At 43.4% G+C, this 134726-nt stretch overlaps 3 protein-coding genes across 6 annotated transcripts in view; 1 reads left to right on the top strand and 2 right to left on the bottom strand.

Moving 5' to 3' along the window:
* The first annotated feature begins 13036 nt into the window (after positions 1–13036).
* WDFY2 (WD repeat and FYVE domain containing 2) lies at positions 13037–77514 on the top strand. Of its 2 annotated transcripts, XM_082337536.1 has the most exons (12): positions 13037–13201; positions 46619–46686; positions 52124–52197; positions 58156–58210; positions 65435–65585; positions 67220–67332; positions 68259–68385; positions 70426–70531; positions 73837–73938; positions 75474–75604; positions 75943–76051; positions 76697–77514. In XM_082337536.1, exons 1-12 carry the CDS (start codon positions 13065–13067, stop codon positions 76724–76726), a joined length of 1203 nt encoding a protein of 400 aa, XP_082193662.1. In that variant the 5' UTR covers positions 13037–13064; the 3' UTR covers positions 76727–77514. The 2 variants fall into 2 exon arrangements, with proteins under 2 accessions (XP_082193662.1, XP_082193663.1); XM_082337537.1 differs by lacking the exons at positions 52124–52197; positions 58156–58210.
* Positions 77515–85792: 8278 nt separating this feature from the next.
* DHRS12 (dehydrogenase/reductase 12) lies at positions 85793–117471 on the bottom strand. Of its 3 annotated transcripts, XM_082337873.1 has the most exons (10): positions 117387–117471; positions 116734–116867; positions 112873–112955; positions 106111–106203; positions 104635–104716; positions 94365–94426; positions 93519–93623; positions 92890–92980; positions 91410–91547; positions 85793–88792 (listed from the first exon to the last, which is right to left on the bottom strand). In XM_082337873.1, exons 1-10 carry the CDS (start codon positions 117440–117442, stop codon positions 88665–88667), a joined length of 972 nt encoding a protein of 323 aa, XP_082193999.1. In that variant the 5' UTR covers positions 117443–117471; the 3' UTR covers positions 85793–88664. The 3 variants fall into 3 exon arrangements, with proteins under 3 accessions (XP_082193999.1, XP_082194001.1, XP_082194000.1); XM_082337874.1 differs by lacking the exons at positions 85793–88792; positions 92890–92980 and having other exon boundaries at positions 91477–91547; XM_082337875.1 differs by lacking the exons at positions 112873–112955; positions 116734–116867; positions 117387–117471 and having other exon boundaries at positions 104635–104730; positions 106111–106198.
* An 11595-nt stretch (positions 117472–129066) lies between these two features.
* The window catches only part of TMEM272 (transmembrane protein 272), a gene marked incomplete at both ends in the record, with an annotated part of 18392 nt that continues 12732 nt past the window's right edge, over positions 129067–134726 (bottom strand). Inside the window, 2 exons of the mRNA XM_082337666.1 lie at positions 129067–129429; positions 133157–133239. Of these exons, the coding sequence (XP_082193792.1) occupies positions 129067–129429; positions 133157–133239 (446 nt within the window). The remainder of the gene's footprint in view (positions 129430–133156; positions 133240–134726) is intronic.

The raw sequence follows: 134726 nt of genomic DNA, 5'->3' as shown, positions 1-134726 counted from the left end.
AGGCTCTCTCAGGATGACAGGAACAGAACTAGGATATTCTTCCCCCACAACACCACTTTTAAACAATCTTTCAGATGGTTGTTACATCCCTCCCAGGGAAGCTTTCCTGGGGTGTCAGTGCCCTGCCTGTACCCGCTGACCTGAGCCATGCCCTGTCACCGTTCCAGCGATTGCTTTTGTTCGTTCCTCCAAGCATTCCTGCTTGCCTACGCTACCAAGTTCCAGTAGCCCCAGAAATCATATCCTTCCCGAAGCGCTGGACCCTCCCGCACATTTCATAGCATAGCAACGTAACTCCATTACCATGGATCCCAGACACAGGCGTGCAGAATTTATCTAACTAATCGAGTGGCTAAGGGACACCAATTCCAGCTACAGTCAGCTTGGAGTATAAAGTAGTTACAGCTAAAAGATATTCTATGATGAGCACTTCTCAGGGAGGCAAAACAACGAGGTGTATTTTCCTTTTTTTTTTTTTTCCTTTTTTAATGGACAATGTAATGGGTATAGTCTTGGTAAACAAGAGGACAGAATTATTCATTCATCCCTAAATTGCTTCCCACTGAGGTATCACACCTGCATGTGGTATTTGAGAGCTGGGAGCTCTTTCTTTAAAATATTGCCACGCTGTAGAAGTTTATTGTCCAGCTTTTACTCTAAATGTGGTTATAATGCATTGCCATCTTTTGCCCCAAATCAAAATACACTCTAAAAGAAAGATGCACTTGGTTGCTCTCCGCAAAGCAGCTGGCATGACTGGTGTCAAATGGAATATAGAGCAGTTGGGATGCTTTTTGCCACTTAGCAGTTAATGAAAACTTATCAAATCTCAACTAGTAGCTAATTGGAAATCTCTACAAAAGCCATCTATAAAGCACAGACATAGGTCTTCTAGAGTAAAGCAAACCTGATAAAATCTGTTCTTATCCAGGGAAGAAATCTGTTCGTCTCTATTCCCTGTCTTCAAGCACCTTTGGCAAGGTGTTTGGGACTGTTTGCTGAGCATGTTATTCAAAAGATACAGTTAAAATGAAGTGAGAGGGGTTTTTTTTTCTAATTTTAGGCACACATTGAAGCCCTGATAGAAGGTCTATTTGTTACAGAAAAGATTCTGAAACACGTTACAGAAAACTTGAATGGATGTCACAGTGGGCAAATCTGTCTTGCACCAACTTGCAGAAAAATAGTGTCTTGTTTTAGAAATGTTTCAAACAGGGAGGAAGGACACTTAAAACATGGCTTTGAAAAGCACAGAAGGATAATTCTGACCGAGTTGAGATTACAAAAGCATTTCTCATTAGGAAAACTTTAGAACTGACTTGAGACCAGCTTATAACGAACCTTGAATTACAAGTGTAACCTTTTTTCATAACAGCAGTCTTCACCAAGCAGTGCTGTTTTGGTCAGCGATGAGTTCTTTTGTTGTTGGAGATGGCTTTCAATTTCATGATGTTGCAATCGGAAAGCCTCGAACGTTTCGGGATCAGTTCTAATATTTTCCTGTTAGTAAGCCATTTTTAAGGCAATATGCAGTTTATGGTTATTTTCCAAACATGGGTCCAAAATAAAAAGTCCAAGAAAGCCCATCCCATAATTCAGGCTGACAGTAAGTCTGTGCTTCTCCAGGTTTGGCAGAGTGTGTTCTGTACACTGGTTGTGTGATGAATGTAGCGTTTTCACTGAGATTCTCCTGCTCCTTCCCTCCTTTGAGGTATTTCTATTGTCTGTTATTTCTGTTTCCCTAGGGCCTTGACACTGTTACATGCATTCATGTTGGCTGGTTTATGTGAGTTGTGAATACACAGCTAACAGTGATTTATATAATTGGGGTCTTGAAGGAAGATGAAACTTAACAATACAAAGGAGACAAAAAAATCATGTTTTTAACTATTATATCCATTCCATTTATTGTCAAGGTATTGCAGGGGTTTTTTTGTATTTTATTTCCCTTGATCAATTCTTGTTTTTCTTCACATCTTCCATTTCAGGTCCTCTTTATCTTGTCTTTTCCTTCAGAAGAAGTTACAATATGTTTTTCTTGATATTTCTACTTAGATATTCAGTATGGCTCTCCTCAGCTGGCTGAGGGAAAAAAGCCAAAACTACTCATTTGCTGTGACAAGTGTTTTCACTCTCCATGTTTTCAGTGATTGGTTGCACTGTGTGCTTGACTTCTGCAACAGCTAATAAGTAACTCCTGATCCAGCAAAAGCTTCCAAAGGTTGACAGATATCACTCGAGCTCTCATTTCAGAGGTAAGTGACAGCCCTTTAACCCAATTATAGTCCAGGGCAGCATAATTGAACTCACTTGTGGCCCTCTACCAACCGGCTACTCCAGTTAACTTATGGGGAATGGGACAGTATTCCTTTTTCAAGGGGAATTAGGGTCTGTTATGCTTTAATTTATATATTTTTTTGAATGCCTCAGCCTGTTTCCACCATAGTGCCAGTTTTTCCAATGCTGCATCTGCTCATTGTTTCCTAACTCCCTTTTTAAATACTGAAATTTATTGCCTGTGTGTTAACGTGTTTTACACTAGTTTTCACTAAGACATTTGGGGTTTTTAATTTTGTCTAGTTAGCTAGACACTTTTGTCATGGTGTCCCTCTAATTAATACGGTCAATTTGTCCATAATGTCAGTTAGTTTGTGGAGTAAGTAACTGTAATTGTGACCATCATCTAAATCTGTTCCTTATCGCACTGGTAGCAATCCATCAGACCACTGCCACTAGCACCAAACTTCCCTGTAATTCTGACATCATAGTGAATTCCTCCCCAACTGGCAATAAGAAGGTCTTACACAGCTTTTTCTCTGCTTGAATTCTCTGTTTTCTGGATTGTGAAATTATCCTCTGCATAATTCAAGAACCGTTTCATGATCTATGTTTAGCAGAATTTGTTACCCAACAGATGTCTGGGCAGTTAATGACCTCTGTAAGTACAGCCCTGTGATTTCTTGCTACTGATGGTCCAAGAATTTTTAATCTCTTCTGCTACAAGTCAGCACTAGGGCAGCATGTCACCTCTTATTAAAAAATGAAAGCATAAAATGTGTATAAATTTTCCCTTCAGAATTGTTATGCCTAGTCAGAAGTGGTATTTCTCCCTTATTCTCTTTTGAATCTTTATGTTCATGAATGTGTGCGTACATAAATGCGCATAGTTGCATATTTTTCTGGCAAAAAACAAAGGACATGGAAAAAAAACCTGAAATTAATCAAATTATAATTTCAAAGAAAAAGTACTTCCATAAATACAAGTCAGAACTGACACTGCCAGCCTTCAGGTTGGGGAAAGGGTAGATGCCTAGAGAAGTCCATGGTAGGAAAGACTCTTTGACTGTCACTTTTATGCATAGCAAATGTAGTTTTACAAGAGGATTTGGAGGCACTGGAGCCAGGTCATTAGCCCCGGCTAGTGATGTGTTCACACTGTAAAAATCATGCTGCAGCTGCACAACCATTTCTTCTTTCCTCCTCCCCATTCAGATCAGGATTGAGCCCATCCCTGCATAGGAAAGTCATCCTAGTTTCTCTTCTGTTTTTTTTTTCTCTCTTTTCAGTTATCGGCACTTGGGAGAAGAAAAGTATCAGGCAGGATTGTATCAAAGCGGAGGTAAGAGAGTCCCTAACATCTGGCACTCCTCTCGCAGGGGAGGGACACAAGGAACTGAATGCTGATTGATACAGGTCTGGGCGGACATCCCTGTGGAGGGATTCTGCAAGCCAGATGCCGAAGTCCCTAGAACATGAATCTGCAGAGTGAAGCGCTTGAGAGGATGGCACGTACTTTGCTGTGTGCCACTGTGAAGGAGAGAAACTGGACTGCCTGCACACAAGTGCTCCTGTAGCAGTGGGGCTCCTGGCAGCTGCCTGGGACTCCCACCGCCTAGCTCCTGAATGTCAAGAAGTTTGCTAGGTGTCTTCTTGGTACCTGCTCCTACAGTGGAAGGATCATTGTGGCCAAACCGCTCGATTGGAAGGTACCAAAACCCTGGAGAAAAATTCATCAGCTGGAACTACGCTGGTAAGGTTCAGAGGCCAACGCTAAGGCACTGCTATGCAGAGCTCTTACAACTGAATTGTAAGCACGTTACCTGACAGGTTTGGCACGCGGCTCTTAGCAAGCTCTCAGATGGTACGTGGACATGGCTTGGAAGACAGCATAGAGCAGGGACTATTTCCCCAAAAGCACTTTTACATCATCACTCTTTGTTGGGGTAAGAAGACAATGTAGTTCTGTGATGCAAGTGGGACACAATGTTTGGCCTCAGAACCCGGAGGACGATCTCTGGTCTGCTTTATGAGCTAACAGAGCTGGACCCACCCTGGAGCAGGTACCAGAATTTCTTGCTACGGTTTTGGCCTTAGGCTCTCTAGCTTTAGGGAAAGGTTTCTTTTTTATTTAGGTTTTGTGGTTTTGTTTTTTGTTTTTTTTTAATGTGGGTTTTTTCAAATGTGTTTAAGTATGTGCATACATGCATACCTACCCATGTGTCTTTTCAGATGGAGAAACCTATTTTCAACACTCATTCATTACAATTTCAGGGTCTTTACATGCTCTTAATTACTACCTGTCCTTTCTCCAATGTCTTCTTACTTGAACACTTTGGGAGCACTAACATGGCCAATTCTTACAGTGTTTCTTGTCATGGTTCAGTGAAAACTAACTATTGCCCTGGTTCCTTTCTATTACTGTGAACTGATCTAACACACCAGACAAGTTCTTTTGACTTCAAGAGCATCACTTGACCTCATATGGAGCCTTTTGAGCACCTTTCTTTTTGACGCTGATACCTGATTTAGAGCCTCTGTGTGAAAATTGTCCTGTGCTCATATTAAGCATACAATACAGAGGCTATTCTGGGGCCAGTTAGCCTGAACATCAGCGGCTAATCGAAACTACTGAGAATGTCAGACTTTTTTTTTTCAGGCAGTCCCAGATGGGGACTGACTTGGGGTTTTTCTTTGTTTTCCCATTTGGAGTTTCCTCATCTACTTTCAGAGGTACAAGATGTAAATTCACCAGTTCCTCACTCTTTACAGAGGTATTTCTACTGTCTTGTCAAATGAAATTTTTACACAAGGAGGTCACCAAGTTACAGATGAGGACATGACTGAATAATTGGTTTTCCCCTCCAAACACATGTGGCCTCTTGTCTCTAGAGCATTTATGGTTTTACAAATAAAGAGTATTTCTTCCACCTTCATGAATTTTCTCATTTGGTGGCTGTCCTGGAATGGGCCAGTGCTTCCACACCCACTTGTCCCAAAGGATGTCTCCCCAAAGCAGCTGAACCTGACTCAGATATGGTTTTCTCTTCAAAATCAATGGGCGCTCTGTAGATTCTGACTGTAGACATATGGGCCTACTACTGTGCAAGATGTTCAAAGCAATCAGACATTCTGGCTGTAATCTATCTAGAATAAAAATGATGCTTATCAGGAATGGCCGTGAGGTAATCGGGGAACCACATGCTCCACGACACCATCTGTGATAGTGCCCATCTAAATGTGGCATCACTGGGATGTATATATATGCTCAGAGGCTGAGGAAGCCCTTCCTGCAGTGATAGCCAGAAATGCTGACTTACCTGCTAAAGTGAAGGTGACTCATAACATTTGCACAGAATAAGACATGAAAAAGTTTGATTAGACAATCTGGGATTCTTTTTTAACTCTTCGAACAGCCTTACGGTACTGAGTCATGAGTCCCTGTATACACTGAAACTTCTGCAATTTTGCTCTCAAGCTGCTTCTCGGGACTTTTTTTCAGGAATCGTTTTCCACAGAAAGGATGAGTTCACCCACCCTGCTTCAGGAACCACAAGCTTTTAAAGCAACCTTTTGCCACGGGTTTGAGGCGATAAAAATTGGGAGCTGTAGTGAGGGTCTACCTATTTTTTTTAAAGACCTGGTGCTTGTTTTGTACAATATGAAGCTTTCCATGTAATTTCAGTAAGCGGTAATCTACAAAATGGCTTGACTTCAAGAAAAATGCCCAGCTCCAAAAACTTTCTATTGAAAAATACATATTAAAATGATGCTAGAGCTTTGTTAGCAGTAGCACTGTTAGGATCTTTTGGTCATAAGTTGTATTAGACTTTTTTTTTTTTTTTTTTTTGCAAAATACTCTTTCCCCCTTACTTCTAAGGTACTTTCAATATTAGCAAGCAAAAAACAGTGGTTAATAGTTTAATAGTAGTTTTCTTCTTTGATTTTCTCTTTATACGCTCAGATGATAGAATCACAGAATGGTTTGGGTTGGAAGTGACCTTTAAAGATCATCTAGTCCAACTCCCCTGCCATGGGCAGGAACATCTTCAACTAGTTCAGGTTGCTCAAAGCCCCATCCAACCTCACCTTGAACACTTCCAGGGATGGGGCATCCACAACGTCTCTCGGAAACCTGTTCCAGTGTCTCACCATCCTTCTCATAAAAAAATTTCTTCCTTATGTCCAATCTAAACCTACCCTCTTTCAGTTTAAATCTGTTGCCCCTTGTCCTGTCACTACAGGCCCTGGTAAAGAGTCTCTGTCTTTCTTATGAGCCCCCTTTAGGTATTGAAAGGCCGCAATAAGGTCTCCGTGGAGCCTCCTCCAGTCTGAACAACCCCAACTCTCTCAGCCTTTTCTCATAGCAGAGGTGTTCCATCCCTCTCACCATTTTTGTGGCCTCCTCTGGACCAGCTTTAGCAGGTCCATATCTTTCTTGTGCTAGGGACTCCAGAGCTGGACGCAGCACTCCAGGTGGGGTCTCACAAGAGCAGAGTAGAGGGGCAGAATCACCTCCCTCGCCCTACTGGCCACGCTTCTTGTGATACAGCCCAGGATATGTTTGGCTTTCTGGGCTGCGAGAGCACATTGCTGGCTCATGTCAGCTTTTCATCCACCAATACCCCTAAGTCCTCCTTGGCAGGGCCACACACAATCCCTTAGTCCCACAGCCTGTATTGATACTGAGGGTTGCCTCGACCCAGGTGCAGGACCTTGCACTTGGCCTTGCTGAACTTCATGAGGTTTCAGACGGTTGAAAGCATTTTGCCAACCTAACAACATCCACTGTAGGCCCATGTGTAGTAAAGGTGAGAAAATTTTAAAAAAATAGCTAAAAGACAAAAGTAGTTGTAAGAAAATGTTCCTTGATATTTCCTGGACATGTTCTTAATTGTACACTTTAAATGAAAGAAAAGGAAATACTTCAAACCTTTCATATAGCTCATGCATTATGTAAGAGATTTATTTACCTTTCAAGCAGGTTACATAGGTGATTTTAATGCATTTTCCCAATAGAAAAATTATTTATTGACAAAACTCCATGATTCTTCAATATCGCAGAGGGAAGGAAGATTTAGGGGAAAAAAAAAAAAAGTTCTGAAGCCCTGAGGCCTAGAAAAATACAAGAATAATGAGCTTAGAAGAATTAGTGGTCAGAAAGTTCCACCAAAAAGACAGTGAATTAAATTACAGAGTATTTTTACAGCAAGTCGGGAGTCCAAAATGTGAGTAATACTATAGCAGGATCAATGAGGACAAAGGAAAGAGCAATAAGACTGCATACAATGCCAGAACTGCTTATGGGGCAAAATGTATGAGCCAGGAGTTCTCATTTGCAGCCCACACACTGACACAGCATCACTTTTTTTGTTCTCACATGTTCACAGTCAGTTACAAAGCCAACAGCACTTGCATGGCAGCTAAAAATGGGTGTATTTCTTCTCAATAAGGTGCTACACAGTGATACTGCCATGCATATTTTTTAAAGCTAATCTTTTTCTTCATAACTTCGACCTATAGCAGATTCAAGCTGTGTTTCTGATAGGTCCTAATTTTCTTAACGCCTGCATAAAACAAAACTAATGAAATATAGAAGAAAACCTTCATAATGAGCATCTAGGGATTATTAATAGAAATCTGATAGGCAGTACTATTCATTGTGTGACTGATAAATACCTGGAGCAAAATAAGGAGCAATGTCTAAATTTGAGGGTTCATTTTTATAATAAGTTTTGTATTTTTAAGGAAGATGGACATGTGAATTTTCCACAGAACATTTTGGTGCTCTGTGAAGTTTGCCTTTCTATATAAAGAGCTCGTCTATATTTGTTTCCCACATGCTTCCAAGAATGATGTAGCATCTGAAATTAAAAATATTTTTCAGTAACTATCTTATGAAGGCTATCACTGCTGACAAAACAGGAGAAGGAGAGAACTGTAAGCACACGTTTTTGCAGTTGCATATAAGTGCAAGTTTTGAAGAAATTGTAAATCACATATACTATAAAGTTGGAAAACATTTAGTTTACAAACAGGCAGAGAAGAAAAGCATGGGAGAGAATAAAACACTGCCACGTTTGACAGCTACTGAGAGGCAGCTCTACTTGTTGCCAAGTGGTTTTACCTTTTTTATGTGGTTATCTTTTGTGCATATAAATCCTTTGGGTTTGCATGGGTGATTGAGGAAGAGGTCTCAGAAGCCGAAATCTGACTTGCTGTCAACGGAGCAGTTTTAAATTTAAGCACTGAATCAATCAAAGTGCAGTTTTGCTCCCACACTAGCTCCTCTCTTGCAAAGTGAGAGCAACTGGAAACAGATTACTTAATGGCTCAAAGGGGCACGTGTTGAACAGTTTGGGCCTAAAATTTAATTGCCATAAAATAGTTTTTCTTTATTAAATGCCTGGTCTTGGGATTATTAATTATCGTTGAGCACTTTATAAAAGGAGTGTTTTTCTTAGTATCCGCAAAGAGGCCAGCCTGTTTATTAAATTCTCCTGCTCCTACTCAGTGGCCCCAGTGCTTGCCAGTTTTAGCTGAAAGGTATGCGAGATGTCACTATGTTGCCAGATCATGTAACGATCATAATTTTGCAGAAGAGTTACGATTCCGCCAAAACAGAACATATTGCTGTGCTTTCTGGCCAAGGGATTTCCCCTCCTCTTGCAAAAGATGTAACAACTTTGCAGACAGGAGTATCAAAACGCAGGGCTGACAGAAGAGCTGGAGACCCTCCAGCTCCCTCCTCTCTGGGCCACCCTTTTGACCTGCAGGTCAGGCTTCTCTCCTGCTTGTCTGAACTGTCACACAAGACGTGATTACCTACTTTTTAAAACAAATTTAGTTTGTAAAACTCAGAAGAATCTCACCGTGATAAACAAAAATAAATAAATAAATAAATAAATAAATAAATAAATAAATAAAAATCAACCCCAAACCAACCAACAAACAAAACAGAAGATGGAGCCAGAGAGCAGCTTTTAAAACAAATTGCCAGAGAAGAAGATGGGGAAATTCAATTTGCTCCAACTCCCAAGCTTCAAACAAGGCTGCAGATGAGGAATTGGAGAAAGTCCTCCAAGACTGCGGTGTGGCACGAGGGCATGGAAAGTGGCTCCACTGTGTGTGAATGCATCGGTTCAAACCAGTACTGCTTCTTCCCAGAGGTCTTCTGTCGTCATCCTGTACATGAATACATGAGCCAGCATTATTGCGCATAGGCAGGCAGCTTAATTGTGCTCTATCCAAATCAAAGGAGTGAAAGTCAACCCACATCAAGAATCTAAAGGCCAAAACTAACAGAGGGAAGGATGTTTCATTTACCGTGGTGGCATGCCAAAACGCAGAGTGAGAGAGATGACGCTAAGAAACAAACATGAGGTAATATTAATTCAGTATAAAGTAAGCTGCATTTTTCAGCTTGTTTTTCACTCTGTTACTGACAGATATACTCTTCCAAGAAAGTCTGAATAATCCAAGCATACCATACTAGTAACCACACTTTCTACCGATTCAGAATTTGTTAACAAGAAAAAGAACCTTTAGATGAAGTAGTCATATGAATTTCTTTCCATGTAATTTTATGATTACCTGCAAAAAGCACATACCACAGGAGCATCATATAATTTTAATCCTACAATTTTTTTGAATGTAGAAAAATAACTGAATAAGCTTGCTTTTCTTGGCTTCAAATTCAGTTACCGAGTCATCTTACTTTTGGTCCTAGCAATATTTTTAATCCATGCAATTTGACCTGAAAGCTATGGCAGAAAATGAAAAAAAAAAATCCACTAAGAAGTATTTATAAGATTTATTTCCTTGATTTTTTTTTTTCAGTTATATGGGGAAACACTTTTCTGAACTGCCCTAATTTTGCTTCTGTAGGTGCTCATTAAACTTGATGTCTACAGTGAGTCTAACTTGAAGTCTTTTTGTCCATTAGTTTCTGTCATTATAGGAAAATTGTTTTTTAAAAATTTTTGATTGAATTGTGTGTGGCAACAGTAGATCTGGGAGAACACTCAGGTCTTGTTGGTAATTTCAATGCCTTTTCCACCATTACGACAATATTCTTTTAGCCTGTCGGGTAGAAAGCAGGAGGAAGCTCCAGGTTCCCATCTCACTTTGAAATCTTTCTATTTCTTCTCTGCTTCCTTCCTCCTCTCCCCAGTTTTCCATGCATTACTTTTTCTTCCCTCAGTCACAGCAAAACTGCTTTTGTGTGCAATAATTTCCCAACCATATTTCCCCATCTTATAAGGGAGAGTAGAGCGTTGACCTCAAGTTTGGACACCTGGTAAAGTGATGTACTAGACCTCAGGATACCTTTCTGTTATTCAAGTCCCTTTCTGGTCTTGCGGAGGAAGTCACCATTACAGATAAGCTTTAAAATATGCCCTTAACATTTTTATCTTGACTGGCCACTAGAGCCTCTCTTGCATTGTGGGACTTTTGGGTTGCGGGGTTGTTTTTTGTTTTTTCTCCCCAAAGGGTAGCTTATTTCCAAAGATCAAACCTTTAAATAAGCATATATTTGATTTCAGCATATTATTGTTTGGCTTTGGTCCCAAATGCATGCTCCCCATTCAGTGTTTTCCTCCAAACAGTGTCTTAAACCTTGAAGGAATGGTGTTGGACCTGAAACTGTTTAAGGATATAGGAGAGACAAGGTTAACAGGGAAATGTAATATGTCTCAATAGACAACTGAAGAAAATCCAGCTAATTTGGGGGATACATAGGACCTACTTCTAGTCCTGTGAACTCTTCCTTTTCCTATCAAGACATTAATTTTCTCCATTACTTGCTTCCTTAAAGGCCTGTTTGGTAAAATTATTCTAGGTCTCCCAAGAGCTGGCAGCCTGTTGTCTCCAGCTTATACTCAGCCCCTGTTTATCTGCCAGTGATGCACCGTGTCCAATCTTGAATGCAAAGAACTGCGAAGACAGCAGACCTTGCCAGACTTCAGTTTTAAAAGACATTTTTAGATATACATCCATCCTCAAAACTATCAAGTATATCAACATCCTCAAAGAACACCTTACATGTCTCATCAAGCAGCGAGACAGGCATTTCTAGCTGTAGGTCTAGCCTAGGACCGCAGGATCATCCATAGCGGTAAGAGGATTGGTCTTTGCCTCTTTAGTAGTAGTTCTAAGAATTGTGAGAGAGAGATGTTATCTAATGTGATCACACATCCTCTGGGAAACAGTTTGAGTCTGCAGATTCATTTCCTATAAGCCGTTATACAGCCATCGGCTGTTGCTGACCGGACCTTTCCCTCCACAGAACACTTGTGAACCTCAAATAGTTTAGTCGAGTAAAGCTTAAATGTCTTGTTGTGGTCTTGCAGATACTGCTGGTGTGTCTAGCATATCACAGATTATTAAACATTGTGAAAATTTAGCTTCTGCCCCAAAGAATTTACTATGTCTTTCCTCTGTTGCCTATATCTACTTAGTGCCGAGTGGGCAATCAGGATTTGCTCTGTTGCTGACGCTGCTGTATGTTACTCTCAGAGAAAAAGTAAACTCCTGATCTTTGAGTTTTTCATACCTGAACTCTTACAAGTCTCCTCAGTTTTTCTCCTGATGGGCAGGAGCACTGAATTTTTCACAGAGAACTGCTGCTCGTCGGCTTAGTGTGGGTATATTTAAAATTACAGCTGAAATAACGCTTTCCAATCTGCTGACAACTTCTGCAATGTAGGACAACAGTTCAGACATTGAGCATGATTTTCCAGAATCTTTTGAGACAGATTATGAAAGTTTGACGTATACCTCAGGAAGAAGTGCTTTTTCACTGGCTTTAGCACAGAGCTTTGGGTAAGTTATCTGACCTTCTTGGACCTCAATGAATCCATCGGGAAGAGCGACTGAAAAGTAGCACCCTGCCGAAAATGAGCTGCTGGAAGCCTGTGGCGTTTCCCTTAGGAATAAGCTCTCCGACAGCGAGTTTCTACTGCCACGGCCGCGCTGCAAACCTGCCACCAACCCCTGCCTGCCGCAAGGCTTTGTGCTGACTGTTACCTCTGCCCGCCCTGGCCCTCCGTTTCATTGCACCCATATTCAACACCGAATACTGAAATTCTCGTAGCAATTGTTCAATTATGTAAACATTGTGTGATGCAAAAAACGCCACAGAAAGTTTAGTACAACAAGGTCCTGCTGTCTAACGTAGCAGCAGAAATGCCGTCTTCACCTCACGTGCTGACCTTCAGTCCCGAGATAAACTCAGATAGGAAAAAGTAATGTAAACAGAGGGAAGCAATCGCCCCGTTTAATCTTTACTCCCCTTTCTTTCGCAAAAGGGTTCTTAGCAATGTGACGACGGGACGGACAGCAACGCAGCCCGACCGTGCCAACGGCGGAGGGCTAGGCACTTGTCAGAAGGGGGACACCTTTACCTGGCTGCCCCCCGAGGCGTACCCGCGGCCCTGGGCGGGCGGCCATGGAAGGAGATGTGTGTGTCAGCCACCGTCTGCCCAACGGTTTTCCTTCACAGAGGCGCGGCGCAGCAGCCCGACGCTACGAGATGGCGGCGGGCGGCCGCCATTTTCCCCCCCCTCAGACCACCGCGCCCCGCCCCGCCCGGCCCGGCCCAGCCCGGCTCGGGGGCGGTGCCGCCGCCGCCGCCGCCGCCGCCGCGTTGGTTCCTGCTTCCCAGGGAGCCCGCGGCGGCGCCCGGCTCCGGCAGGTCCCTCCTCCGCCTCGGCAGTGCGGGCCGCCTCCCCCGGCCGCAGCCTCCTCCGGCCGCAGCGGCGGTGCCCGCCGGCCCCGTGGCGCCCATGGCGGCGGAGCCTCAGCCCAAGGCGCTGACTCGCAAGCCCCTCCTGCTCAACAAAGTGGAGGGCTCGCAGGAGGTGGTGAACATGGCAGCGATAGTGCCCAAGGAGGATGGGGTCATCAGCGTCTCCGAGGACAGGTACCGGGAGCGGGCGTCCACAGGTCCTGTGGGGCCGCGGCGGTGCTCTGTCACCTCCACCGTCACCCGTCGGTGATGGTGGTGGTGGACCTGCGGTGGTGGTCCACCCACCGCAGGTCCCACCGTCACTGACGAGTGATGGTGGTGATGGACCACCATCACTGGTGTGACTGTAGTCTCCACCACCGGAGCCCAGGCAAACCTCAGCGGGTCGCGGTAGTCCAGCATGGGGACATTGCTTTAGGCAGAAGCATCTGGTCCTGGAGGGGAAGGAGCTTGGGGCAGGGGTCCCCAGCTTGGTGTCCATCTCCTCCTCCACCGCCATGTGGGTCAGGGCAGTGAGTGGGCTGGGGCGCTGCTGGAACTTGCAGGACTTGAGTGACTTTTCTTAACGTGGGTAAAATGGGGTTTGAGATAGCCTTCATCACAAGGATTGCCGGGGAGGCTGTGGAGGAGATCTTTGACCTTGCCTAAAGATTGCGGTGGCATTGGGTAAAACAGTAGTTTTCGTTCCCGTTTCCCCTCTCCGAACATTTCTTGGTAATTGTTTAAAAATACCATGTGTCGGTGATAAGATCTTGGAGTTCAGTCCCGTGTTGTAAAGCTGCCAAAGAGGAGAATGTTTTCAGGCTGAATGTTTAGCTGGGCTGTGCAGGGTCTGAGGCTGCCCAGAGGCAGCTCTGTCTCCTCTGAAAGAGCTCAAACTTAATTCAGCCCTGCAGCTGGAGCTTCAAAACTCCATCCTGAAGGTGCCTGCCTTTAAAGTAAGAGCTTGTTTTTCTTGCAAAGTCCATAAATAATTATTTTAAGCAGAGTTTCTTTGCAACTCGGGTGCATGGTGTAACCTGTGTCCCCAGCTTGAAAGACAAATGTTGACCAGTGTGTGAATATGTTTCTATTCTCAAGTTTTTTTTGTGGACTCTTTAACTTGGATGCCTGTTATACTGTTGAGTGTCTGCTTTTATGTCTCTGCTAGCTTTTTGGAAAACTGGCAGTATTTCTTTCATCTTGTCTTTGTCCTCACTGTAAGTTAGTTTTCAGCTAGTTGTCAAATATGTGCAAATTTAAGATCATTTAAGTTCATCTAAGCTGTGGTCTCCAAGTGAACTCTCATGCCTCATAGCAAGAGAAACTGAGCCACATAAAACAAGTACACTGTCAAAGGGACTTCAAGCTGAATTTTCCATTACTACATGCTCACGATTTTATTGTCTTTACATTTTTTTATGTATTTGTTGTCAAGCTGAATAAAGCTGGAGTGTGTTTTGGCTCCTTGTAGCTTCTCTAGGCTTACTCAGCCAATTCTTTTTATCTGTAAGAAAGTATTCCTGAAATTCATTGGCTCTCATATAGGTGTCTCTCTCAATCTCTGCCTCTTCCCCCCACCTTAAAAAAAAATAAGTAGCTTCTGCTGTTTTAGCACGTATGAGTTGTTCAGAATAGGTTGATGCTCCAAGTCAATATTTCTATGTAGAGAAAGGGATTGATCAGAGATCTTTGTTTCACTAATAAGTGAGGTGTCAGGTTCAAGAAACAAGCAGTGAAGTGGAGGCCAGGGGTTTCAAGCTAAGAAACTCGCTAGTTCATGAGCAACCATCCCTCGTCCTTCCTATCCCAGAGCAAACTCCTGCTGTAGGTCAGTTAGGTCCTGCTTGCTGATGAAACCAGGTAAAGAAATCTGCTGCTAGATGTGTTGTTAGATGTCTAAAGTTTTGCTGGTGACACAGGATAGCTCTGTGGACATTAAAATACTGTTGTAAGTCTGGAGGCTGCCAGGCTATTTTCTGTTCAAAGGCACTAACCAAGTAATTTGCTTGCTTGTGGGGCTGGTTTGCAGTGTCTTTGAGATGCTATAAGCAATGATCGTGCCTTTTATTTCTTTAGGCATGAAGATGTTGAGTGATGGCTTTTTCTTTCATTTTCCACCTGCATTAGCATTTTAATTGTAATTAAAAGGTTCAGAGTCTAAAACTTATTTGGAAGGAATAGCAGGTTGGGAGTCAAACTTGGAGGTTTCCGGATACGTGGGGTGGAAGCATAGCTTACCAGACTTCCAATACATGTAGGTTATGGTTAGGCTCGTGCAGATCCTTTGGTACCTTTTCCTGTTGGGACCTGCCATCTAGTGTTAGTGTCGATGTGGTTGTTTAACGGCCTTGGAATGTGGAGGGCTTTTAGAGATTCCTGGAAACTGTAAAGGACGTTATGGAGATGTTATCTATCTCTTCTACTTGTTAGCCAAATAAGTGAGTTTTGGCCATGTCTCCCAACCTCTGATATGTACTGCTCATGTGAGAGAATTGCTCTGAAACTTTAGCAGAGAGCTTCAGCTGGAACGACTTACCATCTCCAGCACTTGCTTCAGGCTGGGGAGGACAGGTCTTCTGGAGACGAAGAGCAGGGAGTTCTCCATTGGTTCACTGGTTAATGGCTGAAGATATCATTGTTGAAGTTGCTAGTAGTCTTAACATACACAACAACTAGGTACCGCTTTAAAGGTTTTCTTTAGTGCATGATGTGGCTCTATACCTGTAAACCCTTCAAAGCAGGAGCTTGGTCTCTAGTGTCTATTTTGTATGGCACCAGTGGTGTTATCTGCTTTTAAAAGACACGGAAGTGGTTTCAGCTATAGCTTGCAGACATAGTCATGCATTATATAGCCCTGAAGCATTGTATTTTTAGCACATACATGCATGTATTTTAAGAAATAAAATTAAAACTAAGTAATAATAGAGTGTGTGGTTATTCCTCATAAAGAACGGCATAGAGGGGGGAAAGAAGGAATCTCGGAGTTGTGAAATAGACTGAGCCTGTACCTCTTTACAGTACAACTGGTGTGCATTGGGAGAGAGGTAAGTTGTCATTTTATTATTTTTTTTTCTAAGAAAAAGGGATGCACCTGTGTAGGCAGGTGAGAGTTAAAGGAGTGGCAGCATTTGTTATCCAAGAATGTATAAATCTGATGCAGGAGGGCTGTAAGAAAGAAATTATTAGCTTTCGTCCATGCTCTTTTGCCTGCCAGCAAATGGGTGGAATTACCAGACACCTATAGCCAAAGGTGTAGAGTCCTGAGTGATCCATAGCCTTGAATGCCCCAGGTGCTACACGTGAAGCGAAAGTGGGGTTTTCCTAATGTGCACAGCTGGCCATAAGTTGTCATCGGCTTCCTGTGTGTTAAAAGCATGCGCTACCGTTTCAAAATTGCTGAGCACCCTTGTCTTTTGTTGCCTTCAGAGGGAGATGTGGGTGTTGGGCACGTCTGAAAAGTAGGTCACTGGCATGTCAAGTTCAGACATATCTAACTCCGTGCTCCAAAGAAGATTTAGTGTCATTAGTCTTACCTGAGCATGGGTATATGGTGGGAGAGGTGCCCTGACTCACCCAGCTTTCAGTGCAAGCAGTTCTGCTTGGTGTTGGCAACGCTTCTGTGTTTCTAATTCAGCTGGGTGTCTGATGAGCTGATCGTGTGTCGCTCTGCAAGACTGGCAGGAGGGGGCTAAGTGTCATCGTGGTAAACCTGCACTTTGCCACTAGCCATCTTTTTTTTTCCTACTAGCTATATTGTAGGTGGGGAAATCTTAGACATGTGCTGCTGTAGGCAACTTCCCTGATAATTATGAGCTCTGGTCTGTGCCCTCTTTTGAGTGGGAGTTCTGTGCGCGCTTCCATGCTACAGACCTTGGAAATGTAGGTGTTGCAGTCAAGAATTGTTCTCCTTGAGCTATTCATGGGAGGCAAAGCTTTCATAGTCAACTGAAAATTGTCAAAATCCCTTCTTATTAAAACCCAGGCATTCTAGTCTCCTAAAAGGTGACAAAACCTAGGAGAAAAATACTTATGCCATAGGATTTTTTTTTTTTTTTTTTTTTTTAAATAAGGGAACAGAGACCTTTGTCTTCTCCACTACCTTGTCTTTGTCTTCTCCACTACCTTGTCTTTGTCTTCTCCACTACCTTGTATCATCTTAAGTTCCTTTTGAACTGAGATGTCCCAACTGCTTTGTATGGATTGCTGTATAAACAGTGAGCCCAGACTGTTTGTCATGTACATTCATATTAGTGTCTTAATCTCACATAGAGAAAACTGTGTAGAGCTTGTATTGCTAGATTTGGTTTACAGATCGAGGTTTTTAAATGCAGATGTGTACTTAAGAGGTTTTTAAATGCAGATGTGCACTTAAGCTGTTGTCCAAGGCTTGCCTTCTGGGTATGCTAACTAGCAGGTTTTTTACGGGGTACAAAAGATGAACGACTGTCTTATGTAGATGAAATCTCGATTTTGCTAAACTAATAGTGGACTAGGAATGAGAATGTGCATATCTGACAAGAAATGTGGGGGTTGTCTTTGGCATCCTGCTGACATGCCTCCTATACCAAAAGCTATCTTTTGTTCCTTGTGGTTTTCTTGTCCTGATCCAGAACATAAAGCATATAGCATTATAGTTCACACCTTTGAAATACCTCTAATGGGAAGGTGGGATTCTCCACTCAGTGCTGCATCCAGGCAGGGTGCGAGGAACTGCAGACCCTCGGTAAAGTCTCTGGGTTTCCTCTCTCCTGTGGTGGAGTGGTCGACAGCGATTGCTTTGCCCAGCAGTATGGTTGCAATGCAGGTCTGTGATTCCCATCCAAGCACAGGGTTATGTCACTGACGGCCGCTCTGCTTTGTGTGTGGCTGTTGGTTCGCAGCAGAAGTGCAGGTGGTGTGAGAACTGATTTTGATTCTAGCTGTTTGTGTATGTTTATCAGCCTAAGCCTGTAGGTTTCACACCCTGGTTATTGCAGCATGAGCAGTAGTTTAAGCAGTGCAGAAGGTGTGGACGTTCTTCACAGGTGTAAAAAGACTTGTCCCCGCCTGGAGATTCTTTAAATTTTGATAAAAACGTCAGTCGCTGCTAAAATCGTTGAGGGAAAATGAAGGAACTCTGCATTAACAGTGCAAAGGTTCATAAGAGACCTATTGTCGTAGATGCAACTTGTTTGCTCTGAATTTTTTTAAACTAATTGGATGTGTTGCAACTTGATGACTGTGTTTGGAATAAAGCTCAGGGTGGAGGTTAACGCTGGCTGTTTGAGTGAAAGAAGTGAATGCTGGCAAGCGGTTTAAGAGAAGACAGGAGGTCCAAAAGCTCTTGGAATCAGAAATTGTTGCAGATGTTGAAAAGTAACTGTTCCTGATTTGACTAACATGTATCCTTGTTGAGATGCCAAAATCCTGGGACTAGCACATAAAATGTTTTGCTGGGTACTTGTTGGGGATAATAAACTCTACTTAGTAACTTGTGGGAGACTTTGCAGTGTAATTTTTAAAGCCCTTGTGGCACTTTGTGCCATCAGGAGATGACTTGTTGAGGTTTGCCAAAGCTTGTATATCCCTTGCCTTATGATGCTCTTGCCTGAATGCTTAGTGTCTGTTAAAGATTTAAAACACTAGCATTTAGTCTTGCCTTTCTGATTTGAGCTATCCTGCAACTGCTAGCTCATGTAGGTCAATGCACAAATTGGTGCAACTCCTGCAGTTATATTAAGTTCATGTCTTAACTGCAAGGTGGCAGCTGCAAAAACGTGATGTGCTGTGGCTTGGACTGTGACTTGTACAGAACCAGTTTCAGCAGCACAATTAGGCATCAAAATAGAGCAGAGCATTAGGTGCTTGAACTTTTAGAGTCAGAGATTAAGTGGTTTTTACTCGCCTCTCTGTTTTAGAGATGATTTTTTATATAAAAGGTGTAGATGCATATATCTTACCTTACACGCTTTGTTTGGAATAAGAAGAGCTACTTAATACACCTTCTGTTTGCCTTCTGGTAGACTCTTTTTTTCACCAGTTACTGAACAACACTCTTGAGTTGCAGCAAGTTTCAGGATGGTGCATCCGTCTCCCATATTAACCAGTTCTCATTTTTCTTCTTGTCTTCCCTGACCCCGTCTTAATTTCACTGGCATCTGCTTACACAGAGGCTGGATCTCTCATCAGTGTGTCTCGTATCTGTCAGGCTTGGTGACCTTCCCCTGCAGTCTCTCCAGTTCTGCAGCTGAACAACGCTCCTCGCTGAGAGGGGACTGCACAATGCCACCTCTGTGTGTGCCCTGCGGCCCCTGGAAGAAAAACAAATGCTGGTTATGGAGTATGTGCAGTACAGAGCCGGCATATAACTAAAAATGTACTGTTGCAGGAAACTCATTGGTTTTTCTCCTAAAGTTAAAGATGGCTAGAGGAGGCAGTGATGCTACAGCATTAAATGGCTGCAATACTTTAAAATAAAGGAATTGCAACAGTTTTGAAGCTACCAGGCTAGTTCAGTAAGACTGGCCTTTCATTAAGGATCACTTAGCAGACTGAAGGTCTCAAATAGAAGTTGTAGCGCAGTAGAAATATGTCAGTAGCTTGTTTGACCTGCCTTATAGGATTTTGGTTATTGAGGCCAGCTCTTTGTTTTTTCTTTCCCTCTCTCCAGCTGCACTGGTTCCTGCATGGTATCTTCCAACAGTGATCTGTGGACAGGTTTCCCAGCAACATCTTTCAGCTATGTGATAATACATGCAAGAGAACTGCTCAAAAGTGGCACAAGTTTTGTAAAATGTTTTTTTGTAACAGTCTGAAGAGAAGTCAGAATATACTTGGTGGCTCAGGGAACAAATGGGAAGGAGAAAATGGGAGTGCATAATGCAGGCACGTGGTGCTTCTGTGCTCGGGAGCTCTAAAAACTTCGTAAATGATGCTCAATGCCCTAAGGAGAGCAACTGGTTTTTGCACAAGTATCTTCTGTACGTCACTGTGTTCTGTGCACCGTAACCTCTCAGATGTTGGAAGGCCATTCCCATAAAAGCACCCCAGAAGCCATGTTTAATTGCCTTGCCCATGGTGCTTCTGTCACACACTTGTCAAATATGAGTGGGTGTATATAAAACTCTGCCAGTATCTGCGTGTATTTCCCCAGGGATTTGATGAGAATTGCACTAGTCCCTAGCGTAGTCTGTTGCAAAGACAGGAGCAAGAAAAACCACAGCTGTTTCCCTTCTGCATATGGTGTGAGGGAGGGATGGATGCAGCCATGGTGCCGCAGGATGCGGCAGGCTGGGATGGGGCACCGTGGGAGGGGATGGGAGCGGCAGCCGCGGGGTGCTGAGAATAGGCACACACAGCGGGATGCATCCTGTTCAGCAGAGCCTTATCCTGCATGAGTCGTTTTAGGAAAGAGAAAATAAAACTTCCTTCTTTATACTTTTGTGAGGTGAAGTATGAAACGCAGTAAATGCAAAAACTATAAAACAAACATCCACACAGGAATGGAAAGTACCCCAGCAAACAGGTTGGGCGAGTGGCTGGAGCAAGCCTGGAGAATGAAAAGGACAGTTTTGTGAAAGGAGAAGCAGGAGAGGGTGAGTTTACCAGGCAGCCCTCCAGGGAGGGAGCTTTATATAATCATGAAACCATATGCATCTCTCAGGGTTCTTCACATGTCACAGTCTGCATGCCTGATGGCTTGAAACTGTGCATAAATAACGGTCAAAGTGGATATTTGGCTATCAGAAAGCAGGTAATAAATTTTGCAAATTAGATTGTGCTGAAATTTTAGATAGACAAAATACAGCCTTCATCCTCATAAGAGGGAGAAGAGTTGTGGAGGCTGGGTTAAAAAGGGTGGTGTTTTAATTTTTCTCTTAGTCAGGCTGCAGGAAATAGCGTTGTGTAACTAACCTTGGCCAGACTTTGAACATATGGGCTTTGCTTGTCATACCATGTGTATTCACCACTTAAATTAAGTTTTTCAGGGAACTCTTAAGGTTTTGAGCACTGAATTGAAGGCAATGCCAAAGCACAGTTCTGGATAGAAGAGCACTGCTGTTCTGCTGCCAAGTTTACCGGGAAGTTTGATCAAACGTTGTCTTTTATTCTCCAAAATCTGTACCATTCCCTCTTAGTGTGAGGTAAAAGATCGATGTTCTTAGCAGGTTTTTGAAACAATGGTAGTGATCGATCAGCCCCAGAAGGCAATGCTTTTGACCTTTACAAGTCTGTAATAGCAGTTTCCTTAGGAGTTGAGTCCCGTGGAGAGAAATCTGAGAAAAGGCTGTCCTAATGTGAATTGGCCTATTTTGCCACCAGGTTGAATTATCTGGATTAGAATTATCTGGATTCAGGTGACAGAGCAAATACAGTGCCCTGTCTTGAAGGGATATGGAGAGAAGATCCTTGCCTGTGTTTAGAACATGACACATAATGAGATTTTGCACCTCCAGCAGTGAGTGCAAATTTGGTAAATTTACTTTCAACTTCGAATTCATTTATAAGAGCAAATGAAGGCTTAATTGTATTCTTAAGCAGGTGGTGCATCAGCCTTGTGGAGTACTTTAGGGTCTTAAAGTAAACAGCTTTTTTTTAAAGCTTTAGTAAGGTCTAATCATGAGTTGGTGCTAAAGCTTTTACCTTAGCTTAAAAGGTAATAAGGTATAGCAAAAATATAACTTATGCAAGCTAATGCATGCTAGAGGATGGGAGATGAGAGAGGGTTTTGGTGTTGGTTCAGATCAGTGATACATATCCTCCTGGTACAATGGTTTCAAGATTTAGATATATAGGTAGCAATAGTCTTCGACTTCTACACTATTTAGCTTATCTGGGGCTTAAAATAAAAAACATATAGGCAGTGACTGAAAGAGGAAATCCAGTAGGTTTATTGTGATGCAAGATAAGATGAAGCAGGAGAAAATGAAAATTAGTCTGTTCTGATGCTTTCCTTCTTGTCGCTGTTTAGCCTTTTTGAAGCAGTACAGCAAAGCTTATCTTATAGATGTCTCCTCTGATTTGAATGCTTCTCCGAGAACGTCTACACTGAGGTTTCTTGCCTTGCAGATGTCAGCTGACACTGCAAGGTCAAGTGTTGAACTCGATATTCTGTAAGGTATTTGCCTATATGCATGTTTCTAGGCCAGTTTATTACACAAAGATCCAGAAGCGATTGTCTTTTCATTTAACACAGTTGCCCCTTATCTCAGAAAACCATGTAATGTAATCCCTTTTAAGAGACAGGTCCTCATTAAGTATTTTGCCCTCTTTATGTATGTTGGAAACTTTAGGAATTCTGTGCTGTGAAACTGGAAATGACAGCTTACATTTTATTTGTAACTAGTATGTGCTGAATTATCCTTACTTTACATATTTTCTTCTTGATTGTTAGTGTTATTAAGCTGTATCTTCTCATTCCCTTACTCCACCCCTGTTTTCCCATTGTTTGCAGGGAAATTCTGTCCCTGCTCTCAGCTCTGTTTTGCTAGAGCAAATGTGGGCTATGGAGTCCTCCAGTCAGTGGTTCAAATTGACATTGCGAAGGCCTCATGTTTTGCAGCACCATGTGCATGGGATTGAATGAAAGTAGAATTTCCGAGGAGATGCTTTCTTCTTTGATGGTAAGGACATAGCCTGTAGTCCAGCCCAGCTTCTACTGCATGCAGGGTTGACTAAAGACAGCTGCAGCATTGTGGTCGCAGGCAAGGTCCTCTACATGATGTCTTGGCTGGACTTACAAATCATGCCTTTGCTTCACTGGCCGTTTCAGCAGCTCTGCTGTCAAAGGCTTATTGCACTTCTGCAATTACTGGAAGTCCAGTAGGAAAGCTCATGCCTGTGCTGTTCTCCAACATCAGGCATACAGCCCTTTTGCCTGCTCCTGTCCTGTTGGTCCAATTGCTTCAAACTCCTGTGGCACAGGAGTCCTTGGCCAGGCAGCAGCCTCTGTGTAGCCTGCTTTCTGCCAGCCAGGAGCTCAAGGGAAGGTGGAAGGACCTTTGCTGAAGAGCCCTGCATTTGACTTCTAGAGTTGAATGGTGTCTATGCTTTTAGTATGCCACGGTAACAGTTTACTTTATCAGTATCTGCTTCTGCCTGTGCTAAAAACTAGAGATCGAAGTAGGGCAATGCAGTAGTACTAACACGGAGAAGAGAGGACTAAAGCTGGTTCAACATTAATTGTGCTGAGGGAGGAGGGTAAGAAGATAATGTATACGTCAAGTCAAAATCAACACCTTTGGCTTTATTGTACCCTAGCCCTGGACTAAAGTTATTTAATGACTGGAATTAAGAAGTTGATGATTTTTGCTGCAGTGAAATGATGCATTTTATTCTGTTCCACTGAGCCCTATTTTATGTCCCATTTGGTCAGAATAACTATAATTAAGCTCCAAAAGTACTTGTCGGGTCTACCAGAGCCTTGCTTGGGCCGGTCTGTGTGCTGCCTTAGCAGCTGAGGCTTTTAGCACTGTCTGACAAGCAAAAGCCTGTCTGATATACCTCATGTTTTCTAGGTTGTATTGCATCTGAAGTCAGGAATAATAGGAGTTTTTGAGACTGCATTAGCTGCCATTGGCGGCTAAAAGTGGACATATGCTGGATTTCTTTGGGCAGGAGAAAGCAGGGGAAGGAGTTAGCTTAAGCATGTCAACTCCAATGGGTGGTAGAACCACTGTACTTGGCACAGCGTGTTACGTAGCAGGGGTTGGTTACACAATATATAGGCACTAACCCATTTCCCAAGAAGAGCATGCTCTCTTCCCTTCAGGAAATGAATCGGAGTTCATAAACAAATCTCGTCTCGCTAACTTCTGCAACTGCCAGTAAATGAAGAGGAATAGATGAATCCATCATCATGCTTTCAAAATATCAACTAGTAAATGATCCTGCTGGACTTCAGCAGGGACATCAGTCTCGTACAAACAATTACTGAACCTTCAGGTTCACACTCTGATTCCTGTTGTTGCTAGGTTTATGCGTAGCCAAAAACCAAAAGCACAACAAATTTTGGAGAGCTTGCTGCGGTCCTTGAAGTCCTGCAGCAGCCTGAGCTGCAACACACCAGCAGATGAGGAGCCCCATTGGGTGTGATGGGGTGTAGCAGGGACACGCTCTCAGCCCCACTGCAGGCAGGATTTCTGCAGGCTGCACAGCTGTGGACGTTGCTCTGGGGGACATTTGGGACCTCTGTTGTTTGGCATCTCATTTTCCCCTTTGCATGCTCTTTACGGTTGCTTGTATGGTGGGGGAGCACGTGACCAGCGGGAAGGCAGGAAATCCCACAGTAGCTTGTACCACTGCTTCAGTTCCAAAGCGTTGGGTTTGGAAGACTAAAAGCAAAGGCGTGTTTTTTTTGTTAGTCAAGAAGTTCTATAAATGCTGGTGGTCATGGTCCTTAGGTTTCTGGCAGTTAACTTTTCCTCAAATACTGTGGCTAAGCCATACTAGATATCAGAGAAAGCAGCAGAGAAAGGGAGTTATGAATGTACTGATTGTTTAAAAAAAATTTACATGCTGTAATGCCTGAAAATGCATGAACTTTATCTGAATTCTGAAAGCTCCTCTGTGATTTAGCATGCTTTTACTCCTTTTTTCCCTCCTCCCCAGTAGGTTCTTTGGCAGATACGAGATAAGTTTAGTGTGGATTTCCTTAATAAGTTTTCATTAACAGGAAACCAAGCCAAGAAGTCTCCATCCCAGACTAGTTTCATCCACAGCATCCATTTGGTCACAGCTTATATTCATCCTTCTAAAAACCTGATGAATTAAAAACTCTTTTTTGAGGAATCAGGAGTGAACATCGTTGTCTGCTTTTTACAAGGTGTGAACATGTCTGAATGAATGGCCCAAGGACTGCAAATGTTGAGGTCACCAGCAGGAAGCTTGGATAAACCTAACAAATGGCTTGGTCTGCCTCGGTCAGTGTCTCCTATGGTCTTTGGCTTGCTCTAAAACCAAGCTTGTGTTCATGTGCGGTTTTTGACATGAACAGACATTTTTACATGTTTAAAGAGACAGATTTTTTTTTTTTAGAAACAAGTGTGATTGTTTTTCAGCTCTTAATCACAAACCAGGACTATTAATATGTAGGCAAGTGTTTTGTATACAAAGTGATGTGGGAGAAGTAGATAAATAACCATTTTGCCAAAAATTCTGGGTGTTGGAAAAGCAAATGACATGGGTAATTGCTTAGTGATCTGTATTTGAGTGTTTTGCACGTGGATTAAAAAGTGAAAACAATGTTTTCAAAAAGCGGTGTGTGTGCATGTATTAAGACCTCAGACTCAATGGTATTCTTCCAGAGATAAATGATACTGCCCGTGTTTTCAGGCAGGCTTCTAATTTGCAAGGCAGCCGTTGTGTTTCTCTGAAGCATTATCCTGGCAATGGTTTTCTTTTTCTTTTTAGTTTGATTTCCCTGTATGGCTGTGTGAGATGACTCTAAGCCAGAAATTGCTGTTTATTCAATTGCTGGCCAATGCCTTTACACTGACCTCAGGCTAATAAACATGAAGGAGGGAAAGTGGGGAAAATATGGACCGCCTTGAGATATTCTTGTGGTGTACAAGGTAACAAGAAAGAAGGGCTCTTGTGAGCAGAGACAGCAAACCCCTTCTTGTTCCAACTTTCCAGTTATTCTAAACAAGCCCAATATTGCACAGGGTGGTAGGGCAGACTTCAGTGGGATCAGTATTGTTTCCTCTTTTCAATGACTGCATGAATGAGCTGGGGAGAAACGGGCAGCTAAACCCAGGGCCCGTTGCTATAATGACTGTATTTCTAATAAATTAAATAGTGCCAAGGTATGTTTTCAGGCACAGGGATCTGGCTGGCTGTATTGTATGGTCGTTGATAAGAGGCACTGTTCTTGCCATGAGCCAATTTGCACAGTGTCAAACAATCCCCAGACAGGGTCTGGGAGTCAGCTTGGACCAGGGACCGTTCCCAGTACACAGCTTGGATGCAGCTGCTGGTTTCTATGCCAGGTGGCCTCACTGTCAGACACTGGTCCCAGGCCCGTGTCATTTATTAATCTAGGTGTATTCAACATCTCCGGGGCACCCAGATCATGTGGCTGTCCCTGCTGGTGGGGAGTCAGATTGCCTACGGCAAATTGGTTCTGTGATTTAAAAAAACAAACAAACAAACAACAAACAAAACAAAAACCAAAACAACCAACAAAAAAACTAAACAAAGCTGCTGATTTAAATAAGACACAGCCCTTAAAACTGGTCTGTCTGTAAACATTTCTGCTGGTTTGAGATCTGTGACAATAGGTTTAAAAAGCCTGAATTTGAGACCAAAAATAGTTTGAGATTCTTAAGACTAACTTCAACCAGATGTCCGGGGGAGGGCAGGTCTCCCAGGGCTGCGACGCTGAGCAGAACTGCATACACTGCCAAATTCCTGTGTGCGACATTGACCAGCGACCCACGGGGCCGCAGCCAGGGTTGGAACCCAGCTGGAGCATTGAGGTGGCACTCATGGCTTCTGTGGCCATGCCCTCCATCAGACCCCCGTGTTTGCTTGCTGTACCACCTGAGGCTCAAGCACTGGACCTGTAACCTGTGTAAGTACATCTCCTCACATTCATCAACAGCCATCAAGATAACTTGTCTCCACAAGTCTTTGCTTCTGACACCCGGGGAAGTATCTTTAGCTGGTTTCAGCAGAGCATTGCCTCATCATGTCCTGCAGGTCTGGGAGATGGGACATGAATGCTTCTTTACACGCCAGCTCATTCCCTGCTTACGCTGTCCTAGGGTGGCATCCTTCCAGCAGGCTTGGAGTCATTGCAGCTGCACTGGGGCTGCTCCATGTGCTGCCAGTAGAAGAGCCCAGGCTTCACTTCTGATAAGTGTGTCAGTCCCTCCACTGTTGCAGGCCAAGTGAAAGCTTTGGTCCTGTATTTTTGAAGTTATAAAACAGTGCTAAGCTGTAGTAGTACCCAATTTTTAAATACAAGCTACTAGTCATCTACCCCTTTGAAACACACATACAGTCAGGTGTTACATGCTGAAGAGAGAATTCTTCATCGGAGTGACCCAAATGTAAAGCAAAGCTTGGAGAAGATCAAGGAAGTCCAGAGACCCTCTGCAGGGAGGCTTTACCTAAGCTTTTCATCTTTGAAAAGACCTTCAATCATAAAAATGACATTTCCGCTTATTTCAATCCCTAAAATACTTGAAATAAGTTGGGCATACAGTTGCCACAGACCTTAATCCAAGCATTGTTTTCCACCCATACATCTTTGCATATAACCAAGGCTTCAATAAGATCTTTGATGTTGCTGCTAAATGACTATAGAAAACTCGAAAAAGATATGTAGATTGTATTTAAAACTTTAAGGTGGATAGAAGATAAGGAACTTTTATTTTCTTTTGTGGCATCACCAGTTCTACTAGAACCAAGAAGAGGACGTGTGCTATTTCAATAGCGTGTGAGGTTCTCTACCAGAGAAAAGCATAGGAAACTTCAGATACAACAATTAAATTAAATCTTCAAAGCACATTTGCAATAGAAAGCACTGTGCAGCTAGGGATGCTTGTTCTGTAGCTATTGTGTAGGTCTTTCTGCCTCATCCAGTTTACCTGCCACTGATAATGTAACAGAAGTTACATACGTCATTGGGGCAAAGGCTTGCGGAGAGAAAGTCTCTCTTCCGTAGTCTTACATAGCTTATTTTTGTACAAGCTGTTTCCATTTGGGTATCTGATTGAGGATTCACATAATATTTATTTCAGGCTTTTTTTTTTTTTCTTTTCTTTTTTTCTTTACCCACTGATGTGGAGACACTGATGTGTCTCCTGTTAGGAAGAAGTAGTAATTTACTTTTGCTTCATTATATAAACAAACACTAAAATTATCATGGTTGGTTTCATTCTGCTTCAGTGTCATTTGAGAGTTTTGCTGCTGACCTCATTGTGAGCAGGATCAGATGAGCACTTCAGAAATGCAGCTGATATTTGCATCACTGGAAAAGTGCATCTACAGCTGCTGTGGTAGGCGTCCCTTAGCTGTCACTGCCACAGTAATTGGGATGGAGTAGTGGTGGAGTCAGAAAATATGTGTTAGGTGTAGCATCGTTGTTCTGACACTCTTTGGCATGGTGCTGCCCCGTGGCAGTTGCGTTCTCCTCCTGCTCCTGAGCTTGGCCTGAGTTGCTAAGCTGGGTTTTGTGTCTTGAAGCCAGGCTTTCCAGTGGCGAGGAGTGTTGGGCTTTCCTCCTCTTTCATGGTACGTTATTGTTCCCTCCTGGATTGTGAGGGAATTTATATATACTGGTTTGGGTTTCTTGCATGGAGTGTCTTGTTGTAGGAGCCTTTTATGTTTACTGCTTTTCTATGAAAATTTTCTTATTTAGTTTCTAATATCACTTTAACTGTTCTCAGGATGGTTGGTCTGAAATTATCCCCTGGTATGGGTACTCTGATACTAAGGAAACTGTGTCGGATTATTTTAGCCCAGCCCTAAGTTGTTACAAGATTATGATTGCCTTTTTAAGGTCCAAGATCAGAGGATCTAGAATGCAACAAGATTTCCTTAGAATCATGTGCACCTTGAATACCCAGGACATAAAAGTTTTACAACAGTCTTCATAGTATTTTTCTACAAAATCTGTTGCTTTTCCTGTACCACAAGATTGTACTTTCTCACTCCAGACCCAAATAGAAATTCTACTCAGCCTCCATTGCATCAAATCTTATGGAAACAACCATTTTAACTTGATAGTAAGAGAGAGAGGAGCAGATTTGGAGTCAAATAAACTTAAATTATGAGTAGCTATCAATTATGCAGAAGTAACATGAAAATAAACAGAACAAGATGTCTAACTTGGCTCCCCTTCCTCCTGTGTAACTAAATTGATATTGTTTCCTGAAATCACAGATCAGAGTGACACTGGTGGTGCCATTTGGCAATGTATTATGGTTATATATTATCTGAAAAAAATTAGGCAATTGGGGGGGAAAAAAATCAGTTGCTGAAGCTGCAAGTAGAAATTGAAAGTTCTTTGTAGAGGGAGGGAACATATGATTATCCATCCTGCCTGGCAGAGAAGTTTAATTCTTGTTCAGCTGGTGTGTATCCAGTCTCGATGTTAAGTTTTTAACTGCTGTTGGAGCTAACTGCTGCATCTTTGGTAAGTTTGTATAATGGTTAGTTGCTGTTGTAAGAACTTAGCAGGTACAGGTGACTTCTGTGTCTGCTGGGGAGAAAATGGCCAGGCTAATGGCTATCCTACCAGGTGACCTAGCATCAGCTGCTTATTTAATTATTTCCTCCCCCCCTAGACTCGTGTTTGAGACTTGATTCTGGGGAGGGTGGTGTCAGCCCTGGCTCAGGAGATCTTGCAGCCTGCCTTGTCCTACTAGTTGAGTGTTCTTACAGCTAAGCTTTTAAGGAGTAAAAATGGGTGTCACAAGGTGAGCGTTTGGGATCCAGGTGTTGACACAGTCCAAATCAGGATTGCAGGCATGTGTCCGGGTCTGGGGAGGATGTGGGATTTCACACATCTTTGGCATTTTGCATTGGTTGGCTTGAACTGCCATGTTTAATGAGTCCCATTTTTGAGTACCTACCTCTTTAGTGGGAGCAATGCTCCCAGACCCAGGCACTTACCTTAGACCTGCTGGTGTTTGATATCCCTGTCCTTAAGTTCTCATGTGGAGCTGGGTCATGGTGCTCTACCTGTCCAGGATTGATTTGGAAGCATCTCAAACATCTGGTTTTTAGTTCTGACTAATATTTTGTAAATATTCAGTGAATGGGACTGAATTTGATTCTGTGGTATGTGTTTAATTATTCAAAAGCTAAGCCTCTTTGAACAAAAAAAAAAGTTTTATTCTTGAGACTCAGTAGCAACTTGACTCAAATTGGGGAGGGAACAAGAGGAGGAACTTGCTAAGAGGCAGTGCTGAGACTTGAAGCTTTCCACGAGCACTGCAGAGGAAGCCAATTGAAGTGAAGCTTTTTCTCTTCCTGAAAAAATGTACAGTGAAAACATTTTATTTCAAGTACAAATTTTGCAGTATGCAGCTGGGAAAACATCACTTGAAATGGAATTCAGATAGTCTGCATTGGTCATGACTTCCTTTTTCAAACTATTGTTTATTTTCCTCTATGCTTATTTCACAGTGATAGATAATGAACCTTTGTTTGCCTTAAATGCCAAAAGAAAATCTCCTGTTAACAGGAAACTGATACAGCCTAATGGATTTAGTGTCCCAAGTAGCAGAGCAAGAGCGTCCTATCTGTGAGGTACCAAGGTAAGTGCAAGTGCACTATCTGGAGAAGCCTTAATGTAGGAAATACTTTCCATGTTAGATATTTGGAGGTTATACACAAGGAAATACTCAGTTGTCAAGTACAGCTGGAAGGGTTTTCATTACCACCTCAGTGCTTCATAAATACAAAGTGTGGAGCTGGGCTTCTCTCCCTTCTTTCTGGGGTTGGGCTGACCTCGTGCGCAGACTTCTTGATACCCCAGTAACTGGGATGCAGGGAGAGTCTTAGGGTTTGAAGGGTTTGTTTTCAGCCTGCTGCCTCAGTTTGGATAGATTATTACCAAAATAGTGTGCTGTTTCAGTTTTCTTGTCTAGGGGTTACTGAACCAGCTGCTTGCTGCTGTCCCTGCTGCAGGCTTTGTATCATTTGTACTTTATAACCTGTTCCCTGCTACTTATTCTTCCCGTTCATGTTTTATTTCTAACACAACTCCTCTCAACTCACTCTATCCTTTCCTCACCTTCCTATTTATTCATTCTTTCGGTGGCCCCGTCTTATCAATTTGAAATTCAAAAAAGGACAGCTGCCTCCTTCCTGCGTTAACTCTTGGAGCAGCTGCACATCCTTGCTAATGCTGACTGCTGTTAAATACCAATATCCAGCAGTCATCTGACATGAAAGTCAAATGGGGCAGCTTGCATCGGGAAAAACACTGGCACCAGAAATCTGATAAAAATGCGCCTTGTGCATTGGTGATGTGAAAGGTATTTGGCATGTTTAGCAGTTTTTCTATCTGCCAGATGTTGCTATCTGAAAACCTGAAGTACCCACTGTATCCTTCTGTGTTCCAGCAGCTCCTTTCCCACCAGCAGCCCATAGTAATTCCCAGTTTATTAATGGATTTTTTTTAACCTGTTTAAATAGTATTAAAATGCATTCAATTTTTTTGAGTAATTGACAGACACTGAATGTGTGATGCCTTTCAGGCAACGGGGAGTGGGCTGGGATGCTACAAGCAGTAGAGAAATGGAAATCAAATGGGAAGAGATTCTTTCCTTTGCAGTGAGGTGGGGGGAATGGCAATATTTGCCTTTGCCTCATCGCTTCAAAGCCGTGCTTGACTTGGTAACGAAGGGGACAACAGCAGCTTGAGCAGGTATGTGGGCTACCTCTGCAGTTGCTTGAGGGTGCACAAATGCTGAAGGCTTGCTACTGCCAAAGAGAGGTGACCTTGGTAGTCTGGTACCTGCTGGTTAATGGGTGTTTCTGAAAACAGGAGGACTGGGATGCTGAGGGAGTATCTGCACCTTCCCCCCCTCGCCCCCCCCCCCCCCCCCCCAATTGAAGCTTATGTTCTTGCCAATAGCGTGAGTATTTTTAAAAGGCCAAGTCTAGCAAGACTTGTAAATCACTGTCAGCCCTTGCTGAACCAGAGTGCTGGAGCCAAAACTCTGGGGAGAGAAATAGCGTGGTTGAAATGTGCATAAAAATGAAGGGTGCCAGAGGAGCAGACAGTGTGGGATGACTGGGAGAACTGATGGGAGTATAGAAAAATGTCTCTAAGCTTTTAAGTGCATGATTTGGAAGTAGACTACTGGAGTGTCTTCTTTGGTTCCTAGGTCTTAAGTAGGGGTTACTGGTTGACCACTGGGAAAGTTAGGACGTAGATCCCCAGTGTTCAGTGGCATCTAATTAGCATGTAGCTGCCATACCATTAGCTTTTGTTTCCTTCTACAGAAATATTTTCCTTTCAAAAATGTGATCAAACAAAACTATTAAATGCTCTGGGGAAAAAAAAAAAAAAAAGTCAGTTGGAAAAGCAAAGACAAACCTTGGTCTTTCAGACTTATGTGAATGAAGCAAGTATTTCAGAGGTGCAGTGCCAGGGGGGAAAAGATGCATTTGTGAAATGATCTGGTTGTTGCATTTCTAAGAGCCTTTGTTAGCTTGCATTTATTTATACTGTGCAGCACAGATGATGAAAATTTGTGTGTATTTCCAAAACAACCCATTTGTTCACTGCAGCGTTCAAGGTCATAACTGTTCTGGGTCTTTCTTGTAAACTTGCTGTTCCTGTTTGTTGGTATTATTTAGAGCAAGCTGTCCAGCTGATCTGTTTTAGGGGCCCGATCCTGTCCACAGGACAGCTCTGTCTAATTTCTTCTCCCTCCTCCCCTCCAACTGGAATAAAAATTGATTATAAAGATTGTTACCTGCCACTGGCCTCTGAGTAAATTATTAAAATACTGCCCTCCACGTGTGCTGCCTCCCTCTGGATGCTCAGTAGTTGGGACATCTCTGAATTAAGTAAACTGCTTTATCTGCTGCAGATTGTTAATGATTTACATTTCTTGATAACTGCTCACAAATTGCATATATCCTTCCAAAGCTCACTGTATGTGTTTGATAAGAAGACGCAATTCACTTGTATTAGGTATGACATGTGGAAGAGACTTACTGGACTGGCAGGTCATTCCACCTGGATGTTTTCAGCATGTCTCAGATACCAGAACAGGAGAGTGGGAGGAGGAACTGCTTGACACAGCAGAACACACATGGTTTTTGAAACCAAAAGAGTGGGTTTTAGTTTGTGGGAAGCGTATCTCATGGCTTGAGGTAACTCGACGTATCGTCTCAGCCTTTTTGCATAGTAGCTTAACTGTCTGCAAGGAAAGCTGTTCCTCCCCTCCCTGCCCTCCATGTAGGAAGCAATCCTGTCTGACCTGTGAATAGCTGAGCCAGAATTACAAACCTGATTTAATTTTTCGGGCAGTGCTGAGCCTGCAAGGCATGGGGATCATGAAGGACCCTTCCCTTATTTACTGCCTTTACCCCATCTCAGCTCATCTTTTTCCCTACCAGATGCTGTGAGCTGATTTTATGCTTTAACTAATAGCACAAGGATTTACTTGCCCAATGGGTGGTCACTAGCTGTTTTCTACCTTGTATTACCATTTAAAATCTGGTGTCCTCTGCCAAGGTCAGTGATAAATCTAGTCTGCTTCAATCTGCTGCCATCCTCTGCTTTCAGCAGCCCTCAAATAGCCCAAAGTCATTACTTCAGACACCTTCTTCACACTGTCCATGCCCATGCTAACTAATAGTCTTCTGATGGAAGGCAACATCTCTGAATGAAGCGGTGTGGAACAAGCTGTGTTCTTGCAACCCCTCTGCACATAACTCGGGCCACTGTGAAAATATTACTTAACTCAAAGATCGGTGATGTGTAGTTGTTTTGGTTAACACCAAGTTATCCTTTCCTAAAAAGAAACCATCCAGATCATCCTCTTGTTGCTAGTAGAATAGCTTAGTTTGTCCACATCTTTACTCTCCAAATCTTTACTTTAACGAGGACTGCCTGATTTGCTAATAGGATGGTGCCATGTGTGTTACTACTGACTGTTATAGGGATGGGTGGTACAGTGCTTACACGCAGCATACGCTGTCTCTGATGGTGTAGCACAGTGGATGAAGTACTCTTCATACCTGCATATGCACTGTGCTGCTGTTATAGGCCCGCTCTGTGGTATGTGTTATAAAATGGTTTGCATCTGTTATAATCTCCATATCTGTCTGTTCTTTTATGCAAGTTTGAGAATCCTTACCCATCTGAATTTGGGCAGGCTGGTGCAGGAGCTTACTGGAACCCTGTCTTTAATCAGGATGGGGAAAGCTGATCAGCTCTTTCCAGTGAACGTGTACAATTGCTCAGTAGTTAAATCAGCAATGACATACAGTCCTTGCTTTGAAAGTACTCTGCCTCAAATCCCTGATTTATGTCAATATATAAATATTAACACCTTTATTGTGATCACCATGCCTAATAGCATGACCTAGTAAGAACTTACTGCTTTTGAACTTCAGGATGTTGCCTTTTGTATCAGCTTGGAATAAGATTATAATGTGAGGAGTTGCAAAACAAAGAGGCAGATCTTTAGAGCTGATTTTTTTCGCAAGACCTCAAATCTGTTTCTTCCAAGGTAAGACTGATACCTACCCTATGAATGGCAGCAATAAAGATCTGGAGAATGCAAGCTGAGATAGCATATGGACAGGAATTGCAGAGGACTCTTCTTGTAACCCTCTACAGAAAAATAAGTCCGTGAAATAAGCTAGTAATAAGGTGCCAGTAGAGGATTTCTAATAATGTTTGATGCTTTTGTCGTGAACTGGAAGCTGTCCCTTATTGCAAAGCAGAAGTTACCTATAAGGCAATGATTGGATAAATGATCAGGAGCTGCTACAGGCTTTATTGGTTCAGTGGATGGATAGTAGTCACCTAAGCAGTGGCCTGCTGTCATACACAATTCCACCAGACGTCTTTACAAAGCTGTACTGTAGTATATTACACCGTTTCACATATTCAGATAATGTATTTTTCCATACCTGAGGAGGGAGTTGGTCTTGTGTCCTCCCTATGCTTATGTAATAGATGTGGCTTTCCTGTCCCATCTTCACAAGGAGAAAGTGTGACATACACTGTCAAGGTTTGCCCTGGTCCGTGATTGCCTCTGCCTGTTGCTCTCCTTTATCACTTTCTTTCCACCTCCCTTTGCCAGGAACATGTCATTCTGGGATTGCCCCTAGGAGCTGTAGCTGGCGAATCCTCTGTTCTCTCCCTTACCAGTGCAGTCTGGGCCAGTCGTCTGCCCCAAATTAGCAGATAAGCTGATTGGTCTGGGGAGATGTGAAGAACTGCAGGAGAATATAGTAAGTGGATAGCAGTGTATCACAGAGAGAATCTAATACTAATAAATATACATTTTTCTCTCATCTATATTTTCTAAGTTTCTAAATCATGCCAGTGTGAATAAAAAACCTACAGCTGCTGCCAAATAAGCAAACACTGCTAGGATACGTATGGGGAGAAAATGGATAAAGAAAAGAATGATAATGCTCTTATAATTCAGCAGGTTTGTCCGTGTCTGGATTGCTGCGTTTAGTACAGAAGATGCCAGTTCAGACAGGATATTGCCTCATTAGAGGGACTGGAAGACAAGTAAGGAGAACAGGACACAAGAACAGCTTTCCCAAGAGACTGGAAAGATTGATTACCTTAAAGAGGAAGCATGTAAGAAATGACAGGAGTACACACAGCAACTAACCAGTAGAGAAAGTAGAGACAACAGAAATTTCTAATCCTGTAACACAAGAGCAAGAGGATGCTCATTGAAATTAGCAATTAACTACCTTAAAGGTGATAGAATAAAATTAACACAGTATGAAGTTGAATGCTGAAGAATGGGAAAGCTGTAACAAGGCTACATGAAAGAAGTAGGTGGATGTGAAGAGAGACTGCATGTTTGAGATAGATTTTTTTTTTATTTTATTTTTTTAATAATAATTTTTTTTTAATAAAAAAATTTTTTTAATAATAAAACCTAAAGTTTAGGTTTGTGATGTTCAGTCTTGTGATACAGGTTTGAAGACAGTTTCTATTCACTTGTGTTGATTTCCATCTCCCCACGCAACCCCCACAGGAATGCAGAAGTGACAAACTGTGACTGTTTTGTAAGCCATTGAAATGCCAGATCACTTCTAAATTACAGAATCAGAGGTCTGGGCTTTTCTGGCACCTCACAAGGCACTCCTCAGTATGTGCGATAAGAAGAAATCTGAGAACCCCTGGCAGGGCACTTCAGGGCTGCAGTTCCTTTGCAGCTGAAGAACAGACCTTTCAGGATGGGGTTGGGTTTGCATTGCTTTGCCCTGCTTTCTCCTTCCCTTTTTGCTGGCGCTAAAGCTGCTGGGCTTGCTGCTTTCCTTCCCGGAGAGTGCTGTGACTCCCCAGCCAAAGTTGTCCTGCTGGGTCAGAGCAACAGCATGGCTTCTTGCCTCCTCTAGCAGAGGAAAGCAGGTAGGAGCTGGGTTTGTGTGAGGACAGTGAAAATACCTCTGACTCAGGCTGCCCTGAGAGGAAAATAGCAATGAGCAGAAAAGCTGAGGGAATGTTTTATCACCTGTGAATCATTGTTCAAGTTCAATGGTAAACCGGAGGAACTGGAAATGGGATTCCTCTGCAGAAAGTCCTTGCTCAAGGAGAGCATTTCCAGAGGCATCGTGGTGTGGCGCAGAGCACACAAATACATTCCAAGTAGATGTGTTTGCCGTCTCAGGAAAAACAGTGCCATAACTATTCATCAATATTTGAAATACAAGCCTATCTGTTCTTAGAGAGGGTGTTTCAATAAGCCTTCAGCATCCACAGCTGCATGTTACCAGCTCATTGTCCTATTTGTCCACTAAGGAACTTACCTATACCATACAGATATGAGGGTTGGGTTTTGATTTGGTTTTTGGTTGGTTTTTTTTTTTTTTTCCCCACAAAGAACAAAACCAGAGAAACAATTAATTAAAGTGGAAGTTCATATAGCAGCAGAAATGCATGTGTAAATCGAGAAGTAACAACTTTATGGGAACTGTGTAGATGTTAGGACTTAACAGCTGCTTGCTTGGAAAGGGGTTCATTTGCATCAGGATACGGTTGATGGTCTTCTCAAAATCCAAGAAACACAGGTTTTCCCCTACAACTTTGTGTTGTATGAATTAAATGTTAGGTGCTTTCTGACCGAATGAAATAATGGAAAATAACACTTTTACAGGTGGTGCGTGCTCTTGTCTTTTTGCAGCTAGGACCCTATTTTCCTTATACTAGGATTCTCAAATATCTGCAATGAATGGTTATATTCTGTTTCGTACATCAAATATCCTCCAAGAAGCAGTGAAGTAGTTAATGATTTAATTTAGTCTTTTTCAATGGATGATGCAGATGACTTACATCCAGAAATTAAAATGCAGAGAGAGAGCATCATCCTATGGATGTGGAAATGTGGGTTCCTTCCCCCACAGTAAGTGCATAATTTACTAGATGCTGCACTGTATAGTTAACCAAGGAAAACATTAATATGAAAAATAAATTGAGGCCTAAGGGTATGAGTGTTTGAGCCAGGATGTCTCGTCTTCCTCCATATCCCTTTATTACTTGCAAAATTTTTGTTCTGCATTCATCTCTCCTCCCAGGTGCTGTACTGTTTTCTTATTGATGCCATGGTATCATTTCAGAGCAGAATGGGAAAGAGGAGTAAAACTAAGGAAATTCTTTCTGCTCCAGCCTACTAGCATTTATGTTTGCTGTAAATTCCAGCTAGGGACTTAATTTAGTGCTTGGGATCAAATATCAATCTCTTCCTGTAAATTAACCTATATATGAATATAATTTCTTAGAAATGTCATGCTGGTTGTATGTATATTGAAAATGAGTATATCCAGTTTTCACTTTATAGATTCAAAAGCATAAGCTTACTTTTTTATCTGTTGAGTAATGAATTAATTTTTATGCAGTGAAGCATGCGTAAGTTAAAAATGTTACTTGATAGCCCATAACAACTTTGGGAAAAAAAAAAAAAGTGTTCTTCTGGACAGATGTTCCTACCAGGCAGCTGGAAGTGGGCTGGTGACCTGGTAAGTTCTTGTTCTTTGCCTTTGCTACATGGACAAATTAGAGGGGAGCTGGAGGGCTGCTTTCTTGCAAGTCGTGGATCTGCTAGGTATTTTTAGCATGGTTCCACTGAGTCACTTATTGCATAGCAGGCCTGTATTTTAATCTAATGAGGATCTTTCTAATAACTTCCATTACTGAAACATTTGAATGTGGGAAGGAGGTGAAAGTAATTGGATTGCAACAATTAAATCATCCAATGCGATTACCTTCAAAAGGTTGTGTGTTTATGCTTCCCGAATGCAAACAGGAATAGATCAGTACAAGAAGTACCAAAGCTGCATCTGTTCTGGAAGGAAATCATTTGATGGGGTGCAGGTGGGAAGAGGTCTGTGGGTAAGAGGGAGGGATGATCATTTTGTTACCCTGAAGCTCTGTAAGGAAGACTGATGCACAGGTCTTAATGAGAGAGTTAATTTTGAAACTTTGCTTGAAAAAAATCCTAGTGTGGTATAATACTCGTTTAATAATTCCCAAAGCTGTAGGCTGATGCTCACTGAGAACTCCAGCCCTGCATTTACCTGCATTTGCACATAAAATTAGCTTCCCTACAGCATTTATGCTGGAATGTGGTGTGGTCACTGCACTACTTCATATGATACATGATGAGCAGTGCTTTTGTGGGGCTGCTGAAGACCTGAGGCAGCTTGGCTCTCTGAACCCTGTGCTACTAACCTCAAGGTAACATAATATTTTTCTGTGGTTGTGACTTCTGGTTCATTTTTTTGGTCTCTCTTTACTTACCTGAAGTTTCTGCAGTGGAAACCGGTCAGAATCTGATTTTGGTCCAGTGCCTGAACAGCAGAGCATGCACTGCTTCCAGGCATATGTGCTCGGATAACTGGAAAAATCACTGAACTGCATTGCTCATTGTCCAGAAAGCTGAAAAATGGGTGGAAACTGTTTCACAGCTGAGTAGTAAAACTGTCATGTCGCTATCATTTTTTTTGAGTTATAAAAATCCATTTCTCCTGGGATTATCTCCTATGAATCTTTGTTTTCTAGTCACTTCCCACAAAATACCCAAAAAACCCTCTATGTAAACCAAAACTGTCTTAAATAAAGTGGTGTCTCTTTCTCTTAGGTCTGAGTACCACTGATGATTATAACAGTTTTTTCCTGACAAACCCAAGCAATTCTATAGCTGCATATAATCTACCAAAATTTTGACATTCTTCATATTATGCAATATGCATTTGCATTTAGTTTATGGCAGCATGAATTAAATGGGGAAATATCTTATAAAGCATGGTTTGAGTTAGGATGTTGTATAAGCTTTGTGTGAAAAAATTCCTGCGTTTTGGTCCATCTGCCTGCTTGCCTGGCATACTGTTTAGTGCAGTGTTTTTTTCTGAAGATAGGTGGTAAATGTACAGTACTTCAAGTTTGCAGTTTCTTCCCTAGTGTACCACTGCACTGAGCTTCATTCCAAGACTTTTCCACTGCGTTCCTCCAAAGTAGAAAGGAACTAGTAAAGTGCTCTGTGAGGTCATTAACCTCTGAGCTTAGTTTGCACAAGACTTTAGTAGGTCATTCCCTGTCTTCTCTGGAGATGTTGGCTCAAAATGGGATTATTCATTATCAGAAGTTTTATATAACATATATACTTTAATTTTGTAGGATCCAGGGTCTTGCTGGGGTTCATGGCAAGAAACTATACTAGTGACTCTGAGAAGAGATGAGGGAAGAGACATTCACAGGGGAGGATTATGAAGGACAGCAAATAAGACTCTTTAGATTGAATAAAGAAAATCATTAAAGGTAGCAAAAATCAGATTCATTGTCACCAGCTGATGGTCAAAAAAGTCCATGAGTGAACCCCCTTATGCATTTCTCCCCTACCCTGCTCTTTGCACCAGACTGCAGAGTTGCTCCTGAGGTCCCTGTTCAGCATCGGGTGGGTGCCTGCATTGTAAATGCTGCATCTGGCATCATTGTTGTGTGGCAGAAGGAGAAATGAGAAGTCTGGACTCTTATCAACTCACGTCTGACAAGTGCTGTGTAGATCCTTATCACAGAGATTGATGTAGTGATGAACCTCACCTAAAACATTCTCTGCTAGCTTGGGCATGTATGAAATCAAAGCAGTGGCATTTTATATCGCTGGGTGGGATTGACAGTGCACTTGAACGTTCAAGGACTCATCAGACTCCTTCCCCCTGCACAGCTGGTGCCTGAGGTACTGCTGCCAGACCCAGCTGCTTCCACGTGGTTTTTGGTGTGCTCCCTACGCTGTTCACATCTACAACTGAGCGCGGTCTTTATTTGGTTTGTCTCCCTTGCAGTGATCATGTTTCTCTGGTGCTTCTGAGCTTTGTGCACAAGGGTTGCTGGACTGGCGGCAATGGCAGCGGCGCTTTGGATGCAACAGTAGGATGTCAAAGGTGTTGGCTGTTGGGAGTTGGCCCAGCTTCCTCTTGAAGCCAGACCTTACTGCTCTTAGGCTTTGTTGCAGGGCTTGAGGCATACAGAGTGAAAAGTGCAATTATTGCTCAAAGGCTTTTATTTTATAGGAAGGCCAACGCTTGAGTTACAGACCGAGGTTACAATGAAGACATTGTATCTTCTAGAAATGCCCTTATGGAATCGCTGCTAAGAGAGAACCTCTCTAGAACAGCCCTGAAATAAAGCCCACTCTTCAAAACTCTTTAATCTTTTCCCCATGCATTATCCCCCTTTCCTGAACTAGTAGCTCTTGCACTTCATTTTAGAAACCGAACCTGCCCTTTTGTAATAAGAAAGAACCTATAACAGATCTACAGTGATGTATAGCTGTACACTGCCTCATAGTCTTAGAAAGAGTCCAGTGAGTGAACCCTTGATTACTTTGGTTTAAATCACACAATTGTTAATCAAAATTGGTGAGAACAAGGTAGAACCTGGAATGTGCCCCAAAATCGTAGGGTTTATGCAGAACCCTCCGTCAGAGTTGTGTGATGGGCTTTGTGGGGACTAGCATGGGTGAGCGAGAGAGACACAATCATGCACTTCCCTGCATCTTTGGGGTTGGGTTTGGGGGTGGTGGTGTGTGGAACTGTTGGGATTTTAGTTTGGTTTGGTTTAGGATTTTTTTCAGGAGGACACAGGATGAGGACCTGTTAGATAAAGTCCTCTCGATGCCTGAGGTTTTGTCACTCTGCTATTAAAATTCTTTTTGTTTTCCCTGAAACACAGGCTGGGTCAGAAATCAGTTCTGGTTTTGACTTTTGCTTTCATATATTTTCTTTCAAAATTTATCAGAGAAATGAAATTCCTCGTCACTGCTTCCAGTACACTGGCAGTGGTTCATGAGCTGCCACTAAACATGAAAGATCTTTTATTCTTTCAGAAAATCCCAGTAGCAGCTCATGTCATTAATCGGTGGGAACCAGAATCTCTTCACATCTCTTGCCCACAAAAGTCCCTGGAGAAGTTGGGGGGTTTATAGTACTGTAGTATCTTTAATGCAGTTGTTAAGTATTTTTCCTTATCCCACTTCTAATGACGGTGTCTCTCTGTTAAAGGCAGTAAAACTGTCAGTGCTGTACTTGGACTTCAAATATTACTATTGCCATGTTTGTTTAATGACAGCAAATAAAGCTTTTGCTGTTTCCAATGCAGATATTTAGTTTCCAGAGAGGCATGACTTTTGAACACTTCTGAGTTGTCTATTATTGGATATTTAGGAACAAGTGGAGTTTTAAAATTTTTTTGTTTCAACAGTAAAGAAGACTTCAATATACTAATGGTGAGAATATGTGCTAATACTCCATTAGGTATGCCTGAAAACTCACAGACTGCACTAACCCTGGATGTAGTATTATTCTAATCTCTTTTCCTTTCTCCTGTCAATTAAATAGCTAGATGAGCATTTTAAAGAATTTTCCGGAATAGTTTAGTGTCCTCCTTTTCCTATTTGGAAACTGTTCTGTAACTGTGTTAAATCAGCTCTGTGGTTAGGACAGCTGACAGAAGGGGATGTCTTTATTTTTAACCATGTAATGTCATTTGCACTGATGACCTACCTCCCTTTCCCAAGGAGCAGTAATGTGCACGGGTGTCATGGTTTAACCCCAATCGGCAACTAAGCACCACACAGCCGCTTGCTCACCCTCCCTGCCCCCGCAGTGGGATGGGGGAGAGAATCAGGGAAAAAAAAGTAAAACCCATGGGTTGAGATAAAGATAGTTTAATAGGACAGCAGAGGAAGAGAAAATAGTAATAATAATAATGATAAAAGAATATGCAAAACAAGTGATGCACAATGCAGTTGCTCACCACCCGATGACCAATGCCCAGCCCGTCCCCGAGCAGCAATCGCTGCCCCCCGGCCAACTCCCCCAGTTTATATACTGAGCATGGCGTCATATGGTATGGAATGGCCCTTTGGCCAGTCTGGGTCAGCTGCCCTGGCTGTGCCCCCTCCCAGCTTCTTGTGCACCAGGCAGAGCATGGGAAGCTCAAAAGTCCTTGATTTAGTATAAGCACTACTTAGCAACAACTAAAACATCAGTGTGTTATCAACATTATTCTCATCCTAAATCCACAACACAGCACTATACCAGCTACTAGGAAGAAAATTAACTATCCCAGCTGAAACCAGGACAACAGGGCAGGTGTTGATCTCTGGATGAGCCTGATATGGCTTTAGAAAGTGACAGATGAAAATTTATGTACCAGGTGCTCACTACAACTAGGAATAAAACTTATTTCACACCTTGTACTGGGTTTGATGCTTACCCTTCTTGGTCCCTCAGTAAGACAGGAGATCAAAAAAATCCACGATGTATAGTCCAAGGTAGAAATGATAATGAGGAGTATGTTAAAATACCATTTAAAACAATTTCCTGAAGCCCAAGAATACCTACAAAATGTTGTAGTAAATTGTATGTGTTGAGGGTTACCTCTCCTCTGTCATACAGCTGGCATATGCCTGGGGCATGAAGGCGATAGTGTATTACACAAGTGCATCTCAGTGAAGAGAAGTGTTTAAAAAGGCAGGAGTGAGGAAGGAAAACATTCACAAACAGGAGAGGAGGGATCTGTTACGGATAACTGGTGTATCGGATTTCTTTATTCACACTGTGCAACTAGAACTGGTGGCGTTATGGATATTCTGGAGAAATGGAGTAGAATAGGGATAACTTGTTTCTCGAGGTAATGGTGGTGTTGGATCTCCCCACAACAGAGATCACAGTATTGCAACATGCAAACATCTTGGGACAGTGCTTAGACATGTCTAATATGTCTGTGCTGCATGCAACACCAGTATTTCTCTTTTTCCTTAATTTTACGCAAGGCACCAAGGAGAAAAGACAAGAGCCTTTGAGTCCGTCCCAGAGACTTAACTCTACAGCTCCAAGCGACACCCAGTTTTCCAGCAGTGAGACAAGAAGCTCAGGCCAGGGTAGGGACCTAGCAGAGAATCTTGCATCCTGCCCAGCAGCGTTGTGCAGACTTTCATGGAGCACACTGCAACCTAAATGCACAAACTAGGATTTGTATGAGCAAAATGTCTTTATCAAAAAGGAGATACCATGGCATGTACCACTGATTGAATAAGTTTCTGTAGATGATGAAGCACAGAGCTGCCATGCTGAGGTGGATGTGCTGCTGTTGACATAGGTACCTTCATGAGTAGTAGATGCTCAGATGAATTCTACCTCCTGCACACGTGCACAGCCTAGCAGTGTGTTTGAGCCTTGCCAATACAACCACAGCCGCCTGGGCTTGAGACACACATACCCATGAGCATAACAGAGAGAAGCAATTTTTCTTTTAAAATATACATTTTTCACATCCCCTTAATATATGAAGACGTAGCCTGTCTTTTGCATGGCAGAATTATTTCTGTATAGCCTGTCTCATTTAAAAATAAGTCATCTCTGTTGTGAAAAGACTAGAAGAGTATCCATCGATTTGACAGGTTCTAAAAATCTTTCCAAGCCAATTCACTGGCAACAAAATGAAGGGACAACTCATTTCCATGGTGATGCCGACTGAACCACTCTAGAGCAGTTGAAGAATGGATCCTGACCTGGGTGGGTGCTGTGTTTAAGTCCAGTAGCCATGCAACCAGCAAGTACTCTTTGTGCTATATATCCATTAAAAAAGCTTATTTTCATTCATGCTTGGTTTTTTTCTTTGCATTCTTTAGAAGCTTCAGAAGCTCTGGGTTTCGCATCTAGTGGGTAGTATTGTGTTAAGAAGTATACAAAAATGTGTGGAACTGCAGCTGAAAAAAAGACGCTCTCTTCCAAGAGCGTTTGGTTTCTCCCAAGTTCAGTTGTTGGCGCAGTTTGTTCTTTAGCCTGAATCTACTTTGAGAAAAAGTTACCCAGAGAAGTTTAATGAACTGAGGTCTGTTTTTCTTCTTTCGATAAAATGCCTTAGCTAATCTGGTGATCTTAAGAGAAGAAAATCTTGAGTCATCGTTTTCTGATATAAAAAAGGATTTTTACGCTTTTACATCAGATTATACAGAGATATTGGAATTCCATTATAATGCTTAAGATAACTTTTAAATGCTTGTTTTAAAGAGATGCATGGTAATCGTTCCTAATTTTAAAATAAATTGTTTACAAGATCTTTTGTTTTCATTTATTTAAAATGATTTACTGGGGAGATAAGTGTTTCTGTAATGAGTTACATGAACTCACTTGCTGGTTATGTTGCCTTTCACACACCTTAGATAACATCCTTTCATGCTCTTTTTATTCTTAGAATGCTTTGTTTCTCACTTTGCATGAATTAGTCGTTGAATGGAAATATATTTGACTGCATAATGAAATGAGCATGCTATGTGCCTACAGAAGAGGCCTACACTAGTGAAAGTAGTTTAACTCCTAACTAGGAACCTCTACTTTTTTTTTTTTTTTTTTTAAATTCAGCAGAAAATATTTTTGTTTCAATATCATTCAGCTAACAGTCTTAACATTGACATAATTGTCAAATTAATTAGTAAGTCTGTAGTGGGTACAGTTTAAAAAACAACAGCAAAAACAACCTAAAGCATCCAAATTATTGCGATTTTTGCAAATAAAATTGATTTTTATTTCCTCTAGCTTTTGAAAAATCTTTTCTTGTACATAGTGCTTTTTTTAAACAGGCTAAATAATCTGCACTATGTTGTACTGGATTTATTATTTGCCAGAACCTTAAAGTGGAGAGGAGAGGCAACCTTATCAAAGCCTGGGAGTTTTGAAACTGGTAGCACTGAATATATAGATTGGGATGGTCAAGAAAGACAAGTCTCTCTCAGGATATTGGTGCACCTTTCATATGGAGTTATTTCAGCTCCCTGTGATTCATCCCCTTATGTTTTTCTGCGGACTCATTCATTCCCACAATAACTTCACTTGTCGAGGATAAATACATTAGTAAGAGCTCGCCTGTTTGGGAAACAGAGCAGCTGATCTGCTTCCAGAATTACAGTGACCACCTTCTTAGCAAAGGTGAACCCCTTTGGGTGGACCCAAAGGTTTTGGATCCTGTCCCAAATCTGGTGTACAGCCTCGTGGCTGTGGGCATCTTCCCAGACCTGTGTGCTGATGCCTGGACGCAGAGTGCTGCTCGGACAACAGCTACGGTTAGCTACAGCAAGAAATGACAGAAGGATTTGGCTCTGTCGCTATCAACAATACGATAGCGTTGTTATCAGCTGAATTGTCCCTGAAAAGGTATCGGTGGTTTTGCTTCAGATCTGCTGAAGAACTGCTGATGTGTTTGTTGCAAAAAGGCTGTTATATTTAGGAGGTAATTATACTGCATTTTGTATGTTTTGAGTAATTTGTGAGAGCTTTCTAACCATGGGACTTGCTGACCCAGTGAAATATTAGTTTTTAGAGCCACGTGTTGCGTCAAATGTACACCTGAGATATTTCTAAAATGATGGGGCTTGTGTAGTGCCCAAATACACAGGTCTCTGAATTATTTGCTGAAAAATGAGTTTGGATGCAGGGCAGGATGAGCAGAAACCTGATTTTGGATATATGCAATTCAGGAACACATAGTGGTGCAGCCCTTAGCTTGAAGTTTGCAGGATAGATAATTAGTTCTTGAATTGCTGTATTATATTGCATGGCATCTCTGTTCAGACTTGATTTGTGTAATGTCTTAGATCAACTTATATTACGTGATATTATGTTATACTATATTAACATCTTGTTCTAAACTTTTACTGGCTAAAAAGGGCTGAAATCTGCTTTTCCATGAAAATGAGGTAACAGTAGGAATGACCGTGTAGTCTTCTCCATAAGCTATATTTCCACGTTTCGTGAACTGGAAAGAGCCATTCTTGCTTGTTTTTTTTTTCTTAATACTATCAAGTGCAAGCTATAGATTTGCTACAGGAAAATAAGGCTTATGTTTAACAGTAGTTTTTTTAGATCCCTCTTGTACCTACTATTGCATACTAACTTCGGTGAAAAAGACTAAATAGAAGTGGGTGACGGTTTTCCTGAAGCAGAACAATGAAACAGCAGGCAGCAGATGGACCAAGGCCTCCCCTGACAGCAGGGAAGACTTCTGCAGGGGACTGGATGGGCTGATAGAGGTGTGCTTTTCTGGGCTACCTAAGGTGTCCCAAATCCTCATCTGGGCGTTGAATGAACAGTGGTATTCCAGTCCTTGGGAAGGGCAAAGAATAAAAAGCCATAGCAGTTCCCACATACTGTTATGATGTGTTCAGCTGAGATGTTGAGTACTACATGGAGCCAAGGAACGGGCTACCCTCATCACCCTACAGAGGTTAATCTGAGGTTGATGTATAAGGCTGCTGTAGGAGCTTGCATGTTTATTTTCCCTCTCAGCAAAATAATTTAATTTTGAAGAAGGTCTTGTGCATTCATTGTAACCTCTTTGTTTTCATTCATGGTTACTTTTTCATTCTTCCTCACATTTGTGTTGTGTTTTTTCTTTTGTAGAACAGTTCGTGTCTGGCTGAAGAGAGACAGTGGGCAGTACTGGCCCAGCATATACCATGCAATGCCATGTAAGTATAAGGAGATGTTCGCTATCTATTGTGTACTTGCAAAATGGCTTTTCTGGTTTTGATGAAGCTTCATGTTTATGACCATTTGCAAGCTTACCACTCCGTATTAAATATTATTCTTGAACAATCCTCTTGGTTTCTGTGAAGCTTTACCAAGTTGCATGCTAATGCTTCTGAGAGGCATCAGGGATTACGGCAGCAAAAGGATACAGATATACTAGCAAAGGATGAGCATTTAATGCAAACATAGATTAAAAAACGTGGGAGCTCAAAATGTAGTCTTGCATTCTGCCACTAATGGAGTCCATAAAGCTTTGTAAGTCTCCAGTATACATCACTGCCCTTCCTACTGCTTGTGCTCAGTCCATTAGAGTGCAACGGTAAATGGTTTTATTTGATAAGAACTTCATGTCCTGCAGCAGCTAATATGATAGAGAGGATACTAGACAGGGAAGGCAGCTCTTGCAGTGAAGAAGCAGAATCATTTTACCCCTGCAATTAAATGTGGAAAACCAAGTCTCCCTGATAGATCCCTGCAGTATGGTCTGCTGTATGTCTTCTCTCCCAAAGAGCGTGTTCGTGGTTTAAAAGAAACTGCAGATCAATGTCCATTTTTCCAAGAGACAGTTGAAGAAATCACAGCCCTAGCTCTTTGTCATAACCCCTGTGGTTGAGTGCAGGAGTATAATTTGGCAGGTCACCAGCAGCAGGAGTACGCTGATGCTCCTCAGTCAGTTTCAGATGTGCTGCGTTAGCCTGTCTTTGGAAAGCTTGTGAAGCTGACCTTAAATAGAATCATAGAATCATAAAATCATTAAGGTTGGAAAAGACCCTTAAGATCATCGAGTCCAACCGTTAACCTATCACTGCCAAGTCCATCTATACCATGTCCTTGAGCACCACATCTATCCATTCTTTAAATACCTCTAGGGATGGAGACTCAACCACCAAATACACAGGTTGGTGAGCATTTATCAAGTCCTATGGAGGTGTTCTTACTGTCTGGAAAAAGAATTATTTTAAGCTAAGGTAGCTGGATTTGGAAAAGACATCTGTTTCCATGATACACAAAATATTTAATAGATATAAGTTTAGTACCACAACAACATCAGCTTGGGACCCTAGAGTAGCCATGGTGTTTGACTGCCTGCTCTAAGAAAGCGTTCATTTGGTAGAGAGGAGGATCTCTCTTCTTCCTTTGGTGAGGGACTAGCTCATAAGAACATATCAAGCCTCAAAGGTACTTTCTGCCCAAGATTTTGCACAAAAAGGTACTGGAAACCAGCTAATGATGTGGCAGTCTGTGGAGCTCTGTGCCAATCACTAGCAGTGCCTTGAGTTCCTAAGAGTTTTGCTTTCCCCAGTCAAACTGTTATGAAATGGCTATTTTAGCAGTTTGGCAACAATACTTCTCTTTTCCATGTGATGTTTTTGCATACATTTGCATTTTAAAATCTTGCTAGGTCGTCCTCTGGTCTTAGCAAAGCTGCATTATTGCCAGTAATAACAGCTTCATTGGAAATGATGGAGTAGATCCAGATCCACTCAAAGGGGACTATTTTAAACCTCCTTCGTAAATTTGAACACCTGACACTGCTCCTTCACTTAGAAGGCTGGTAAGCTTTTGAGCCATGAGATATTAAAATTATGCTGTGTTATTCACCAATTTCAAGAATGATCAGGTATAATTAACAACTGGAGCAATGCCAATTACATTATTATCAGCCATGGCTTTAAGCTTGGAAATTATAGGAAGGGCTCTGAGTCAGCCTCTGCACAAGTCTGCACTTGACTGGAAATGATCATTTTGTCTGTTTCTGTGTGGATCACCTTTTTGATGGTCCTCTGCTTTAGGTTCACATTGGTTTTTGTTGTCTAGAGAATGACAACTGCCCAGAGGTTCTCTGCGTAAAAATGTAGGAGGCATAATGGTGCTTTTGTGCTGCTTAGCAAGCTGTGAGTCGCAGTCCCACCTATAGATACACCGTTAGCATGACTCATGGTTTTGGTTATGGCGGTGCAAGACCCACACCCTTTTATGATTTGATATCAGGTAGCCTTAATAACTGAGTTTGCACCCTGAGTACTCTGGGAGATGAGATGGATGGGGAGTTGGTCCAAGTCAGCCATGTGCTTTGGTCAAGTTCTGCACGCAAATGGGGCCATCAGTGCATTCTGAATGTGACACCCATTAAACACCTGGAAAAAAGATCAAGATTGTAGATCCCTTCTGAGTAGGGACACTTGGTGCTGTTTAGAGGTGGGATTTCCCCAATTACAAAGTTTTATGCCCTGCCTATGGGTGTTTTTGTGGTTGGAAAATTCTGGACAACATGGTGGCCACGTTTTTAATCATCTCCTCTAGCCCATGAGAAAGAAAGAGCTGTGGGTGTTATACACACTATTATATCATCAATAAGGCAAACTAGGTAAGATGGAAACCTGGCTAACGCATCTTCACACCAGCGTTGTCTCAACTGTATTAACAACAGACCTCTGACGAGCAGGTTAACCCTCCTCATGGTTAGATGTGTACCCTGGGTTACACATGTGCAACACAGATTATGGATATATAACCACGGTTAGATGTGTGACTTTTGGGCAGTGCCTGTACAAGAGAAAAAAAAAAAAAAGCAGCTTAGTAGGTGCAAATTTATGAAAGGGAAAGGAATTGTAGTCAAGAGAAGTAAGCTTTTCCCACCCCACCGCCCCCAAAGCCACCCAAAAAGACCCAAACCCAGCCAAACAAAAAGCTGTCACAGATGTGGAACAGAGTAAAGGATTTATTGTAGTGAGTAACAGTGGAGTATCCAGTCTTTGAGGCAGATAATACACTGTCTGTCTTACGATGGTTTTCATAGCTAACACTTTGGTTTGAACAGGAGGGTAAAAAAACTGCAAAGCAAAACATGGTCCTTCAGTCTTAAACTATGCCACTTTTAGGCACTTCAAAGGGAGGTCCCTGAAACTGCAGGTACAAAGTTTGTATTTCTCTTCTACTTCTGTCAGCCTCTCGTAGAGGCGATGCGCCGTTGAGAGCATACAGTATGTAATTGCGCTGTTCCTCCATAATTCAGTTTCCAAAAGCTAAAATCAGTGTGTATTTGCCCTCTATTTAAGATAAAGACTACCGCCAGACTTCTGCATCAGTAATATCCTACCTGTCCTCTGGAGTAGTTCAGATCAATCTTTTTCCACTCTGAAATCCAAATCATAGCTTGGTACTGAAGTAGAAGGCCTTCAGAGTGCTGTTAGTTTTCCTGGCTATTATTTTAAAAGGATCTTAAACATCTCAGAAGCTTAGGGTTTGGGGGTTTTGGTTTGTTTTTCTTTTTTTTTTTTTTTTTTTTTTCTTCCCTCTCCCTCTTCTTAATGTGCCTAAGTGCTTAAGTGTCTGAATGTCATCTTATTTTCACTAAAGCATAAGCTGCTGCAGTCTTGTTACAACTGGCAACACTTTAACTACATTAGTGTAGCTAGTGTGGACATAATCTTTGTGCTGACATAATGAGTTTTCCAAGAGCACATGTTACTGAAGAATTCCCTTAGGAAATGATTATAGCTAAATAAGTGTCTTTACACTGCTTTGACTGTGTACACACAGGTCTGGAATTTAGAAGTGACTTTTTAGTAATCAGCCCGTGTCAAGCAGTTGCTTGCACGTTTTGTGTCTGAAGTGTTTCAGGCTACTTGGGAAAAGCATATTTCAAATAGCTAATTTACCTGAGACTTTTTCTCTGCAAGCTGTTTATTGCCTTCAGAGTTACTAGTAGCTCTTTCAGTGTATGCACAGTGTCTAGCATGTGAAAGCTGATACGTAGAATATGCTTGTCCTGGCATTAAGTGCCTTTGAAAGGATTTGATGTTTATTCTGCTTAGAGTTGCTTTTTTTTCTGTCTGTTTTTCCTACAACTGTCTCATTCTGCTACAGTCCTAGAAGGCTCAATATAATAGTAACACGCCACCATCTGAAGGCATGATTCAAGTTTGCCTTTTCTGAGGGAGAGGTATAGGAAGGAGCAATTTTGTCACTGTTAGTTGCTCTAATTTAAGTGTTTCCCTTCTGGCAGTTTCCTTGAACGGAAGCCTTTTCTTTGATTTAATTCAGTCAACCCTTCCAGGAAAGGAATAAATCGAGGTGCCTGCCTGGATGTGGATCTGGTAGAGTTTCTGTTTGCGGTTGTTGTCCTTTAGAAAATATTTCAAGGGGGAGTCAATACTGAAGGTAGAACAAGTTTTGTTAAACAGTCAACATAGACTTTCCTCTTCTTCATATAGCTTTGCTGCCAACTAAACTATCGAGGAAGATTTGCTGACCTATGGACTGTTTAATCCTAGGTGAGACATTACACAAATTGAGAATATACCAGATATACAGTGCTGCAAAAGAGAGGATTCCAAGCTTGTTAGTAATAAAAACACTGCGAGTAATCATAATGGAGAGTAGAAACCAGGAGGGGAGAAAAAAGCAGAACTAAAAGCACTTCTGACTGTACTCTATATTTATCACAAGAATATGGTTTAAAAACCACTCTTATCACTATCAAAGGAGCAAGAATGCGTGCCCCTAGCTACAGTTGGCAATTGCTGCTGAAAAATGATTCCTGAAGGTTTCTGTTGGGACAGCAGGACTCCCAGCTGCATGCTGCTGTGTTGAGCAGTAAGAACAACCCCTGCCTTCTGAATGCAACTTCACAGTTTCTCAATTAAACCAGGCATAGCTCTTGAATTCTTGCAAGAAAATTCTCATTTTACCCTTGATGTGAACCCTGCCAGATCGTCAAGGGAGCGTAGTATGACTGACTTGTGTGCAATTTAAGAGTATATAGTGATGTTTATTAGAGTAATATTGATATAATAAAACAGTGGCTAGTTTTCAATACAGTCTTTATTTTGGCCATAGTATGTGATAATGTCATAGCGTTGTCTGTGGTGAAACTAGAGTAGGGGACAGTTGGACTCACAGTCCTTAACATTGGCTGATATGTTGATTCCTACAGGTTAACTTTCTTACTACAGGTATAGGATGTAAGCCTCTGACATAATACAGTGTTTTCTTTTATTGTCAGTAAAGTTCAAGCAAATGTAAAAAATTAAATTATTCAGCTAAGTAATCTTGCAGATTTATACTGAAATGTCAGGTGCCTCTTATGTCAAGACACCATCACTTCTCTTGTATGACACGCCTGTTTTCAGATAACTAGTAAGAAAAAATGAAGGAGCTGGAGCAAGAAATAGCCGTTGTTCCATGTCCTAATAGGATAGGGTTGAATGAATTGCAAGAACACTTTTTTTTTTTTTTAATGCTTGTTTATTGGAAGAGGCAAAGTGCTCAACAGCATCATAAAGCATGTTAGCTAGTTTTAGGCTTTCCAGAACTTCAACAAAATGAGAATGGCAGTTTTGTTAACTTCATCAACATGTTCATTTTTTTCAGCTCCATGTTCATGCATGTCTTTTAACCCGGAAACCAGAAGGCTGTCCATAGGTCTAGACAATGGTACAATCTCAGTAAGTACATCCAAAGATTTCTAGTTGAAATGCTTCCCTTTTGAGAAGTATATGTGTGATGTTGTGGTAAGGATATTTTTGCTAGTGTTTAGCAGAGAGATTTTTTTACTGCTAGTGGAACTGAAGCTGTAGTGTAGAAAATGGTAGATTATTACAAATTTCATTCCAACTGCCACAAAGAGATTGAGTGGGGTTTACAGTATTTATTAGGCAACTCAATAAACTGTCTTTATTTGCATATCTCTTTAAAAATGACAATGCAGAAAAACAGCTGTTGTTTTATTAAATTTGAGTGCCTTGTTAATCATACCATACCAAAGTTTTCTGAAAGCAACAATTAAGAGGGGAAAATTCATCTTCTGAGAGGCAGAAGGTGGATTTCTGCTCCATATCTAGCTGCTTTTCCAGGCTTCAGGGTTCAGATTTTGTTTTCCTCTCACTTCCTTCAGAGCAGTTGCTCCTAACTGGCAGTGCTGTTGCTGAAAGATTTGGTTCATTAACATCTAAGAGAGATCTGTGTGCATGGAAAGAAAGCAGGATATTAAAACAAGAGTCTGTCTTTTAGATCTGGGACAGAGGATAGTCGTTGACCTTATTAATTGGATTTTTCTTGTGGGATGATGAGTAAAGAGCTATATCACCTTGTGGGGGGGTCATGGGTCAGAGAGATATTTTTCACCTGTGCCTCATCAATAGATTCCTCTTCCAGTTTAAGATCATTTTACCATCATTTCGGATTTTTACTGCTGTTGTTTCTGTCTTACGGGCTTTATAACTGAATGAGTATTTGCAGGTTGACATAAGGGCAGCTGTCTGCACTAAAGCCAAGATGGTATTTGGGAAATTTTTTGTAAACTGTATGGATTTTGATTATAATTCACCTCAGAAATGTGTATGGTGCATTTTGAGAAGGATGGGCAGGAATGTCATTGTCAAAGAAAGATGTTCCAGCAAAGCCATCGTGAGGTGAGCTCGTATGGCCAGCTTTCCTTGTGAAACAAGGTGACAATTTTTGCTTCTACAAAGATGAAGAGATTGTTTTCAGCCTTTTGTAACTTACCAACATATGAGGGCTGCACAAACATTTGTGCAGCATGGTAGACCACTCTCTTGAGCAAAAGATTATCTAGCATCTTGCTTGAAGAGCAGTGGTACCTAAAGTAAAAAAAAAGTTTCTATGATCTTTTTTTTTTACACTTCGCAAACCTTTTTTGAGAAGAAATGGCATTTCTGTTACTTTATGGCTTAGGGACTGCCTGAGATCCCTTTTGGAAGCCAAAAGACCTTATCATGGTCATAAATTCCTTGCTCTGAAGTGGAGAAAAACATGCTTTAATGGGTGCAAGTCTCTCAAGGTACCACAACAAGAAGAAACAGAGGAAAGATCTATTACTTGCAATAGACAGGAGACTTCCACAGCCAAGATGAGACTCCTCACCTAATTTCATCCACCTGAAAGCTAGCTTCCTAGATAAAGTTAATCATTAGGTTCTGCAGCCAGTAGAGGAGAGGTAAATTGCCTTGGGACATACCCATGTTATCCTAGAAACTGTTTTAGAATGGCATAAATCTCTCTCCCCATTTTTGGGGAGATTTAAATGAGGGATTTAGTTTTTAGGTAGCTGAAGCTGAATTAAATTGATCTTTTTTGCTGACCATGTTTGTGTCTAGATGAAGCTGTTACACACTTCAAGCAGGGCTACAAGGACAACAGGGGCGCCAGAATAAACCCTTCAGAATTCTTCCCTGGGGACGGTACTTATTCAGATAGATTCATCTTCAACATCATTTGATCTTGCAGGTGTCTACAGGTTTGGCCATAAACAGCACTTTGAATACCTGAGACTGAGTCAGGCTCTACCTGCTGATGTGCACCCTTCCCCTCTGCCACTGCGGGAGTTTTACTGTCTTTTCCTTCAAGAAAACTACATGATAGTTTCTGTCCTCTCCCAGGTTTTGTACTTTATAAATTGAAAACACTGTAATAATTTTATAGAGCTTTCTTTGCAACAACAGACATAGATGTAGGGTCTGGCAGTAGATTTAAGAGTCTTCATTGTCTTCCATTTCTGGAGCAGGTTTGTTTTTCTCTGGAAGATGTGGTGAGAGTGCTGTTGGTCACTTGTGTTAACAGGACAAAATCAAGCCTTTAAGGAGATCTGTCTAAGAAGTGCTGTCAAAATGGCATGATCTATCAGAGTACAAACTGTAAATTCCCTGGAGTGGGAACTAGGCTGTGAATGGGTAACACATAACTAATATATAAAGATTATTAACTCTCAGAAATGGATTCAGTTGCCTAAGCAGAGGTCTCTAGTGCTATTTTGGGATACATCAGTTGGCATCCACCTGCAGCTCTGGAAAGACATGAGTCTTCCTTAAACCCTGGGCCATGTCAGCCAGCCCCATGGCCAAGGGCTCTGAAATGGCACACACCTGATTATGGGTTTTGCTTGCATTAGCAAGAGTAATTTGAAATAAGATGCTGATAATATTTCTAGGGTGAGGCTTTACAGAGGTCTTAGGGTCAAGAGAACTTTGTGGCGGGAGTATATGTTTCAGTGTGAGGGAGGTGTGCTCCATGAAGGTATAGTTGAGTCTTTGTAGAACAGTGAGCACTAGATTGGACAGTCTTTTCAGATGCTCAAGACTTCTCCTTTCCACTTTATGAAGGCTTTCATGGTACCAAGTCACTATTGTAATAATAAGCTTACCTGAAACAGCCAAGACTGATCACTAACATTTTCAGTATGGCAAAGAAAGGTAATAAAGTAGCTCCAAATAAACCTCTGAAGAACAAAGAGCAATCTTGCCAGAAAAAATGTTTTTAATCCCTGCAAGCAGGAGTTTTGGTTTTGCCATCTTGAGCATTCTGATATATCCCAGCCCCTCCTGTGCAAAAGGGCTCGCACAGGACTTGGAAATCTTTCTTTGTTCTGTTAACAAGCACTGACTGAGCTGTGTGGGTGACCCCAGCCGTTCTAGCTCATTAAGAAGAGCCAAAAAGCTGCCTAATGAGAACTGAGCGTCAGCATCTCTGAAGGGAGAAAAACATCTACGTATGGAAGGATAAAAAAACAGTTTATGCTGGTACAATGTTAAAGAGATGTAGTCGGTGTTTTTGTAGTGCAGATGACACCATGTATGTGCAATAGGGCATGAATTTCTGGAGCAAGGTGCCCTGTGCTAAAATACCTGTCTATTGACGCAACTAATACATTTGGCTTTGAGAGGGAGAGAGGAATGAGTGCAATGGAAGAACATGTGATAGTGTAAAGGGGAGCAGGGAGTAAAAGACCTAGAGAAAGATTAGAAAATGTAAAACAAGAAAATACATCACAACTTATCATATGCTTTCAAAGGAGAAAATGAGAAGCAAGAAGTCTTCAGGGAGGAAAAAAAGAAGACAAAATTATATCCAGTATTCAGGTTAATGGAAATGTTTATTTTGTACTGTGTTTGTTTATCTCTTTGGATGGAGTGGTATATTAATAGTACATAGCTGTGGTTTGTATTAAAGCATACAGAGCTAATCAATACTTGGGTAAACCTTACAAACTGCAGTTGTGTTTGATTCACTGTATTATAATGGAGACTCAAAAGCCTTTTCAGTCTTACACTGAAACTGTGGGACTGTTCAGATCACGGAACAGAATGGCTGTGTCAAATTTATCAAGGGAAAAATGCAAAGAAAAATGAGAACGCAAACCACGTTCTTCATCCTGCCTGAAGTCACCAGCACCTGTGTGCCACCACAGTGAAAGCTGGGGTCAGTACCAGGACAGCCAAATTAGTGGGAGAGGCAGACGTATTCTCCCACCATGTGTTGCAGCCATTGAAGCCGTTTCCCTTTAGGCAACGACAGCAGAAAGTCAGCATTCATAGCAAAGGGTCTTGCTTCAAGTAGGCTTTGTAGTAAAGCATTTCATGTGGTGGTTTAGCATTCTTCAGGCAGTGGTTAATGAAAACCACTTCCCCTGTAAGCAGCTAGGGAGGTATAGCAGATTTTTAACGTTCTGTGGTTTGCAGAGTTAAGGTGACCCTGGTATAGAAATCCAGCTGACTTAATTGATTTGTTACTGCTGTTTAAATAACACTCCCTACTGTAGTCCTCAGCTGCCAGGGGAAAGATAATGGGAGGTGGAGCAGACTAAGGAAAGGAAGATGAAGTAGAGCAATTCAAGAGAATATATTTATAACTAACTTATGAGCAGAAACCTAGAAACAGCAAAGTACATAGCTGCCTCAACTCACTCACAGTTGTCTTCCTGGAAGCTGGGATCTGTAGATGTTCCACAGATGAGTACTGTAGCCTCTCCACCTTGGTGCCAAGCAGTAGATATGATGTGTTAAGGTAATCCTGGTGCTGGAAAGCCGTGGAGATTACCTATAGTGACCCCACAGAAAATGCAGAGTGACTTTTTTATTAATTCTGGTTTGGAAACTGTGGGTAAACACCAGCTTTTTGGGTGGTTAGAATGTCTTTTCATGCTCTTTTGCACTAAACATTTCGTTTGCCTTAAATATAGTCTGTAGGCTCCTGAAGTCCAGTCCTCTCCCCCTGCAGGTTGCACAGTGCTTTTGACAGTGCTTGGGCATGAATATTTCACAACTGTAAGCTTTAAAATTTAGCTTATGTTGTGCTTATAGTGCTTCTCTTATTTTCACCCTATTTCCAGATTAAATGAGTTAGGTGTTACTTCTTCTGTCCCCAGGGTAGATTAGCTCAGGGAGTTTCTGTATAGTTTGCTATAAATTATTAATATGATGTGTTTTTACACGCCTTGTTTTTTCTTTGTGTTTAGTCTCTGAGTACGTGGTGTACGCATGTAGATACCTGACAGCAGTTTGAAAGCTAATTCATGCAGTGGGGCCACAGAGCCTACCCTTTGCCTGGGTGTTTCCTCCAGAGAGATGTTGCAGGAGTTTTGTTGTGGCCACTCCAGCCCTGCTTTGAGCAACCACTCCTCTTCAAAACCAGCGGCAGGGACACCCAGGTGCTCAGTCAGTTTAACCGCATGGAGTTTTTCCAGGAGCCGAGGCTGCCATGCCGACTTGTAGCTGCTGTTTTCATCATTTCCTCATGCAAAAGCCACATTGGCGGTTAAACAGCAGCACCAAGGCAGCAGGACTGCAGAGCAGTCCCCATGGGTGTGCTCTTCCCTGGCCACAGGACCGAGCCCAGCTGGGTCACAGCACATCTCTCCCCAGGCAGCCACAGCCTGTGCTAAGCCACCCTCCATCCCACACACAACTGCTTATTAGCCACAACGAAGCAGTAGCAAAGCAAGAAAGTCTGCTTCTGAGATACCAGAATAAATATTAACCCATATTGGGATAAAATCGAGGGGGAAGAAAGTCTGGGTTTCTATTTGTCTGAAGCATTGAGAGACTTTTGAACAGAAACCTGAAATGTATTCCCATCATAAGTTATTGGTACCTAGTTCAGACTGAGCAACTTCAAGGGGCTCTTACATATTTATGTTGAGTTTCCTGAGTGTTCAGGTTGGGGTGTAGTGTATGCACAGGCATGGATACATGTGTATACACACATGCACGCGTGTGCACACACAGCTGTGTAGACGTACAGGTTTCTGCCCAGGCAGTCCTGAGCAATAGGTGTTGCTATGTGCCAAATCTCAGGTCTCTCATTTTGTGGTACCTCAGCTCATAGCCAACGATTTCTGTCAGCTTTTTTTGACTTCTTTTGTAATAGTTCCTCTTTTATCTCCGCGATTCTGTTCAGATGCACTTGTGATGTTGTTTCTTAGGCAGCTTTAAAAAGTGAAATAATTTATTTTTTTAGATGGAGGTACTCACAATCAGCAAAAGTGTAGACAGGGCTGTAGTTGCAAAGAAGGGAGAGCTTACCTTGGTGACGAATTCAAATGAAAACACTCTCAAACACTTTACATCTCTAAGCGCCGTTTCCTTTGTTTTTTCTTTCCCCTCCCTCAGGAATTCATTTTATCAGAAGATTACAACAAGATGACACTAGTGAAAAGTTACCAGGGTAAGGACCATGATCCGTGTTAATTGGTTTGTATTGTCATTAATTTTTGTTAATGTTCTCTTAAGGAGTGTGAATGGAGAGAAGTCTCCTTTACAGTGATTGATTTTTTTTTTTTTTTTTTTAACTAATGTAAATGCTGGTTTTATCAACAGATCAATAACGTGCTTTGTTCTGAGATTACAAGGCTTTTAAAGAGCTGTTTCATGTTCTGTTTTTCCTTTTAAATTTTCCTTTGGAATATCATTCTAGACAGCAAACTGTCCAAAATCCAGACCACATTTAGGGAATAAATTAATTAATTTTTAATCTTTAATAATCCAGTGTATCTAATAAAACAATTTAGGAAACTAACCCATTTTTCGGGGCCGAGGCATTTAGGACTGTAGCTTTTGGGGTTAGTCTGGTTATATTTTAATAACTGTGGACTTCAGTAATTTCAAGATTATCAGTGAATACCTGTCATAGTAAAAGGTCAAGAAATGCTAATCCATACCTTTTCTCATTATATTCTGGTATTCATTAATGTGATGTTTTAAGAAACCTAGCTATTTATCCTTGTCAAACCTCACTGCGCTTGGGACAGGTATTATAAAAGTAACAAACATGTGATGATTTATTCTTGTATCTCTTTTGCTGTTAGACTAAGAGGTGGTATATTATATGGTATCATATTATATTATATGCTACGGATTATGTTTCTGTATAGCCTCACATACATTTTAAAATATGTATTTACTCATATATTTTGAGTTTTATACCTTGAAAGGTTGAGAGGATAATTTAAATCTCTAAATGGAGGCTCTGGGGATCCCTTTGTAACTTTCAGATTTTAAGTTACGAAGAAAATCTTGATTTTTGCAGAGCACAGCTAACATACGTCAGCTTTTGAGCATTTTACTTCAGTTCTTTCACGAATGCCTGGTGTGTTTGTAAAATTAAGCTAGAATGCCTGCATTTATTTTCTTAGCTTGTAAAAACTGAAGAAAAATATCCAATGATGACAAAATATATGTGAATCTTTAAGATTGCTGCAGTCTGAGTGCACAAGTCTTTAGTATCTGAATTTGTGATTGCTCCACAATCATCAAAGTCTGACACACCTAGGTTTCATATTTAAGGGTTGTTGCACTGAAGAGTCCTACTGACTGTTCTGTAGCCCCCTTTGTTATTAGCTCATCCGTTTGCATGCTTGGATTCAATCTTGCAGGCTAATCACAGCCTAGGAAGAGCTGAAGTCTTTTCTTCTGCATGTGCAAAACAACATATGCATGTGACCACCTTTCTTGCCGAGCTCTTCAGGGAAAAGGCTGAAAATTTTGGAAGGGGGGAACGTATATCTTGGCAGTATGGCAGAATAGCCAGTTGACTGTGGCAGCCCACCCAAGGCCTGGGGAGCACCCCTCATAAAATTTAAAAAATTAAGGCTGTTCTCATGGCCTGCTGCAGTGTGCCAGATGTGCTGCTGCTGCAGAGCATTGGAGGAGGCCTTAGGATAGGAAGATGCCATGGAGAACCTCCATGGGTTGTCATGTGGGAGGACCCAAAGATTGCAGATGGCATCCCCCAAACGCCGGACAACAGAGGACTCTAATGAGGGTCCATTAACATCAGTAGAGAGGCAGTATAACTGACCACAGTCCCAGCCGCAGTCGCCTGCTTCCTAGACTGCCTGTCTCAGCGTGGGAAGGTTTTTGATCAGCTCCAGTCATTTTGTGCCAGGACTCTCAGATGATGTGTTAGAAGGTTTTATCTGAAAACCATGGACTTATTTTAGGGCAAGAGAAGCAATACTTGTGCCCAGAATAGGCATCATTTCAGTTCTAGCCCAAACCTCGTCGATCGCTGACAGCGGATGGTGTCTGCCTTCAGGTGCTTAAGCCACTGCGTGCAACGCTCGCTGCATGCTGTGTCCCTCAGGGGCATGAAGCCCCTGCCCTGTTTTCCTCCCTCACTTCCAGAGTTTGATGATTGGTCTTTTCCTTGTTTAAGCTGATGAAAACTGCATCCCCCTAATTTAAAAAATAGTGGCAGTGCACGAGTGACCTAGTTTTGGGAGCGGAAAGAAAGTGTGGTGATCCCAGCTGTTGGAATCCCCCAAATTCATGTGTGTGGGGGTGTCTGTATAGTAATCCCTTCTGTGCAAGGGTTAAAGAAGCATTAGGGCTGGTGTTCTTTCTGAGCATTGCCGGCCACGTGGGCAAAAGTTTGGTTTTGGAAAAATGCACCCTCAGGTACTGTTGGAGATGCCTTTTTTCTTTCTTTCTTTCTTTCTTTCTTTTTTTTTTTTCTTTCCCTTTTTACTCCCCCCACTGCTGGCTTAGGAAAACCAGGCTTCTGTTAGTGCTGCAAATGGAGATGGAGACCAGAGAGGGCGAAAGACAGGTCCCAATTCATTGCTGCAGGAGGGACAAGACTCATTAAGGGCCATTCAGATTCAGTAGGAAACTTTCCCTGGAACAGTGGTCAGTAGCTGCCATAACACAGCCAGGCAGGACACGGGGATGGAGGAGAGCTTCTGCATGAAGACACGCTCTGCCCAGCTTACCAGCAATGCTAGCAGCCCACACTGAGCTGCACAAACCCCTCTGGGCTGCTCCTCTGTCCAGACCAGCAATGACATGGCACAGAGGAAGTTACAGCAACCCAGGGACAATCTCGGGTTGCCTCAGCTCCACTGGAAAATGTCACCCAAAGTCCCAAGGGGCAATTTTAGCAGGCAGGCTTTTGACTGTTCAAAGGAAGAAACCAAAGCAGAGATTCTCCACTGTTTGCAGTGCACTGATGACCTGAGGCTGCCCGCTGCTCTGCAGCCACAGTGCCTCCACCACCCCCATCCATAGAGACATGCTCCCTGATTCTCCGCTTCCCACCCCGTGTGTTAGTAGGGGAGTGCAGCACCCGCTCCACCACTTCCCTGGGTTCAGCTGGACCCATGCTGGAGGTCTGCGGTGCCGGGGAAGTGTCACAAAATTGAGATGCTCTGGGAGCTGCTGTTAGTCACAGGCTCCTACAGCTCCATTGGACCATGTACCAGGAGGTACTTCTGTGCTCCTCACAGTTGCGTCCATCCAGGGCACTGGATCTGGGCTCACTGGGGCCATCACTGGGACCAGAGTCCAACGGTGCTGCTGGGTCACAGCAAGGTGGGAAGAGCCCTGTGTTCACCGTGCTCTCTGGGAGAGTATGCAAGGAAGGGGCACTTAGTCCTTTGGGTAGGCATGTCATGATCCAACAGAGGTGAACCTTCCTCACATGGCTGTGCCAAGCTATAGGGGTTTGCATAAGCATCTCAGCAAAGCCTTTGGGCAAGGAAAAACATAATTAAAAAGGACCATGTAGTCTTGTTGGGTATGGAGGCCTTACTTTAAAAAGTGTTGGGTGTTTGGTTTTCAAGTAAGGCCTTTATGTTCTTTGAAGATATTTTAGGGGGAGTAAATAATTTTATTTAGTCTACCAAGGAGCTGTAGCTTAGCCATGCTGGCTGGTTTTGCCTGTGCTAGCTTTGTTTGTAGATGTTCAGCAATGCTCTTAAAAGTAGCACCTTGCCCAGCAACTGGCTGGCTATTGATCATGTCCCACAACAAGGTGGTATTATAAGTAGCTGAAGCTGCTGTAATGATTAAAGGACACTAATTGCATCTTGAAAGGCCATGAATATGCCTGCCAAATGGTCTGCTAGTGACAGAGGATGACAGCACATGCATGGGCTGCGCTTTGGTCTCGGCAGGGGTCTGCAGCCAGGTCCGGTGTCCTATGGCAGCCGAGCACTGGCAGCAGACGTGGCCAGCAGTGCTCTGTGGAGGTTTTGCTGTGACACTGTGTCTGGAGTTGTGAAATCTTCCCTTTCTCAAAAGGGATCAAAACACAGAGATTGGGGATGTGACACCGTGTTAGTCAGGACTCTGGGGTGGGTCACAGGCTATTGGCCTCCTACAGGCACTAATTCCTTCCCTTGTGCGAGGAGGGGTAGTGCAACCATTTGAACGGTGCCATTTGGGACGCTCTGCGAGTGTTGAAGAAACCGTTCCCTCCCCTCAGCAGCCCTGGCTTCCAGCCCCTCACAGGCTGGTCCTGCTGCATGGCTGTTGCTGCATCCCGCTCTGCACAGCCTTCCCCGCCCTGCTCCTTGCACCTGCACCTTCTTGCCAGGGGCCACGTTTCCAGTCTGTGCCCCCTCTGGATGCTATAACAGTTCCTGCTTTTTAATTTTTTTTTTTTTTTTTTAATTTATTTAACACACGCTTGTTCTGCCAAGCAGGATTTGTAGAACTGCTTCTGCCCTATGCTTTCTGCAGCCTGCCCATTTTGGGGGTGTCCCCCTGCCTCCTTACTTACAGGCCAGCTCATGCCACGTCCTTAGTTATGCTTTCCCCTATGCACAGCCTCTTGTGCTTTTCTTGCACATGCTAAGCCTTTCTTTCTTACTACTGACTTCCACCTCCCTTTTGGTGTTTGCTGCTGCTTTTCACTGTTGTAACTCTCCTTCTCACCCAGCACAACCTCTTGCCCTGCACTGTGCACGGCCCTGCGCTGGCTGTGCTTCTCAGACCTTTGTCTTTACACACAGCACAGACCTTCCTTTCCCCTGCACTCTGGCTGCTGATGTCTTGGTCTCCACCTCCTGGCTGCAGCTGCTTTTGTCTAGGCAGAGCCCTTCCATCCTCTCTCCAGCCTGCTCTTTGCACAGTGCCCACTGCTGCTTTCTCATAGCAGGAGTGCAGCTCCCCTGCTCCCTCCTACCCTCCTGCTACAGATGGACCTACTCCCTTCTCCTGTCTGCTGTTTCTCAACCTTCTGCACATGGGCTCTCTTCTCATGCTGGCTTACACAGATCTGCTCTTGCCTGGTGCTTGCTGTGGCTCTGTCTGTACTGTGACCACATTCACCCTCCATCCCTGCTTCTCCATCCTGCTGTTGTTGCAGTGAGCAGCTTTGGAAGTGTTTGCTCTACTTCTTTTTCTGCACATAAATGGTGATCAAACCTTCTGTGGATGAAGGACAGGCTTTTTGTTAAGGCCCAGACCTCTTCCTTGCTCTACTACCATCTTCCAGCCTTCTGGAATTTTGCTTCTTTCAGCCTTACATGGGTCAAATTCCCTCTAAATGACAAGTGACTGTCTACATGCATTTGTCCTCTCTTTCCTCCCTTACTTAGATGACCTCCACTGTGCTCTTTCACTTGGTTTGGATATTTCTGCCATCAGCGTGTGTGTGGTGGCACCAGCTAATACGTGCAGCACTTGCAGGTGGGCAACAGATGGCTGAACTGAAAGCTCTTTTTGGGGAGGGAGGATAAGCAAAGCTGTCACATACACCCCTTCCACCTCTTGGCATGTACACATTTCTTTAATGTCTACTCCTTACTTGCCAGAGAGAGCTGCCTCACCATCCAACGGCAGTACTTCTAGCAGAAGGTACAAGCCCTGCCTTTTAAAAGTTTTAGGAGGAGATAGGAGGAGATTTAGGAGAGTTGGGTCATGCCAGCTATCCCCATGGCCAGTTCAAACCATGGGAAGCTGACACTAGCAGTAGCAGTTGCCACATGCTGAGAAAACATCCTTGGACAGGCCTTGAACAGCCTGATCTCAGCCAGCTTTGCACATCCTGTGGAAGTCCGTGGGTCTGTCTACGGCACTGCTGGTGCACACAGGCACCTGGAACACGTATACAAGCCCATCAGGTGCTTGCAGCAGCATACATCCCATCATGGCCCTTTCTGCAGTGCACCGGTCCACCACCTAGTGCAGGTGTTCCCAGGGAGACCAATAGGTGGGTAAAGACAAGCATTAGTCACCCATGGGGTCACTGAATTTCTTCCCAGAGAAGCAATCTGGAGAGTGGAGAGGAGAGAGATCTGTTTAAAAGAGCTCAGGTGACTCCTGGGTGGTCCCCATCCCTCTATCCTCATTACAGACCTGGAGTTTAGAAGTATGTGGAAACGAGAGCCAGAATCTGAGCTCTTCTATGGGCGAGGGTGAAAGCATCTGGGCACAGTTCAAGTTTGATGCTGTAAACTAGTCCAGCTGCCAATCACAGTTATGGCAACTTGTGTCAATGCATTGGGGAAACTGGGTCTATAAAGCCGTGTGGATCAGGGGCAGATGTTGGCTTGTGCAAGCCTCCTATTCTTTGCTGCAACTAGTTCCCCTTATAGGGTTTGAACACAGCCCTCGTCTGTGCTGTATATTTGTATAGGGCAGGCAGCAATCTTCTCAGACTGTTCTGAGGAATTTCTCTGCATTTCAAACAGAGGTTTTGGGGTGGTTTTTAAGCTTCCAAAGATATTTAATCTTTCCAGTATGTCACCTTTTACACAAACAAATACAAGCAGCCTGGTTTGTGCAACACATGTTGCCAGGTCTCAGAACAGTACTAAACCAGTAGGGCTGTGGATTGAGGAGTATGGCATTCGCTGCTAAGTTACAGCTGGGAATAATTCTGCATGTCTTTCCAGCCACTTGTTTTATTAAAAAGTCGGCTCAATCAGCACTTTCACAACCAAGCCCACTGGTCATTCATACAAAAACCGTCTGTACAAGCCTGGGTTCCCTTGCTTTAATGAAAAGCTTGTGATGGCTTTATTTAGGTAGCAGTAGAAATTTATTCCTTCATCTGTTTTATTCGTCTTGCCCAGCTGTGATCTTTTTAGTTGTTTGGGTTTGTTTTTTTTTTTATTATTTCATTCCAGTTTCCTTTTTAGCTGGTTTACATGCAATGCTAAAACTTCCCTTTGGTGCAGGGTTGTGCCTGTGCTGTAATTCATCGTTCTGCTGGGGTGCCACAATCCGCAGCCCAGATCCACCACATCTCACAGCGGGAGGAGCGGCAGCACGGGCATCTGCACTGCTGTCATAAAACCAGTTCAAAAGAGGTTTAAGTAGAGCCCAGAGTGCTTTCTACAATGGCAGCTTTGTTGGTGATGATACAATGATGGAAGGAAGACTTGTGCTACTGTAGAAGATAAATGGCTGCAATAGGCATGGAAGGAATTAAGTCTTGCTTCTGCTCTTTCTCATGCAAACACTGAACATGCAGAGCAGGGACCTTACAAGCTTGCATGGTAGCTTGTGTCAACGGGATTATTAAACACCAGTTTCTTCTGTAGGAAAGGGTGAACGGGTGAGTAGGGAGTAGAGGAATTGGGTGCAGTTGTATTTGCAGTGGTCTTCTGCCCCCGTGTTTTTCTCTGCAGTGCAATTATATGTTTGTCTGCTTAATTTTCAGCTCATCAAAGCAGGGTCATGATGATTCTGTTTGTCCTGGAGATGGAGTGGGTTTTAAGCACCGGACAAGACAAACACTTCACGTGGCACTGTTCGGAGAGCGGCCAGCGGCTGGGAGGGTACCGCACCAGCGCAGGGGCCTGTGGCCTGCAGTATCCTTTACTGAGCTCTCAGTTTTATTTCTGCTCTTTGGGACTTAAAAAGCTTCCTTGTTTTATTTTTCTAGTTGCCCTCCAAATTTTGTGCCCTGTGTAGGTTCAGTGCTTTGTGAGACAAACCATTATTTTAAGCCAATTTTAAAACCTGTCTGTTCTCCTTGCTTTGTCTCCTTAATGCATGGTGGCATATTTAGGTCTAAGCATTCTTGAGCAAAACAATGGGTGATCTGCAACCTATTGTGGTCTGCTGTTGTAATAAGTATGGACAGAGTCTTCATTTAAACATGCAGCACATGCTTTCTTCTAAGAATTAACGGTAGCAAAATAGGTCAGTGATCAGGTCAGTGTGCCTATGTGTATGTATGGTAAAAATTAAATGACTTTAATATAAAATAATGAGTACTTCTCCTTCACTCTGGAACAGCCCACTATGTATTGGGAATTTGGGTTAACTAAAGAGTAAATGGCTCCAGAAATGGCACTCAAGTGGCTTATTCACCTAGAGCTGCCCCAGCTGCCTGACAATAAAAGAAATATTAATTCAGCTTTATTGCAAATGAAAAGGGAAGTGGAAAAGTATGAGCTCTTAGGCTGAAACCAGGGGTTAGCATAAACAGACTTTTAGTGCTCCATAGTGTACGTGGTATAGATGATCTGTGTTTTGCTAGTTCATGGGAAGTGAGACTGACTCAAAATTACTGTCTGAACACGGACTTGCTTTATATCATCTGGTCATTCAGCCCATCTAAATGGCATAAAGATTGAACTTAATTTTTAATTAAATGATAAATACTTTTGAAAGCGTAACACAGGAATTTGTCCTGTATTTCCTAAATCTCTCTAGAGAGCAGACCGTTTCGAGTGAATCAAAATTTTGGAGGATGCTTTAATTTGTGTCATCATGCTGGTGGAGGGCAGAGGAAGGGAGAATCATTGACAAATATTGCAAAAAGCTTGACAGAACCAGGAATGTTTTCTTTTCCCCCGCAATGTCCTCTGTGCACAAAATCAGTGCTCCTTAAATATCTAGTATGGACTCTGAATGTGGAATTAAATTGGATGAAGAGGTCAGAATCTGTCCAGATAGCTGGTTCCAGTAGGTGGTTGAATGGGTCCAGATTTTATTCAGTTTAGAATATGATGTGTGATGCAACTGATGTAGCTGACACTTCCCAAAATACGACATGAAACAATATCCTTTCATTGTATTTGTGAACTTAACTATAATGAAGAAGCAGAAAACTAGTAATAGTTATTTTATACAATTTGGGGAAGGGGAGGAGAGAGTGGACGCCATCCAACTCTAGCACCTAAGTTAGAGAGCCTGGGGAGATGACTCCTCTGTTCATGGCAAAGGGCTGCTTCAAAAGCCTTTCATAATAAAAACACAAATTGCATCCTCTGGAACAGTCTCATTTTTTCTCACTCTTTGGTTTACTCGGGGAGACTGCACTATTAATATGATACAGGTATGAGCTTGGTGCCTAAAAGTACACTAAAAATACCTCCTTGAGACTGGAGCACTGTTCATGAGGTTGCAGTATACTTGTGTTAAAAGAATTAACAAGTCATGAAAGGAAGGCAAAGCTTTTATAAGCAATGTATTTTCCTCAGCATTTATCTATCAGATTTGATGTGGAAACCCGGCACGTGTTTGTTGGTGATCATTCTGGGCAAGTGACCATACTCAAACTAGAGCAAGAGTCCTGCAGCCTTGTTACGACCTTTAAGGGACACACAGGTAAGGCCTCAAGAGGAGACCCAATTTGGTTCTTCATCTGTGCTCAGTGTCATGGTGGTTTGACTCTCCCATGAAACACTTGGATGGCTTGTGTCAGTACATAGCATGGAAGGGAGATAGACCTTAAACTGTCACTACAGCTCAGGGAAGTTTATTCTTTATTAGTAAAAGCGAGAGCGATCAGACTTCTGATCAGAAAACTTCTATGGCAGAAAATGCCGCAATCAGTAGCTGCTAATTACAGCAGAGTGAGAGCAGAATGAGTTGTGGTAACTCTGGGGGGAAAAGGATGCTCCTCAAGGAAAGACCCATATACTTTTGCTCAAGTGGAATAGGCACATCTTGGAGGCACTAACTGCTTGTTTCACTGCTGGGACTTGTGCCCCATCACACTTTAAAAATAGCAACCCTGGGATGTGATCCTGCTGTCTAACAGCAGAAATGGTGGTCATTCCTCAGCATTTTCTCTCCGTATCCCTCCTCTCTGATTGAATTGTAATAGCTCAGTCACGAGGTAGCACAAGGTAGTTTAATCCTCCTGGTAGGATACTGTGAAGATGCCCATTATATTCCACACTTGCTTCTCTTTTGTAATAAATTCTATCTCCTGGACTGATGGAGATGAAAAGCTGTGTAGTCACACCGTGACCATCCTACCACGCTTTAGTGCTCAGCGGATTCATCCATGCGAGTGGCAGCGGAGCCTTTTTCCCACAGAAGAGCAGGTTGGGGCTTCAGTAGGTTTTCTAGGCTGTTAGTTTTCAACTGGCAAGCGCAGTGGCTGCATGGCCTTTGGTAAAGAAACCTGCATTTTAATCAGAATATCTCCATATTTTTTGTTGTATCTTTATATATACATATTTAGCTACATTCCTGTATTCCACTTTCTGTAATGAAATGACTGTTGTGTGCATCTCCGTTTTCAGGTGGTGTCACTGCTCTCTGTTGGGACCCAATACAGCGAGTTTTATTCTCGGGCAGTTCTGATCATTCCATTATAATGTGGGATATTGGAGGAAGAAAAGGAACAGCCATCGAGCTGCAAGGACATAAGTACGTTCAAAGCCCTTCCTCCTGCTTTTATGGGAGAAAAGCTAAAGGCAGAAGCCACATCTGGAAACAAACAGCCCAACGGTTACAGTCTTCACATGCCTCAAGCTTGTATGTGTGACTCCCTGTGGTCCATATGCAACTGGAATAAGTTGCTTATAGTAAGTTTTTCAGCGTTGGGCCCACAGGCTGGTTTGAGAGTCTTGCAAAGGGTGGTGAAGGAAAGCACAATATCTATAGTCCTGAACGTGTTATGCCAGAGCTTGCACCTTTGTTGGAAAGAGGAGCGTCCTCAAATGAGAACAGCTGCAGAGGAATTCTCGCTTTTTAGGTGTAAATGTCTTTCCTTCCCCTAGAGGGAGCATCAGGCTTGGACAATTAGTCCCTTTTTCCTCCATGCTAACTTTTTCTGTGCCACTTTACCCATAGCCTGAATTCTAAGTAATGTGCTTTCCCCACAGGGGCCTTCACCATCTCCTCAATGCAAAGAAGCTTCATCTCTGCACATGCAGACCTCACATTTGTGTAGCGTAGTATAAATCTTTGAAGAAGAGTAGGCCTGTGCTGGACGTTGAGTAGAGATCAGAATGGCTCTAGTTGCAATGACCTCCTAGCCTTTTAACGCTGGCAAAGCAACAAGTTTGTTTCAGTGTTTTGGGAGTGCATATATGTGGAACTTGCATGCCAGGCTCAGGTCTGGAGAGGCAAAATCCCATGGTGGTTTTGGTCTAACAGTTTCTTACATATTCATCGTTTCTTTTCAGTGATGCTGCACTCTGCTGAGTGATTTAGATGCCGCTGGGATTTCAGAGCACTGCAGAGCTCTTGCTGAAATTCCCAGATCACCCTTGTACCCTACCAGTGGTGCTTGCTAATGCACCACTGCTAGATACACTGCTGTGAAAATTAGTTCTCCTAATACAAAGTTAGCCTCTGGATCTTGATCATGGAATTATAGAATAGTTTGGGTTGGAAGGGACCTTTCAAAGGTCATCTAGTCCAACCCCCCTGCAATAAGCAGGGACATCTTCAACTGGATCTGTGGCATGGCTGTTGGCTGGTACTGTACAGTATAGGGAGCTGGTCATAAGGACAACAGGGACTAAGAAACACTTCAGCTGATGATGCCACTGGCATCGGCAGGTGAGCGCTGTGAAGGCAGGCTGTGCTGTACCAAACTGACCCATAAATGCATTCCCCTCTGGAGGAGCATTTGCACAAGCAAATGTGTTAGCATGAAAGTCCTTTGGGTAGATGAGACCAGTGGTGGCAGCAAAGAAAACCAAATGTTATGGAATAGTTCCAGTCTCTGTATGCCCAGTTACTCATTATTCTTAATCTTGTTTTTTCCATAACAGTGTTATACGGTCTTTGTTTCCCAGGTTGTAAATAGCTTGAGATGAGTCCTGGTTTTCTTTCTTTTATGAAAGAATGAGCACAGCTTTGGGGGTTTAAACTGCATTAGTTCTCCTGTGTTGCTTTTTCCTTAAAAGAAGAAGCAAAAGCACCTAAATCTTCCACCTTACCTTGGGAAGGCTTAGGAACAATTTAGTGATTCCTATATTATTTTTGAAACTCTCTATGCTTGTTAGTGCTAAAAGAAAATCTTCAGTAGTTCCTCAGTGCTTCATTCCTAGGTGTTGCAGAGATTTACAAAAACAAAGTTGTTACTGACTTTGTGACAAGAAGGTACCTTACTGGGGCTGCGTTTATGCATCCAGATGTGCCTTCAGAGAGGCCTGGAGCTGCAGCTCTGTTCAGGCTTCCCAGTACTGTTGGCACCTCCCATCTCAGGAGCACCAAAAGCAGTTATCAGAACAGGTCTTTGCTTTTGTGGATGCTGCCCAGATGAGCAACATTCTGGTTCTGGTCCCAGCTGGGCAGCACAGACTGATTTGCATCCAATGGATGTCATGTACAGTGAGGGGGGGGAGGGAAACATATGGGCAAACAAGTGGTTTATACTCCTTTATTGTATATTCTACTCTTACTTGTGGGCTAGCCATAGAGGGTTCATTAGTAACTGTCTTGTTTCTTTTTCAGCGATAAAGTTCAGTCTCTCTCCTACGCTCACCACACTCGGCAGCTCATCTCCTGTGGTGCGGATGGGGGAATCGTCGTCTGGAACATGGATGTTGAGAGGCAGGAGGTAGATACTCAGTTCCTGTCAACTTGATCTGAAACAGTCTTGGGAAGAAGGGATCTTTCTGAAATGTGCAACTTTCAACCTGAACAAGATCATTCCAGGCTTTAAAAATGTTTTTGGACATGCTCCAGTTGTTATACAGCAATTATGCCGTGCCTTTGATAATATGGTACAGGGGAAATTGTCTGGCAGAAAATGCGTATTAAGTAGGCTGCTAAATGGCTCTTACCCTTTACATTACTGCTCCAAAAGACATCCTCTGAGGAGGGTATTGTGAGATGTTCTGATTTGTTTTTCAGGAGATCATGAGAAATATTATTAGTTCAGAGGTAAATGGATGGATTGACAATTATTAGGAGTTTTTAAGAAAACAAACCAAGAAAGCTCTTTGTCACCTCTGGAAACCTGCAACCCAGTTTTTTTTTTCCTCTTCTTACTAAAAAGACATTTAACTAGGGCTTCAATCTCACCCGCTACTTGGTCTTGCTTCCCTCTGATGTAACCACATAGAAGTGGGGTAAATTATGACTTTGCCGATCCAGACAGTAAGATTTCACCCACGCATTCCTAATTGCTTTTGTGCTGTGCGGCCAACAAATCTAAGCGGGTGCAAAAACGTACCCTGGGTCTTTGGTGCTGTGGGAGCAGCCTCCACTCGGCAGTTTCTGAGATCTGACTCAGAGAGGGGGAGCGAGTGCTGTGCTGAGTGAGTCAGGCGTCAGCCCTGCTCGGCAGCGTGGCAAATCCTGGTAACATGAGTCATGGCAAACCTCTGCCCTGTTCCTGCGGGGGTAAGGAAGGCACCGTGAGTCCCTGCAGTGAGGGGGTCTGAGGAAGGCTTTTGGCAGCATGGACTTTCACCAGCTTTGCTGGTTCTCAAGGGTTTTGGTCTCCCTGGAGCAAGGAGGAAAGCTAAGTGGAAAATTGGATTTAAAAAAACTACTGAAATAGGCCTAGGCAGGAACTGAGCTCCCTTTTTTATGTGAATTAGCATTCCAGTTGGCTCTCTTTAATTGCTAAACTAATGGCCAATTATGTCATCAGTTCCAAAAGTGAAATGAAAGCAGAGCGGCTTCCTCCTTCCCAACAGATGTTTCCTTTTTGCTGCAACTCGAACATCCAGAAATGAAAACCTTTATGTATTTGCTGCCTTCAAAAGGCTACAGTAAGGGTTAAGACTGGCTTGTCGCAAAACAGGCGGCAATGCTGTGAGAAGGCTGGTTTAAAGAGTGGAGGAGAAATATAATTAGCTAAATGAGGGCTTAGCAGCAGGTGTTAATGGGTGCGCTGCTTTCTCTGACTATGGCTATGTGGGCTTGTTCATGTTATCAGTAGCGCAATAGGGTGTTCACGGTGCTAAACCATCCCTGAAACATGAACCTTTGAGATTTTAATACCAAACCTTGGTTTGGGGTCCTAGAGCATTTTCTTCTGGATTTTGGCTTTGGTATTTTTGCCCTTATTTAAGGGTTTTCTCCATGTGATGTGTGCTCAGTACTCACTTTGCTCTCAGATTTTCCCACGTCTCTGAGATTGCATTAGAGTGAATGAAGCCATTTTAGCCCTTGATTCTTTATTTTAATCTCTGCTTTTAAAAAGCTGTAAGACAACATCTGAAAGATGCTAGAAGCTGTGCTTCTGTTTGACTACAAAGCAGTTACTTGTCACAAGCAAAATGTCTTCTTCATCTATAGTGTTCAGTGCTTAAGAGATGAAAACTTATACACACAAATGTAAATCTGTAGGCATTAAACAGAAAGACTGTTGTGGATAGAAAAGACAAGGATTTGCCCCAGCAGAATGAGCTGCCTTCAGAGTAACTGGCAGAAGAAGCTGAAGCAGGCGGTTGCTTTATTGCTGAGGGTCCAAGCTATCCTGGAAGCTGAGGGTCTCCATCAGCCATACCTTAACTTTGCCTGGCTTTTGTATTATTTTTAATTTGTAATCTCAGCTGTGTTTCTTGCCATTTTAAATTGCAGCATGTGAGAAGCCAGTGGCTCTGATAAGACAACTGCAGTTTGCTAGTAGCGCTTCCTCACAAAGTATTAAACATTATTTAGTGTTTATTTAATCTCATGGGGTTGGTGGGGCTGGTGGGAGTGTGTTGCAGCAGTGCCGAGGCAGCGCTGGCAGGGCTGTCCTGGTCTAGCTGGGGCTGCTGTGCTGAGGGAACAGGACAGACCCGCTTGCCAGCACTGGCTTTGGGCTGAGCTCTTGTCCTGGTGGGGCAGAGAAAGGAGCAGAAGTCATCTGCTGGGAAGGAGTGTCACTCTTGCTAGGCCAGATTAGGACAGACAGACTGACAGCCAGCTCGAGAGAAGTCAAGAACAAAACTCTTCCCGAGTCTCACGTCCCTCAGAAGGTTTCCTAAACATTGTGGGGAGATGCACTGCGTGTCCCCCAGCAAGATAACTGTTGGGGGACCCAAATGTAGGGGAGGAGATTAACTGCCCCCTCCAAGTGCCCCCCTGCCACTTCAGATGTTTCCTGAGCTCTTTCAGGATCTGGCAAGACTTGCTTCCCTACAGGGCGCCTGGTTCATGCTACTCTGCACAGCAAAACCTGGCTACAGGAGAGAGAAGTGCCTTTAATATTTTCTTTCTTTTCTTTAAATCTTCTTACCCTCTTCATCCACAGCGTGAGTGCAAAGCTACATGCTATGTCAGGAAATAGAACACCTTCCTTCCATTGCCTTTGTGTAAAAGCAGGGAAGAGAGATGGTTTGGATTTTAGGCTTGCTCGGGTGAATCTCATCTTTCTCACCCCTGTGTGTGATTTGTATCACAGATGCCTTTGACAGCAGGAACGCCTCTTACAGTCAGTATTAAAGAAAGAAAGAAATAATAGCCACCCTGCCCATCAGCATTTCCGATACCTTCCCTCCAGATGAGTAGCTTGGCTATTGGAAATACTACTTGCCCCCAGTTCCCACCAGAGGCAATAGCAGATGGTAAATGCTGTCCAGACAGGACAGGACAGAATATTTTTATATGCTTAATTCCAGACTTGGGGAGGTGGGGGACGCTTGTTTGTTCCTGGGTTATTTTTATGGTCTTATAATCAAACTCTACTTCATGATTTGTGTGAGAAGTGTTCCTCCCATGTCCTTCAAGGCTCAGAGCTGAGCCAAGACAGACATCCCAGCGAACAGTCAAAATGGCATCTTGTGAAAATGGGGATTTTTTAATTAAGTTTAGTTGGCCACATTAATGTATCCCAATACATCTTTCTTGTCCTGTCTCTCGACTCCATTGGAAGCTTTTCTGTTTGTTGCTCACTCCCACTTTGTGTTTATGTGTGTGTTACAGACCCCTGAGTGGCTGGACAGTGACTCCTGTCAAAAATGTGACCAGCCTTTCTTCTGGAACTTCAAGCAAATGTGGGACAGTAAGAAAATAGGCCTCAGGCAGGTTTGTATGCATCCTTTGGTGTGTTAACATGGTGCAATTAGACTTTTCTCTCTAATAAATCACAGTAACTTTTTTTCCCTTAAAGCCCTGAGAACTTGCACTTTGTTCTTCCACTGAGTGCTCAATAGTGGGACTGTGGGCTCCCCTCTGATGAGGCTTGATTTTGTGGTCAGGAGGAGCACACTTCTTTCTTCTTCTTTTTTTTTAGTTATCCCCCCCACCCCACCCATCCCCCACCCCCCCCACCAATTCCAATAGCAAATGCATGTAATAAGCCTTGGGCTGAGTAAATTGGTTTTGGACCTTCCATGGCTTTAGCCATGTGGGATTTTGCTTATTGTTAGTTGAATGTGTTGTAGAAAGAAATTTGCAGCTGATTTTTGGAGATTGTGCTGGAACCAAAGCTGTTTTCAATGAGGTTGGGTAAACATCTGTAACTGCTCAGGCTGTGTTGGAAAAGGCTTATTGGTTTGCTTGGAACATGTTGCTGCGTTTTCCTGCCCAGCAGGAGAGGGCTGCGGATCACAGACTTTTGGGAGAGGGGCGTAAAAATGCTGAAAGGGATGTTCTCATGGAGCTTGGAGAAGTCAGGTGGCTGGGGCAGAGCTGAGCTGCATTTTCTCTTTATATAATGCTCATCACCACAGAGCCTGGCTCTCCTGCAGCCAGTGAGGCAGCCTCGCAGTCCTACACAGCCAGAGCATGAGAAAACACGAGGCAGGTAGCATCAAAATGCAGAAACACTAGCGCTTCTGGGGCTGAAAATGGTCAAAAGAGTTGACCAAGATGATTAGGTGGTAGACGTTTATACTTAGAGGCTGGGATGGGACTCCAGAATGACACTGTGCTAATGTAGCCCTGTCCTACCTCAACCTGGAGTTGTTTCAGTGTGTTATGTGCTGCTGAGTGGTGGTGTCATCCCCTACGCCCCAAAGTGAGACTCCCAGGGACAGGGGTAACTACAGCTCCCAGCCCTGCAGCAGATGCCCAGCTGGCTGGGACACATCTCCTGGGTGCATAGCGGGGCTCTTTGTCCAGTCCTCTTGTCTCTAGCTGTGCTAATGAAAAGAAGACAGCTTGGACTTTCTTCTTCCCTGTTGAAAACCCCCTGTAACACTGGTCACACTCAGTGTAGAAGCCTTGACCCACAGCTACGACCACAGATGTCAAATGGTGGAGGCAGTGATGATTTACCGGGTGGTGCATGGTATCACCCTGGAGCTTGGGAGAGAGGTAGAGTCCACCTAGCCTGGGTGGTGCTTTATCTGCCACTTCCCAGTGTCCATGATAATGATCAGGTGCTGCTTGCCCCAGGTAGTGGAGGGCAGGGGGGGAAAGTAAGATTCCCACCCCCTACCCTCCCATTTATTCTGAAGTCCTTGCCTGTTTTCCTTTGTCATCCCTGGAAGAGTCGCTTTCCTGTTTGCTGCAGCCTCGGCTGAGTCTTGCTGGAGTGAGATGGTAGAGCCAGCGGGACCTGAGCAGTGGTCTGGGTTTGTGGCTGAAGATGTCTTTCCGCATGTTGTCTCCTACAGCATCACTGCCGGAAGTGTGGGAAAGCCGTGTGCGGCAAATGCAGCTCCAAGCGCTCCTCCATCCCGCTGATGGGGTTTGAGTTCGAAGTGAGGGTCTGCGATAGCTGTCATGAGTCCATAACAGATGAAGAGTAAGTGTGGACACTGAGCCAGTTTGCACTGGAGTGGGGCAAAGCTGCTGCATCTGGGAGGGCCTGGGTGGATGTGAGGCTCCAGGAGGGACCAGCCCGGCAGGGTGGTCCCTGGGCTCTTTCAGCAAGCCTCTGCAGTGCCTACCAAACTGGGAGGGATGGAGGGCCCTCTGCCCCTTCTCTCTCATGCTGCAAAGGTCTCAAAATGGAGTTTACAGAGAGGTTGCTGAATTAATGACTTACAGCAGCATTCAAATACTTATTTCCTCAATAGAGAACATTTTGGGGGAAGATCCTGCAGTCACAGTCTTTGCTGATTTTTTGATTTCTTTCTTCAGGCGGGCACCCACAGCTACTTTCCACGACAGTAAGCACAACATCGTTCACGTACACTTTGATGCCACCAGGGGATGGCTGTTGACCTCGGGGACAGACAAGGTTATTAAGGTAGGAGCAAGGAGGTTGCTCTAGCTCCTGTATTTCATTTCCCCTTCCTCTGCCATGTGGTTGCAGGTATGTCCTACCTGCTTTCTTCCACCCAGAGGCCTCTCACTGATGGACTTCTGCCCAATAAGGACCAAGGAGGTCTCAGTCTATGAAGTTATTGCCTGAAGGGGCTGGGACAAGTGCTCACTGTAGCTTTTCCTCTGGGAAGACAAACTGTATTTCAACATGGTGAATCTTTGTTTATGGGGCTAGGTAAAGAAATAGCTAAAACAATGAATAAGTTTATAACAAAGCTTGAATAATTTTTAAAAAACCCTCACAATGTGTCATGGCTATGCTAATCATTCAAGTTAACAATATAGTGTGGGTTTTTGGGTTTCTCTTAAGGCCAGCTGTCAACCTGGCTCATAAGGGTAAAGCATAGTGATGTACAGAATGTCACTTGGTCAAATTCCACCAGTCTGACTTGAGTGCTGGAAAATGAAATCAAACTTCTTCAGACTTGCTGCATCCACCTCTAACCATGTAGCCTCTCTTAAGCAAAAAACCAAGGGGCAAATTATTTAGAGATGAGATTATATACTATATTTTATTATATTTTATTATCTTTATTCACTATGTTGTTATATTTTATTATATTAACAGTTGTGGGATATGACACCAGTGGTGTCTTGATGGTACATCAGTGGAACTTGAAAGGTGATATTTACAGAAGAAACAGATTTCCTAACCCTAATCATACTGCAGAAGATACATAACGCTGGGCGCATACGGCAGATGAGAAAGGAACTAACGCGTTTACAATGATTTTACGTCCTCTGCTTGATCAAGGCTGAACATTTGCACGAAGACTCTTTCCACTTATTCTCAAAATATACAAGAAGGTATTTTTTTAACTAACGGTTTGTACGATCTGACTTCGGTTGTCTTGAGTTCATTTGGAAAATCCATGTGCGGTGCAATTTTTAGTTTTTGTATTTCACTGTGTCAAGATACTTGCTGCTTTGTACAGATGGTTCTTGGGTTGTGTCTTACCATGTGAGTTTTCAGTATCAACACACTGTATAAGGCAATCGGCTCTCCCCGCAGCGAGTACCTATTGATTTGGGATGTTTCTGCTGACCATGCTCTCTTCAGTGGAGGAACTCCACACGTAGCATCGCGTGTTCTCCAGGTGCATCACCAAGGAGCTGATGGACTATTGCAATTCCTAAAAGGGCTCTACCATCTACTTGTCCTAGCACGTATCATCCCAAGAGCATTTTATTGGTCTGTAGTAGCTAAAATCCAGCTTCCTGCCTCTTTCCTTGCTGCACAAGTTCCAAAACCAGGGGGCAGGTTGCTTAGCAACTAATTTCTACAAAAACTGAAATAGTTTTCCGTCTCAGAGCATTACAAGGAGCACACAGACCCATTTGAGTTTGATGAGGATGACAGGCTGATTCAAATTAAAGTATTGACAACAGGAACTTTTGGGAGTGTGTGCGGGGGGAGGGGGGGGGGGGCAGATCTAAAACTGATCTAGGTCTGAAAAGTCTGGTATACCTCTACCTCTACCTTGTGCAGCAAGATTTCAGCATTTATACCTGTCTCTGTTGTTGAAGATGAATTTGATTTTCCTGTTTTCCATATGGTTAGTCATATTTATTTTTTAAAATGCTGATGGTTTTTATTAATTTCCTCTATAGACCAGAAACTGATATTGCTGAACGACGCCCATTGTGCTGTTGTCATATTTTACGGTTTCTTTTAAAAATAAAAAGTATTTAAAACCCTGGGTTGACCAAAATTACCTTTTTAGAAGGGTGTTGTCAAGATGAATGAACAAAAAAAGCCCTTTTTTCCAAAGGGATCCTATCTTGAAGGGTCAGCTCTCTGTTCTTTTAATCCGTTTCACGTTTTAGCACTCTATGGCTGATGCACTTCAAAGAAACTGGGGCAGAGAATAGAACTGCAGACCAGACCTAGGGCTTTCCTCTATCTCCTATTTAAGCAGGCCTCCTGGTCTGTAGCTGCTATGACACAGCACGTCAGTGGTGCTCAGTCTTGCCCCATTTCGGACTTTACTTTTCCCCTCTAAAGTGGGGAGGCCATGATGTTTACCACTACAAAGCACATTGCTACCTAGAGAAGCCTTGTGTTTTCCCTTGAGTGATAATGACAAAAGAAAATAAAGCTTCTCCTTTGTTTGTCCAGCAGTAATTCACTTTTGAGGAAACAAAAATGTTAACACAATCCATGGTGTTAATTCTAGACCAGTGACCTGCTGCAGCAAAGGGTGAGTGGACTTCCGTGTGTGTGTCACAGGACTGCTATGTATTTTCAGGGAAAATTCTCTTTTTAAACATTCTATAAACTGTGCTTAAGCATTTTGCAGTCACGTTCCCTGAAATGATGCCACCTTGGCTTTCCCGGTCATACAGCCTGTTGTTGGTTCCCCTCTGGGCAGCATATTTTAAAGCATATTTTCAAACATAATTCACACAGCACTAAAAAGATTCTTTTTCCAGCTTGAACGTTAATTGTTTTCTAAGTCCTCCCACTTTCTCTCCTGGAAGCTAGATGCTTGTTTCCTCTTGGAAGGCTTTTCATAACACCTTGTGCATGTTTTCTGATGACTGAAGCATTCTCGGCTGATGAAGCTATGCAAGATGAGCAAGTCGTCTGCCAATATTTCATTCCAGCTGGAGAAGATGTCTGAAACTTTGCTGGACTACGCTGTTCTACGTTACCTTGGGCTCAGGGCCTTTTGGCTGAAGACCTGACGTGCTTTGCTGTGCGGAGAGTATCTCTGATGGTGGCAGAAACATGGGAGCACCGAAGTGACCTTAAATCAGTGTTCAGCACTCTGCTCCTGAGGAGACGTAGCAGTTGCAACAAGCCTGGGACTTCAGCATGAATTGTGCTTACACTGATGAAGCAGTGGAGTCAACAAGCTGAGGATCTGCCCCTGAGTCAACACCTAGTCCTTTTGAACATGTAACATTCAAACAAAGGTGAGGAATCAACTCCAAAGGAGAGTAAATTTGGGAGCGAGGTGTGTTTAGACTGCTCTGCAGCAAACTCCTGGCCATCCCCCCTTCTCTTTCAAGCAGTTGTGGGTTCGGTGTTGCTTATGGGTGGATGCTGGGTATACAAATCCATTTTGAAAAATTTCCCTTGCTGTTCTTTCTGACTAAACTACCTGCAGGGTTATCTGAATTTAACCTGAACATTCCTTTATCTTGCAGTCTCAAGACAGACTGGTCTTGGCTTAGAAAGTGATATAAGCTGAAAGTGAAGCTGGCAGAGAAGGGGAGGTGTGTTGCTTTGCTATGACCTTCAGAGCTGTAATGTAGAGATATGAAGGGAAAATAGGTGTCTCTCATTCAAACAAGAATTCCTTTACCTCCCAGATGGAACAAGAAGGATTTGACGTTGGGCAAGTTAAAATGCCTGCCTTCCTGTTCTGCTCTGTTAGGGTAACAGTCTCAATTTCTTCTGTCTTCTAGATCCATACAAAAAGGGATCCCAGTTGCCTGGTCCTTTTATTTCCATTTTAGTTGCTGAATAAAAAATCTGAGCTATTTTTATGAATTGCATTATTGGGGGGGGGGGGTAGGGTATCTTTTGGTACAGATATAAACTATGCAGCACCCCACACACACACCCCCACACACTCAAACAAAGCAAAGTCCCTTTTTCCCCAGGGTTGCTGAAGTGCAGCAGCAGGCTTTTAGTGATGTCTCCTGCTGTGCTAAGGGGCGTACAAACAATGCTGGCCTTCCTCTGCTCTTCACTTTAGAAAAATTGATTTTCATTTCTCTCTTAGCTGGAATTTCCTTGGGGGAAGAAGCACTGTTCTTCAGAGCGTCTACCTGCCATTTTTGGTTTTAAAATGAACAGTGTCTGTAGCGCTTAGGCAGGTGATGGGGCAGGCACTGGTCACATAACCAGTACCTGAGCAGCTGACTTGAGCCACTTGTGTGCCAGGTGGCTGAAGGAAGATCAACCTGAGCCCCAAACTTCAGTCTTAAGTAAAGGGGAAAGTGTGTGGGCAACTGCTTGCAATGATAGCACTGATGGTCCTTTCATCTACAGGAGATTAACATCATGGTCAGACATGGTTGAAACAGGGTAGCACATAGGGCTAAAAGTCAGCCAGCGTAACAGAGAATAATCCTGAATGGTGACATTAGTGTGCTCAGCTGTTAGTGCTCTTGTCTACAGCTGCTCTTTACAGTGAAGCCCAAGTGACCTCCCCACCTCCTCCTCTTCAACTTGAGGCCATCACCTGAATGTCAGCACATTGACTCCTAGCACATCAAAAGTGATAACTGCGCTTTGCCTGAGAGGCTGGCATGAGTATCTCCAGTACTGCAGAGAGTACTGTTCCCTCTGCATAGGGTTGGTGGCTGATAAGAAGGTGGATGGATGGCTGGACGCACAAAAAGGATTGTGCATGATCCAAACAAGGTATAGGGGGAAAAAAAGTTTGCTTTATGTCTGCTGAAGAAATCACTGTTACAGAGGAATACGCAACCTTTTTCCCAACTGTGTCCAGTGCTGGGCTCCCCAGTACAAAAGAGAGATGAAGCTACTGGATAGAGTCCAGCAAAGGGGCTGCTAAGATGACAAAGGTAATGGTGCATTTCTCCTGTGAGGAAAGGCTGAGAGAGCTGGGGCTGTTCAGCCTAGAGAAGAGAACACTCAGGGGATCTCATCAATACCTGAGGGAAATGTGCAAAGAGGACATAGCCAGGCTCTTCCCCGTGGTGCTCAGTGACTGGACCAGAGGTAATGAGCACAGACTGGAATGCAGGAGGTTCCCTCTGACCATCAGGAAACACTTTTTGCACTGTGAGGGTGACGGAGCACTGGCACAGGTTGCCCAGAGAGATTGTAGAGTCCCATCCTTGGAGGTATTCAAAAGCCACCTGGACACGGTTCTGCGCAACTGACTCTAGGTAGCCCTGCTCGAGCAGGAGGGTTGGACCAGATGACCTCCAGAGGTCCCTTCCCACCTCAACCATTCAGTGATTCAAAGTCCACTTAACATCTGCATTTACTGCATGGGTTATGTATAAAAATATAAATTAAAAAAGAAGATGTCTCTTTCTTTAAATCTGAAATACCAGGGTCTACTAACAAATTAGCAAATGCTACATATGCTTGTCCTTCCTGCTTACAATAGGGTTTGGGTAAAAACAACCAAAATTCTGTTTTGTAGCACACAGGAAATAGGTCTACAATGTGTGGTTTTACAGGGCCATCTCCTTTCCAGGAGACCACATTGAGCACATGGGATGTTTTCAATTAGGATTTAGAAGGCTTTGTTTCTATATGTGACAATAATATACAACAGTAACAACAATCTTGATCCTTTCTTCAGGATGGATTAATGTGCTAAGTCCCTTCACCATTGACCTCTTGTGTAATATTGAGGAAGAAACAGATTTTTCTCTTCAAAATTGCATGTGAAATTTAGCAGGAAATTTTTGCTCCTCAGGAAAAAAAAAAAAAAAAAAAAAAAAACACGACTGGTTAAGGGATCAGGAGCACAAGTAGTGTTCTCCTCTACCCTTCCAGTTGCAGGGAATGATGAGGGGAGACACAGGAGGAGCCTGCAGATCGATACCTGGCTCTGAGCCTGGTGTCACCAGCAGAATTTTGGATTTTTTGATCATGGGTCAGTTTACATGACACCAAGCCTGCTGGCGACAGATGGGGTACACCTGCCTCAAAACAGGAAAAGGATCCTAGCACAGGAGTTAGCAGGGCTCATTGAAAGACCTTTAAACTGGATTTGAAGGGGGAAAGGGATAAAACCAATCTCACTAGAGATAAGCCTGGGGGTAGCACATCAATGTTTGAGGGACGGTGAGCTAGCCAGGTCCCTCGGTCAGCTGCGTCAGTGGAGACAGGAGATGGAGAGCCATGCGGCAGCAAAGACACAAGGGCTATGGATGTGTTAGAAACCACAGAAATGCCTGAGAATGGTCACAGGAATTAGGGCTTCTCCCCCCAAAAAGGTGGCAGGATCAATAGCCCAGCTGAAGTGCATCTACACCAATGGACGCAGCATGGGCAACAAACAGGAGGAGCTGGAAGCCATTGTGCAGCAGGAAAACTGGCTGGATGGCTGGGCCTGAAGAGTTGTGGTGAATGGAGTTAAATCCAGTTGGCAGCCCGTCGCAAGTGGTGTTCCCCAGGGCTCAGTGTTGGGACCAGTTCTGTTTCATATCTTTATCAATGATCTGGGTGAGGGGATTGAGTGCACCCTCAGTGAGTTTGCAGATGACACCAAGCTGGGTGGGAGTGTCGATCTGCTGGAGGGTGGGAAGGCCCTGCAGAGGGACCTGGACAGGCTGGATAGTTGGGCTGGGGCCAACTGTATGAGGTTCAACGAGGCTCAGTGCCAGGTCCTGCACTTGGGTCACAACAACCCCATGCAATGCTACAGGCTGGGGGAGGAGTGGCTGGAGAGCTGCCCAGCAGATAAGGACCTGGGGGTGGTGGTCAACAGCCACCTGAATATGAGCCAGCAGTGTGCTCAGGTGGCCAAGAAGGCCAATGGCATCCTGGCTTCTATCAGAAATAGCGTGGCCAGCAGGACCAGGGAGGCGATCGTCCCCCTGTACTTGGCCCTGGTGAGGCCGCACCTCGAGTACTGTGTTCAATTTTGGGCCCCTCACTACAAGAAGGACATCGAGGTGCTGGAGCGTGTTCAGAGAAGGGCAACGAAGCTGGTGAAGGGTCTAGAGCACAAGTCTTATGAGGAGCGGCTGAGGGAGCTGGGGTTGTTTAGCCTGGAGAAGAGGAGGCTGAGGGGAGACCTTATTGCTCTCTACAACTCCCTGAAAGGAGGTTGTAGCGAGGTGGGGGTCGGCCTCTTCTCCCAAGTAACAAGTGATAGGACGAGAGGAAAGGGCCTCAAGCTGCCAGGGGAGGTGTAGGTCAGATATAGCGAAAAACTTCTTCACCGACAGGGCAGTCAGGCACTGGACCAGGCTGCCCAGGGAAGTGGTTGAGTCTCCATCCCTGGAGGTATTTAAAAGATGTGTAGGTGTGGTGCTTAGGGACATGGTTTAGTGGTGGACTTGGCAGTGCTAGGTTAATGGTTGGACTCGATGATCTTAAGGATCTTTTCCAGCCTAAACGGTTCTATGATTCTAGTGATGGGGTGGTAGATTGAGTCCATGAAGATCTTTCTTCAATTTCTTGTTCTTTGGTTTAATTGCCCAATGGTATTTATCGGCCTCAAGTAGTGCTGTCAGAAATGCATTAAATGTGGAAGCACTTTGATATTTAAATGATGGGGAAGAGTCACGTCACTACTGAGATGGTGCCAAGAAGTGTCAGGCCTTCTGAAGATACAGGTTTTGCCTCTCTCCAGTTTCTTGTTCCCTATACATTAAATAATCTGAATTTATATTAAAGGTTTTATCACCTTTGTACTTTCCAGGCTTCTTTGCACAATTTTTTTCATCCCTATTCACTGAATTCAGCACCTTTGCAGATAGATACCAACCAAATATAAACATTTCATAACAGCTCAGGGCTTCCCCTAGACGTGAAAGACCCATCATTAACACCTCTACTTTGTCCTGTCCCAAGAAAATTCTGTGGGATTGCCGCCACCAAGTAATCAAGAAAGTTCCAGAAAAAAAGGACCACACGAACTTGGTTCATCTGTGTCATCACCACTAGTTTCAGGTGTGGTTTAGTTTTCCAAAGGCCGATCGTTGCTTCTGACTCTCTACTTGGTAAGTTAAGTTCACCGTACTGACCAATATCTTGTGGGCTTTGTTGTCTTTCAGAATAGAGGGATTTTTACAGGAAAAAAAAATCTTACTGGTTTTTGTTCAGGTCAGTGTTTTCTAGGAATACTGCTCAGCAATTTGACCATCTTTTCCATTAATTATATTGTAACTCTTTCCAGTTCTGTTCCACTGTGTAAATAAGTGTCTCCAACGTAACTGAATAAATTGTGCTAGGTTAACCCCACTGAATTGATTTCTATCAATCAGCCTCTGGCTATTACTTTTCCACCTCTACTTGTGCGTTGATTTGCAACGAGGAATTTGGGTTACTGAGGTTTGACTGGACCCGTTCATCTACCCTGTCCTAGGAGCTGGCGCAAGGCTGACCACTGCTGTATGGGCAAGCGGGGTCGTTCCTTCGCCGCGACGAATTCTCACTCCGACTGCCCGGCAGCGGGCGAGCAGCCAAGGGAAGCAGGCTCTTTGGGCAGCGAACGAATCGCGCAATTTTCTGCGTCGCCCCAAGGCTCCCTGTGGATTGCGGATTCGCAGCTGGAAAGTAAAGGGAAGGTGCTCAAGAAGATGATTTTTAACCATCAAGGAAAACGCCACTTCCTAGCAGCTGCCTGAAGTTTGCACCAGCGCAGGTTTTGCCCCTTTTCCTCTGTTCTAGCAACATTTTTGGCTGTGAAATACCACTGCCGCTGCTGGCACAGCAAAATTCGAGTTGTTTCTCACAATGGTAAGCTAAAAACCTGGCCTGCAGAAGACCTGTGGCCAGGCTGGCGCTGTCTCTCTGTGTAGGGCTGTGTGCTAGATTCTACTCTGAGAGAGAACAAGTTTCCTTCAGAAGAATACATCGTTTTTCCTAACGTTTATCTGATGTCTCCCTCTAGAGAGAGGAACATAAATACTGACCTACTTCACATATCGAAGTTCTTCGATTTGGTCACTTTTAGTCCCAGAAATGTTTTTGTTACACTCGCTCCCCATCAGCCTCCTTGCCTTTTCAATGCCTTCTTTCTCTCATGGTCTAGCTCAGTGCTGTTAGGATGACTGCAGGAATAGGGAGTTTTCAAGTTGTCTTGTTTGCATTTTAAAATTATCTATATCTATCTCCTGTAATCGGTTGCTGGGTCTGCCCAGATGCACCCAGAACTACCTCTCCCAACACAAGAAGAGCTGTAAGCCTGGTGGACAAATGGGGAGATGATAGATACTCTGAGCTGAGCCAGGAGGGGTCTGAAGCTTCCCGCTGCCCTTCAGAGCGGTAACAGCTCGTTTAGAAAGACGGTGGGCCGATGTTGACCAGCACTAATTTTAGATAAACAGGATCTGGTGTCATGAGAAGGGGAGCTTTATTTTTGCAGGGAGTGTGAGAGAGCAACACACACAGGGAATGGAAGAAGGGCAGGGGCAAAAGGAACTTAAACCAGAATTAAACAGGTTTATAGCTGCCCTTCTCCACTGGAGTCAACGACCACCAGGTCGTTCTCGGAAAGAATTATGCCATGTTCACTCTCCGCTCACCGAGTTAAACATTGGTTCATGAAAACTAGTACTGCTCCTCCTGCTATGGCTTTAAAAAATGCTCCGTTATTCAAAAAATACAATTAGTGATTGAATTGCAAATGGAAATGTCTTGCCCAGGGCTGTGTCCCACCAAATAAATTGTTTACAGTGGGTTTTTCGTTATTGCCTTCACTCTGTTTACGTTCAAGTCTATAGTAAAACTCCCGTCTTTGAGCCCCGGCAGGGCACGTTCAACGTCCCGCCCGAGCCTTGCTTAAGGGGAAGGGGTGTCTCTGCTTGCGTCTTGCTCCCAGTGAGTGGAAGAGGGGCTGTGGAGCGTTAGGACAGGACGGAGGCTGGCGGGTGCGTTGGGGCAAATGCAAACAGCTGGTATCTGCAGTTTACTCCAAAAGAGCAAGGTACATATGGGAACGCCCCGCTAATCAAAGGCAGGCAACAAACAGTTGTTTATACCTTTAATCTACCACAAGTTGTTTTGGTTGTTTTACAAAGAATAAACATAGCCCAGAAATGCAAGTTTACACAATCATCTGATATCTGTTACATTGACCTCCTAAAATTTTCACCCAAGACAGAGAAATGTTTCAGTCCCGCTGTGCTGTTGATGGGCCTTGCCTTTCCCTTAGGCCACGGGGAAACGACTCCACGCGTGGTCCGTGGCGCTACGTTCCTCTTCGTGCAAAATCCCCGAGAGCAAAACCCTTCTGGCTGGGTGACTTCGCAAAATGAAGACAGACGCAAAAGCTTGCAGAATGCGCAAAACAACTGAGGCCAGAGCCATATCACCCCGAAAGCCGAGACGAGAAGGGTTGGGCTGAGCGTGGAAAGGGAAGGGCAGCAAGAGCAGCTGCTGTGCTTGTCGCTTGGCTCCCGTAAACCAGGCGCGTACTCGAGCCCTCAGGGTGCGCTGCTCAGCAGGAATTTGCGCCACCTTGTATTTCTGGTAATCTGTCACTGGATGCCGTTTTTCTCTTGCCCCTAAAAATTTTACAGGTGGCACTAAAAGTATTTGCTTCCGTGCAGGTGCGAGTCATTCTGGATTGCACTAACACAAAGCATCTCGCTGGCTTTACAGCCACACGCCGTGCTTGCTCTTGTGGAAAAGGGCTGAAATAAAGCGTCAGGGGGACCATAATACCAAAGCGTGGGAGGCTTCAGATTTTTGTTTCTAATTGCTGTCCTGCGTTTTAATTCTTTTTCAATCACAAGTGCTCTTAAACCATAGTATCTGGCTCTTTTACACTGTGACCAAATTTTGATTAAAGCAGTTTTCATACCTTTGGCTTCATTTTTAAGCTGTGACTAAAAAGAAAAATACAGGCTATTCAAACACATCAGTACAGAATGTGGACTAAAATCTATGTTTTTTATATATATATATAGTGCACTTTTGGTTATTTTTACGAACTATTTAAATACTTGTCATAAACTTTTCTTCTACCCTGCAGAGCTGAGAAGCAACTTGACTTAAATACTCAAGTATGCAAACATCTGTCTTAGCTTTGCAGCTACTGGATAGAGAAATGTAGTTACTATACCTGCTTTGATCCATGCTCTTATTTTCAGTAGCTGTATTTCAGAGTTTGAACCATGTAAAATGTTAATACCAGACTTCTAGGAAATAAACGTCTGTACAAGCCTTGCTGCTGTTGTCTTTTGCTGTAGGGCGAGAAGGAGTTAAGTTTCTAAAATGAAGCCACAGTTTGAATGCTGATCCAGCCCCTTCAGGAGGAGCTGTGACAGCCTGACATGTCTCAGCCCCGCTTATCACGGGAAAACTTATTTCAGGCCTCTCTGACAGTAAAGCCTTTATTGCCAAGGAGACTGACAATAGGCTGAAAAGAGAAGTTTTTTCTAAATTAATACTTAATAGGATGTCTCTGAATAATGAGTAAATGCCATCAGCTAGTAGGATATCTTTTGGGAAACTAAATGATGTAAAGTGGACATAACGAGTTCACCTCTGCCCATCAGCATGGCCTTTAGCTACCAGTCACCGTAGAGAGCAGCAGAACGCCCGTGTTGTATTTGTGTCTAGGTTTTTTGTCCTACCACACTGGTCTACAGCCATGGTAAAACAGCAGGGCAACTTTGTTGGGGTCGGTATGCAGCTTGCTATCAAACACGCTCAGTTCAGGAGAAAATGTGTTACCGCTATCGTTATTAATAGTCTTGGCTTTGCACTAAATCTGAAATACGTAAGACAAAATTGATCCCACGTGAATGTCTTTAGTCTGAGCCGGTTGTCTTCACCATCAGTAGAAAGATGTCGGAATGTAGGGGTTGTTTCTTAAACTAGATCCAGTAAATCACTGTGAAAAAGCCTGTTTTCTCTCCACTGATTTACAGTGAGAACCCCAGTGAGTAATTCAAACATCCACAGGTCAGGTAAGACGAATCCCATCCTCTGTGCCTGGAAATAAACAGTTCCAGGCAAAACAGAACCCTCTCAACAGGAGGTGGACTTCTCTAAAACCTGTGCCCCCCAGTGTTCCCTTCCCCCTCTTAATCCATTCATAATGATAAAGCAATTCCCTTTGATCCTTCACAGAAATGGCAGGCACGTACGGCTTAGCATGTTATTTCTTTTCACGCCTAGAGACGTGCAGCCATTTCTCCGCTGGATCCAACCACGTCTGGGTGTGGTATGTGTTGAAGCCTCCTACTTCATGGTGTCTTGACATAAACAGGATAATATTCAGCCCTGGCTCCATAAAGTCATGTGGAAGGCATTTGGCAGCGTTCCTAAATTCTTGCTGTTTAAACATGAGGAAGCAGATCACTTTTGCATACCAGCATTGATTTATAGAGACTGAAGGCCGTGAGGAATCCTTCCATTCAAACTAAGCAGGCGACGCAAGAGAGAGTGTCTGCATTGCCGGTTATAGGTTTGAGCCCAGTCACCCTCACGCACTGAAGGAAGCCACCACCTGTCAAATACAGTAGTTAAACGTTGTTTAAAACATTTACTACTTCTTTCCTGAAGTCTTTTGTGAGGGCTACTGAAGGTACACTCCTCTGCATTTCTCTGTGCTGAGTGTTTTAAAAGATTCTGGGTAACTTCACAAAGCCATTTTAATGCCTCCCGATTTTTCTTCCAATTCAAAGAACACAACCTTACTGTGTCTTGAGACAGCAGGTGCATATTCACAACAGGAGAGACTCTCAGCAGCGAAAAATAAAGTTGCAGGCACCACTCTCTCCCATGATGAGAACACCTGAATACAATTTATTTTTAACAGGCCTATGGCATCCCACTTCCCCTCAACAGCAGGCGCACTACAGTACTGTCACTGTGTAATTAGAAGCTTTCTGATTACGCTGTGTCAGCAGTGACACTAAGTTCCTGGAGAAGTGGATTTAAACTTCTGGGAGAACTCTTCCAGGACCTCCATTAGCTTCTCCTCATCCTCCGGTGGACTGTGGGTGCTTGCCAGGGGTAAGTGTGTAGGGACTGGTTGCCTGTCTGGAAGACAAAAAAATAAAAAAAATCCTTTTGGGTAGACATTTAAGTACCTCTTCTAGAACAAAGGAGATTTTTCTGCTAGGCTCTACACTGCCCAAACATACCTCATGGTCTTGAAGCCAGGATACTTACCTTCTCGGTATCTGTAAGCAATGTTAGTTAAGCATATCTCCCAAACCAGAAATTAAACTCATTTCATTTGTATTCTGGAACTGGAGTGATTGTCCTTTAGCACGATATGACTTAGACCGGGGAGCGAGAGCTCACTTGCAGCTAGGGACAAGATAGATAAAGGGCCGGGGCGGGGGGGTCACGCCTGCTCCCTGTCACTAGCGTAACTCCTGCAGACAAAGACCAAGAACTTGAGATTATTGCTGCAGGCAGAGGTTCCTTTTTCAGCATGAGACTGGGTTTTTTCTTGCCTCCTGGGTAATCTTTCTAGTGCTACACAAATTCCCCAGCTGGGACTTTGTGGTTTGGATTATGTCTTAAAATGCTCACTTTCATCCTTAAAAATAAACGGTTACATTCTAAGTGCTAAAGAACTTATGCTAATCGCTCAGTCACCATAAGTAACATGTATCCAGCAAAGATGTCTGACCAAATTTGCTCAATTTGATGCCTGGATTGGTTTTCCAAATCTCGTACTCCTCACTGACTCTGTGTAAATATAGCTATATCACCATCCATTCTAAGGGATTTTTCTCTCCAAAAACGTGGTATCTAGAACCTGGGAACCTTATGACAGTGCTCTCAGATGTCTGTGGAGCAACCGTCAGAGCACTGGTGCAGCACTTTTAGTCTATTTTAATAAGTCCAACCTCCGCAGTAGCCAGCTGAGCCTGAAAGAACAAGCTGCTGCAACACTGGGCAGCCGATTTCTCTGAAAACCTATCAGGCTGCCATCAGGCTGCCCAGGGGAGCAGAGATGTTTGCTCTCTTAAGAGCAAATGTTGTAACTGGCTGCACACACCACATATAACCTCTGCTTATGGAAAATTGTGGAGAGAAACATGCAGAGGAACGTTCCCTTCTCCATCACTGAACATGAACTGCTTCCTACCTAACTGTAGTGCTTCTAGTAGCTTGTGCTGAAGTTTGGGAACTACGTGTGAAAGCCAAGTTCAGCATCACGGAGAAGATGCTTCCAGTCTTTGGAAAGCAGGACTCTGTCAAACATTTTTTATTTATTTTGGCAAATGCAGAGAATTCTGGTTGTACAAGTCATGTTCTCAGTTCCCTTTTTTTTCCCTAAGGAAAAAAAGTCTGCTGGCTTTGGTTTGCACTCAAAAGGAACAGAATAAAAGAGAACGGAGGAAATGGAGGGAAGGTGTGACCGATTCAGAAAATGGCCATCTAGGACCAGAAGAGCAGGGTTTGTGGTAGAGTACTCCTGCACACAAAGCCCTTTACGGAAAGGGCCTGAAGAGGGCCCATACTAAGCTGTGGCTTCCAAAGGGCAGTAGGAGAGAGAAATAACTCATCACTACTTGCTAAGCATGGGACACGGACACAGGACTTCTCTTGCAGCCTTAAGAGCAGTCATGCCAAGACCAAAGCTCTCAAAAGCAATTATCGATAGCTAAAGAGCCAAGGTGCGTTCCCTGGTTACTAAAGCTGGGGGTGGACAAAGGCCAAAGGCAAGAGCCTGGTAGAATTATGATCTACAGCAAGAGCAACTGAGGAGCTTAGAAGAAGGTGATAGGAGTACAAAAAAGACAAACCCTCGTTCTACAAAGAAGACTGACCAGCTGGGATGTAGGGTTTCTGCATGCACCACGTGATGACGTGAAAAAGGTCTGGTTAAGTGTCTGTCAACCAACCCTTTCTGACTGTCTGGGAGGGGACAGAAGGGACAAAGTCAACCCAACACCAGAAAAGTCTGAACTTCCTGCATGCTGTGCCAGAAATTCAGTGGATCAGGATTTGAGTGCCACATGCAACAAAAGGACTGGGCCCCCGTAAGCAATTACCCTGAGCTTTTCCTTTCTCCTACTGGACCAACCTGCATCACCATTAAGACATCTATGCCTCCAGCTGCTCCCACTAAGATGCCTGTCATTTGCCTGGGGGAAAAGAAAGGCTCTGCCCTATTTTTCCATTCCCTGTGCTTTCAGTGCCAAAAATGCCACTGTGCTCAAGTCTCTGCCCAGCGTTAGAGAAAGGGGGAGTTGGCAGTTTTAACTAGCATGGAACGGCAGGAAGAAGAGCCTGTCAAAGCAAAGCCAACCCCCAGTGCTCTGTGAGAAGGACGCTAGCTTCCCAGCATCATATAAGATGCTGTTTGACTGCTGTGATTCACCTTCCCTTGGCACAGTCCTGCATACAGCCATTTTCATTAAAAAAAAAAACAACCCTCTCTAAAGAAATGCTTTGAAGTCTCCATCAGCTACTGTAGAGGACAAAAGCAGGAATGTAAAAACTTAACACGGTCGTTCTCTGGTTGCACAATGCTCATTTAAACCTTTAGTCTTGGAACAATTTTGACAAATACTTTATCCTTTGAACAACGGTTGCCTTGTGAGCCTTCATCCCCTCCCAGGCCAGATGGGGATCCTACAGTTCAGGCAGCTCAGGGATCTCCACTGCTACGCAATGTAAGGCACTGCCGCCTTACCTTGGAAGAACAAGCCGCTGGGTAACTTCGTTGCTTCAGATGATATTGCCAACCATACAACAGTATCGGCTCCCTGGGCCTCTGTGCGCAGAGTATTCTTCATCTTCTGATAGAAATCCGGCATTGACGATCTCACAGCTAGAAAGAACAACAATGGAATAGTGGTTTGCCATGGAAGGCTTTTTTGATAAAAAGAGCAGCTTAAAATTGCCATTGTGAGTGTAGGAAGAAGACAAGGCATCTCAGAGTTTATGAAAGAACGAGTATTTCCCCATAGCTAGGAGTACGATGACGTGGTGGAATAGTGCTAAACTGCCAGGTGATCCACCAGTTGTATGTTTGGGTCAAATTACAGGGACAAAACTAGTAGGAGCTGAGAACAGGATCAGGGAGAGGTTCCTGAGCCAATTCCATTCTAAACTCCAAAGACGACAGACATGAGGGAAACAGAAATACCAAAAACTAGGTATTCTACCAGGATTTTTAGCTCTTATTTTCTCACCAGTTTTAGGAAACCAATTGCAGCACTGTATTTAAAAACTGTGTGGTGAACAGTACCTAAACCAATGACATAATCCATGTTTAAACTCTGTTTTCATTTTATTTTGTCCAACAGGTGATGATTGAAGGCCCGTCCCCTGCAGCTGTTTATTTTTGGGCATTGGAGAGTCCTTGAACTTTAAGGTGGGATAACTTTATGGTTCATTAGGTCTGAAATCCACCAAGGATGTGCAAAAATAAATGTATTTTAAAGAAAAAGAAATACTAGGATATTTAGTTGGAAAGGGCAGTTTTCAAGCATAACATAGGTGGGGTAAATGCTTCTGTCATCAGAAGCAAATTTGGGAAACTGCGTGCCTAGAAAAGACCTAGAGATCGGATTGCTTGTCTGCATCCCAAGCTTGGGCGTTAGGGGCTGGTAACACATTGTGGACGCAACAGGCATACTGGATAACTGATGCTGGCCTGCCTGCTGAGACACAGGCACTAAAGAACAGCTGCAGCTCAGACAAAGGGCTGTCTGGCCAAACACACTGCTTCTCGACGGCAGCAAATGTTTAGAGGAAGAGCAGAGGAACAGGGTTTGCACAATGGCGCGTGCTCCATTTTCCTATGTGCTCTTGCCAGTTCCCAATGTCTGCATGTTGGTACTCACAGAGGCAAAAGCCCTTATCTGTGTGTTTAACAGTCCCACTACAAACGTAACTTAAAGGTTAGCTTAATGCACTACGGCTCTGCTGTGCATTTGCACGGGGCTGGAACCATTCATTGCCCATCATTATTCTCTGGCTATACACAGATAGCAGACACTGTGCGGAACAGAGCTACCAAGGGGGTACAAAACTACTTCAAGCACCAGTTTGGAGCCAAGAAATCACTGCACCTGTTGGGGAAATCTACCAGAAAGTCTCAATTCTCTCTGCCTTTAGACTAATCCTGAAAGGAAAAAAATATAGTCAGAGTGTCAGGCAGATATTACCTGGGGTGTCTGCCCAGCCGGGGTGCATAACAGAGAAGTGGATGTTTCTATGAGCTTTTGCCCATTGTTCTGTCAAGACAACTTGCTGTCTCTAGGATAGAGCAAAAAGAACCAGACTAGCATCAAGTTCAATAGCCTGTCCACCAAGTTACTTCCCAGGGAGATAAACGACACCAAATATGCTGTAAATACCAAGGCATTTATGTATAGCAGAAACAGCCCCTTGCTCATCCTGATCGGAGTTATTGGATAATTTTGTCAGAGACCACCATGGTCACAGCAATCCATGTCCCGGCCACAAGCTTACTTTTAAAGTGGTTACACTGCTTTTACTGACCACATCTACTTGCTGCGGACTGTAGGTAAGAACTAAGCAGGCAGAAAGGGTTTGTCAGCTAAAGACAGTTTTCCCCCTTGAGACTTAAATCAAACGGAAGCCTAGCCATGCTCTCTGCACAAGATGGTATGCACTCATAAGTCCATACCACCATACTCCTGAAGATTATAGCTCTGTACGGGTTGGATGCAATGGGAAAGCAACAGTAAACAACAGGCTTTTTGCAGAGCAGATGGTATAAGCCACCTAGCAAACAAGTGCTGGGCTTTGTTTTCAAAACCACGGACTGTACCTTGTTTTGCGCATACACCATAGTTCCATCAAACGTCCCATTTCCCGACTGCAAGTCAGATATGTTTAATTTTTGAACTAGCATGCCCCCCGAAGAGACAGTTATCTGTAATCAAATGAATGAAAAACAAATGAACGAAAAGCAAATGGATGAAAAACAAAACCAGAAACTCCCCACGATTGCACTCATGCATGTAATGTGGTCTTCAGGCCATATTTTGAAGTCCCTAGGAGGAGGATTCCTCTGCATACTCTTTGCAGTATGCTTGTGCTCATGCGTGGAGCATACCTGGAGATGAGGTGGAAGACAGAGAATTTTTTTTAGAAAGTGATTTTCATTCAAAGTGATGTTGACTCCACCGGGGAACTTTGTGCTTCTTCCTTTTGAAAAGTAACTGGGAGACAGAAAATAGCAGAATAGCACTATTTGTAGTTTATGTTTAGCATTTATAGAAGCTAATTAGAAAACGAGACACTGTACAAAACTTGGGAAACCTCATTTAAAAAACGTACCTGCTGTCCAGTTCTACACCAAGACCTGTAAGGTTCTTTTAAGCCTATACTCCTGCTATAAGTATTTTGCACTATGCTGCAAGAGATAACTTGCCCCAGGGAAAGTTTCCAAAGGAAGTGTTTTACTCTGCTTTCCAGTGAAGGGCTGAGAGTAGCAGGCAGGAGCTTTGCCTTGGAGGAGGAGGAGGTGGTTGTTAGCAAATCCAAGAGGATTATAGAGATGCTTACAGCATTATAACTAATCCTGCATTGCTAGCACAGTCAAAGAAATGCTGTCACAAACCAGAAGGTAAGAATAGTAAAACACCACTTTTCAAAAGCATTGCAGACTCACCACTCTGGCATCAGCTTCTTTTTCCAGGAGGGGCAGCAGGGCAGTTGTCAGAATGTAAGTACCTACAAGACAGACAGACGCCAACATTAACTTTTCTTTTTGGAAAAGCTTTCTTCTCTCTCCAACCCCTATCAAAACATTTCTCTATTTCTGAAACTTCATCTGAATTTAACCATTTTCTTGCTGCTTTACCTGCAATATGCCTGTTCAACTTGTAGTGTCCGCATTGCTGCATACTTCTCAAAAGGCACATCAGTTATTTTATAGACTTTCATGTTTATCGTACCTATAGAGCAAGCTGATCACTACATTCCAGCCATGACCATGAAAGCAAAATGGCTCAGGTATGGATTTCCTCGTGGGTGAGGTGATGCCAGTGAAGAAAGAGGGAATGTGTTTCCACTCCATGTGTGGCATATACACACATATCTACGCCGGGTCACAAACAAGAGAAGGAAATTGTGCTTCACACTTGTGTTTCTTAGGCCCTTGCATATGCACTTAAGACTCATCCATTTTTACCTTCTCACTGTGAAATCACTGAGTGTCCCAACACTTCTGATTTGTGTTGCACGCAAAACCTGCTTCTTAAATCCCCAGCATGACTATTACAGAAAATAAGGAATCCTTGGGGGGAAAAATATTAATGTTGTGTGCCCAAGGCTGAGCTAAGATTACGTGGGGAACTGAACTGTGTCCTTCCCCCACTTTAATTGTGTTCGTTTAGCGTAGATTTGTACACACCACACAAACATATTCCATTACAGCTGTTACCATGACCAGCGAAGTTTGTTATTCAAAACATTGTTCAACTTAGCAGTTGTTTGATGCAGACACACCTAGTGATGTTTCACCCGCTCAAGTGCAACACAGGGATTTTTGTTTGTTTTTATCCCTTCAGAGATATCTTTTTTTTTTTTCCCTTTTAAACTGTATTTTAAAAAAATGTTTAATTCAAAATGAATCTAGCCCTAAATAGTCTAGCGTTTCTTCATCGAGTACAATACTGCCCTCTCATCTCTTCACAAATGGCTCTAGTTCAACAATTCTATGTCAGCGATAAATGTATTTTTTTCCATGAGCTACCGAGGCCGTGTTTTTCACTAGACAGGAAGACTTCAGCATGTGTCTTTATAACCTCTCTTCCACAGAGGCAATGAGATCACCCAGTTGAAATACAGCATGTTTATAAATATGCTACCAAAATCAAACATGTTACATGCTTGGTGAACAAACTGTTCATTTCCCCTGTCAGTCACAGCAGTCTTCATTTTCTCTATAGAATCAGAGGGACATCCATATGCACACAACATATTTAAAACCCTGGCAAATCAAACAAAGCGAATGCACAGCAGATGAGTAAATGCAGCCTGTCTTCAGCAGAAAATGCAAGCAAAGGCCAGTGAATAACGAGAGCCCGTACGTCTCCCCTGGTAGCGGTGGGGAGACTGAACGATGACATCATGAAGACAAGAACTACCGCTGAGTGTCATGGGAGACTACCACAATGTTTAAAAAAAAAAAAAAAATCGTTTCAGTACAAGCTGAGAGCCTGGATTAAATTTTGATTTGCTATGGATTCTACAAATGCAAAGTAATATCATGTCTTGGTTAAATATGCTGCATTCCCTAAAGGCAGAGCTGCAATGCACCAGCTATGAGGATGCTTGATTTTACTGTCCTGCAGATTAATTTACACTTTTAGGGGGCTTCGTGTTGGTTTGTTAATTCTAAACGGATGCAAAGACGAATGCATTAACATTGCCTCATTAACAACTGGGGTTTGTCTTGTTTTCCAGCTGGATGAGAGAAATGTTCAATGCCAAAAATCCTGCTTGTAGCAACTACAGCTTGTCAGAAGTTTATGTGCTTATTTAAAACCACAAACTAACTGCAAAGCCAGCGCCTCCTCTCTTCTGCAAGTTTATTAAGAATTCAGTAAATTCCACAGAGCCAGAGCATTCAAGCTTTTTGCCCCACAAAATCACTTGCTCATTTGCGTTGCGACAGAGCATGAAAAGACCAGTTTTGACCCCAGCTTCCTATGGTAAGGACTAGCATCTCAAAACACACACAGATGCGACAGATCAGGCATTAAGACTGAAGAGTTTCATTTCACCCACTACCAACCACACCAACTGCTGTCCCCCTTTTAAGTGTTCGAACACAAACTCATGATGGAATACATCATCATCAATTGAAACCTCCACATTTTTATTCACGTAAAAGCTGGCACATAGTTTGATAGTACGTTCAAACAAATAGGAACAATGCTAAGTATTCTGCCAAGCACAGCTGTATTGCAGCATGCAGCAATACAGAAATGAATTTCTAAGCAAAAGGGGAAGCTGCAAGTGAATGCGTTGCCTGCCACAGTCCTTATGAATTGCATTAGATATTAGGAAAAATTTATTCATGGAGAGAGTGGTTAGGCATTGGAACAGCCTGCCCAGGGAAGTGGTGCAACCACAGTCCCCGGAAGTGTTCAAAATGCATGTGGATGTGGTGCTTAGGGACACGGTTTAGAGGTGGACCTGGCAGTTAGGTTAACAGTTGGACTCAATGATCTCTGAGGTCTTTTCCAACCTTAAAGAGTCTATGATTAACAGTATAAAAATAAAAAAGGAAAAATGTTCTTATTTTTAGTAAAAAAATTTTCAATGAAAACAAAGACTGATTTGGTAGAAGAAACCGCATTCCCCTCTCCCCCCACTCAAGGAAATCAAGACAACATCCAAATTGTATATCCCTTTGCTAATAATTGATTATTAATATCAATGTACTGTACTTTCCAAAATGAAGACTTCAGCATTCTAGTACGTTTCCTTGACACAAAAATCATTTTTGTCTGTTAAAGGAGAAACCTCCTCCCACAGAGCTTAGTTAAAAATGGTAAAGCATATCAAATGTGATTAATGCTTAATTATCACTGTGTTCAAACTGTACAGATTTTTGAGGGTTTTTTTTTTTTTTTTCCCCCCAGTTGTTTAAAAGACCAAGAGAGAACACAAAGGTGCATGGAGGGCAAGGTGATGATCAACAGTGATGTGCCTTGCACTGAAAACATTAAGTGTTGGTATCTTGGTGATCCTGCCCCTCCTCTGAGAGGACCTTTGGGATTCTGCCAGAAACACAAAGATGACCTTTTTTCCCAGAAAACAAGAACTGCCACTACTCCTGGGGGATTCTGGAGAAAGTGTGTCCTTGTCTCAAGCAGATACTCTGTAAATGGAGATGCTCAGCCTTGAGGCCACCACGTTTCCCAGTGCCTGTTCCCCAGCAGGTGTATCCACGACAGAGGAGGAACCAAGAGCCCTCTGGGACACACGGCAACTGGGAGCAGGATGTTTCTACTACTACGGCCCATTTCTTGCACAAGTCTGAGCGCCTGTGGAAAAGAGCAGGCTACTTTGAATTACTCACATGGCGGAAACTCGAGCAGCAGCCTCTCATTCTCACATGCATCTCAGACCCAGCAGGCAGGAAGCTATGAGTACACCTACAAGGCAGTGCTGGACACACGGCTGTACTACCTGCATTTATGACCGCGTGACAGAGGTCAGACTGTTATACATCACCTTTTCCTGCCAGTGGAAGGTATATTGTCTACACGGTCTGAAAGCTTGGCTCCCACTGGTGTAAAGGTGGGGAAAAAAAATCAACAAAAAACACCAAACATTTTTGCAGTGAAACAGTATACAACACTTCCCTCTGAAAAGGAGCATTTGCTGTGCCGTAAAGGAGTCCAGCAGGATGAATTCAGGAGCTTGCTCAGAAGCAGCAGGAATGCAGAAGGGGGTGAGTAAGCATCCAGTCCTTCACCCACACATGCAGGATTTCGTCTTGCCCTCACTGAACTCTGCTGAGGTGAAGAGTTGACTAGAGAAACCTACTGGACAAGCTACATCCCTGTTCCACGTAATGAGGTTTGACACAGTACTTGCTGGCCACCTTTGCTCCAGTTAAAGAGGCTCCTGGGATTGAAGCACAATTTCTTCTAAAGATAAACATCCTCTCAACATTTGCTTTTCTTTGGAAAAAATCCTGTAAGTTTTATGTCTTGAAGCCGAGCTCACATAATAGGAAATAATGTACAATACAGTGTAATTAAAACCTTCCTACAAGGACACAGCAACTCCACCGCTACACAGCACTCAACCAACTCTATCACAGAGTAGATTAGACAGTGTGGCTTACAAGCCTGTGCATTACACATGGTAGTTGCAGTAAAAGCAATGAGCACGGCACTTAATGAGAACACACTTTGTTCATACACACTCCCTCCCAAGTGCTGATCACAGTAATGTTTAAGTTTCATGTTTACTTGCTAAAAAAAAAAAAAAAACCAAACACAAAAAACACCAAAAAATTGAGTCACCACGCATTCCCTTGTGGCCCGTTTTGTAATTGCTCTACTTGCTCTGAGATCTTCTCAGTTTAGTTGAGTAATCTGATATTGTGTTCTAATTAACAGCTCCCATTTTTAACTCCATACAGTGAACTCCTCTGTCAACCTGTATGAGCAGTAATTCAGTGGTTTCACAGTCACAGAGTGAACTTTAATGATGCAAGTGTAGAAAATGAGGAGCTGTTACAGAGATAAACATTCAATTCATACACTAAGCTGTTAAAAAAAAACCAACCACACAAAAAAAACCTACAAAAAAAAAATCAGCCTGTCTGCTTCATAAGCTCCTAAATAAAATTAGGCTACCTTTCACATGACCTGAAGTAGAAGCTGAGGGGAGTCTATGGAAAACACTATTGTTAGGTCTTGCAGGAAGGTACCTCTGCACGTTCTCGCAACAGTTAGTTCACCGTGGATCTCACCATCTCTATCACTGCATAACCAAAGTTAAAGCTATCCCCATGCAAGAGACAGAAGTCTACAGTGTATTAGACACTGGACTTTCCAAAGCATAGTATAGTCCTAACAGAAAATATAAAAAAACCACTGCGAAGACAGATTTCCAAAATGCCGGTGTTGCAACTCAGCTTTAGCCTGCTAAAACCTGGAAGACTCCTTAGGATTCATCTATTTCAAACTTGGAAATCAACAGGATATCACGTATAATAATAGCACATGAACACATAGTCCTATCTGCTTTACAGATTTAAAGTGACCCCAAAACCTGTACTTCAAAATTGATTTACAGAGAAAATTATGGTTTCAGCAGAAGTAATATTGTAAAGCCACTACCTGTTTATAACATCAAATTAATTGATGATGCAATTATTGCAGACCCAAGTGTCTTGGTGGATTCTAGAATAGTTTTTGCTTGATGTTCTATCTGGCAATTAGTGGTAAATTGTTGGTGAGGTTTTTAATCTGCTAACATTCAGATAAGGGCAGGCAGCCAGCACCACACTCAGTGAAGTTTTCCATCTGCCTGAGCTTTGCAGTATTATTAGGAACAGTGTTATTTCAACTGTGAAAAAAGTGGGAACAAAAAAAAATCCCACACTTTTATCGTACAGATTTCAATGGCTCATTCATCTGGTAAAAATCAGTTAAACTGGCTTGCTTTTCTTATGTCCAAGTCTTGGGGGGAGAAGAAGAAAAAAAAAAACAAAAAAACAAAACAAAACAAACTGACATTCTTCTTTGACCTGGTTATCTTTTCAAACCTTCAATTCATGCAGTTCCAAGTAAGAGACATCCCTGAGTCCGTCTCCTGAGTACTAGATCAGGAATGAAGATTTTAGTGTGCTGTCTGAGGGCCAATTCCACCACACTAGCAATAACAGAGTGTATGGGAAGAGCTAATGAACATGAAGGACAAAACAAAGGTTTACATTTCCTTTGAATCACAAAGCTTAGCTCAATAAGGGTTCCTCTGTGTCCTGGGAACCTAGGCTTCAGTATAGCTAGCTGATTTGCAATTATATTCAACCTTATCCTTTCACATAGCACCTCTCATCCATAAGTCTCAAAGCTCTTTAGAAAGAAAATTGGTATCATAGTCTCCTTTTCACAGGTAAGGTTGTCTTGCCAAAGATCAGGCACTGACCTTATGGCAGACTGACAGGCGGTACCCGAGTTGCCTGACTTCCAGGCAGTTCAGAACACAGTCCACCAGGCAACGCTGGCTTGTGTGAAACACCAGTTAGATATGGTTTGTGTGTAGGGAAGAGACTAACAAATATCCATACAGGTTAGGCAATTTGCCATAGATGGGCCGTACTGCTACTGTGGTAGAAAAGCATCTTATTTCTTCTGGCCCTACCCCTTCTTGCACAGAGAGTAAATGTATATGGCTATATTATTAAAACATGAGAGCACATTAGACTGAAGAAAAGATGCATACTGGGAGCATCATTTATTTATCTCTGAGTGTGTTTTAGCATCCCCTTGGCTGGTAAGTGGCAATAAAAATGTAACATATATGCCATTTTTCCATGTCAAGCAAGAAAACGTGTTGAGTAAAAGTAACCTGAGGCAGGCTATAAAACAGAGGAACAAGGATTGTTCCAGCTAAATGTCTAGTGCTTCAATAAGAACACACGTCTGTTGCCTCCACTTGCCTACCAATGCTGACAGCTTTTTTTCCAAAATGGCTGAATACTGTCAGTCTGAATAGTCTTTGTTGGGAGTTTTACTAAAACAAGTAAAATAAAATTAAATTAAAAAAAAAAATAAAGAAGTGTTGACTCAGAAGTCTGCAAGTCTCATCAGAAGAAGTGATTGCTTGTCATTGCCCCGCTCCTGGATACAACCCTGAGTCAAGGCCAGCCCATAGAAGGAAATGTAAGGCCAACAACACACAAACTAAAGGACACACAAATAAAATCTGCCCGTCAGGATCAGCAGCTCCCCAGGAAATCAGCCCACATTACCCCAAGTCAGTCGCTCAATTTCATACTGAAGGTGTGATTAAATCAGCAATGTGCCATTTCAGACTCATGTCTGGCTAGTGCTCCCACGTTACAGTCTCAGTGCTCCACAGCTATTCTGCTCTCTACACCTTCACTGGGCTCCAGCAGAGCAATAATCCTTGGGGATCTAGCAGGGAAAAAAGGTAAGATATTTCATGTGACAGCAACAACAGAACCACAACAAGCCACATGGCATTTGTGCCTGAGCCCCATTTTAAAGATGCTAGGCACTGGCACAGATACAGCTGCCACTGCCTGCTCAAAGCAGTTTACAGTTTGAACTTGAATACCAAACAAACCACACAAAGCCTGAACTATCAACTGCATTTTGCATTTTCATTACCTTCACCCACCTCTATATTCTAACAACAGCAGAGAGGACTCTGCACCTCCTATTTCAGTGAGCTGTCCTCAATTAGCCAGTCAGTGGTGTTTCACATGAAGGGAGGTTTACTTTCTCTTCTAACCAGTATTATTTTTGTACATATTCATCTTCTCTACCAGAGGACTTATGCATTTATTTTTGCCCCATATATGTCCAAGAAAAGATCACAGAATAGAATCATAGAATCATTTAAGTTGGAAAAGACCCTTAAGTCCAACTGCTAACCAGGATATAAAGTATGTTTCACAAGTCGGATGATCAATTAGAACTGAACACTAACATCCATTATGCAAAATATCTGAAAACAGACTAACAAGTCAGTCAAGAGGAAAATATTCCTAGCCTGGATTTAAAAGTTCCACAGCATTTTAGACACCTAAATGAGCAATTCTACAGCTTATGTAAATGTTAATCAGATATCAGATACCGAATTCAACGACTTTGCTCTGCATTTAAAACATGTTATAGTTCAGTCTTGCATTCTTAGACAGTTACAACCTACGTACTCCTTTACTAGACCAAAGCTAAGATCCAGGGTAGAAACAGTCAAAGAAAGATGGAAGGAATGTCCTTGCCTGTGAAGATCTGAAAAAATACTAATATTATTCCATCTTATTTCTGCAGAAATCAGGCAAGTTATTGTTTCTGTGCTGCTGACGAGGGGGACAACTGCAGATGTTCAAAACAGGGGCCTTGAGCCCATGTCACCCTTCAGACTTTAGCTTTTCTGGGGAAGAGGCAGAGAAGGGAATTCAGTTTGTTCTCTCAGACTACTTTCTAGTTTACAGCCAACCTACATACCAGCCATATCTAAGCCAAGTTTTTCTCTGGGAACCTATAACCACAGATAGTTACTGATACAGAAATAACTTCTCCAAAGTAAAGCACACCCAAAGGTACCTAGTGCTTAGGGAAATGACTTAACACAGCATCTACTCTGACATGCATTTTTCCATACAGCCTTCTCCTACTATGACTCCAGCAGATATGATTTATTACCCTATCTCTGACTCAGAAGAAAAAAAAACCCTGCACTGTTGATAGCATTGGTCCTTCATGTGTGTCTGACCTGCAAGCACGGAAGCTTTCTCTTGCACAGACAGCCTCTCCCAGCTCAATCAAGTCCCACTCTGTTCAAAAAGCTTCAAAATTTAATCCTTATTGTTGCCTACAGAGAACCAGTCTAAGCAAACAACCCAGTCCTCGTTTGACCTCTGCAGAAGTTAGTCAAGAGAGGATGACTTACCTGTTTTACCTTATCTGCTCAAATGTGCAATCACCTCCTTGACCTTCTTACACAGTCATGCAGCAAGTGATACACAAATGAATAAAGGAGATCTATATGCAACATTCACAAAAGATAATACAGGCATTTTCCTAGTTCACTACAATCATAATTCAGCTTCCTCTGTGCAGCTGTATATCTCTAGCGAGGCTGATTTACAGCTGGGAAAGCAGAACTTGCTGCTTCTACTTGTGTGATAAAATCTAATTCAGGTGATGCACTAGTACAGTTCTTCAGCAATTAATTTTCTCAATGTTTAAAACTAAACCAAAACATGCTTTCATGTTCAGACTGTTGTATTTGTTTCACTCTGCTTCTCTCCGAAAGAACTGCACCTTTGCACATTGCTGGATTTTTGTTTGAAAGACCACAAGAGGGTTAAACTAATTTAAGGTGAATAAATTTCTCAAGGTAGAATTTCTTGTACTTCTGCAGCCAAGGGAAATTTGATGGCAAAATAAAATTAATTTTGCATTTTGACCACGAGAAACAGAAGAATATTAGCAGAAGATTAATTTGAAGAAAATGAACCTGTGCCTTTATACTCAAATTAATTGTCAGTTTAATGTAGTCAGACTTGCAGAAAAAAACCCAAGCTGTATGCACCATATCAGCTAAGCATAAGACATTTATACCTAAAATGTTAGTTTTCAAAAGTAAATAGGAGTTAAGGAAGCAACACAGGAAAAAGGCTAAGAATAAAACCCAACAATGGTTTCCAGGCTGTATTAGTTCTATAAATGCCCAATCTTTATAAGCTAAGCTTCCCCCTTCCTCATCTCAGATACTGATGAACAGAAGGAAAACACAGAAACAAAGCACCACAGCTCCCCCTTAACGTGTCACTTCTGAATATATTAAAGACAGTCTCTTGGGAAAGCCACCTACCCTGCGTGGAGGCAGAGGGAAGAGAGAGCGCCAGGACTGTTTGTCGATGCAAGCACCACATCTCTCATTGCAAGAGGTGCAGCTTTCAGCCCTACAGATAGCAGCAGCAGCAGCAGACAGCTCTTCTCTCTGCTGGCTGGCTGTTTGCTCACATCTTTTCCATGGCTTTTATGGCGAAACCTTCCACTTTGCTCGCCATCTTCCCTGCCCATCCACATCTCCCCTTTCTCCCTTTATTTGCTTCCCTGAATTTGTGCCTCTTATACCTCCACCACACAGTTCATGGGACACATCCCTTATATACGGAGGGCCTAAGACTTACCCAGTACTGCTCAATCACTTGACTAGATGTTGCATCTGTTCGAGTGTCCAGGGCACTATAGAAGGCACAGCCTTCCTACGCAGTGCCTCTGTCACATCAAACAGGACTGTTCAAGCCTACTGAAACATTTGAATGTCTTTTAAAATACCTGAATGGGCTCCAAGCTCTATCCAAGCCACAGGAGCACACTTATTACAAAGAGAGTTTCATTAGCAGCACTGCTTGGAACGAAGTTTCCTAGCAAATTTCAGAATCAATTTAATTAAATCTTACCTGCATTCGTCCACTGCTGCTATGATAAAGACACTGATATGAGAACAACTGAAAAATGGAGAAATTAAAAAATTGACACTCCAAACAAGCTGTAATATTTCTTCTTTTCCTTTCCTGCTCCTTCCCTGGCATAGCAATGGTATGATCCCGCTTTGAGCAGGAATACATACCTCATGAACTCAGCTGTAAAAACATAATTCTGTAACAAAAGTAAGTATATTTCTAAGCCCTCAATACTCACCCAAAGTATTGGTTGCAAAGTTTTTTTCAAGTCCATCTTCAGTTAATTCTCTGTTATTCACCATACATCCTGCATTGTTGATCTGTAAGACAACTCCTGTAAACAAAAATAATCTACACAAATATCTACAAACAAAAACCACACATACAAGCAGTCCATGTTAGTTTGCTGGTTTCTGACACTGCAACACAAAGCTACAAGCTGTTTCGATAAACCATGCTATTCCAAGTCACACTACTCTGTGGCTGATCATAAAGGTTTTTCACAAAAGAAAGGATCTTCAGAGAAATGGCTCACCACAGATATATTACAGTAAGAGTCAATAGTTCTCTTAGTGCCTTACTCCATGTTTTTAAACTCTTTTCTCACAGAAAGCAATATGCAAGTTTTAGAGTAGGTATTAGAAGATAAGTATGCAGTGTAGTTTGTTAGTCTCATCTAAGAAACTATGCTGACCCCACATCATCCACGCTATGTGGTGATGTATCCTCTGTTAGGGGAAAATTCACTATGGGAAGCTGTGCAACATGCGGTAGAATGGCCCGCAGGAACTCCCGCCCTCAGCAAATTAAGAGAATTAGCTCCAAACTTGGCAGATTAGCCAGGTCAGCAGGTTGCTGCATCCTAGCTAGCCCTGAGACGAGCAGAGGTGCTTCGTACTGACTTTGTGCCCTGGCTGTAGGGACCCCAGCTTTTCTCTCTGCCTGGCAATCCTGCACAGATACCCCACCTGACTCACACATTGCTAAAACAGCACTGAACCACACAGCAGGGATGCACTGTAAGGTAAAACCTCATAAACAGTCAGAAGCTTGCAAGCTATGTGCAGGTAGCATATTCTCAGACACGCTTCTTTCTCTGCCTTACCCTCTGGAGGAAGCTCGAGATTTTCTTTCCCACCTCGAAAGGGGATCTGCCCCTACATACCTTTCTGCTCGTTCACTGTTACTCCTCAAAAGCTATTTTCCCATTTCTATCAGAATTTCCTCATCTAGCAGGCACCAAAACAGCAGCTCCAGGTGCCTCAGTTTTAGTACAGCCCCCAGAGCAAATTTTCACTGTTAAATAAAGGGGAAAGAGTACTGAGCCCCTTACCAGCCATGCTGCATAACTGTTTGCTCTCTCCTTGGCCCTGTTTTAGACTAGACTTTCTATAAAGGTTTAATCTTTAAGAAGGACTAGCTTTAAAAGGGACAAAGTTATTAGTAATGAAAGTCAAACAGAAAATGCATGGTAAGAACCTCAAAAGATGCAGCTAAAAAATTACTGCTTTTCTCTCCTTTTTTGTATCATATCTGTGTATGTGAACTGAGAATGGACAAGAGCAAACAGACCAGGGAGACTACTGAAAAAACATTTAGAGAAAAAATAAGCAGAGAATTGTGGGCCAAATTATGAAATCTAGACTATCTGCTGGACAAATTCATAGGCTACGCACTCCAAAGGCAGGCATATGATTTAAGTATGCAAACTTACCAACACATTTAATTTATGCTCATTTTTGAATTTTTCAGCAAACTTCCAGATTTCCTTGGGATTAGATATATCCACAATATGCAAGAAGATATTCTAAAGGAAAAAAAAAGTAAGTTACAATCAACCAGGACAGTGAAGAGTCCCTGTTCACTGCTAAGGCCTGTCTAGGTGAAAAAGTATTTAAGCAGTATGAAACAAATGTTATCTCCAGAACACAACTAAAACACATTAACATGTACAACTGGGAAATCTAATTCTAGTCCTTAAAACATGCTTAGTAACTTGATTCAGTTGCTTCTGAGCCATAGCTTTGTAATGCCAAATTTATTAAGAGAGCGCCCTACTTAGATAAATATACGTGGCAGACAGTCAGGCGTAGCAGAGAACTAGAAAAATACTGCAAGGCTTGCAAAACTTCTGTTTAAACAATTCATATAGCAGCTTCCTCTTCAGCTGAAAGCGACTTTCCAAAGCAATGTTCAAGGTCACAGCATTAGAGAATAATGTAGGTTGGAAGGGACCTCTGGAGGCTATCAGATCCCACCCCCATTTCAAGGTAGGTAACTGAGATCAGGTTGTCCAGGGAAGTTTTATCTCCAAAGATGGAGATTCCCCAGCCTCTCTGAGTACCCTGCTCCAGGGTTTGATCACCCCCATGGTGAGGGGAAAAAAAAAAAAAAAAACAAAAAAAAACCCCCACAACTCCTAAAAAAAAAAAAGTCAGAATTTTTCCCTGTTACAATCTATGTTTGCTGCCCCTCATCCTTTCACTGCAGACCTCCAAGAGGAGCGTGGCACTGCCTTTCCTACACACTCCCATCACATGGCTGTAGACTACACTAAGACCCATCTCAGCCTTCTCTTCTTAACACTGAGCAAAACCAGCCCACTCAGCCTCTCCTTGGCAGCCCTCCGCCAGGCTTGCTGCAGGACATCAATGACTTCCTTGTCCTGGGGAGCCCAAAACTGGGCACAGGACTCCTGCTGTGGTCTCACAAAGGCTTAATAGAGAGGAAGATGCACCTCCCTCAGCCTGCTGGCTACGCTCACATTCATACAGCCTGGGGTGCGGTTGGCCTTCCTGGCCCCAGGGCACACTGCTCGCTCAGCGACAACTTGTCACCCTCAAATCCTTTTCTGCAAAGCTGCTTTCCAGCCAGCTAGTCGCAGCCTGTACTGCTCCATGGGGTTACTCCAACCCAGGGCAGGATTGCGCAGCTGCTCTTGGTGATCTTCATGAGGTTCATGTCAGCTTATTTCCTCACCTGTTAAATCCCTCTGAATAGCAGTCCTGCTCTTCAGCTACCCCCCCACCCCTTTGAGATCATCTGCAGTGACAAAGATTGCACTTCACTCCATCATCCAAGTCGTTAAAAGAGACATTAAACAGTTTTTGCCCCTGAATTGACTCATGGGGGATGCCACTAAGAAGTGGTTAACAGATCAGCTTTGTACTGTTGATTGCTACTTTCTGAGCCAAATGTTCATTTTCCACTCAGCTTGTCATCCACCAGTTCAAACCACATCCCTTCAAACTGGCTACAAGGATACTATGGCAGACCATGTAAAAAGCCTTGGCAAAGTTAAGGAAAGTGGCATGCACTGCTCTCTTCTTGTCCATTGGCAGAGTCATCTCAAAGGCAGTGATCGGGACGGTCAGGCCAGATTTGCCCTTGATAAATCCACACTGATTTTCTTCCCCGCAATCACCTTACTGTCTTTCATGGCTTCTGTGAGGATTTGCTCCATAGTTTTCCTGGGGAGCAAGGTGAGGCTGACCAGCCTGTAGTTCCCTAAATCCTGCTTGCCTTTTTTGAAGATGAGTGGTTTGCCTTTTTCTAGTTAACTGGAAGCACCTCCTGCTTTGAGGAGGATTTCCTTAAAGATCAACCAGCTTTCCCAAAGTCTTTTCCTCTCCATGGCGGTCTCCCACAGGATCCTGCCAACCATGTCCATAAAAAAAGACAAAATCTGCTTTCCTAAAACAAAAGACTAATTCTACTACTCATCCTTCTTGCCTGTCTCGATCTTAAACTCTACAATCTCATGGCCACTTCCACCAAGGCTGCTATTCACAGCAAGTCCAGCAGAAATCACCTCTAGCTGGCTTGTCCAACACTTATCAAAAAACCGTCCTCAATGCTCTCCAGAAGTCTCCTGGATTGTTTATGCCCTGCCGTATTCCTAGCAGGTATCAGGGTGGTTCAAGTGCTCCATGAGTACCAGGACCTGTGATCATGGGGCTCCCTAGCCATCTAAAAAAGGCTCACAACTCCTCCTCCTTGTCTTCTCAGCTTGCCCTTCTAAAATGGCCTGTATACATCCATTCCAGCACTTTAGTCATGCCAAGCATATCTCTCTAATCCCAGTGAGACCACAGCTCTGCAACCATGCACGGATTCCTGTTTGTTTCCTATGCCATGTGCATTCACGTACAGGCATCTGAGATGGGCTCCCAGTCATGTTGCTTTCACATGAAAACTGTGAGAGCCTCCTCCATGTTGCTGTCCCCTAGATACGTACTCACTGTCCCCATGACTTTACTCCTCTTCCGGCTTTAGTCACTATCCCCCAATGAAATCAGTTTAAAGCCCTCCTCACTAGCTTAGCAAACCTGTTGGCAAAGATACTCTTGCTTCACTTTGTCATTCCTGCTCAGCAATGCTCATTTCTCAGAGGTCAAAGAGGTCATGAAGGCCAAAGACAAAGCATCAAAGGCCAAAGTGACACCAGCTGCACATTCAGGTGTTGACCTGCAGGGTGCGTACGCTCCCACCCAAGCCCTTCCCTTTCATGGGACGGATTTAGGAGCGCACTACTTCAGCCCCCATGCCCGAATTCACTGTCTGTAAGCACTCTTGACGAGCTCAGGGTCACCCCTCAAGGTCATGGGTGCCCATGTGGCTGGGCAACAAGAGGTACTAGTCTGAGGTCCAGACGAGCCTCAGCAGACTATCCACCACACCCTAGATCTGAGTCCTCAGAAAGTGACGAACCTCTCAAGACATCAAGCCAAGACTGCAGATGGGTGCCTCCATCCCCCACAGGAGGGAGCCTCCAGCCATTATCACCCACCACTTCCTCCCAGTGCCAATAACGGTTCAGGCTCATCTGTCTCCAACACCTCCCCTGACAGAGCTTCTTCCTCATCCGTTACCATGGCATTATACCTATCCTATAAATGCACATCTGCAGGCAGAGAACAAGCCTGCCTTCTGTTGCCAGCAGTCACAAGCTTCCATTTCTCCCCATCTTAGCAGTCTCTTTCCATCGCTTATTCGAGCATAGCTTCTAGCCGTCCCTCCTTCCACACGATGTGGGGCTTGTGCTCTTCTATTCTGGAAAGACCCTGTCAATCTCCTGTTTCTGTTCCCTACGGTTATGCAGCCTGCTCATCCCCTGCCATCGCTTCACCTGGCAGCCCAGTACCTCGACCACAGCAGAACCCAACAGATGAGGCCACCACCATGCTCTGCCCCAGTCTGAGGGAGAAGTACAAGTCACTCCCTGCAGCCTGACATCTGCCACATCATCCTCTGGAGCTCTGGGCCAGCCTCCCCCATGCCAGGCACAGTCGCTCCAACCCAGGCAGGAAAGCATGCTTTCAGGTGCATCACTGCGCCCACTCCAGCTGTCTCTGAGAGTTGGGCGCCTTCTGCACCCCCTTCCATGCTAACTGCTGCAATAACTGCTAAGTTCTTGTTAGCCACCCAATGTCACAACAGTCTTGCAATGTTTTCAAGTACTATGGCCAGGAATGTGGATGCAATAGAATTAAAAAAAAAAAAAAAAAATCTTGACATAGAGCAACGTTATTATTTTCCAAACCACTAAAGCTAGAAATATTTCCTCTCTCCAAAACAGCAAAAACCTTTTACTATTTATTACAGGTAATTCTCTTCCTTTTGCAGATTTGTGTTCTACCTAGTACAAGCACAGTGGCATTTATCAGCATACAAAAGGCATGTCAACTCCTACTCTTCTCCTAGATAGCACTTAGTCTCAAAGACACACCACAGATAGTCTTATGACGTATCCCAGGAAAAGGCAGTTCTAAAATAATTATGCAGAGGATGTGTTCTCATGCAAAACAACAAATAATCATTAAAGGACCTCCTCTCTTTCCAAGTTGTTTCTTTAAATACTCATTATACAAGCAAATGAGATAAGTGAAGAAGCTGAGAAAATTATAAGGCATTATTCCCTGCCTACAGTTCTGCTTCCCTGCAGATAAAAAATACATGACTTTTTCTCTCTAGCCATTGGATTTCAGCTCCTTAGTTGAGTTAGGTCAGAATTTTCTCATTGCAATGTTCATTTTTGACCAAAAACTTGACACTGCTCTACTGTTTCTAACTGGATACCTCTCTAAAAGCTTTCTACTTTCAAAGCTACTACCACTATGTACTGGAACAGAAGAGCTGAAGTTTTTTTGGGCAGATGTTCGATATTACAAGTGATTTCAGAGACTGAAGAGAGATCTAAATCAACGTTCATCTGCTGAAGACTGTCACGTCGGCTCAGAAAAAGGACCCACGGGCCTGTTCCCTATAAAACTCCTCAATGGTAGCCAAGTCATTTTCAAAGTGAGACCTAATCTCCGTGACTACATCTACTTTAACAGATTAGGAGAACTTCCCAGTTCCCAGGTCTAGGTGCAGATGCCTGCCAAACAATAACTCCATTTCACCACTGAACTCCAGCACGTGTTGCTGTTGGAAGATGGAAAAAAAAAAAAAGTCTTTGGCCTATATTACAACAGGATCTCTGTTCAGATGATCAGGAAGAGCAAGTTAAGTCTGGATACGGCTTGTCAAGTTGCAGATAAAGCATTTTATTATAAGTACTCATTCAGAAGCAATCCAGGGAGATAAAGAAGGATGTTCTTGTGGGCTCCTTATTAAAATGACTCTTCCCAGTGCAGTCACATGTCCCACAGGGCCTCTTGTACAGCTCATCTAACACTTCACTGAATGCTGCTTTCTATACAAGTGCCCTGTCCCCAGGGTCACACATAAGTTCTACAGTGCCCTCATACTCTTTCATGACTACAGAAGCTGCAGGTTTGCAGCCTACCAAAAAGTGGGAATGCAGTGACTGTGCTGCTTTTAGAGGAAGAACATTATTTGCCTGAACTTTTGTTTCACTGAATAACAGAAAACAGAACATGAAGGAACCTTTAGAGGTCATCGAACTCACTCCTCTTCCCAGGCTGTCTGACTGCAGTTAGAAAAGGAGGTAACACAGATAATCACCAGTCTTACGATAGCTGTGGGATTACACAGTTACAGACAGCTGGAAAGTATTTATTTCTACATAAGGACTGATCTAATTCACCTCCATTAAAGAACTGAAGTGTAATGCTGGTTGTGTCACACCAGGGAGCTGAAACCAAAGAGCAGAAATTTAGTCAATATGGCATCTCTAACTATAAAAAGTCTTCAGAATTTTTGATCCACGTTAAAAACTATTACTAGAATCAACATACCGTGTTCAAGAGCCAAGTCACTATTTAAAATGAAGACGGCACTCCGTCCAAGTGTTGTGGGTTAACCCCAGTAGGCAGTTAAGCCCCACAGAACCACTCATTCACTCGCCTCCCAGTGGGATGGGGGAGAGAATCAGAAGGGTAAACCAGACAAAACTCATGGACTGAAATAAAGACAGTTTAATAAGTGAAGCAGAGCTGTGTGTGCAAACAAAGCAAAACAAAGAATTCATTCACTACTTCCCATTGTCAGGCAGGCATTCAGCAATCCCCAGGAAAGCCAGGCTTCATCCCGTGCAACAGTGATTTGGAAAGTCAAACACCATAACTGCAAGTGTTCCCCCTTCCTCCTTCTTCCCCCAGCTTTTATTGCTGAGCACAACATCACATGGTATGGGATATCCCTTTGGTCAGCTGGGGTCAGCTGTCCTGGCTGTGTCCCTCGCAACTTCTTGTGCACCCTCAGCCTGCTCGCTGGTGGGGCAGTGTGAGAAGCAGAAAAGGCCTTGATGCTGTGCAAGCACTCTTCAGCAATAACTAAAACATGGGTTGTCAACACTGTTTTGGTCACAAATCCAAAACATAACGCCATAGGAGCTGCTATCAAGAAAAATAACTCTATCCTAGCCAAAACCAGCACACCAAGATAGAAAGACAATGACTGTACTTCTCCATAAGCACACCATCCTGAATCATTAGCAAAAGCAACAGTGACAGCTACAGGGGTATACTGTAGAGTGATATATGCAGAAGCAAAAAGAATCTGTAACAGAAAGGAGGAGGTAAGGAAGAGATATTATAAGAAAAGGAGATGGAAAATTCTGTACAGCATGGCATTAGGACCACACACAGGCCTTCACAGAGCAGCCAGCCTTCGCAAATCAAGAGCATGTTATTCAGACGCATAAAACCTTCAGCTCCAATGCTGTAAACTCATAAGTGTTGTTGCAAGGGTGTTGCAATGCATTAACTTTTAAAAGCCTCAGACACATGGTTAGGAATAGTAAGTAGGACATCACAAAACATATCGACAGCAAACATTATATAAAACAGCATGCTGGTGGTGATGTTATTAATCACAGAAAACATCACCTAGTGAAATTAAATCACTTCAAACCATATGGATGATAAACTACCAGATGTTTCCATGTCCGTATGAAAATACTATTGAAAACACAACAGCAAAATGACGAAACAGAATATCTCAGGGCCTCTGAGGTCTTTAGTATTAACAGTCTTTCTAAGAGTAAACAAAAGACTGAAAAACAACTCACCTGATTGCCCGTTTCTGTCACTATTTCTCCTTTGGCATCCTCAGCCCGTTCCTTATTTCGGCAAACCAGATGAACCGTGCCACCTGGTGGATTTCGACAAGAAACACATTTGATAATTAATTACTAACTGTGTTTGGGGGAGGCATCAGCAAAGAAGGAGGGCCAGGAAGCAACGTGCAATTTGCAGGTCTTGTTTAGGGTTAGTTTTTGATACAACCCAAATGAAACAAAAACCCTTTTGTGATCACTTTCCAGTTTGTGGGAAATTTGTAGCCTGCTGGTAGCAGTGGCAATACTGGTCAGATGGTCACCGAAATACCATGGGAGCTTCCCAGCAGACAGAACATTCCTGAGCTGTGCACAGCCAACAGTCCCACTTCTCTGCTGCCAAGAGCAGTGGCTTTTCATCACCGCTGCTGAAGCTCAGGTCTGTGGAGCTCTCAGGGCTTCTATGCCATTTGCTGATGAGCTGGGAGCAGGAAGCTGGTTAGGGCCACGGCACCCCATAGCAATCCCAGATCCACCAGCCTTGGGCCATTCTCAGGGACAAATTCCCCACAAAAGGCACCGACCCAGCAGTGCCATCAGGCAGACTGGACATACCAAGAATTCCAACAGGGTCTGTTAAAAGACAGAGGTAAAGGTCCGTCAAACAAAAGGTTTAGGACACCTTAGGAGTGGATACAATAAGAAAGCTGGAAGATTTCTGCTTGGCTCTGGTCTCTGCAAAGGCAGGCAGGAAGGAAAAATTATGCTGTAACAGGGTCCACACGCAAGGCTGCATGTATGGAAAAGGCCACTGCACTCTAGGTACTGTCTGCTCAAACCATTTTCTGTCAAGTCTGCACATCATATTTAGTGTTGATAAAATACCAGAGCTACACTGGAAATTGAAGCTAAGGCATCTGTACTGTAAATGCTTCTTTTGGCACATGCCTTAGAAAGTTCAGTAAAGGGCTTGAACAACACAAGTGACTGGAATTGCTCTGTGAAAAGGAAATAAAAAAGCCAGATATCAGGACTCTTCTCAGCAGTGGGAGATATGACAAGGACCATGACCACAAATTGCAGCTTAGGAGGCTCAGGTCAGGCATTAAGAAAGAGTTTTCACTAGTTTTCTTCTTTAGAAAGAATTTATATTCTATTTATAGATCAGGCTGTCCCAAGAGGATGCATAATTTCCATCCTTGCAGGTTTCAAGGTCCAGCAAGAAAAAGCAATGGCTGGTTTGATCTAGTGTTGGCAACAGTCTTGTTTCAAGCGGGATGCTGGACAAGATGACCTCTAGAGGTCCCTTCCAACTAACTTTTCTATGAAAGGAACATGCAGGGCCAGGCTCCTCTCGAAGGCCTGGATACTTATCGTGACCTCATAGCTTAGCCACATTAAAGAGAGCCTTCAAAAACAGGACTAAAGTACAGGTAGGCATAATTCTTTTTTATTTTTATGCTTTGCATTCTCTGATCATTACAAGTAACGTGTTAATCTCAGTCACAGGAGTACCTGCACTCTTTACTTTTACCTATTGTTAAAGGTGTTTTAGGGGTTACTAGCAGTCCACCACTAGAAGGCTCAAGCAATGTAATCCCAAAGGATTATTAATAGAAACAACAGTGCTAGGTCACTCTTCTAGTGCCCAGAACCCAAATGCAAGACACCAAGTCTACCCTAGGGATAGAGCAGTCACACACTGCACAGCCCAGTGTGGGGTCCGATAATGAAATTTTCGGTCTATGAGAGAGGTTTTTCCACTGAGCACTACTAGAGCCAGTATAGTTGCCTGCATCAGCTGCATGCCAAGAAGCTTCAAGATTCTTCTGAAATTTTCTAACAGAGTCTGATTCCTCCACTGCGCTGCCAGAGCTGGCTGGGTTACTTTTACCAAGTGCACAACTGCAGGAAGCAGTGGGAAACTCCCGAATCTGGGATAATCATACAAGTGACACTAATCGATACAGGTTCATCTTCAGTCTGTGTTACACATATACCATGCATGGAAGGGACTGTGCACAGGCAGGCACTGAATATATACAGATCAGAACGAAAGACAGTCTTTGCCCCAGGGAGAGCAGATTTCAATCAGAAGGGGCAGTGTCCAGTGCTCGCCTCTGGCCATTCTCACAGTGACTGCAGGCTTCACAGCAAAGGCGGGCTTTAATTATAGATCTTAGGGCAGTTAAGGATGTACATTTGCAGATATTTAAGGAGCTCTTCCCAAAACACAGGGGACAGCACAAGTTAACGCGTGCAGATACAAATTAAACACGTGGAAGAAGTAGCTGGCCTGCAAGCTGATCAGGAACATTCTCATAGTCTGCAGTAGAAAACATTCAATGAAAACAGGTGGGTTTTAAGGGCTTTGAATATGAACTTTTTTCTGGCTGTTAAGGAGAGAGGGAAGTTCTGGTGTGACCTATGGGCTAGGAAAGGGATATAAATACATTGTCCATGACAAAGATTGAAATTATTTGAACTTAAACAACACAGGGGAATTGTCAGAGTGGTTGGGAGAAGACTGCATCAAACTGGAAGTGCAGTTCACAAGACATACAGGAAAGCCCAAATCTGCAATACCCATAAGACCAATTCAGAGAAAAGCTGAACTCGGGCTAAAGAAACTGTCATCAAGACCATTATTTACAAAGCTCTGAAGTGCTTGAAGGTAAAGCCAACGTAGCTTGATTATTCTTCTGCTGAGTCCGAATTCCTTATTTTCTTGTCATGGTGTACTGAAGAGATTCAACTAGAAGCCAGATCCCCAACAGCTGACTGAGTTTCAGAGCAACATGTGCAAGGACAGGCTCAGGAAGACACTGTTAATTCATTCTAACTTCATATGCACAGCAACACCCACGCAAGGTATCAGACAAGCGGTCTGAGACCAAGGTTGTTCTTTAGGCTCCAAACACTAGCCATGGTGACCAAATCCTATGCAGATCCAGTCAGCTTGACAGCTTGCAAAACCTGGCAGGCATATCCATTTGTAAGCAAAACAGTCACCAGACAAAGCAATACTTGCATAAGGCTATTATACATAATGGCAGTAGTGGGAACCTGAAATCAATCACATACTGGCACTGATGGGGATCTTTAACCCAAAGGCTCTTTGATGCTAATAATTTTGAATTAGTTTAATTTAACCGAGTCACCACTTTCCTTCATAAGATAGTTATGAAACCTAAGCAGGCAAAGAGAGAGCAAAGAGCCACAAGCTCCTCCCTTTTATTCTACATGCCAAAAGTCCTATCACTCTTGCACAACAGGAATTATTTTGTCAACTCTGAAAGGGATTAGGTTTATCCTTCAACAGTAGCTAGTTCCAGTTCATACCATCTCCTTGCTTACAGAGAACAACAGAAAAAATGGTTGCATGTAATCTGTTATAGGGCACAAACTCCAGGTTATTATCATGAAGATCAAGAACAACTATGTTGTTTCTTTTATACTCTCCCATCTCAGTTTAGCAAAGCCAATTGTTTTCTTTTATCATATGATACATCTCTAAGTTCTTCAAAACAGTCCAAATTCAGCCAGGCTGCTACTTGTACCAAATCAGCCTTAAACAGATCCCGATCTGTCACCAACATCCTTAGATGCCACCATAACACAGATAAGTTTTGGTAAACATGCACTTGAGAAACACTTCGCAGATCCTCTCCACTAATGCTCTTTCATTATTCCAGTTTTCACAGCACTGATCATGCTTAAACCTTGAACCCGCCCTAACAGCCCTGTAAAATAACACGCCTGATCCCACATCCCAGGGAGCCGCGTCTTTGTGTTTGCGCTGGAAGGCCACTGCTGCTTCCTTCCACCTCCGCTGTGACGGCCCCCGGAGCTCCTCATGACAGCCCGGCTCACCTCTCCTCGCTATCTCCTTGGCCGTGGCCTTGCCAATGCCACTGTTTGCCCCGGTGACCAGAAAGGATCTTCCAGCCACGTTCACCTCCACGTCGGCTGGATTGAAGTGCTTGGAAGCAGACTCATAGCCGCTCCTGAATAAATCAGAGACACCTGTGAGAAACTAGAAGAGTACTTCCAAAAACCACAGGGGAGGGTCGAACAGCGCTCTCCCCTCACAGCTCGGCATACGCTAACACCCCCCCTCTCCCCATCACTCTCGGTACTCGCGGGACGGGCCACGTACAGGGCCAGCGACACTGCGACGCGCGGTGTAGCAACGATTCAAGGCGCTTGCTCGCCACAAGCCACAGGGCCCAAACTTTGACGCTCGGGAGGCGGCCGGGCTGCAGCCCCGCGGCGGCTGCCCGAGAGGGCCCGCGGCGGGCCCAGGCGGCGCCGCCGGGCAGCCCCCGCAGATCAGGCGTTGAAATTTGTCCGCTCTGGCAGGGGCGGGGAGGCTTCCATTAAAAATATGAAACCAACACCACCTCCAAAGGGTTAAACGCCCGCGGACGCACAGAAACGCCCCCAGCCTGACCGCAGCGCCTGCAGCGCCTGCCCCGCCGCCGCCGCCCCACGCCGCGCTCCCCGGGGGCAGCCGCCGCCCGTACCTCGTGTACTCCCGCAGCCCCTTCACGAACCAGACGGCGTTGCGGTACCAGGACATGGCGCTGCCGCCGCCACAGCGGCACTGGCCCCGCCTCTGCCCTTACATAAGGCGCCCGGCCCAGCCCTGCCCGCCCGCCCTTAGGTGAGGGCCGCGGGCGGCCCCGCTCCGCCCTGCCCCGCCCCGCCCCGCCCGCCGCCATTACCCGCTGGCCGCAGGCGGGGTGCGAGGGCGGGTTTCGTGTCTGTCTGTGAGGGGGGGGGGGGGGGGGTTGTGCCCCTTCCTTCCCCCACGGCGGTTTGTGGGTTGTTTTCTCTTATGCCTTCCATTTCCCCGCTTTTTTCATTAGCCAGCGAGGAAAGGGGGCTGCTTTTAGCCACCCGACCTGGGTTCCTGCAGCCAGCGGGGCGTTGTGGCGAGCGCCGCAGTTAGGCCCGACCGCGCTGGAGGCTGCAGTGCCTGGTGAAGGGGAGTTTCCCGGGGCACCTGCCCGGGGCAGGTGCCCCTGTCACCCAAGCCCGAGCTGGGAACGGGGTGTCGTGTTTGGGGAATGGGGAGCAGCGCCACGGGACCTGGGCCTGCGTCCTCTGCTCTGGAAAGCTGTCAAAGGGAAGCTCTTGCAGAAACATAAACAACTGTGTTGCACCACACCAAATAGCGTTTTGTGTAACGAATACACACGTGAAACTCTGGGCTCCTGCTAATGGTGTAAATTATACTGGCAGGAAAGGGTATGTAAGTAGCCGTTGCAGTAGGGGGAGTGAAATTTAAAATGTGTTTCCAGATCCTCTGGTATATGTGTTGGCGCTATGAAGCCCAAGAGAATCACTCGGAGTTGCACATCTGGACAGCCCATGATAGCCATAAGGAAGCTGTCATTATAGGTCTAATTACATTTTAAAGCACATTAAAGAACTATGCACTTACAAAGTTCAGTGTGCAGGCTAGATAAATTAATGTATTTTCTGTGGTATGCAGGGCCACGTGTAGAGAAGCTACTTTGGGAACCCTATCTAAGATTTCAAGAGCTTAAGTTACCTGGTTTCAATAGCAGAGAGAGGGGAGGAATGGGAATAGTCTGTCTTTTTTCATGCTGTATGTTAGCCTGATACTTCTATTTCTAAATCTCTTCACTCTGGCAAAGGCCTCATACTGAAGTCTTCCACTTTCTCAGCATGGGGTATTAGGCTCACACAAAAGGTACTTCCCACCATGAAGTTAAAACTTTTGAACTCTGCGCTGTCCACTCGTCCTAGGCACTGTGTGTGAAATAAGAGTTTTCAGAGGGCAAAAAGACACATTTTCACAGCGATATTTTCTTCCATTCAGAGACCATCCAGCTAAATGCCATACCTTTGCATGAAATCTGAAAATGCTTGTTCTTATTAAAACAGTTGAAAGAAATTATTTAAAACCAGCAGCCTGAGTCGGTTTTAACTGATTTTGTTCTTGAAAATGGCTAGAAGTTTTTGGCTGAAGTGTTCCTAAACAATTCATCCTGATTCTGGTGCTTGAAATGGAGACTTCTGGCCCAGGAAGGAACAGCTTGGCTATAGTGTGAGTGACAGAACGTTATTTCCTATAATGGAAAATGAATGGCAGGCTGAACTACAGATACGTGCTATGATGTCTGTAAGTATATAATTGTGAGCTATATGGAAATAGTTTTGTGATCATCACCTACAACGTGCAATTAGCAAGCAAAACTGTACAGCCTAGACTGCTATAATGATGTTAGCTAATCACGCTCGCTGTGAGCAGAGCAGATGTTAGGCTTCTGCGAGTCCTGCATACAGGCTGAGATAATGGCTGCTCTTCCTACTTTCAATCCCTTGCCCTGCTAGCCCTTCAGCTTCTCCCTTTTCTTCACAGTCTGTACAAGTCTGCCTGGTTACTTTCCTCGAACCCTGGCTCAGGGAAAATACACAGCAGGGGAAAACCAGGGAATTATGTGAGCATGCCTGCTGTTATGAATATGCAGGCAGAAAACTGCAGTGCTTCCCCACATTTTTATGCTAGTTAGAGGATGTCTCACCTTGGGCTTTGTAACCCTTGGTGCATCTCAGGTGCTGTTAGGAGAACAATAATGTTCCACGGTTACTTACACCACAGAGCTAGCTGCATTCTTTACAGGAAATATGGTTTCAATTTGAAAAACATTAGCAAGCCCCAAACAAAACAAAAACCCTGTGGAAGTTCCTGTGAGTAAATGAAATAAGCCAGGTTGTGCTTTATTCCCTTGTCATTTCTTTGTTTACCCTGTTTATTCCTTAAGCACTGAGACTATGGCTTAGTACAAGCAAAACTGGATGATGGCTCTGATGTGTTTTGTTTGTAGTTTTGAGTCTATGTTCTCATAAATTGGGGGGTACACCCCTGCAGTCTGCCGACCTTTGAAAGTAAATGGGGTGTATGCAGATACACAGAATTTCTTGCAGACTAAACCCTTTGGACTGTAATCAGCAAGATGCTGGATGGTACAGCCCTGAGGTACTAACCAGTGTGAGTATGCATGGCAGAAGCTGTCCATGAGTCAAAACCAAAAATATATTACGGCAGCCAGACAACGGGAGCAGCTAATAATATTTTGGGGTTTAAGCAGTAATGGGCAATTACAGCATATTACTCTTATTAGCATTAGAGAAGATAAGATTGTTAGGAAGATATTTGAATGTAGGGTTGGGAACCAGTGTCACCCTGGTACACACACAGAATTCTCTGAGGATGTTGTATAAATACTGTAGCACCACTACTGTGATGTTAGCCATACCCTTCTAATAAATGCCATTTCCAGGAGATGCTGTAAAGGCTGAGAAACGATGCCCTTGCCAGAGTGCAACAATCCCTGAGCACACTCAGCTGAGAGATTTCTGCTTGGAAACACTTGTGTTTTCCATGGTGAGGGCCTAAGCTTGTACCCAGAAAGAAATCGTCACAGCACAGTGTTGACACATCCGTGCATAAATATTTCAGCGATGAAATCTCTCTCCATCTGTCTGAACAGCTTCACATCAGAAACGAGCTGTTGCACACTGTCCTAACACCTAGGTGTTTCTGCTACCTCATTTCACCCCCTGTGATGTTTCGCTTTTGTATTGTTGTTCCAGAGGCAGGAGACTGTAGAGATTATATGAATGCTGTCTGGTATGCCAGCCTTCACACTGATGAGGCAGTATGGGTTGTGTGCAGAAGAAAGGTAAGACATAGTTTTGCCAAGAGTTGGCTGGTGCTAATGAAGGGCCTGCCTCGCAGTACTCTCACAGGCAAAGCTTCACATCAAGAGTTTTGGCTGCATGCTGCCTTTTGTACTGAATTCTAGGTTGATGCACCGTGTTAGCTGAATTAGAATCCATTCTGGAGCTTTGGAAATTTGGAAAGTTGCAGCTTTTGGTTTCTTTCATGATTGCTACTAGCTTAGCGTTAAACTCTGATAGGACACTGCTCTGAATATGAGGGATTTTTTAGACAAGGAATTCTTCTCATGGGTTGGCAGCTGACATCTCAGAGCCAGCAACTGATACATATGTGTAGCCTGGCTCCCCCACTGGAAGCGGGGGGATCAAGAGCCCCAAGTCTGTTAGAGCTCCTGGTATTTCCCTCATTTGAGCACAGAACAAAGTGGCTTCACCCTGGCTAAACACAACCCAGTGTTTAGCCCTGATAAAACATACCCAAGTTAACTGTTCCCCTTGAGAACTACAACTCTTTAGATATATCTACACTATCAAATAACTCATAGCATATTCCTAGGTCCTGATCCCCTTATTGCCCATACTAGGCAAACAATTGTTGATGACCAAGCTCTCTTTAAGTATTAAACAGATAGTTCTGTCCAAAACAAGCTCAAACATCGTCAGGGGGGATAGTTTGCTCAAGGGATAATTTGTTCCCAAGCACTGTGGATGAGACTGCACCAGGGTTAACACTGCACAGCTTGGCTTGGCACTGGTGATCCTGCATTCAGGTAGATGCATTTACCAGTGTAGAAATAGCCCCCAAGTCCGTTATGCAGGCCCTCCATGAATGCAGATAATCCTCAAAGCAAATAAAAATTCTGGAGTGTTGTGACTGTGAACCTCTAGATATTAGGATTTTTCATACCGTAATGAATTGAGAATCTCAGTATTTTCTTAAAACACAAGAGCTGGTGAAAAATGCCTCTCTGGCCCCCAGCTGGACTAATATGAAAAACACACCTAGACTTGGTCCATCTTTGTACCTGTCAAAGAGCAAGGAATTTTAAGCAAAGTTTTAATTGCTTCCCAACACAAAAGAAAAGTTGAAAATACCAATTGCTGTTAAGGGCTGTGTGTTTCAGCATGTTTTGTATTTTCTTCCCAGGGGATGCATCTAAAAGGTAGATAGAGTACTCAAGAGCTGAAAAGCAATTATATATTATACAAGATGTTTAAGAGAAGCTTCAAGGCCATCTTGCCAATCTCTTTTATTATCCTTTTTTTTGGGCGGGGGGGAGAAGGCTAAAATCTCTGTCTTCAGGACAACTTGCTCCCTTGCTTGCTTCCTGCCAGAGATCTGGCAGGCTGTTGTGCATTCTCTCCTTTCCTTGCAGTTACCAATTTTCTAATTAAGTCTCTGTGCCTGCCCCCATTAAATCAATCAGAACATCGCCACTGATTGCAATGGGAACAGGAGCAGGCTTTAAGGGCCAGATCTGCAGAAAAGCTTAGCATCTGTAATTGGGGCCAGGTTTTCAAAGGAAGCGGCAATCACGTGCAAGCCACTGTTGCTGCGGGAGCCACTCGCAACCCTGCATTTGCCATGCTGGCCTCAGCTCTGGGTGCAGAACACTTGAAAACTCCAGCTTAAGAAACTAGCGCTGCCCCAGTGAGTGTAATAGCAATTAAGAGCTGTCGGCAGCCTGGGGAGAGGCAGTCAGCACTCTTCCTTTTGCCTGGCTGAAGCAGAGGGTTTGGTGAGTGGTCGAAGAGGAACATCCAGGCTCTGAGGTCTCAGGGACGTGGCTGAAGTGCTTATGCTAGTAGCAGGGCAAGAGAAGCAAAAGCTACTCGTCTTGAATGCAGGGAGGGGTCAAAGTTCTGGCATGTGTGGTGTTTTTATGAACAGTAGGGTATTTTCTTTGTTGTGTGCCCTTATACCCAAGTCATCACTAAGTTTGCCAGCTGCTGTCATCAGCAGTGTTGTTTCCAATGAACAGTCAGGCTTTCCCCAGACCAAATAGCCTTTTGTTCTCGAGAAACAACTGTGGCAGTATCATCAGCTCGGCTCAATCACTCCTTTTACTCAGGGGCCAGTAAAAGGAATCTCTTACTTTGCCTTATCAGAAGTATAGATTTGCTCCATCAGCTGCTGAGGACCCTCGTCTCTGAGAGCCTGCGGGGCCTCCCAGGGACAGGCATGTCCTGGCAAGGAGAGGGACTGCTGAGTGTCCTCCCAAAGTGGAAAGAATTGACTGGGAGCAGCAGCTAAACCTGCTGCTAACCTAATTAATCTCCTATGTATCAAATAGTTTATGCATGTTTTAGTATATAACTAACTGTTTTAAAATAATAGGAGCTTTATAGCTGATTTTCATCTTGGAAAATAAAATTTTTAGTCAATAGAAGATCAATTTTATGATTCCCATGACTGAAAAATTACCTTTATGTCCTTACAACAGGCAACATACTGGAATGCACGTTTGTTGCTAGACTGTGACAGTAATGCAGTTATCTGTACTAATATTTTCTTCAGCTACCTGTTTCTCTTCTTACTGCTCTTCTACTGGATCTTACTGTTCTTACTACCAGTTGTTGGACAGGGATGCTCATGGGCTTATTGATTCAGGTGAGTTCTGCTATCCTCCATTCTTTTCTCTTATTTTTCTAATTCTTCTTCAAATCTTACAGCTTATTAGTGTTGATTATTCTAGCACAGTTGTTACCAAATTGCAAATACTATCTAGTAGTATGTATGCACCAAGAGATATCTACAAGCGGGGCAACAGACGCACCTCAGCTTATATGGTTGCTGTACGTTGTGTTCAAATGCCGAAGGAATGGACTGAAGTTTTGTGTCTGCGAGCAGTCCACGTGCTGTGGCAACAGAACCCACAGAGATATGTAAAACTTATCCATGTAAAGCTGTGGAGCCAAACCCTCCCCTGCAAATAACCACCAGACCTATTTATTAAAAGTCTTATTTCATCTGTTGTTGGACACATTTTTTTTAAAAGTCCATTACAAATAATGAAGCAACTCTTTTTCTGATATATTCTGAAAATAAATAGAATTTATGAACTAGTAATGTGAAATCCATGCAGAAGTAGAATAGCAATACGAAGAGCAAAAATAAGCAATGATAGTAAAAAGGTGTTGTCTATAGCAACTTGTGAATAAGTGTGCATAGTGGATTTTTTTTCTCCACTGTTTTCACCCTGTGTACTTGTTTCATGTTGATACTGAAAGGCTAAATATTTTTTTCCAAAGGACTGCGAATCAAGTCCGTAAGATAAGCAGGTACCTAACTCACATGGACATCAAGAGGACCTTGTTAAAAAAAGCTTTCATGTATGTTGGCCTACAGGCCCACAGTTTGCATTTCAGAGCATCTCTCACATTTGGGGTGCTACACTGCAGCACGGGGAAAGGTATCACAGATTCCCCCTTTGCTTGAGTATTAATGATTGTACAGAAGAGTCAGCATGGCTTAGATTCAAATCTGTGGGCGAAATCAGTCTCTGATATAACTATTCATCTCAGTGAAATTGCAGCAGGGTTGATTATAATTAGCATGACTGGTAAATGTAAAGTACCTTCATTTTTAAACTCCGATCACATAGGCTCATGCACTTACACTGGTCAATATCTTCCTCCCTGCATTTTTATTCAAATGAGACATTTGGTAGAAATTCACTGTTACAAACATGTATATGTGATTTCTCAGAACTTCATACAATTTTCTCAGAAACCTGTTCTTGCAATATAACGTTGTTCTTTTCGGCAGCTTTCTCGTACTTTGTTTTCTTGTACTATGCAATATCAGATAGCACTTGTCAGCCTTTTTTATTTTCCCTCAAATATACTTTCTAAAAATGTTTTCTTTTTCCTCTTATGGCTAGCACCTGTGGGACTTTCATGTGCTCCAGTAGTGAACAGGAACCTCAAGAAACATAAGCCAAGAAGCAACAATTTCAAATTGCAGTCCTGATGTAGTAATCCTTTCTATATTACATGTAGAACATACATGGGTCTTCATCGTGATGCAAAGTCCCTATCAACTAGCATCTGGGGAAGATGAATAATCAGAGATAAGATTCAAGATTCAACTTACAGAAACTGATCTGTTTTAGAATGTTGTACAAGGTATACAAGTTATCACCGCTTTAATCTTCGTAGCCCTTTGCATTTAGGCTCATTTACACCAACTGTTCACATTTCAGGATCTGAGACATTCAAAACAGCTCTTGATATAACCTAGAATAGCTTCTGCTTCTTTATTTTTTTCTGCACAGTCACCTTGTAGTTTTAAAGTCTGATGTCTTGGGACCTCATAAAACTCAGAGCAAGTGCTGTGTGAGAGGGATCTACATCTCGTCTCCAACAGCACAACGTTCCTGTTTCTACTCCTGAGGAGACGAGGTCTGTGATATGTCTGATGCTCATTTTCCCTCTCTTCTTTGGGTCAGCAGGTAGGAGCTGTCTGTCTTCAACATTTGGAATGAAGGAACAAAACATTTGCCTCTCTGGCAGCAGCTTTTAAAATAGCTGTGGGGAGCTGCTCCCTAGAGCTTTGGAATATTATGCCCACTGCTAAAGAAGGTGGAATAGTGGGAGGAGAAGTATACTGTGGACAACAACCTCTAGTAAGTGTGATTTATTTCATGGCTGCTACCATTGCATTTATGATATGTATATGTCTAGAGTCTGTGTGTGCACGCAGAAAACTTTGTGTCTTTACGTTATAAGATTTCTGTAGTATCCACAACTAGCAGTGAGCAGGCTGTCTAATCCATTGAAATCGTATATTTTTTCCTTTAAAAGCTAGAAATAGACCTGTGTTTCTCAAGAAAGGGAGGTGATTTAACTGGAACAGTTACAGCTGGTTTCCTGCATTGTAGTCAACACATTTCTGAGCTCATAATAATTAGCTTAAGGGTGCATTTTGTTCAATTTTCAGAAAACATTTATATTACTGTGAAAAAAAATGAACATTTTCCATTTGTAATTTTAATCTAGTGGCAAAATATTAAACATTTTCATACCAAGGTGTAGATTGTATTTTCAGCCAATTGACCTTTGGGCTGTAATGACTTAATTGCCCCCCAGCTGTTTGCTGAGGAAACGTGCCTGTTTCTCCAGGGACTGAGCATATGTCTGGGACACCATCAGTTTGTGATAATTTAAAAAGTTGCTGCTTGCAAGTTAAGGTGCTGTGGATCATGCACATGTTCCTAGCTTACCCCAAAGTGAGATAATGTGCCTTCAATTAAACTACTTTCATTTGGGTTTAAGCTGAGTGCTTTATTTAGCCATTAGAGCAACTCAAGAGAAACTGTGCTGCTGATGGTGGGTCAGGAGAAGTGGTAGCTCAGTAAGTCACTGTAACTTAGTTGTATTTAATCATATGCCCCAAACCAGGTGTCCCTGCTCCACACCTGCATGATTGCAGCCTGCTGAAAGAGGCAGTAGCAGCGAAAGTGCAGAAGGCATGCTCAGATCTCTCTGGATACAGAGTTAGTGGCTCCAACAATTTTGGAGGTGTTGATGTTCACACTTGCATGTGCCATAGCTTATTGCTGTACACAAATAAAGTTAAATACTATCAATTCAGAATTTTCCTCTCCCAGTCCTAACAAAGCTTTCTGTTTACTCTGTGTAACTTCAAAGTGTTTCACAAATGCCTTCTGCTTCGTTAATACCTCCTCTATCATGTTGCATTTGTGCCAACCAGATACTGAACACTAGCACTGTGATTTGGCAGCACTTTCCCAAGACGGCAATGAATGCACCGGGTCCTCACACCTAAAGAATTGAGCCTCCATGGTAGACTGTAGGGAATCAGTCAGTCTTAGCCTCCCGCAGATGAGACATAGGCCTCAGGCTTACTGTTGCCTGGCTGAAGTTTGATAAATCATTGCACATCTGCTGAGCTGCTGTAACTATGCTCACACAGGCACACAGCAAACGCAGGGCAATGTGACTTAGCTTACATCTCCTCCGGGCGGAACTAAAATCACCTCATATTTGCTCGGATAGGAGTACACATATCATCACTTGCTGCAAGATCACTGGATGTGCAGTGATGTGGGAATCAGTTCGGACTTAATCAGGAGTATGAACCCTTAATTCTTTGTGATCAAGAATGATTCTAGCAGCATGTTGCAAGAACAGGGAAGTTTGTACTGGAGTCCTATGGGTGGAGTGTGTGTAGCTACTTTCTTGTTAAATTCCTTTTGCATTATCAACTGAATATAATTTTCTTTTTTATGCCTGTTCCAAGCTTTTGGGTAAAGTTCATGTGTAATGATGAACAGCTGCTTTGTTGCATTTGAGTGACGGATGGAGTTATGCCTGCGGATAGGCAATTTCTTAAACACTCCAGCATCTTAATGAATGAAAGATGCTCTCCACTGAAGGTAAAATCACTTAGATGAGTTCAGAACTGAACACTGAAATCCAGGAGCGCAAGTGCTGAACTAGTGAAGTATTTGGGGTGGGAAGGAGGAATTTTAGCATTCCATCAGTGGCAGCAGTTATGTTTCAGAGATGTGTAGTACCTTTAGAGAGGCAGTGGAGAGCGTGGGGTGGAGCAGCTCTTGGGAAAACACAGCCTGTGATTTCCCCCAGACACAATCTGAGGCCCACAAATAAAAGGAAAGATCTCCATTGGTCCCATCTCCCTGCATACAACCACGCATGGCCTAAGTCAGCCAGCAGTGTTAGTAATTCCCATTCCATGGGTTTCTGAGCAGGGACAGCCTGACTGTGACTTCTCCTGAGTGGCTGTGGCAGAGTGGGGGAATGCTACACTGATGCTGCCCTCGTGTCAGATTATTTCACCCTTTATCCTACCTTCTTTCTAATATTGGTTTTCAGGAAATAAACAATTCTTTAAGCCACAGCCTGAATTAAAATCCTTATAGACCAAATGCCTATACAATAGCCCCTGAGATAGATGGTGATGGTTGAAGACAGGTGGTTCCCACAGATGTTACGCTGTGTTCAGCCTCAGTCCCAGGAAAGATGGTAGAGCAGAGCCTCTTCAGCTGTGGCACATTGTTGAGGTTCTTTTACAGATCTCACCCTTCCGCGGGCATCGTATAACTCTTTTAGGTTTCTCTAAAACATAGGTTTCAGCTGTGTGGGTTTTAACAGAAAAAATACCCAAAACACACATCTTCTTCCTGTGCCTGGGGCCACCCTCATGCTTTTGTAGAGGGGAGCCCCTCCATTCTGATGATATTAACAGAAGTGCATAAAAGCAAAAGCAGAAAGAGCACTTTTACACTGCATTCATCAACACGTGAAAAAACAATCTACCGGGACCAGCTATGGGCTTGTTCCATTACATATCACAAAACAATTGCCTCTGTGCATGCTGGTGCTTTTAAAGCTGACGCTGCTGTTGACTTAAAAGCTGTTTGTGTTACATCTGTCCATTAAGTATAGATTTCCATATGTACAGCACCAAGGTGAACAAATCGAACGTACACTCATACAGCAACCAGAGAACTGCTGTAGTGAACACATCCACCTGAAATTCTCACATCCCTGCCTATGTCTTATTATCGTGTTTTATGTTTAAAATACCAACGTAACATCGTCAGTTTTTCTATGAACTTGGCCACAAGTTTGACAACCATCTTTGTGTCGGTGTGGTATTGACAAATTTCTGCTCTACAAAAAGCGGAGAAGAGGAGTCTCCCCAGACTGGGGAGTGCTGAGCCCTGGTTAAAGCACTGAGCTGATACTCAGTAGCTCAGTTCCCTATTCTGCCAAAGACTTGCAAAGTGGCCTTGGCTCAGTTTGGATGTGTTGGATATGTATAGATATATTCAGACTATCTGGTTTAGCACCAAGTTAGATATAGACACTTTCTAATCCAAGTTCAGAAGAGAGCTGGGGGCCGTATTCAGGCTGCCTTTTATACATGCTCATATTGCTATCGTAGCTACTTACTGGCTGGTCTAGCAGTGGCCTGAATAGCTCTCTAGTGAGCATCTGAGTTACTGTCAGAGTCCACGCACCGTGCAAGGTGGTCTGAATACAGCCCTTTATCTCTTTGTCTCAGGTCCCTCATCTGTAGTGCAGGGACAGTAACATACCTCAGCAAGGCTACAGGGATGTGCAGATCCCAAGGAAGAGGACAACATGGCTACTTTTATAGGCAAAGATGTACGATGCTGAAACAACACAAGGGGGGCTGGTTTTAGAGGAGTTTGCTGTCTGCAAGAGCTTACTCCAGACAGAATATCCAAGAGTTAAAAAAGGGATGTAGGAGTTAGCAGGAGGGCACCCTGGCATCTGTAGCAGCAATTTTACATTGACTATGCTGTATTCCAGCTTAGCTATTTCCAGATGGCACTGTATTTTACAATCTCCTCTTGCAGTTGACTGCTATCATACATATATATAGTACAACAAAGATGTACACAAGGGTGAATTATTGCCTGTTCTTTGTTGTACACTCTTTCCCAAACATCTGGGGCTTTATTTATGTGGCATTTAGTCTTCCTCAGAAGAGTATCTTTGCCTGGAAAAACAATATATGCAGCAGCTACAAAAGATAAGGAGAAAGAGAACAGTATGGCTAATAATGAGAACACCAACAGCAAAAATGTACAGGGTTTTGTCACAGTAATCCTGAGGCTGATGGAATGGTGGGATGAAGTTTGGCAGGTAGACAGAAAAAACCCAGTAGTTCCCAAGAATGAACCAGAGAAAGAGGAAAAGGCTGAGGGTTAGGTGGATGTAGTACTTGTGAGCATTCTGCCTCCAGGGATATTCGTCGTCATCGTCATCATCAATCACAACAGACTTAGAAAGCAGCTGCCTCATCCTGGTTGAGTCGTACAGCAGGAGGGTCACCTGCAGGCATTGGGGGAGAAAAGGGAATAAGTAAATTGGCTGCAGAAAGTCTGAACATCTTCTGGCCACTGCCAGCCTTTAGGCCAAATTAAAATTGGGTGTGGGAAAATCATGTAAGAGAAAGCTGAGGAGCCACAAATGAGGCAGATCCTGCTGGAAAATAATGCATTTTTTTCCCTGCAGTTTATTCACTGGTGAGATTTAGGCCAGACATTGGAAAAAACTTGCCAATGGTGAGGATGGAAAGGCATGAGAACAGATTGTGTAGGGAGATGGCAGCAGCTCCCACGCTGGAGACTTTTAAGAACAGATTAGGGTAACTGCTAAATGACTTAAGTAGAGTAGTTCCTGCCTTGTAGTGGGTGGATTTGTCTCTCCTAACTCTGTTTTCCATGGCTATATAGGTGAATCAGCATAAATAAAGTTACGAAGGATCTAGACTTCAACCTAAACCCCAGATAAATTGCTTCAGATATTTGGAATGATTCTGTCAAGTTTTCTTCAGTTAAGCGTCATTTTCTCAGATTGCTCCATTCCTGCCTTCAGCCAGAACCAGCGGAGAAATAGGTGGAATAGTGTGATACTCTGAGGTTAGGAAGGTCTGGTCCACAGGGAAATATAGTAGGACTCATCAGCAATGCTTAGAAGATTTCTAGTTTAGTCTTGGCAATACAAAGTATGTAGGTAAGTGGACTGCAGTGTAGAGAAGCTTTCAAATTTCTGTCCATTAAATGACTCTTAATTTTGGTAGATTTATAGGAGGCGTATATACAGGGCCTAACAAGGATTTGGGCCAAACATTGTGAAACCTGTGTTATCTTGCTACACCAGAAACACTTGGCCTCAAGGCACTAGCTGTTATAATTGCAACTCCCCTTTTCAGGGACTCGGGTTCCCGTGCAAGCCTCCCTGCAGTGCACTGTGTCTTTGGGAAAGGGACTCGAAGAAACCAGCTGAGCGGGAAGCTGCCTTTGTCAACCAGGAATGAAATTCAGAGGGAAAAGTAAAAGATGTGATTCTCTTGCTCTTCCCTGTAAAACCGTTCAATTATGTAGAAGTGATTAAATATTTGTTCACAAACCCAGCTGTTTTTCTAGTCCAGATGTTGGTACCAGTTTGTGAGAAGCAGAGATTAAAGTCCCAGCACCAACATAGGCAAAAAATGGTGTTTCCACTGGATATCTCACATCCAGCTGAGCAGTTAAACTGGTAGGCCTGTTCAAACCAGCAGACCATCTTCTTCTCAGCTAAACATTTATTTTAGGCAGGCTCATGACACACAGGCAGGATAAACCTACCTGGCCAGTGGCTCTGAGGCTTCCGCATGAGGACCTGTGGCTTGACCTGAAGCTCTGTGCAGCTCATTAGCTTTGAGGTGAGCTCAGCAAATAGGCTGCTGCCTGTACTCAAGCTTCACCAAGCTCAGCGATGGGAATGGGGTTAAATGGCAGCTGAGCATTGGTTTTGAGGAAGTCAGAGAAACCTCCCAGGTGGATTTATGGATCTCAACTGCATCTAACCAGTTCATGGAAAGTGCATTTAGCTCTTATGGATATTGCCTCACCAAGCTGTGATTGAAGCAAATTCTGGCAATTGCTCCCATTGTTAATAATTGCTGAATATACATTTATGGAGCAGCATGACATGAATTCAGCAGGCCTCTCCAGATGTTGTAGAATGGCTCAGTTGCCGTGGTGAACATCTGTAGGTTACCACTGCCTTTTAAAAGACTGGTAAAGAAACAGATGGGGAGCCTACAGATCTGTACAGATGTGGGCCAGAATGACTTGCCATTAAATGGTGTCCATCACAAGACAGCGTTCATTCAGACTTCATCCTACACCCATTCCCTGACCTTTTAACTCTCAGAGGTCAAGCAAATGTACTGCTCACTGAAGTCGGTGCAGTCTGATGAACGTACCGGAGGGCAGAGTTGAGACAGGCGGAATTTGGCTACAGATCAAGCACTATGAGATGACACATGAGTTAGGCCAATCAAATTCTAACCAAATGTATTGGCAGTCCTGCTGTCAACTGAAGCCAAATTCAAGCCATTATTTGACGTCAGCAAGAATATTAACTGACCCGCTTACCATCTTATTTAGGGTGAGAAAAACTGACTTTAAACCAGAAATAGCTAAGAAACAGTCAACATTTTTGATGAAGGTTTCAATTCATTAGCCTGAAAATTTCCTTTCCATTCTGCTCTCATCTTTTCTAAACTATTATTAAATGAACCTTTGATTATACAGGTAAGTCCACTGGTGTGATCGAATGACTAAGCATTTGCCAGTAGAACTCATAGCATAGCAAATTCCTTATAACAAGATTAAGCACTGTCTTTTTTTCTCCATTTATTTACCGACCAAAGGTCCTCGGGGGGACGATTCATATCCCAGTGATGTACTGTGGTTTGGTTACCACTGTGAAGGAGTGCAGGGGATGCAGAGACCTGCAGAGGAATATTCTTTCCCCCTTCCTTCGATCCTGGCAAAGAAAAGGGGCTAGAAACATTATCAAAGGGGAATGTAGCTAGCTCCTGGCTGCAGTGTCTGCTGGCTGCAATATGCAATGCTGTCAAGTTGGAGACTAGCAGGTTCCCTTTCAAGGCACAGGCTGCCTGTACTGAAGCATTAGGCCACAGCCCGTCGGGTCTGCCCTGTCTGCTCTGCCGGTGCCGCGCTCCTGGGAAGGTAGGCTGGGTGCCAGGTTGCTGCTGCCCCCCTTGGCTATGCAGGACTGACAATGCTCCCAGTACAGATGTTTCCTCCAGCAGCAGCACTTGCTGTTCTTAGCCCGTCATGCCCCAGCAGTGCGGTTCCAAAGCCTTTCCTTCAGCTCTGCCCCTTTTCCTTCCTTTGGCAGGAATGTCATTGGGACTGCAAAAGCCAGTTTTGCTTAATCCTGCTGAGAAGCCTTAAAGCAGCTCTGCAGTCTGTTGTGACAAGCCTCTTTGTGCCCACTAGCAGCCAGTTAACACGGTCTGCAAAGGGACTGTCAGAACGGGGCGATCCTTTTCCCTAGAGTCAACACAGAGTTATAGCTTTATAGTGCCCAGGCTGTAACATGGGTATGGGGGTGTCTCTACTTGTCGAGCAGCCAGGCTCTGGCTCGGCGAAGGTATAAGTGAGCACGGTCCACTAGAAGACAGGTAGCTGTGGTTAGAAAATGCTGTGCCTAGGTTAATAAGCTCTGCTGTGAGGCAAGGATATATTTACTCTGGGAGGAAGCCATGCTGCTGCATAGTCATTGCTTCTGGCCAGGTCAGAGTGGAAGTAAATTGAACTTGTGAAGGACTACGTACAAATACCTGTCGTTTTATAGTGTTCCCAAAGCTGGGAGAGTAACTTCACTTTTTGTCCACCCTGTGTGTCTGAAAATGAAGGAGAAAGGTCTGGCAGGCTTGGAGGACTGCTTGTGGAAATAGGACCCCATTTACCAGAGGCACCCATGTTCTGTAGCCATTTCCCTCAGGAGGGGTGGTAGCACAGATGCTGCGATGTCGGAGGAAGTTACACCACAGTGTGTGGGACAATGCTGAATGCTGAACTCATTAGCGTCTCGCTTGACTGACGGGTGCTTCAGGTGCTGGAACAAGCACAGTTCAATCCAGATAGCTCTCTTCAGTACTGCATGCACATAGCTGTCTGGAGCCATCATTATGTCTTAACTAGCAAGTCAAAGTCTAGTCACACAAAATATTTTTCACACATAGAAGGCACATTACCTTTAAGCTGCCAATCACGCCACCCACCAACAGATATAATGGAATTAGTGGCTGAACTGGGCAATCTTCCAAAAACTTCATTCCTGAACAGCAGAAATTAATAATGTTTGTTATCTCAAGTGATCAAATAGTTTAACAAGCTGTACAGTGAAAAGTAAAGATGCCGTAAGTGAAATGTAGTGCTTAGACCTAAGACTTGTATCCAGCGTCTGTTGAAATGGGGGGCAAATTAAAGGGGGTTTGTGTCTCCCACTACAGGAGTGAGGATCATGAGCAAGCAAAAGGCAGGAGAAGGAAGAGAGAGAGCAAAGCTAACAGCACTACTGTTGTTCTGGCATTACTGATCTGAGCCACGTACCCAGGTCATTAGCTTCAGCCACTTCATCTTTGTTAAATGAATGATTGACTGAGCTGGACAGGAAATTTTCATCAGCAGTACAAAATTCATTGAAAATAAAAACCGTTTGTGAAAAGAAGGAATTCTAATAGGCTTCTCTCAGGCCTTTCCTGCTCATTGGCACCTGTGTGTCGCATGTTCCCGAGTCAGATGCCTGAAAGCTTGGGAGCCAGCACCCATGGGAGTGCCTGGAACCTTTTTAGCTTCTCAGGCAGCTGACGGGGAACCACAGAAGCTCAAGTTTCCAGGCTGTTTGGGTTGCTGGAGGCTAAAAGCACCGGTTGTTATGGAGCTGGGGATCCTGGCAACCCTCAAATCTACTGCTAGAAAGAGAAAGCTGGGTAAGTTTTAGGGAAGGGAGCGTGTGGCAGTATAGGGATGTTGCTGGCAGTAGACACTGAAGCTTGTGATACAGGTCTGTGGCAGTGAGACTCATCTGTCCAAATATAGATGTCTGCAATGCAGGCATCCATATCTGTACTAGTTTCCTAGTCTTTCTTTATAGTCAATAGGGAGAAATAGACGCTTGTAAAATTCAATTCATTTCATCCTAAGATAGGCATTTAAAATAGGTCAGATGAGTTGGGCCCTAAAAGTGCCTCTTTCTCTCCATGGCTATACGAGGAATCTACACAGCCAGCTGTAGATATCTAAAGTTAGCTGAGATGAATCCCCTGCCCAGGTCTTCTACCCAGTGGCATCTTTAGTCAATTTTAAACTGTTCATTACACTATAATTTTATTGTTATTGATCCCATGTTTCAGGGCTTATTCTGATCAATTGCAGAGGCCAGAAAGGATTTTCTGTTTTTTTCTTGGTGTATAAGTCATTTTCAAGGAGAAATTTTGACTCTTCTCTGAACAATTGGGGTTATCTAGATGCAGGATACTGAAAGCAACGTGCTGGTCTTAGTGCTAAACATCTCTCAGGTGGAATTTCTTGCCTCCATGTTCAGAACTACACTGAACAGGGGGCTTGGGATCAGGAAAGAAGTGCCAGTGGGGTGGTTTTGCCTTCTTCTGTAGCTGTAATCCTCTTCAGCTTGTCAATTTGCCCACCAAATCCACTGCTGTTGCTGTTCCAGAACATTGCTGATGTCCAGAATCTCTGCTGCACTCTTTGTATAGCATAATGCAGATGTTCTGGATTGTGGTTGCTTGCTATAGATCTTAC

The sequence above is a fragment of the Platalea leucorodia genome (genome assembly GCF_965183815.1).
Source record: "Platalea leucorodia genome assembly, chromosome: 2".
NCBI lineage: Eukaryota > Metazoa > Chordata > Aves > Pelecaniformes > Threskiornithidae > Platalea > Platalea leucorodia.
The sequence above is the reverse complement of the archived record's forward strand: the minus strand, read 5'-3'. Positions and strand labels throughout refer to the sequence as shown.

Bases quoted from the DNA above. Each gene is read 5' to 3' on its own strand.
- DHRS12 (XM_082337873.1), bottom strand. From the start codon at position 117,442: ATGTCCTGGTACCGCAACGCCGTCTGGTTCGTGAAGGGGCTGCGGGAG. The intron at 116,868-117,386 runs GTACGGGCGGCG...TGATTTATTCAG, and splicing joins GGGCTGCGGGAGTACACGAG to GAGCGGCTATGAGTCTGCTT. The intron at 112,956-116,733 runs GTGAGCCGGGCT...GAAATCCACCAG, and splicing joins CAAGGAGATAGCGAGGAGAG to GTGGCACGGTTCATCTGGTT.
- WDFY2 (XM_082337536.1), top strand. From the start codon at position 13,065: ATGGCGGCGGAGCCTCAGCCCAAGGCGCTGACTCGCAAGCCCCTCCTG. The intron at 65,586-67,219 runs GTATCCTTTACT...TTTATCTATCAG, and splicing joins GCAGGGGCCTGTGGCCTGCA to ATTTGATGTGGAAACCCGGC. The intron at 70,532-73,836 runs GTAGATACTCAG...TGTGTGTTACAG, and splicing joins TGGATGTTGAGAGGCAGGAG to ACCCCTGAGTGGCTGGACAG.